Source organism: Festucalex cinctus, chromosome 12 (assembly GCF_051991245.1).
Source record: "Festucalex cinctus isolate MCC-2025b chromosome 12, RoL_Fcin_1.0, whole genome shotgun sequence".
Classification (NCBI taxonomy): Eukaryota; Metazoa; Chordata; class Actinopteri; order Syngnathiformes; family Syngnathidae; genus Festucalex; species Festucalex cinctus.
The window spans coordinates 28,811,168-28,955,346 of record NC_135422.1 but is presented as its reverse complement, the minus strand read 5'-3'; the positions used below and the strand labels follow the sequence as shown (position 1 = coordinate 28,955,346).

The 144,179-nt window shown below is 39.7% G+C and overlaps 4 protein-coding genes across 4 annotated transcripts in view; 1 reads left to right on the top strand and 3 right to left on the bottom strand.

Moving 5' to 3' along the window:
- The window catches only part of rrh (retinal pigment epithelium-derived rhodopsin homolog), a 200,405-nt gene extending 196,285 nt beyond the window's left edge, over positions 1-4,120 (top strand). The window contains exon 8 of the mRNA XM_077538869.1: positions 1-4,120. This exon is cut by the window's left edge and continues 268 nt beyond it. The gene's annotated coding sequence lies outside the window, so the exon portion shown is untranslated.
- A 27,371-nt stretch (positions 4,121-31,491) lies between these two features.
- gabrg1 (gamma-aminobutyric acid type A receptor subunit gamma1) lies at positions 31,492-60,580 on the bottom strand. The gene is made up of 9 exons (XM_077537898.1): positions 60,274-60,580; positions 56,821-56,985; positions 56,543-56,606; positions 53,748-53,968; positions 53,354-53,436; positions 51,914-52,051; positions 51,679-51,831; positions 50,356-50,558; positions 31,492-32,150 (listed from the first exon to the last, which is right to left on the bottom strand). Exons 1-9 carry the CDS (start codon positions 60,342-60,344, stop codon positions 31,872-31,874), a joined length of 1,377 nt encoding a protein of 458 aa, XP_077394024.1. The 5' UTR covers positions 60,345-60,580; the 3' UTR covers positions 31,492-31,871.
- Positions 60,581-62,172: 1,592 nt separating this feature from the next.
- On the bottom strand, positions 62,173-63,413 carry LOC144031866 (uncharacterized). Its single transcript, XM_077539352.1, has 5 exons — positions 62,928-63,413; positions 62,751-62,797; positions 62,613-62,663; positions 62,511-62,544; positions 62,173-62,393 (listed from the first exon to the last, which is right to left on the bottom strand). The coding sequence occupies exons 1-5, from the start codon at positions 63,052-63,054 to the stop codon at positions 62,173-62,175; spliced, it is 480 nt and encodes a 159-aa protein (XP_077395478.1). The 5' UTR covers positions 63,055-63,413.
- A 13,957-nt stretch (positions 63,414-77,370) lies between these two features.
- Positions 77,371-92,520, bottom strand: LOC144032169 (uncharacterized). The gene is made up of 19 exons (XM_077539875.1): positions 92,412-92,520; positions 92,162-92,265; positions 91,803-92,078; positions 91,572-91,665; positions 91,284-91,351; positions 91,094-91,159; positions 90,337-90,489; positions 90,127-90,192; positions 89,912-90,040; positions 89,687-89,740; positions 89,403-89,474; positions 89,219-89,290; positions 88,830-88,901; positions 88,646-88,717; positions 88,259-88,330; positions 88,075-88,146; positions 87,672-87,740; positions 87,367-87,430; positions 77,371-77,828 (listed from the first exon to the last, which is right to left on the bottom strand). Exons 1-19 carry the CDS (start codon positions 92,515-92,517, stop codon positions 77,812-77,814), a joined length of 1,698 nt encoding a protein of 565 aa, XP_077396001.1. The 5' UTR covers positions 92,518-92,520; the 3' UTR covers positions 77,371-77,811.
- Between the last annotated feature and the right edge of the window lie 51,659 nt (positions 92,521-144,179).

Here is a 144,179-nt window from a genome sequence, read left to right as displayed (position 1 = left end):
AATTAGAGAGCACATTTAATCTATTCTTTAGCAAAGACTAGCATTTTCTAACTGACATTCAGTCAGTCAATATACGCAAAAGGAGGTGGATGAGCTTAAAACAACTCAAATTAATCACATTGAAAACGGTAAAACCATGCAAACTGAAATGTACAAAATATGTGACAGTTTAATTATTTTAAATGATAAAATGGAATATTTAGAAGGACAGTGTAAAAGAAACAATCTGATTATTGATGGAATTGAAGAATCACCAGGAGAAACATGGACTGACACCGAAGATAAAGTAATGAAACTATTCAGAGACAAATTACAATTTCAGGAGAAGATAGAATTGGAGCGTGTGTATCGGACTGGCAAACGGGAAACTGGGAGGACCAGACCCAGGACAATTACAGTTAAATTTGAAAAATACAAAGATAAAACAAAAATTCTACAAAAAACAAAACATCTTAAGGGCACAAACATATACATAAATGAGGATTTTACTGATATTGTTCGAAAAAAACGGAAAGAACTTATACCAGAAATGAAAGCAGCACGGGAAAGAGGAGAGATTGCCTACCTAAAATACGACAAGCTTATAATTCATCCCCGTACAAGCACACCCAGACACTTGCACCAACACAACTCATCAATAAAATGAAGGAATAACACAATACACTTGATGACGAAAAGTTGACAAATACTAGAATGGAAAATCTATACCCAAACACAAAAAAAATACAAATATTTGATTATACGGAACATAAGACATCTGATCCAGAAAATGGCATTGACCCAGATAAATTTTTATGTAGTAACAACTATGACCTTGCCTGCGAGTACCACACTAATGAGCAATTCAATGCAAATGTAAGTAAGGATTTTCGTGCATTCTCAATCATACATTTTAATAGTAGAAGTCTATATAAAAACTTTACAGAAATTAAAAAATGCTTGAGTAAAATAAATAAATTCCAAATTATAGCCATATCAGAGACATGGCTTGATAATGAGAAAATAAGCGATATAGAAATGGAAGGATATGAATTGTTTACAATGAATAGGGAAAACAGAAGGGGAGGAGGAGTTGCAATATATGTTGATAAGGTTTTCAAATGTAGTAAAATTGAACATCTAACTACTACTGTGGATAATGTAATGGAATGTGTAACTATTGAAGTTCATATAAAAAATATGTCAAACGTAATTATAAGTTGTATATATAGGACACCAGGATCATGTCTTGATACATTTAACGATAAGTTAACAGATATCCTTAGTTATACAAATGATAAAAAGTTGCGAATATTGTGTGGTGATTTTAACATTGATTTATTAAATCCTAATGGACATCAGAAAACAACTGATTTTATAAATATGATGTATAGTAATAGTTTATTTCCTGTTATTATAAAACCTAGTAGAATAACAATCGATACAGCTACACTAATTGATAATATATTCACAAATAAAATTGACCTTAAAATAGAAAGTGGACTCCTTATTAATGATATAAGTGATCACCTCCCGATTTTTGCAATTTTTTATGATTATTTTGATAAAAAAATGAAGCCGATTACTTACACATTTGAAACTAGAGCAAGAACAACACGCTCCATGGCTGCCTTTAAGTTGGATTTAGAGAAACACAACTGGTCTGAGGTTTATTCAAATAACGATCCTGATATTGCATATAGTGAATTTCAGTCAACCATTATTTCTCTATATAATAAACATTGTCCATTAATTAAGATTACAAGAAAGTATAAAGGTCCAAATAAGACATGGATGACAAAGGGGATACAGAATGCATGTAAAAAGAAAAATAATTTATATAAAAGATTTATTAAATTGAGAACTGTGGAAGCTGAAACAAAGTACAAGATCTATAAAAATAAATTAGCAAATATTATTCGAATAAGAAAGAAAGATTATTACTATGAATTATTAGAACAGAATAAAAGCAATACACAAGAAATATGGAAAACACTAAATCATGTAATTAAAAAAAGTTCTAAAAAAACAAATTTTCCACAATATTTTATAAAAGATAACGATATGGTAATTGATGAAATTTCTGACATAGCTAATAATTTTAATGAATATTTAGTTAACGTGGGCAGCAACTTGGCAAACAAAATCCCAGAGCCAAGAAACAAACGTGAAATAGATAAGAACATTGTAAATAATTCATCCACAATGTTTCTTAATGATGTGAATGATATAGAAGTATTAAATGTTGTGAAAACATTAAAAAATAAAAAGTCTACTGACTGTCTTAACATTGATATGACATTAGTAAAAAGTATTATAGAATATATTGTAAAACCTTTTACATATATTTGTAATTTATCATTTAAAACTGGTATATTTCCATCAAAAATGAAGATAGCCAAAGTCATTCCTGTTCATAAAGGTGGAGAAAGACACAAGTTTAATAACTACAGACCAATATCATTGTTGCCACAGTTCTCAAAAATTCTAGAAAAAATATTTTCATATAGATTGGATAATTTTATTGAGAAACATAAGCTCTTAAGTGAAACCCAATATGGGTTTAGAGAAAAACGGACCACCTCAATGGCAGTCATGGAGCTTGTAGAAGCAATATCTACCGAAATAGATAATAAAAAATTTACTGTTGGGATTTTTATGGATTTAAAAAAAGCTTTTGATACTATAGATCATTCTATATTAATGAATAAATTAAAGAAATATGGAATAAGAGGTTTAGCTTATAAGTGGATGAAAAGTTATTTGGAAAATAGATATCAGTATGTGCAGTTTAATAATGTACAATCAGAACACATGAAGATCACTCATGGAGTTCCCCAAGGGTCTGTGCTCGGCCCTAAATTATTTATACTGTATATAAACGATATTTGCTGTGTCTCAAAAACATTGAAAAGTGTTTTATTTGCTGATGATACAACTTTCTATTGTTCAGGAGAAAACCTGAAGCAGCTTCTGACTACTGTGGAGTATGAATTGAATATATTAAAAAAATGGTTTGATGTAAATAAATTATCATTGAATTTAAATAAAACCAAGTTCATAGTTTTTGGCACGAGACAAATCACTCATCAAGTCAAAATTATGGTGAATTCAATTGAAATAGAAAGGGTGAATGAAAATAAATTCCTTGGAATTATTATCGATGATAAATTATGTTGGAAGCCACACATAGAAACTGTTAAAAGGAAAATGTCAAAAATCATAGGGATACTCTATAAAAGTAAGGATGTTTTAAACATGAAATCATTATATATATTATATAGTTCATTATTATTACCATATTTGACCTATTGTGTGGAATTATGGGGAATGGCATATAAAACAAATACTAACACCGTTTTCAAATTGCAAAAGAAAGCTATAAGAATTATTAATGGATCAAAGTATACAGAGCCAACACATCCACTATTTATTAAATTAAATGCAATGAAATTTTATGACTTGGTGGATTTTAAAATAGCACAAATAATGTATAAAGTTTATAACAATTTACTCTGCCACAGTACTCAGAAGTTATTTGAAATTAGACACAGTCCTTATGATATAAGGGGTACAAGTGTGTACAAAAAACCCAAAACAAGAACAAATATTAAGCAAAGGTGTGTATCTGTAAAAGGTGTTGATCTGTGGAATCATTTGGAAATTGCTCTGAAAAATTGTGATTCAATGCTGGAGTTTAAAAAAATGTTTAAAAGTAAAGTTCAAAAAAATTATCTATGTCAAGCCAGTATATGAAAAATGTACATGTGAGTATGTGTAAGTGATCTAGATAGGTATTATGGTATATGTTTAGTAAATTTATGTATATATGTTTTTGGTAAATGTGAATAGGTTAAGTGCACTTGTGTATATATATATATATATAACTTGGGTTATATATATCATTTATTATTTTATTATTATTATTTTTAATAATCAGTAAATGAAAATTGTATTAATAATGAAATAAGTTTAAATATATTTAGTAAAAGGGGTAGGACTAGATAAGTTTTTAACTTCTTCCTACTCCCTTTTGAACATGTAAGTTATGATTAATTGAATGATTATGTTATTGGGATTTTCTTCTATTTTGATTGTTGTTGTTTTTTGTTTTATCTCTGCTGTTCATTTGTTTATATGTTCAAAAAAAATAAAATAATAATAAAAAAGTCTTTTGAAGTTAATGTTGTCATTAGTAAATGTCAGTAATTACCGTAAGTAAGGCCACAGAATTTGAAACAACTTACAGTGGGATATCAGCACCAAAGTCTACACGACCAAACGACCAATGCAATTTCAAAACTAGCATTGTAACGTCTTGAAACCGGTCTTATGACTACTGTTTGAAGGTCTTGGTTTTGTCCTGAACTGGACTCCCAAAAGTCTTGGTCTTGACTCACTCTCGGACTGGCCGGACATGGAATTTCCCATTGAGACCGGTCAGGGTTGAACCGATACAATGGAAAAGGTGCGGCCTCGAGGTGCGGGTAGATGTCAGGGCTAAAGGCAATGGACAGGAATAGAATAGAAAGACTGAATTTTCTTTTCGTCTAGTAATAAGCTTCACGCACATTCTGAAAAACCTAGTCTTGCTGGCTCTTGACAAGAACAGAGTGTAAACTATTGAGTGCATCTGAATATAAGCCTCACCCACCAAATTTAAAGGAGGAAAATATTTCATACTGGACTATAAGATGTCTATGTTGTAACATGGCATATTTACAAAAGAAAGATTTTACACAGAAAGGGCGTTTTTCTACCGCTGTAACTTTTGGAGAACTTTTCAGTTTACCTTGGTAAAATTTAGTTTGGGCGTTTTTCCACCAACAACAATTACCAGGGTAATTAAATTCCCCAGGTAGCATCCAAGTACTATCTCAGCAGCAGGGTCTTGCTGAGCCAGGCAGGAACTTTGAGGGAGTGGGCTGCAATGACCACGGCTGATTGGTCAAATTTGGGGGCATTGTTTTTACATCGGTTGGACTCAATCAAACTCATTTGAATTAATTACCGAGAACTCGAAGACGCTGTGGAAACACAATTCTAAATTCCCTGCTGAACTTTTACAACCAAGAACTCCCTTTACCCAGAAGTCAAAGTTCCTGGGCTTGTTGGTGGAAAAACGCCGAATGATTAAAAAAAATTTAAAAAAAATGGAGATCCGTGGAGACTCCTCTTGTTCTCCGTCGTTGATTATCTGTAAAGCATACACAATAGCCAGAGGCTGTGACCAAGGAACAAGAGGATCTATGTTCCAGAAATTCTCAGAGGTGGGCATCTGGTTAATGTTTTGTTGATGATTAATAAATGACAGCAAACTTTGTAAAATTGACGGACTAAACATTGCTGGGGGTGGGTTTTCGACAACGTAATCATCAATAACTGAATCAGTACCAACGGACCTTCTCAGTCAGTCAATGACGGACGCCCATTTTGTACATGAAGGACGGACACTCACTTCGCTGACGCAACGCAGAGTACTTCCACTTCATTCCTGGGACGGCAGCTGAGCCACTCTTTTTCACCTGCAGTAAACAAGTAAATATACACATAGGCCTACCACACATGCTAAATTCCTCGCACATTCTATTCTTTAAGCCTTCTCTCTTCTGGTTCTGTCCCAATTGTGTTGACTGGCCGTTTTGTAGAGCTCGGGTGACTACAGACCGCGATGATAATGTTTTCCTTCTGTTGGTAATTCCTCGTTATTGGTAGGTTTATGCAAGCATTAGTTCAGTGCTCAGTTTAGGTCCTGAGTCCATTGGACGTGGGTGGCAGTATTCCCGGCCTTTATGAACGTGTACACATACTATATGTGACGACATTAGTGAGGAAAAGAATAGTAACATAACAATGTCAAGCGGAAAATTGTGATGACAAAATGTAATTTAGCATGACGGAAGCGTGGATAAAATCATGGCGACAGACTGACGATTGATGGACTTTGCCCATGAAATTTATCTTTGGTCCTAAAATAGCGGTTGTAATTTAGCAATTATGCAACACTGAAAATAACGTAAACGGATTTACGACTACAGTTCGGTTTGGATTGAAATATTGAAAAACTGACGATGATGGAAGTGTGTCGCGTCTGTTCATGATTACCAAATGACGATGCCCAAAATTCATTGATGCGCCCACATCTGGAAATTGTTACAATTGCTTTACAGTTTTATAGCTATTATGTTTATCTCGTTACTGAATTATTTGACAGTATTGTTCAACACCCACTGTCCTGTACTGACATCAACAAGAATAATAATAAAAATAGAATGCACAAAATCTGTGCTATTGTGTGATAATGTGAAGAACCACTGCTCCCAAGTACACACAGTTGTATGGAGGACCAAAAGTGCCAACATTAAATAAATTAAGACATCATTAAATAATTAAATAAAAGTGTCATTAATTAAATAAATGTGTCATTAATTAAATAAATGTGTCATTAATTAATTAAAGTAGCTCTATGTAAGATTTAAAATTTCAAATCTCTACTGCCACCTGTGGCCGAAAACAAACTGCACGCTCGTACACGCTGCGCGCACTCGTACGTGCACGACCTCAATACTGAAGACTGGGCTTTTCATATCCAATTAAACTATGTTTTCAGAGGTAAGAAGTTTTATAATGTTCTACAAAGCTGGCCACTTCACGGAATGAGACTCGATCCCCACTAAACAATTGATGTCCACGGGACGTGCAGATCATATTGCTTTAGTCGGTCGAAGTTCAGTCCTGTGCTGTACTCCAAAACGATGTGCAAATTACCTCAATTAATTGGACCTCATTCCGATGTTAATATGCAGTTACATATTGTCGTCACCCCGCTCGACGGACGTCAACCTGATTCTAGTCATTATTTTTATTTTTTTTTATTTTTTTTTTTAAGAGCTCAGAATTGTTCATTCGGTAGTCTTACCGATTCAACGTCTTGTCATCATTGCTCTTTTTTTTTTTTTTTTTTTTTTTTGTGTGTGTGTATGTGTGCGTGCGTTTGCGTGCGTGCGTTTGCGTGCGTGCGTGCGTTTGCGTGCGTTTGCGTGCGTTTGCGTGCGTGCGCGTGCGTGCGTGCAAATACGTATAAATTTATACTCAATTAATTCACCTAAAACCTTATAAATATCCCATTACCCTTCGCCTTAACCAGGCACTTCAGAATCTTGCCAGAGTCGTGAGGTTTAAATGGTCAGGAGACCAGAGAAAAGGTCAGAAAAAAAAAAGAAATAAAGAGAGAAGAAAGGTAAATCAAAGTGAAATCCAGCACCGACCAAACACTTCCTGCCTTCCCCATGATTACAAAATCAAAGTCTTACGCCAACCCCGGAAGCCTCTAAATTCCAGCAAATTTAGCGAGATCTCAAGAGACCAGAGGAAAAACTAAAGAGAGGAAGGAGGGAAGGATCGATAAGGCAGAGTGAGATCCATAGAAGCCAGTACATCCAATCCATCAAAGTGAAGTCCAGCACCAACAAGACCCCTCCTGCGTGGTTACAAAACCAGAGTCTTATGCCAACCCCAGAAACCTCATACTTCTAATAAATTAAGATCTCAAGTGACCAGAGGAAAAACTAAAGAGAGGAAGGAGGGAAGGATAGATAAAGCAAAGTGAGAACCACAGACACCAGCACCAACTGATTCAAGGGGCTGTGGGAGGGAGAGGGTACTTCTGTTGAGTTTCAGTAGATGCTGGTGCGACGGATCTGGCATGCATAAGGACCACCACCAAAGAAAGAAGCCGTCAACCGCGGTCCAGCAAAGCGAGCACTCCCCCCCCGGAACCCCCAGGCCGCGGCAGCACCAAGGCCACCCCCAAGCCACCCGAGCGGACACCGGTCGGCGAGCCGACCCAGACACCCGGAACACCCCCGCCCCAGCCCCACACCCCCGAGCCCAAGGCCACAGAACGAGGCCCAGCGGGCCCCCACAGCGCCCCACCGGTCCCCAGCCCCCATCCCCCCACGACCCCCCCGCACCCCAACCAAACCCGCCATCCACCACGACCCAGGCCCCACCACCCCCGACCCCCAAACCCCCGAACACACCCCGACCCCCAGCACCCAACCCCCCACCCACCCATACCTCCACCCCCCCCCAAACAAGCCCCCCCCCCGCCCCCCGACAGCCGCCACCCCCCCCCCCGCGAACCCGGCCCCCCGCGAGAACCCCCCACCCCCCCCCGGAAACCGGCACCGGGCAGCAGCGCAGAGAGGGAAGATGTGCCCACCCCACCTCCAGCCGCGCGAGATTTGCACAGCGGCGGGAGGGGGGAAGCAGAGGAGGAAGCACCAGGGGAGAAGGCGGAACACCAGAACACCGAGCCCGGTGGGGAGAGGCCCCGGTCGTCACGCCAGAGTACTAGTGACACCTAACCCTGTTACTGAGTCCGCCAGCTCGCCGACTGGCGAGCTCTACCCTTACACCGTGAATGTGGCCCCACCCAGTGTATATACAAGTGTGTGCGTGTGGTGCATTAAAATTGGGAGCAGGTGAGTCGGAGCAGAGGGAAAAAATTTCCCCTACTCCGACACACCCGTATCCCCCCCCAAAAAATGAATATGTATATGTGTGGTGCATTAAAAAAGGAAATGGAGGGACAAAGTGGTGGGGCAGGGACACAAATGGGGGGGGACCACAGCGCTGCCAGGCACTGCAGTCCATCCCCTCTGATGGCTCCCCGCCCCAACTCACCCCTCCCCTTGGACGTGAGGTGCATTAAAATTGGAGGGGAGTTGAAGGGTGAAGACGGTGTTTCCACCCTTCCCAAAGTGTATAGTGCAAGCTAGTGAAGTGAGTAAGAGGAGCGACCAGCGGGGCCTCACCCAACCCGGTGGGTGTAGGTGGCACGCCCGCCCCCCAGCACCCCCACCCCCACCCGCCCCCCACCTCATCCACCCGGCACCACAATGGGCGGACAGCCAGCGCAGCAGGGCTACCGGACAGCCCACCGGCCACCGGAGCCCGCCCGGGGCGCCAGGAGTTATACCGGAGTGGGGCAGGCCCCAAACCCTCGCCCGGCCCCCGGAGCCCGACGTCCGGGCCGGGGAGGGAGCCCCAGGCCCAGGGAGAGGGAGGGGGAGGGGCCGCAGGGCAGACAGGGAAGGGGGGGGAGCGGGGAGAAGACGACAAGAAGGCGAAAGGGCGGCAGCAGGGCAGGAGGGGGGGAGGGGGGGGAGGAGGGAGGGCGACAAGGGAAAAGGGACCGGGAGGCAGAGGAGGATGGGCGGGAGGAGGCGAGGAGGGAGAGGCGACGGGGGGGAGGAAGGGGGAGGGGAGAGGGAACCACGGGGCACACCGGAGGCCCACCCACCCCGAACCGCGCCGCCGGGCACGGAGCAGCGGACCGCGCCGGGACGGCACCGCCCCGGGCACCCGGGGAAGCACCCCAACACCGCACCCCACAGGGGGCCCAGGGAGCGGCCAAGACGCAACCGCCACCGAGCAGACAACGGGGGGCAGAACCACCCCCGCCCGACCACAGGGGACGGCGTCAAGAAAATTGACTAATTAGCATGCAGTAACACCAAGTGTTGATGCTTAGTGCCCACTAGAAATAGATCTTAAGGAGTTAATGAGTATAGTGTCGTATAGTGTGGTATGCTCGAGCCCACTAGCAGCAACTAGGTTCCTGACTATATAAAAATAAAAACAATCAGATACAAAATACCAAATACCGAAGCAGCGAAAACAGAAGTTATAACGATGTGGTGGCTCTCGTTAACAGGCAGAATCTTGGCAGGATTAAGTTGCCAAATTGAGATTAAAATATTCTATGTACATAGACCATATTTGTTTAAATCTTGATACTTGATTTTTATTTAAGGCAGAGATTTTTTCCATTGAGATATAATTTATTAGTAAGTTTAACCAGTGGTCGATATTTAGAGATTGTTTATTTTTCCAATTGACAAGGATTATTTTTTTTAGCAATAGTAAGGGCTATAAATATAGATTGAGATTGTTTACATGGTAGCTCAGTTATTGTTAAGTCACCTAGTAAACACAATCTTGGAGATAAAGGAAGCCTACAGTTTAATATATCAGCGAGCTTTTCCAAGATTTTAGTCCAGAAATGCAGCACTGGAGTACATGACCATAAAGCATGAAGATAAGTATCGGCAGTGTTTTGTGAGCACTGGAGACAAATGTCGGAGTCAGAGAGTCCCATTTTTTTCATCATATATTGTGTAATATATGTTCTATGAAGTATCTTATATTGGATAAGTTGCAAATTTGTCTGTTTGGTCATTTTAAATACATTTTCACAGATTTGGGTCCAAAAGTCTGGTCCCGGAACTATAGACAAGTCTTTTTCCCATTTTAAAGTCGGTAAATACGTTTTATTTGTGTATAAAAATAACTTATATATTTTTGATATTTTCTTTATTGTTGTTGGAGAAAGCTTTATAATATCTTTAGCTAAGACAGGCAGTTGGAGCGTATCCTGAAGTGTTGGGATTTGTTTCTTAACCATATTTTTAACTTGCAGATAATGTAAGAAATTTCCCTTTTTTATTTCATATTTCTGGACCAAGTTTGTATACGATATAAACTTATTATCTGAGAAAAGATGATGAAGGTGTGTAATTCCTTTCTGCTCCCATAGGCTTAAATGGAACGATTGATTATTAAGTTGAAAGTCGGGGTTATGCCAAATGGGAGAGAGCCCACAGGGCGCCAATTGGGAGTTTGTAATTTCTAATGCCTTCCACCAGGCAGTCAGGGTGGCGGCTATCATTGGGTTTTTAAAACAATTATGTCGTCTTATTGATTTTGTAATAAAGAGTAAATCTGACAGTCTAAGATTATTACAATTGTAACAACTATTGCCTAGGTCCATTCCACCCTCTAATTTTTTTTTAGTTTGCTTCTCTTGAAGCAAATTCTCTGCAGTGCATGAATATGCCAATGCCCAGACAGGATCCAGCCTGGTCAGCTCTACAGGTGGTCCTTGCCACCAACAAAACTCTTTTGAAGCCGCTGACCAGGTGACAAAGGAATTTATGCGTCTGCCAAAGGAGTGTATTTCCAGCAGTCGGCTCGGAGCCCGAACAAATGGCTCCAATGGTTTGGAATACACAAATGACCGATCAAAGGAATGTTCATGACTTCTTATCAATCACAAAAGGATACTCTGGCGCCTCGCCCTTCCTGGAACGTCTAGATGGAGCAACAACACCTCCAAGTGGCGAAACTTGGAACTATCCTTAGTGACAATTCACATAAGTAACCGCATTTTACACATTTATATCATGATAATTCTTGACAGACAACTGAACTACGAATGATTCATGTTATATCTTTGTGTGTATGAACATCCTATTTCATGTGTACTCCATAAAGAATGAAAGATAATCAATGTCTCTCAGTTCAGTCAGATTAGACAAGTAGAAGTTACCTCACAAGTTAGTTTATGATGCATTAATTACAATGTGTGTTAAACGGGTTGTGTGGGAAAACTGATTTGCCAGACTGACCAAATTTAATGCCAAATTATTAATCTTTTTAATAATTTTCCTCTGAGAGTCTGCGCGAGCGAACAGAAGGGTGTGCCTTCACCTGCTCGCCCCACCCAGAGACTATAAAAACACGAGCAGACCACTGCCCGTTCTCTTCTTTTTTTTGCCCTCCTGCTCTCTTGCCTGTTCCGGCTCTCACAAGCCTCTTCCAAAAACTCTGGCCCGACTTGCAAGTGGGCCAGCCAGGCTGCTCGAACCCTTTGTCTAAGAAACTTGCAAACCACGTGGCTTTTTCTTTCCTGGCAGGATCCGTTAACGAGATCGGATCCTCGCGCCACGCCACGCCAAAGCAAGTGCAAACTGCAACGCTGACTAAAGACTCTTTCGTTTTTTTGTTTTTTTGTTCCACTATCGGTGCTCACCCGCCCGACCTTCTCGGTCCCGGGTACACTTGCAACGCACCGCCGGACTCAAGGTTGTGCACCTAAGCCGCGCACCGCACCTGCTACTCGGTGGCGCTCCGCCGCAGTGCCAACGCACCTCCAACGGCTGGCCTTCCCCGTACGCAGGCGCGTACTGACCGAGCTGCAACACCTGAGCTCGGACAGCTGCCCAGCAGAACCAACCTCGGCGAGGATCAACCTCGCCGGATCACCAACCAATCAAGGGACGAGCCGCGCAACTACGTCAGGCCCCTGGCGCGGCTCCCTCGCTAACCTGTGGAATAAACCTTTTTTTTCCTTGCATTTTTCAACGAACATTGACTCTTTTTTTCCCCCTTGTCAAAAAGGCCGCCACTTCTGTTCGTTGCTACGCAACTCCAGGGCTCGTAAGTGCGCTTGATTTCTACCTCGGCGTATCCACTGTGTGCCACTTACGTTTGAAACATCACAAATCTGGCAGGTCAAATTTTCTCTTTTCCCTGTTTCTTTATTCATTCGCATTCCTTCCTTATTTTCATTCGCTTTATTTTATTTCTTTTCTTCTGACGGTAGAATAGTTAGATAGGCAGTATTTTGATTCACTAGTGTAGCAATCGTGAATAAATGCATGTTTTATAAACTTTATTCCGCCTAAGTCATCTGTGTTTCCGAGTGGATTATTATTCTTTTGTTAGTACCACGAACCACTGAATATCGAGTGTGGCGACTTTAGATTATCAATGACTGATAAAAGAAGGATTTTGGTCGTTGTTTGCTCCTGTTAATACGAAGCAAAACAAACGTGGTGCCACAGAGGTTATTGAGGTAAATACAATTTACCTCTGTAACGTCCAGATTATTAATTCGTCCAAAAGACGACCCAATTATCGCTACACAATCCTTCTGCTCCAATTCCAACCAACAGTTAGTATCTCTGTTGGGTTGTGTCCATAGCACAAGATATTGTAGTTGATTAGCTAAATAATAGTACATAAAGTTTGGTGCCTCTAAACCTCCTTTAGATTTACTTTCCTGAAGAGTAGATACACTAATTTTGGCTTTTTTTTTATTCCAATAGAATTTTATGATAGCAGAGTCCAGCGATTGGAACCAGTTAGACGTAGGTTTAAATGGAATCATTGAAAATAAATAATTAATCTTTGGTAAAACTTTCATTTTTATAGTAGCTATCCGTCCTATTAAAGAGATCGGAAGATTATTCCAGCGCTCCAGGTCACTACGGATACTATCCAATAATGGTGAAAAATTTAAAGAAGTTAATTCAGTTAACTTAGGTGAAATTTTAACACCTAAGTATTTTAAATTACCTGTAGGAAAGGAGTAGTGTGGATCCTGACCTGCCACTCACAGGGTTACAAAACCAGAATCTTTCATCAACTCCAGAAACCTCTAAATACAGTGGAACCTCTACTTACGAACGTCTCTTCATACGAAATTTTCGAGTTACGAAACGCCTCAACGGGAAAATATTGCCTCTTGTTACGAAAGAAATTTCTAGATACGAAAGGTAAAAATACATCACCGAACGCAACATACTTTCGGCGATGACTATTTCCTACCATAGGTACCTATGAGCGTAAATACTAGATTGGTGTTTGTGCATCGTTCTGGCATCCCATTGGCTAAGAGGAACCTCTGCCATAGATATGAGCGTATACTAGATCGGTGTCAAAACAGCGTCCTCATCATTCATCCCGCGGCTCATGAGGTGTTCGATAGTTTTTCGTAAATGTATGAACTAACGGCCAACAAATTTGTGCAAAAATTCAAACAATTGGTGATTGATGAAGGCACAGTAAGTTTTTAATTGCGACGAGACGGGCCTTTTAAAAAAAAAAAAAAAAAAAAAAGATGCCTCGCCATACCGGAAGTTTCCATGAAGTTTCAGAATGTGTTTAAAAGAATCACCCAGAAAAAGTGTTCACCAGTCGGGCGTTTTCGGGCATCTCACTAAGATGATGTTTGCCTTGGACATTTGCGAAGGATTGTTGTTTTTGTTTTTTGTTTTTTAAACCTACCGTTCGTCAATGTCCGTTTAAAAAAAAAGAAGAAAAAAAAAGCAAACATCCATGGATCAGTTCTTTACAAAACACCAGGCAAAAAAAAAAAAAAACACTTCTGAGGGAGAGGAACATGAACCAAAGAGGGCAAAAAACGATGAGGACAGCAGTTAAAAAGGTAAATGACCATCATTTTTATTCTTTACTCTATTCTTTGTTGTTGTTGTTTTTTTTTTTACATTATGCACAACTCATTTATTGTGCAATAATCTAATTATAACATGTATTTGTTACATGTTTTGATGCATTTTATGCTCTATAAAACATTTATGTCTGAATTTTGGGAGGCTTGGAACGGATTAGGGCATTTACATGGAAAATGCGCCTCTGCTTACAAATTTTTTCTACTTAAGAACTTTCTTCCAGAACCAATTAATTTTGTAAGTAGAGGTACCACTGTCCCAGAACACCAAGCCCGGCAGGGAAAACCACAACACTGCCTAGTACTGCAGTCTGCCCCAACTGATAGCTCCGCACCCCGACTCACTCGTCCCTCCTGGATGTGAAGTGCATTAAAATTGGAGGGGAGATGCAGGGCGAAGATCCTACCCCACCCCACGAAGAAATGTGTTATGTGCCCTAAGTGTCTATTTACAAAGTGTATAGTGCAAAACTAGTTCAGTGAGTTAAGAGGAGCGATCAGCAGGGCCTCTCCCAACCTGGCAGGAGGCGCACCCGCTCCCAGCACGTCACCCCCCTCCCACCATCACCCTGACGGGCAGATAGGGCAAGCGTGGCTGCCGGAGCCTGCCCGGCGCACCAGGTGGCCAACCAGAGTGGGGCAAGTTAACAAACAAGCATTCCATGACACTGAATATTAATTCTTGGTGCCCACTGGATGTGAATCTTGAGTTGGTGAATGTTGGATGTCATTTGGTGTGGCGTGCACGATCCTGCTGGCAGCAACTGGGTTCCTGACTATAAAAAAAACATACAATCATTCATTACAAAATCCAAATACAGAAAATACAGAAAGAGCAATATCAGGTATAGCAATATGGTGGCTCTCCTTAACAGGCAGAATCAAGTTACCAGATTTAGATTAAAAGATTCTATGTCCGTGGGCCATGTTTGTATAAATTTTGATACTTGGTTTTTATTTGAAGCATAGATGTTTTCCATTGAAATGTAATTTATGAGGAGGCAAATCTGTAGAGTGTGTCTGTGGGGTTGGGGTGGGCGTTATGGTTCAATAGTGTTTTATATGCTAAATGCTCTGTTTTTTTATCGACCACTTTAACTACATAGCTTTTAAATTGCATCACATTGTTTCCAAACTTCGAAGGGGTCTATAGGCTACATACTGTATATGCAAATGTGCTGTGAATTGCTGACTTCTATCATCTTCCAAATGATTTCCTTTTTTAATAGGTATCTGAAAGATATATCTATAATATACAAGAAAGGAAGACCCTTTAAAGTACTGGGCCACTCACAAGACACTGTACCCACACTTGTGGGTAGTGGCAAGCAAATACTTGTGTCTTCCAGCCTCGTCTGTGCCATGTGAGCGTATATTTTCAAAAGCTGGAGAATTAGTGAGTGCGAAGAGAAGCCGCCTAAAACCCTCCATTGTGGAGAAGTTATTATTTTTTAATACAAATTTGTAAATAGTCCACATGTGCCCTTTCGTCATTTTTTTTCATTAATCCTTTTAACATGAAAATCCACATAAGACCGACTTAATTATTTTATGAAACATCAATTTGCAACTTTGTTGAATAAATAAAATGAACAGCACTCTGTAAATATTACACAGACCTGTATCATTATTTATATACGTACTTTTATTTCTGAAAGATGCCAGTAAGCTATTTTACTCTGTTTAGTCACATAGGTTGCTTTAACGTTACTCATCCACTAGATGGCCCTGTGGTCGCTTTCATTGAAGCACTGAAAGCGACCGAATCGAGTTCGGTACAATTTGAAGGAAAGCCTCAAAGATGCACAAGGCACATCTCTATAAATAAGTTAAAGGCGCTGTCTGCCAGTTTCACTCTGGAAAAGGCACTTTTTAAATACAGGATTTAAACAATCAAACTACTTATCAATTTACAGATCAGGGCTTGTCTTCATTTCTGTTGGTGAGTTTGTCCTGGTGGTCTTTCAATGTTAGCGTTGAAAGACAATGGAAAGATTGTGATATGTTAGTTTCGCAAGAAAGCAAAGTCTGGATTCTCTGTCGCCAAAAAGCAAGTGAATGGGGCGATGGATTACTCCCAACAACCTCTCAAAATATTCACACACTCGCCTTTATTCTCACCTGTTTCTGATTGGCAATCCACTTCGTCCTTGACAATTGTTGCCTGTTTTTGTGGTTCACTTTAAAAAACTGATAGAGGATAGTATATTGTATGTGAGGCCTTCGAACCCCGAATAGGGTCGCAGTTTTTCTTTTGTTGCATTCCAGTTGCTCAGCAGTGCTCAGTCACTTAGTGTAGTTATGGGTGAGTAATTTGACATGACATTTAAAGTACTCTCATGAAGAGGTTAAAGTGAACATTTTAAATCCCTTGGTTCAGCTCAATGAAAAAGCAACATTTGAAGAATGTGTTGTATCAAAAATGTATACTCTATATAAGATCAACCCATCCATCCGTAAGTTCAACAGAACACATCTCCATAATACCTACACATATATAAGTTCTGTCTTAATGTGTCCTTGACTCATGCAGGACAAAATATTTGCTTTAACATTATACTTTTAATACTTTACAATATTGGATCATGCAGATTTAACATTCCTCTAAAAAGCAGTGGTGTCAGCCCCTTGTGAAACTGAGAACTGTTTGTTGGGCAATGATTAATGTGAAACGCTACTAGTTTCATACACTCTTCTGGAGAAAAAAAAAACTTATTCAAATTACCTTTAATTCTAAGTTATCTTTAATAATTCATTAATGCACTGACTCATGTAAATTATTTCTCCTGATAATTATAGATTATTTTAAAAAAAAACTCACCACTGAAAATTCATTGATATTCATTCAATTAGGCAGTGTATCTCAACATTGATAGCGCAAATATCAATGGTGTCTGTCTGATTCCCTCCAAAAAAAAGTTGAAGACAATTAAGTATTAAAATAGTGACGTAACCTGCACAGCGCCATCTTAGGCTAAGGTCAGTGGCAATGTACAGTGCGAGGCGACACCGACCCACGCAAGGCTGACATAGAGCAGTACTAGAATATTATCTCGGAGAAGGAAGCGTCAATGACTGGTAGATTTGCGAACAGAAAACAACAATCTCCTAGAAAGAGAAACAGTAGTCATTAGAGATGGGACTTATGGCTCTTTCAACCAGGAACCTCTATAAAGAGTCGTTCAAAAGACTGGCTCTTTTATGCTTTTTGTTTTTTAGCATTATTTTGAATCATCAATGCTTTACTAATAAAATCTGTCATGTTTTGGTTTTGGGTGGTTGAGTTTTAGTTTGGTTTTGGGTGTTTTTTGTCCAGTTTTGTCTCCCCAGTCTCGTCACTGTTAACCACGTCTGCCTGTGTGTGTGTCTCCCCTCCCCGTTTGTGTGACCAAATTAGTGCCCTCTCCCTGCTGTGTTTCCCAGGTGTGTCTGGTTATTGTCTCGTTAGTGTTGGTATAAGGGAGCAGTGTTGCCGGTAACAACGCGTTACTCAAAAAAGTTGCTTTCTAAAGTAACTAATAGTCTAACACGTTACTTTATTCTACAAAGTAGTCTGATTAAAGTTACTGTCCAGAGAATCAACGCGTTACTCCACATTTTCATGAAGAAGGCAAACTATCTCACTGTTGTAACAGTCACAAACAACTACTGCTAACTACGAAGATGAGGCAGAAGTCATTGATCACCACACTGAATTCAGCCATGGTCTGGTCATGAATGGTTTGCACATTCAAAACAAAAGTGATGATACTTTTACTACTAGTTTTATTAACCAACAGGCACACGACACAACAAAAAAAGTGTGCATTATGGACCATAAAAGTGGTAAAAAAAAATTTTTTATTTCCATCCTCAACTGGTCCGTGAAGCATTATGGGATGAGGTCGTCTCCGCCCTCTCGCCAGGGGGAGTGACGTCAGACAAGTTACGTTTTCAGTAGGGGTGGAACAAAAAAACGATTCGACCAACCATCGTTCGTCAAGGGGAGCTAAACGACCGTATCGGTTGCGAGTGAGGCTTTATGGTTTTCATAACAATAGCAAGAGTTCTGCGCCGTGCTCTACTTGTTTTGTTTACATTTCAGTAGCATCACCATTCAAGCTACTTCCGTGTTTCCGTGCTCGCGACACGGCGCGCGCGCGCGCAACGAGTGACAACATACAAATGGAGACAGTTAGCAGAAGCCGGTGCCGTACATCTCGGTATTTCCCATGGCTATCGAGTCCTCTCGGTGCACGTGTATGTCCCGGGCCGGCGTTGGTACTGCGCGCGAGCCAAAAAGAATAACTCCCGTGACGATCCAATGCATGGATTCAAACGACACAGGTATGTCCCACAGCCAACACACCAGCTAAGCTAAAAGCACACTGCAAGTATCTCATTTCTCAGTTTGTGGCTCCCTGTCAATGTCTACAACTATGGAGAGAAATTTGTGTCTTTATTTTCAATCAAACAAAAAAGGAATTTGCAATCAAAATTTTTTTTCAATCAAACAAAAAGGGGATTTGCAATCAAAAAAAAAATTCAGTCAAACAAAAAGGGGATTTGCAACCTCAAATAAATTTTAATCAAACAAAAAAGGGTTTTCATATAAAATAAAAATTTGCAAACAAAAAAAAACATTTCAAACATGGATTTGTATTTTAATAAAATCTTTTGCAAACATTTTTTTCGTTTTGTTTGCGAATCTGTTTTTTGGTTGCGAATCTGTTTTTTGGTTGCGAATCTGTGTTTTGATTGAAACCTGTTTTTTGGTTGCGAATCTTTTTCTGTGTTGTGTGGGCGGGGTCCTCCGTTCAACCGATGATAGAAGCCTTGTCATTGGTCAGCTTGGAAGCCGCTGCGACAACTTTCATTGGTCAGATAGGAATGGGGGTGTGACAATGTTCGTCTGACTATTTCCTGGTTCATTTTGTCCATTCGCCGCCAGCATCGAGGTAAATATGACCCCCCCCCCCCCACTTCTAGTTTTCCGTTTTGTTTATCTGACATTTATCTAAAAGCAACCCTTGATCTATCGTTTATCCGGTGATTTGTTCTAACCATTACAATTAACGTAATCACTCACTCAGCATTGCTTAGCCATGTTAGCTAGCTAGGTAACTGATGGTCCGATACATGAGTCAGTCATGAAGCTATGTTGTTGGCAGTCAAAACACAAATATACGGCTAATTTGGGATAGCTGTTAGGATGAAGGTTTTTTTTGGTTTTTTTTATACTCATAAAGAAACCTTTGCATTTGTTTCACATACAGGCAGGGCTGGGAATCGAATTTATTTACACTAGCTGCTTCCCCTAAATCTTGGATGTTTGAAGTAGAGATTAAATTCGTGATAATTCTTTAATTCTTCTCATTTATTGGTCCTGGTTGTTTACTGTATGAGTCAGATTGAAACAGAAGGGGAATCTGAGTTGTAGGTGTACTTTTGCAATTACACTGACTAGATTTTTTCTTTTAGAGTGCGAGCAGACCAAGGGGTAGAAAATGTAGACATAGCGAGATGCATGTTTACTGTAAGAGGAGCAGGCCAAGGCAGTTTTATTGCTGGTAAAAGCGTACATAACCAGAGGAAAAAACTTTATATGAGTAAAAGTTCTTGGAGTTACTGTAGCTTTCATAAATGTATTTGATATTACAGATCCAGCAAGCTGAAGAGACACTACCCTTGGACCATCACGGTGAACACGGGATCGTTATACCTGACATCCACTGTCGTTTACCTGAGGAAAGACTTGTTGCTTTACGGCAAATCAATCCAAACAAGGAGTCCTTGAGTTTTGGTCGCGTCATTTATTTGCAGACTCTCAATGTTGCTTCTAGTGCTAGTGTCTCGCGGCCCAAAGGGTCATTTAAATTTATGTAAAAAATGAAAATAAATTCCTGTGTAAAACAGTTTGACTTTTATTTCATAAAAAAAAGCATGCATATGAACTAACAACCAGTCAATTATTCAGCATTTTATGGATTTTATACAGACATTTTTCTCAAGAAATGATTGGCCTGCCAACAAGAAATCAAGAAAGCTCAGAAAATGAACTGTTAAACTTAAAACAAACATTTTGTTAGGAACAGCCTGTAATTACTCAAAAAAAAATGAAATGGATGTGATTTTTTTTTTTTTTTGCCCTTTCAATTACACTGTGTCAAATCTGGCATCAAAGGTGATAGCAGTCAGTAGATGTGATTTAAAGGAATGGTAATCACTCATATGAGCAGTTGGAAATGTAATGGTGTTTGTGCAGGGGGTAACATAATGTGTGACCTGGCATTTGTACCTCACAATTGTGGTCAAAGTTTATTGATATTTTAAATTGCTCTCTGTCTGACATAAGCAGGTGCTTGTGGCCCTGCTCAGTTATCCACAGCATCACCTCATGAAGAGAGGTGACCAACCACCAACTTCATCTTCTGCATCTAAAAAGTAAAGAAAAGTGTGCTTGAATTAAGTACCAAACATGTAAAAAAAAAAATCTGACAAAGTTATGTTTGACACATGTTTTGAACATTATTGAAACAGGAAAACTACAATGAAACAATCACAGGAACTAAATGTATTTATATTACGTAATCTCAGTCACTTCCTCTGTATTTCAAACACCCAAGACATAATAAATCTAGCAGAGGCTACTTATTTCAATGACCAGAACTTCTCATAAGTGATTAATAATTAGCATTTTATTAATGTAATGATGTAATGTAATAAAATAATCAGGAATAAGCATAATAACAGCTATCTCAGCAGGCCGTTTATTTGGGCCGTTTCTCGTACCAACAAAACATCACGATTCATGACTAGACTAACCAAAATCAAACGTTTACGTGGCCTGGATCCTAGTAGTAGCAGTGTCACCGCTTTGACGGTGCATGAGTTCCCCCTCTTTTTCAACCTGACTCGTACAGTAAACAACCAGGACCAATAAATAATAATCACAGAATCATCACGAATTTAATCTCTACTTCAAACATCCAAGATTTAGGGGAAGCAGCTAGTGTAAATAAATTCGATTCCCAGCCCTGCCTGTATGTGAAACAAATGTATGTATGTATGTATGTATGTATCATGTATCGGACCATCAGTTACCTAGCTAGCTAACATGGCTAAGCAATGCTGAGTGAGTGATTACGTTAATTGTAATGATTAGAACAAATCACCGGATAAACGATAGATCAAGGGTTGCTTTTAGATAAATGTCAGATAAACAAAACGGAAAACTAGAAGTGAGGGGGGGTTGGGGGGTATATTTACCTCGATGCTGGCGGCGACTGGACAAAATGAACCAGGAAATAGTCAGACGAACATTGTCACACCCCCATTCCTATCTGACCAATGAAAGTTGTCGCAGCGGCTTCCAAGCTGACCAATGACAAGGCTTCTATCATCGGTTGAACGGAGGACCCCGCCCACACAACACAGAAAAAGATTCGCAACCAAAAAACAGGTTTCAATCAAAAAACAGATTCGCAACCAAAAAACAGATTCGCAACCAAAAAACAGATTCGCAAACAAAACGAAAAAAATGTTTGCAAAAGATTTTATTAAAATACAAATCCATGTTTGAAATGTTTTTTTTTTGTTTGCAAATATTTATTTTATATGAAAACCCTTTTTTGTTTGATTAAAATTTATTTGAGGTTGCAAATCCCCTTTTTGTTTGATTGAAATTTTTTTTTGATTGCAAATCCCCTTTTTGTTTGATTGAAAATTTTTTTTGATTGCAAATTCCTTTTTTGTTTGATTGAAAATAAAGACACAAATTTCTCTCCATATACAACTAGCATGAGCAGCAGATAGGAGAACTGAGACGTGCCCGCGATTACGACAGCCCAAAAAACAAAATATAAACAGTAGTGATTCTGTGGTCATCATCGTGTCTCAGATTAAAAAAACCAAAAAAAGATGTCATACATTAACCAAAAATGAAAGTGATGACAAAAGAAAAAACAATTGTTAAATACAAAAATTGTTGATTAAAAAGGGAAATGAACTTTTGGAAATATTTTTGCATATATTAAGTGGTTAAAATGTGTTTGATAGATTTATTGTTCCATAAGGTGGCTTCATATTTCTTTTGGCTGGACGGTAGATTTATTTCATGTCTTAAATTTATGTTTCTGAAATACTTCACAATGTGCAAATATTCTGTTTATTTGTGTTGGTGTCTGTCTAAAGGTTAAATATTTATATTTAACATTAAATTATCAACCTTTTGTTTTCCTGATCCTTATTTTGAAGAGAAAAAACAAACAAACCAAAAAACAATTATAACTGTCAATAACTACTAATAAATATTTAAACTGATACATGTGTACACACTGGAATTGCGGAACAAACAAACAATAGAGGAATTTAGGGGATTTTCATTTTCAACCTGGATAGATTTTTATATTTTGTTTTATAAAAAGTATTTACGTTACAAGAAGTCAAGAGAGACTGCCTATTTTGTTTTTCATAAAAAAAAACTTTATTTTCATGTTAAAAATGCACTTTCAATAAAGTATTTGGAACTCATTATTTTTATGTTGAGATGGTGTTATCGGCAGCTGCTGAAAGTAACTAAAAAAGTAACTTTTAATCTAACTTAGTTACTTTTAAAATCAAGTAATCAGTAACGCAATTTAGTTACTTTTAAAACCAAGTAATCAGTAAAGTAACTAAGTTACTTTTTCAAGGTAACTGTGGCAACACTGTAAGGGAGTGTGTTTGTTTCACATGGTTGTGGGAGCATTGTATGTTGTATTGTGTAGTATATTCCTTGTCTCCTTGTCTCCTTGCCTCTTAGTCTATGCCAGTGTTTCGCAATTCCGGTCCTCGGGGCCCCCCTATCCAGCCTGTTTTCCATTTACAGATTGTTTTGCGAGGGAACGCAAAGATTGCGTTCCCTCGCAAAACATTTTGCGTTCCCTCGCAATCTGAACGCAAACTTTGCGTTCGAACGCAGTCTTTGCGTTCGAACGCAAAGTTGTTTTGCGAGGGAGCGCAAAGTTGTTTTTTTCGCTTACCATGTCACCTTAGCTGCGCCGTAAACACGTCCGGGTCATCTTCCATGTGAACAAAAGCGACGAGGATGGAACGTTTGTAAACATGAAACAAAACAGTGGGAAAGCTTTCCCAAAGCGACAAGGATGGAGCATGTATTTTTCCACTGCTTTGTTTACATGTCACTTTTGTTCACATGGAAGATGACCCGGAAGTGTTTACGGCGCAGCGAAGGTGACATGGTAGGCGAAAAGACAACTTTGCGTTCCCTCGCAAAACAACTTTGCGTTCGAACGCAAAGATTGCATTCCCTTGCGCGAGGGAACGCAAAGTTGTTTCTTTGCGTTCCCTCACAATCTTTGCGAGAGAACGCAAAGTTTTTTGCGAGGGCACGCAATCTGTGTTCCCTCGCAATCTTTGCGAGGGAACGCAAAGTTTGTTTTTTTCTACCATGTCACCTTAGGGGCTCCGTTATAATATAATGAGGTCAAAAGTAAAATCTTAATCTTACAGGATTAAAATTTACTTAGTTACTTTAACTGCATCAATAAGTTACTTTAAAATCCATCAATAATCTATATGGTTTTTTTTTCATGTTGTATTGTGTTGTTACGAACGCACACGCATATGAAGGTATTTGTTCTAGTGTGGTTGCCGTAGTTGGCGATCCAAGATGGCGGGATCTTCTGCGCATGTGCGTCACCGATCGTGCCGGGTCACAGATAGAGTCTTGACATAGTCGATAGGCATAGACGTGCCGTGAGGCCGCCATAGTACTCCTCCAAAGAAAAGTTTCTTCGCCTACGATCCTATACATTTTCAGTATTGAAATTAGAGAACATTTGAGACAATACTTAGTGGAAACAGCCTGATTTATGATGTTTTCAATTTGTTAAACATAAACAAGAGGACTTCAGACATTTTACAACTTGCCTTAAATACATTATATGAGTTATATGCTTAATGATGTTTGCAAGAGGAAACTTGAACAATTTTTATTTAAAGAATTATATCTGTAATTCAACAAAGAAATCTAATATTGGGGTCTAGGAACTGAGCAATAAAAGAAAAGCGGGTCTTCAAAGTAGTTTAAATGGCAAACTGCTCGTGAGATGGGAGGAGTAAGATGGCGGTCCTGTGGCTTCAACGGCTTGCACGGGCATGGATGGGCTAGTGGCTATCCAGTAAAATATACAGATCAGTCAGACAAACGCGACACAGGAGGTGATTCAAGTACAACATCATGCAAAACCTATTGCTGTAAAAATATAAACAAGCTAAGGAGGTTGTACAAAACGATAACGACAAAACTATGCGCCATTGTTGATGACAGGATGGCGTTTCTGTGGGTAATTCTGCAAGAACAGAATTATCCACAGTGTCACCATGTTAGCTTTGTTTATTTCCACAGCCTCTGCGTTTCTTGTTTACATCGCAGCCGCATAATATCCTGCCAAACATACTGTTGCTGTTCGGATCGGTAAAAATCGGTGGGCTTGGCACAAGCTTGATTCTTGGTGGTTTGTGAATTCACACAAATGCCGCGAGAATACAATTGCAGGCAACCTTAGCAATCCCGAATGAAAGCAGCATCCGGAAAAAGGAACACAAAAAGCTAGATAAATAGCTGGTGCCAGAAGTGATTGGGCCACTGGGGGCAGTATCGCCCAAGCTGGGTGGCTACGGCAAATACCAGGAACAACATCCGATATCTCCGTGCAGAAGAGCGCAAGAATGGAAACAACTAAGATCCTGTGCAGAACCCTCAAGCTCACATGCCTCTGGTGGAAGAGGACCCAAGCTTGAAGGAGATTGAAGAGGAATTGATTTTATATGTATATTTTGCACTGCCTAATCGAATGAAGAACACATTTTCAGTGGTGTGTTGCTTTAAGATAGAAAGCGTAAGTTTCAATATGCAATACTTCAGATCTACAAACCTCTGCAAGCATGTTATATTTTAAACTGATCTGGTCTAAGCATTCCTAGGAAATCACAATGTCTCTTGACTTCTGGGATATTTTTATAGCAGGCTACTGTCAACTTCCGCTTACCCGCAGGACTTAAATCGGGAAATATGTCCTGATCGACTCTCCAATTAAAGGGTTAGAAATTCCCCTTTTTCCTCACCCGCTCAAGGCGTCAGCGTGAGGAGACGGGAATTAGATAAGCCGATATATCAAAGTGGATTCACCTAGGTTTGTTCACTGTCTTCTTATCATGAGGCCGATCCGTTTTCATCCACCTATCAATCCTGAGTGAGTAACCACACACACAGAGCCGAGGACGGATAGTCTGAACACCTCACTTAAATTGGCAGCTCCACATCTCTAAGTTGTTTGCATTTGTTATTGACCTAGTAATTTAATAATCCTTGTTAGGATCATACAGATTTGTTACTTATCAAGCAGGAGTATTTGACTTATTAATACAGATGGAAGCATTGGTTAGAGGTTATTCAAATACATTTACCTTCTTCCAAAAGTCCAATTCTGTTGTCCTTCTTGGAGGAAGAAAAAATAATAATGATGCGGACTTATAAAATGTCCAAATATAAAAATAAAATCAAAAACAAATAATAAGGACTTATCAAACGTCCAAAACAAAAATAAAATCAAAACAAATAATAAGGACTTATCAAACGTCCAAATATAAAAATAAAATCAAAACAAATAATAAGGACTTATCAAACGTCCAAAACAAAAATAAAATCAAAACAAATAATAAGGACTTATCAAACGTCCAAAACAAAAATAAAATCAAAACAAATAATAAGGACTTATGAAACGTCCAAAATAAAAATAAAATCAAAAACAAATTATAAGGTCTTATAAAACGACCTCGGACTCATAAAACGTCCAAAAAATAAATATAATAAAAATTAAAACAACCCAAACAAACTAATTAAATCACAATTAGTTTTTAAATCATTTTATTTGGTCTCATAAAATGACCTCGGACTTATAAAACGTCCAAATATAAAAATAAAAATAAAACAAATAATAAAATAGAGACCAGACAATAAAATGACTAATACGAACCTTGTCTTTTAAACAATTTTATTGACAATGATAAGACAACCGATATGAATAAAAAAAAAAATCACAACATTGTCTTTTAAACAATTTTATTGACAATAATAAGACAACCAATATTAATCATAGCAATCACCTTTAATGATAAAACCTTAAATCAATAAAAATATAATAAAATAAAATAAAATAAGATAAAGACAGGAGATTAAGAATAATATAACCTTTTACAATAAGCTTTCTAAGATTGATCATTTCTCGGAAAAGCTTAAGACCTGATTGACAATAAGATGTTTTTGGCAATAAATAATTTGAAGATATGGGAGTGTATTAAATGGCCCCTACCCTAACACGCGATTAGTCATTCATATCTTCCTATTATACATCATTATTGCTAAAAAAAAGTTGTACATTACCAATTATTGAAGATAATTCCATTCACGGCTGGTTCCAGTCCTTCGTAAAAATCCAAAGTCCTCAAACAGGCATAAATCCATCTTCAGCAATACTCCCCATCCAGACCAGATCGCAGGGTAGAAAAGGCCCCGATATCCCAGCTGGTGACGACTTTTTATCACCTTGGGCCTCGTCACTGACTTCTTCCGTGAATGTCCTTCCGCCTCCAGAAATATCAACGCGCACTTGTTGGGACTCATTTTCAGTAATTTTCCACAGACGAGCCATGAAGATGAGTCATAGATTCTTTACAGCTGAGTCATAATCATATGTCAAAGGTCTTCAGCTCTATTCGACAATGATAAACGTTAAAATCAATAAAATCATATATATATTAATTAAGCAAGCATGAATAACATATATATACATGACATGTTAAATCCCGAATTCTCTCAGGGCCCTAACAGGTTAATTCTAAATCTGTTACACATCCTGTATGTCATGTTGAGAGAGCAGTACATACAGTTAATCTTTTCAATGCAGTTACAGCAATATTATCAGCGATAAAAGACAGTATCGATTATAAATGAAAGAGAAGAAAAAGAAAGACAGCAAAACTTCATAGTTGACTTTCAATGTGCTACAAACATTGATCCAAAAATCAGGTTAACAATTGTCGAATATAGATTGTCCATCCATCCATTTTCTTGACCGCTTATTCCTCACAAGGGTCGCGGGGGCTGCTGGCGCCTATCTCAGCTGGCTCTGGGCAGTAGGCAGGGGACACCCTGGACTGGTTGCCAACCAATCGCAGGGCACACAGAGACGAACAACCATCCACACTCACACGCACACCTAGGGACAATTCGGAGCGCCCAATTAACCTGCCATGCATGTCTTTGGAATGTGGGAGGAGACCGGAGTACCCGGAGAAGACCCACGCGGGCACGGGGAGAACATGCAAACTCCACCCAGGAAGGTCCGAGCCTGGACTCGAACCGGAGACCTCAGAACTGGGAAGCGGACGTGCTAACCACTCGACTACCGTGCCGCCCTGAATATAGATTGTGTTGTGTATTATTACTTAATTCAGGATATCATTTATTTACACTCAATTTGTATCTGGCCTTATAAGGAATGTGTGTCCGGGCAATGCTGAGTGGGCGGCTTAGTTGTACAGGTTTGGCGGCATCTAGTGGTTACCTTGAGGAACTACACCCAGAGGCCAAAGAATAATTATCAACCCTTATAGACACCTATTGGTCTCTAACTAAGAATTGAGTCTAGCCCATTAATTTGTTATCTCATTTTACATGATATGGCGTTTCATCTGACTCCACTCAATCCACTCAATTCAACACTACTCATGTGGTCCATGCTGACACCATGTTGGTGACACCTGGTCTTAAGAGCAGGAGACTGGGTTTGTTTAGTCTAATATGGTGGTGTCAAAGTCCGGTCCGCGAGGGCCTGAGTCCTGCATGTTTTTTAGGTTTCCCACGTTCAACATAGCTGATTCATATTTAAGCTTGTGTTCTGGAGTAGAGAAACCTCGAAGACATGCAGGGCTCAGATCCTCGAGGACCGGATCTTGACGCATGTGGCCTAATACTACCGGACCCAAACTTGAATTGAAACTAATTTTAAAGAGTTTAAATGCTTTATTACTTAACTACATGAAGGCTGTGCCAGCAGTACAAAGCTTACAGTAGAATGTGTTTGGATGGATGGATGGATGGATGGATGGATTGTAGCTCTTGTTCTCACATTATATTACAATAAATCCATATATTTTCAAAACACATAAATGACTGGAAAAAAACATTGGCCTACGCCATGTTAAACACAGAGAACAGCTGCAACAAAGTTAAAATTGCATAGGTTTGTGTCAATTTTAATACAATCTTCCTTTGACATAAGCATGGCTGAAAAATAAGGGACAGCTCAGGCTTTAATTTTTCCACAAATTATTTAGCTATTACATTTAAATATACATTTCAATATTTGATCAATTTAGTCTATTAAATTGTGTTATGACTTGACGTCTATAGTTTACAAATAATACATACTGATGAATTTTGAACATGTCTTATTCAGAAGTTTAAAGATGAGCAATTTAAAATTTTATTTGAGATTAGGAGGACTACAGCATTGTTTGAAGTCCATCAATTCAGAGACTGCATCAAAGCCTTATGTATGCTCTAGCATAAAAAAAAAAAAACATTAAAAAAAAACAAATAAATACGTCTTAGGGAGCAAATGAGTTAAACACCTCTTTGTTTTAGATTAGGGGTGTCAAACTTATATTAGCTCAGGGGTCGCATGGACGAAAATATATTATTAAGTGGGCCAAATCGGTAAAATAATGGTATATAACTTAAAAACAATTATCAATTTTACACAGATTTTTGTGATTTTTGGGCCAACCCTAAATGGTCAACTGTAATGTATTGTTTAAAAAAAATAACACGAATGTAAGTGAAACGCGGCAACACTTTGCCTGTATGAATTCCGGATGTGTTAAATCTACCTGTTTTGCATATATATAGTTCCCAGAATGCATTGTGTGGCACAGTTAAAGGGATACTTTACTTACTTAGCCATTTTTGGTAGTCAAACATTAATATTTTGCCTATAATTAATTTTATATTTTCATTATTTTTCATGTAAAATTAGTACAGTGAAACCTCTACTTACGAACGTCTCTTCATACGAAATTTTCGAGTTCCGAAACGTCTCAACAGGAAAATATTGCCTCTTGTTGCGAAAGAAATTTCTAGATACGAAAGGTAAAAATACATTACCGAATAAAACATACTTTCGGCTATGGCTATTTCCTACCATAGGTATCTATGAGCGTAAATACTAGATCGGTGTTTGTGCATCGTTCTGGCATCCCATTAGCTAAGAGGAACCTCTACCATAGCTATCTATGAGCGTATACTAGATCGGTGTCTATACAGCGTCCCCATCATTCATCCCGCGGCCCATGAGGTGTTCGTAAATGTATGAACTAACGGCCAACGAATTTGTGCAAAAATTCAAACAATTGGTGATTGATTGAAAACAGTAAGTTTTTAATTGCGACGAGACGGGCCTTTATAAAAAAAAAAAAAAAAAAAAAAAAGATGCCTCGCCATACCGGAAGTTTCCATGAAGTTTCAGAATTTGTTTAAAAGAATCGGCCAGAAAAGGTGTTCAGCAGTCGGCCGTTTGCTCACTAAGATTATGTTTGCCTTGGACATTTCAGAAGGATTGTTTGAAAAAAAACAAAAAACATCCATGGATCAGTTCTTTACAAAACACCAGGCAAAAAAAAAAAACTTCTGAGAGAGGAGAACATGAACCAAAGAGGGCAAAAAATGATGAGGACAGCAGTTAAAAAGGTAAATGACCATCATTTTTTTTCTTTACTCTATTCTTTGTTTTTTTTGTTTTTTTTTTACATTATGCACAACTCATTTATTGTGCAATAATCTAATTGTAACATGTATTTGTTACATGTTTTGATGCATTTTTATGCTTTATAAAACATTTATGTCTGAAATTTGGGAGGCTTGGAACAGATTAGGGCATTCACATGGAAAATGCGTCTCTACTTACAAAATTTTCTACTTAAGAACTTTCTTCCAGAACCAATTAATTTCGTAAGTAGAGGTACCACTGTACCTTTAAAAACATTTTGCAACTTGCTGTCGACTGAAAATGACATCACAAGGGGTCAGGAAACCAATCACAGCTCACCTCTAGGTTGGGTCATGTGACATTCACAAGCTGAACTGACAGACAAAATATTAACTTTTTATTGCTATAATGGGCTAAATAAGTGAAGTGTCCCTTTCATTAAGTTATTAGGACGTTAATCCCTGTCATATGTATTTGTGTTACCAGTAATTGAATTTGTGTCGTATTTAACACGTTTATGTTGGTCTATGATTAAAAAAACACTTTTTTTTTTAAAAACAAACCATAACTTTAAGCTGTGTGAAAAATAATGACTTCCACGGCGATTCCATGTGCAAGTTACATTACTCATCAAATTTATATATTTGATTGTGACTGGCTGATTAATTGGTCCGACGTTATATATATATTTTTTTTTACTTTACAAAGTCGTCTCTCAGGACGGATTAAACCCCTTTGCGGGGCTGATCCGGCCCGTGGGCTGTATGTTTGACACCACTGGTTTAGAACGTTTGCAGTTTTTGCATTCCATTTTTTTTTTTTTTTTTTTTAACTATATGTTGAAATAGGATAAGCAAGCTGTCCTTTTATTTTGCCCTTGACGAGTCGCTGGTAGCTTGCTAGATTCTCCATGATTAAATTTATCAAAAAATAAGGCCAGTTTTACTTAATTTGGGGCTTTGTATTTGTGCTGCTTTATTCACTTATCAGTCACATGTACATATTGCAAATGTTTTTCCTGTTTACATATCTGACCAGTAAGACAAGAGAGCAATTTCACATGGTTTGTTGTGATGTTTTTTTTGTTTTTTTGTTTTTGTTTTTTTGGTGCACTTGGAAATGTTGTGTGAACATTAAGGGAAGTAACGATATCGTGATATTAAAACTGCCACAATATCGTTGTCATCATGTTCACGATATTTAAATGCCACACATCTGTTCAAAAATTCAAGTTGATTTCCATTTGTGCAGTTGTAGCACCCTCTGGTGGCTAGTTTTTTAGTGCAGTTTAATTTTCATTAGGGATGTTTTCGCCCTTCTAAGTTTAAAATACACTAAGCTGAGCTCTTTTTTTTTTTTTTTTTATAAAATATTGTGACCCTTTTTTAAATATCGCCAACCTCCCCGCAATATCGTGATAATTATTGTATTGTGAGCTTCATATCGTAATATCGTATCGTGATATTTGGATATTGTTACATCCCGAGTGAACATGAACCAAACTTTGATTCCAAACCCATCAGAGTAACCTTATTACAGATTTGAAAGGGCCCTTAGTATGCTGTTGGACTTTTGTGTAATAGTTAAGATAACAATGGGTAGTGGAGAATTTTTTAATATAATATGCTAATCCAGATCAGACAACAAGTCCTTTCATATGTGTGTAAATTGCCATTCAAAAAAAAGTTGTCAATCATTCTTAATGTACAATCTTGAGAAAAAAAAACACGCTTTATATGTATGGACCATTCTTCTTCATTGGCCGTGATGGAGGACATCATCAACAAATAATAACAAAGCAGACATAACCTGGGACAAGAGTACATTTTTCAGTTTGTAAAAATCAAACGAGGCAGTTTAATGTTATTTTATAGTACTTGTTAGCAACGGGATCAATATTACTACTATAAGAATAGTTCATTCCCTGCAAAATGTGTAGGCATACAAAACTCCAAGCACCCTTCCTTGAGGTACTGGTTTTATAGATAAAGATAACCTATCCAATAAACCAAATTAAAAAGGCCAAAAGCTGTAGGGAAGAATATTCGCGAGTAAGAATCTATCTTACTCACTCGCACATGCATCCTGTTTTCTCGCCAGGCACCTGAGCGACAGTCATCAAAGCAGCAAAAGAAGCTTGTACAGTCCTTTCCATCCAAACAATCGTAGGCATATTCATCCTCGTCATGATAGTGCATAATGTTGTTCATTTGCAGCAGGGATGGTCCAGGAAGGATGTTGGCCAAATGAGATGGTTTCTGTTGTAAAACAAAGCATTAGAAGTTTTCACAATATACTTCAAGGCCCCAACATCTCAGGTAAAGGTGTCAGTCGAATAAAATTTTTAATCGTAATTAATCGCATGACTTCAATAATTAACTGAAGATTAATCGCACATTAATCGCATGTTTTATACTTAAAGCTAATCTATGTAGGATTTCCCCCAAAAATATCTTAACAATAGCCTTTTTATTTAACCATTTATGACTGAAACATATTCTAATTAGTAGATCAACATCTTCGCTGTTCACAATGGGTACTCCTACAAGCCTCTGGCCAATATTATTTAGGAAGCGTCCGGTCCGAATCCTTCGAATTTCCCGCCCTCTGTCTGCGGGATGTGACGTTATTCGCGTCATCGTCAGTTGTTTCCTGTCGCGCGAAGACGGAACTAGTACAGATTTTCGCTGCCCCGGGCACCCGCTGTTACTCCGCGGAAGGCTGCTCAAAAAAAAAAAAAAAAGAAAACAATGTCAAGTGCCACGAAAAAAAATAATAATCTAAACTTGATAGTGACCGATGTCGGGCAAGACCGAGAGTGAACATTGGTTTGACATTTCAGCGGTGGAGAGAGTTGAGATCGGACTTGGATTAGAAAAGTGATTCACAGCTGGCTTTCTCCTCCAAACGGTAAGAAGCGAGTATCTTGACATTTAGAAGAAAATGTGTTGTTTTCAAATAGCAGTAACCTCAAGATCGATCACTTCTCGGTCGTAACTATTGGGGTGAAAGTGAGGTGGACGGCAACATTTTGCGTGAAAGGGGCGGTAAAGTTGAATGTAATAGAACAGAATGACTTTATGAAGAACAGACGTTCCATTCCGCGGCGTTTCAATCAGGCTAAATGTCGCCTTATTTTCCTCCGTGAAAACAGCCTATTGTAGCTACATTATGCTAACGGAATGTGAAGGGTACTACTGAATGGCGATAACATTCACGGCCATATCACACTAAGTAGTGAATGGGTCTATATGTTTTTCACAATCGTCAATTTCCATAAATGACAGCCCACCTTTCGGCTCATGCAAATGACGCTAGCCTGGGGGCGACATACACTAATAAAGACTAGACTCAGGTTGACGTCCGTCGAGCGGGGTGACTAGTATGTAACTGCATATTAACATCGGAATGAGGTCCAATTAATTGACGTAATTTGCACATCGTTTTGGAGTACAGCACGGTACTGGACTTCGCCCAACTAAACAGTGTTGCCACAGTTACCTTGAAAAAGTAACTTAGTTACTTTACTGATTACTTGGTTTTAAAAGTAACTAAATTGCGTTACTGATTACTTGATTTTAAAAGTAACTAAGTTAGATTAAAAGTTACTTTTTTAGTTACTTTCAGCAGCTGCCGATAACACCATCTCAACATAAAAATAATGCAGTAGAAACGGAGTTCCAAATACTTTATTGAAAGTGCATTTTTAACATGAAAATAAAGTTTTTTTTTTAATGAAAAACAAAATAGGCAGTCTCTCTTGACTTCTTGTAACGTAAATACTTTTTATAAAACAAAAAATAAAAATCTATCCAGGTTGAAAATGAAAATCCCCTAAATTCCTCTATTGTTTGTTTGTTCCGCTATTCCAGTGTGTACACATGTATCAGTTTAAATATTTATTAGTAGTTATTGACAGTTATAATTGTTTTTTGGTTTGTTTGTTTTTTCTCTTCAAAATAAGGATCAGGAAAACAAAAGGTTGTTAATTTAATGTTAAATATAAATATTTAACCTTTAGACAGACACCAACACAATTAAACAGAATATTTGCACATTGTGAAGTATTTCAGAAACATAAATTTAAGACATGAAATAAACCTACCGTCCAGCCAAACGAAATATGAAGCCACCTTATGGAACAATAAATCTATCAAACACATTTTAACCACTTAATATATGCAAAAATATTTCCAAAAGTTCATTTCCCTTTTTAATCAACAATTTTTGTATTTAACATTTTTTTTTTTCTTTTGTCATCACTTTCATTTTTGGTTAATGTATGACATCTTTTTTTGTTTTTTTAATCTGAGACACGATGATGACCACAGAATCACTACTGTTTATATTTTGTTTTTTGGGCTGTCGTAATCGCGGGCACGTCTCAGTTCTCCTATCTGCTGCTCATGCTTGTTGTAGACATTGACAGGGAGCCACAAACTGAGAAATGAGATACTTGCAGTGTGCTTTTAGCTTAGCTGGTGTGTTGGCTGTGGGACATACCTGTGTCGTTTGAATCCATGCATTGGATCGTCACGGGAGTTATTCTTTTTGGCTCGCGCGCAGTACCAACGCCGGCCCGAGACATACAAGTGCACCGAGAGGACTCGATAGCCATGGGAAATACCGAGATGTACGGCACCGGCTTCTGCTAACTGTCTCCATTTGTATGTTGTCACTCGTTGCGCGCGCGCGCGCCGTGTCGCGAGCACGGAAACACGGAAGTAGCTTGAATGGTGATGCTACTGAAATGTAAACAAAACAAGTAGAGCACGGCGCAGAACTCTTGCTATTGTTATGAAAACCATAAAGCCTCACTCGCAACCGATACGGTCGTTTAGCTCCCCTTGACGAACGATGGTTCGGTCGAATCGTTTTTTTGTTCCACCCCTACTGAAAACGTAACTTGTCTGACGTCACTCCCCCTGGCGAGAGGGCGGAGACGACCTCATCCCATAATGCTTCACGGACCAGTTGAGGATGGAAATAAATTATTTTTTTTACCACTTTTATGGTCCATAATGCACACTTTTTTTGTTGTGTTGTGTGCCTGTAGGTTAATAAAACTAGTAGTAAAAGTATCATCACTTTTGTTTTGAATGTGCAATCCATTCATGACCAGACCATGGCTGAATTCAGTGTGGTGATCAATGACTTCTGCCTCATCTTCGTAGTTAGCAGTAGTTGTTTGTGACTGTTACAACAGTGAGATAGTTTGCCTTCTTCATGAAAATGTGGAGTAACGCATTGATTCTCTGGACAGTAACTTTAATCAGACTACTTTGTAGAATAAAGTAACGCGTTAGACTATTAGTTACTTTAGAAAGCGACTTTTTTGAGTAACGCGTTACCGGCAACACTGCAACTAAAGCAATATGATCTGCACGTCCCGTGGACATCAATTGTTTAGTGGGGACACACTGCAACTAAAGCAATATGATCTGCACGTCCCGTGGACATCAATTGTTTAGTGGGGATCGAGAGTCTCATTCCGTGAAGTGGCCAGCTTTGTATAACATTATAAAACTTCTTACCTCTGAAAACATAGTTTAATTGGATATGAAGAGCCCAGTCTTCAGTATTGAGGTCGTGCACGTACGAGTGCGCGCAGCGTGTACGAGCGTGCAGTTTGTTTTCGGCCACAGGTGGCAGTAGAGATTTGAAATTTTAAATCTTACATAGAGCTGCTTTAAATTTAAATCTAAATTTTCAATAAAATGTACATTCTCCCTAATTTAAATATAGTTTATTTTTTAGTCTTTGAATAATAATAACAATAATTTCATTACAATTGAATAAAAAAAATACTATTGGACGTTCAAAAAGACAAAACAAGTGTGACTGATTTGTGTTGATCATTTTTCTTTCACTACAACATGGCATAATTGCATTTGTAAGACAATGGTGACAGCACAGTGCATTTTTCTTTTCATATTAAGAGCTGATTAATTTTTAACATGAAGTAACTTGTGAAATTATGCACGTTTTTAAAACTGTAAAATACAACCTAGTCCCCAAATATATATGAATTGTTATTTAATTTATTACTGCGAAATTGTGTTAGTGTATTCCTTTGCGGAATGCTGAATGCTTTTATTTTGTTAAGTTCAATAGGATGTGCATTGTAAAATGACGTTTCTTTACTGCATGTGAACCAGAAACGATCGATATGTACTTTTCATATTAAGAGCTACCTAATTTTAAACAAGAAGTAACTTGCGATCTTCTGCACATTTTGAAATTGTAAAATGTAACTTGAAGCCAGTTCCCACAAATATATGCAGTATAATTTAACTTATTATTGCTAAATTGTGTTATAGTGACTCCTTTTCACGATGTTGGACGCTTTTATTTTGTTAAGTTCCCGGATGCATCGTGATGCCCCTCTCAAGTGAATAGTCACTAGTACTTTCACTTTCACAACCTGGCAGACGGTGCTTTATTGCAACGAAACAGAAGACGATGTTGGATTTTCTGGAGCTGCCGAATAATATACACCGTGTACGAGCGTGCAGTTTGTTTTCGGCCACAGGTGGCAGTAGAGATTTGAAATTTTAAATCTTACATAGAGCTGCTTTAAATTTAAATCTAAATTTTCAATAAAATGTACATTCTCCCTAATTTAAATATAGTTTATTTTTTAGTCTTTGAATAATAATAACAATCATTTCATTACAATTGAATAAAAAAAATACTATTGGACGTTCAAAAAGACAAAACAAGTGTGACTGATTTGTGTTGATCATTTTTCTTTCACTACAACATGGCATAATTGCATTTGTAAGACAATGGTGACAGCACAGTGCATTTTTCTTTTCATATTAAGAGCTGATTAATTTTTAACATGAAGTAACTTGTGAAATTATGCACGTTTTTAAAACTGTAAAATACAACCTAGTCCCCAAAAATATATGAATTGTTATTTAATTTATTACTGCGAAATTGTGTTAGTGTATTCCTTTGCGGAATGCTGAATGCTTTTATTTTGTTAAGTTCAATAGGATGTGCATTGTAAAATGACGTTTCTTTACTGCATGTGAACCAGAAACGATCGATATGTACTTTGCATATTAAGAGCTACCTAATTTTAAACAAGAAGTAACTTGTGATCTTCTGCACATTTTGAAATTGTAAAATGTAACTTGAAGCCAGTTCCCACAAATATATGCAGTATAATTTAACTTATTATTGCTAAATTGTGTTATAGTGACTCCTTTTCACGATGTTGGACGCTTTTATTTTGTTAAGTTCCCGGATGCATCGTGATGCCCCTCTCAAGTGAATAGTCACTAGTACTTTCACTTTCACAACCTGGCAGACGGTGCTTTATTGCAACGAAACAGAAGACGATGTTGGATTTTCTGGAGCTGCCGAATAATATACACCTCACATCAAAAGATCAAGTGGCTTGGAGTCACTCCAAGTGACAAGACGGCATCCATTGTGAGAGAGAGCTGTAGCAACTATGCTGCTGTACTAATCGCTAACACCGGTGCTACCGAGTGCGTTCTGTCAAAGCAGGGAACTGGTGGAAGTGCTACACCGCCCAAATGGCTCCTCCACTCGAACATTCTGCCCCTGAAGGACTCTACTCTAAAAATCCAAGTCACTAACTGTAGTTGTTACAAGTAGTGTTGTGTCGGTCACGACCGATTCGAATCTTTTCAGTGAACGTGAGTGAACGGGTCACTTCTTGAAGTGATTCGTTCTCTTCTCAGTTCATTTGAGAGCAGCCACGCTCACGCCATCAGTCTTCGCAAACGACCAATCAGTGTCAGATGTGGGCGGGATTTTACTACACATGCAGCCTCACTATTGGTGTTCAGGAACGAGTCACTGAGGAAGCTTCCCGTTCGCGAAGACGTTAACGGATTAGTGAGTGAGTCAAGTCAGTGGGTGAACGCGTTGCCATTTCCGATTCAGGAACGAATGATTCAGTGAATGAGTGTTGCGGCTGTTGCCATTTCCTGGTTCATGAATTATATTATCATCATTATTATCATTATTATTATTACAGTTGAATTTAAAAAGTACCTTCATAAAAAGAAAAAGAAAAGCACATTCCTTTTTTTTTTTTTTTTGTCATGACCTCTGGGGGGGTGAACGATTTATACTGTATTAAATTGTGATACATTCACTCCTGCCCCCTGAACATCGATGACACACACTAACGGTTGATGTTTATTTTATTTTATTTTTTAGGCTTCTTTACAACTTATAGCTCTGACTCAACTCCTGCTATTTTACATACCTTATTTTCCGCACTATAAGGCACACCTAAGAGCATTCAATTTTTTCAAAAGCTGACCATGCGCCTTATAATCCAGTGTGCCTTATATATGGATCAATATTGAGCCACAACAGGTCTCGCTGTCAGGACACTATCGGTGACCCTGCACGATCGGTGACGCGCATACGCAGAAGATCCCGCCATCTTGGATCGCAAACAACGGCAGCCCCACTAGAACAAAATACCTTTATATGCCTGCGCGCTCGTAAAAACACGATACATCATTGAAAAAAAATCTTACATTCTTGATGCATTATAAAGAAACTATTTGAATTCTACAGGTTTTAAAGACAAATGTTTTACTTTTGACCTGACGAGTAACACGGGCTGAGGGCTGAGCGGATGTCACCAAAAGTTAAAATATAGATGATGTCACTAACATGTATAATGTGAACCTGTGCCATGTATTAACAAATGAATGCAACGATGCAATGATTGTTTGAGATAATCGCTATGTCACACAAATCTGGTATGTCACACAACACTAGTCTGAAATGTCTTTGGTGTGGTTGTCAACTTCATTAGCGTTTAAACATGCCCCATAATTGGTAAATATACTTGTGAGCCAGCAGCCAGCATAAAACACATATACACATATCCATTTATGGTAACACAATTGCACACACTTTGCACACACAACACGCTCACATGTCAAAGCACATACTTAAATGGAGTGCGGGAGTAAAGGCCTTTTTGACATGTCGCCATGAGATTGCAAGAAACGTGGTTTTGACATAACATGTATTTTATTTGAGTGTGGTTTGAGTTTTATGTGCATATTAATCAGTATTGGTGTGGGGCATTATGAGTAAAAAGCTTTGAAGGGATTTTATTCACAAATGGGAAGTACAGTTTATTTTAAAGTCATGAATGTTTTGTCTGCATAGAAAATTGGACCTTGTCAACAAATGGGTTTTGCAAAGCTGTTAAGGTCGCAGTTTTAAGAGGAACTGAGAAGAGGAAGTAAGCCCCAGACATTTAGAACTCAGCAGTTCAAACTTTGGTACGGACTGACTGGAACACACTCATCTGTGCTTAGTCATGCTATGTTCAGCATCCCGAGGTTATAAATTGGCGGGGACGAAACGAGGCGGGTGTGCAAAAAAGATCGAGGCTCTATCTCTGTCGAGAAGGGCATTTTCGTCTCTGCGCCCCATTTACCCCTATATGCTAAATGAGGAAGTAATTCTAACAATCAAAATAAGAGTAATTTGTGGTAGACACATTGTCTTGATTGGCTGTTAGAAGATAATAGTTCCCCTTGTTTTGATCAGTTTTATTAAATTAAACAGCCGGGGTAGTAAATGGTAAACTTCCTCAATTATTTTCTTTGAGCTACTAGTTTAGCTCAAAGATAATTAGGCCCAGGTGGTTCATCACAGAATAGCTACCTGTCGTGACTACCCAGCAAAGGAATAATTCTTTTTCAAAGCTTTTGCCCTTCTTTTTGGTTTTTGATTTTTCTATTCTTTTTATTTTTTCTTGTTTCTTCAATTGATGGTCTGGAGTAAGGAGCAACAAATTTGTGAGTACATGTGATTCTGTTCTGTTTGAATTTGTGATGTGACTCATTAATTTTTGTCATTAATCAACATATATTCATTATTGTACAAATTTTGCTTTGCTATTGGTTTGAACACTGATCAAGTAATAAATCAAGAAAGACAAGATGTGGTTTAGGGTTTTCATGTGTGTGGTCACATTAATCATTGATTTTTTAAACCCAACCTTCACCTTCCTGCTTTAACACTTTTCTCTCACTATTTGAGTCATACTTAGAGATACCTTATTGAATAGATAATAGTTTCATCTATATGTCGGCTGCGTTCCCAAAAATTCCTGAAAGGTTATTTCGGCTTACATAAACAAATAAAACAAGCCCTTACGGTTCTAACAAGGACAGTAAAACATATTTAGGTCATTCTAAGTGCAACCGATCATAAGGAAAGGAGCCGCTGTAAAAAGAGTGTGATTAGATTTTATATCCTTAAATCATCAAAGGTTACTCGTTAAGGGTGTAGTCTAATGGAAGCCGGGGCTGACACTCTAAAACTGGGGCGGTGAGAACCTAAACGAATCCTTTTCGACGCCAGCTCTGTAAATCCCGTGTTACTACGGTTTGAGATAAAAGGGGGGCCTTAACCCTTTGTAACGGAGAGTTGGCCAGGTAAGCGAGATCAGACACTTGGCGCCCGAACAGGGACTTGAGATTGATTAAAGTTAATTGATTCATGTCCGTAGGAAGAACCTGGACGGGGAGTAGCTGGGGTTGACTTCCCAGGACCTCGCTACCCCAGAAAGGACCTAAATTTAGTGTCAGATAAGCTTAATTAGACATATAAACAGTGGCTGTGAGGAATAGAGTTTCCTGGAACAGCACCTGCAACATAAATATCCAAGAGGGAAATTGTGCTGTAGGCTACAACTGGAATAGGTCTAAAAATAGTGGAGATCAGTCTTAAAGTAACAAATAAAAATTTGTTTGGTTGTTTGAAAACCTTAGGGTATATAAATAACACCAGTTTATTTGGGCTGACTGCTCAGGTCCAAAGTACGGCAAGGCGGGCTCAGAAATACGCCAAAAAGGCTGATCAAGGGGAATGTTGAAATAGGTATGAAACCTAATTGAAATATCCCACCACTAGTAGTTACTAATAAAAGTTAGCTAAAGTAATAGCCCTTTTGTTAGTAGAGAAGAAGTGACTCTGTAACCAGAGGCATTGAGTAACCAGAGGCTATAGTAAGTCCCTGACCCTCTATGCGCAAGAGGGAGGCAACTGAAAAAATAGCTTCGACCTACAACTATTGTAAAATCGTAAGGCAGCAGAATGCAAAAGCCAAGCGAATCCAGTGAAAATTTAGTGACCTCGGGTCAAGAAGGGCCTGAGGCACTGCAACAGTCAGTTCATGGACAACCTCATATTCAAACACGGCTTTTTCTTCATGGGCAAGGTATAGGAAATTGGCATCATGAAAGAAGAGAAGCAATTAACTGTCTAAACCCGTCTATCCCCCCAGATAAACTCGGAGGGTTGATAGAAGATACTATTCAGGATAAAGGCATTTTTTATGCTGAACTCACAGGACAGGGATATTTGCTAACTGCTGTAGTTAAACATCCAAGTGTTGGACAGACAAAAGAAAAAGGTGAAATATGGCTAAAATGGTGGGTGGAAATATTCAGCGAATATAATGTTGTGCAATTGGTCAGCACCCAACCAGAATTTGATCCGGTGGTAAAAATGCTCGCCGCAACAGCCCAGATAGAAGGGAAGTTGATAAAGCCTAGTGAAACGAGAGCTATGCCCCGCTTAAAAGAGTATCAACCACTATTGGATCAAATAACCGAAATAGCAGTATATCGAAAACAGGGAAATATACTGGAAAGTGGAAGTGAAATTGATTCAGATTATGAACTCACACCTGAAGGAATTACGATGGAAGATACAGACACGGAATATGACAACAAAGAAAGTGAGTGGCAGGCTAGAGAGGAAGTGAGACATAAAGCACTAACTCAAAAAATGAGTCCTCTTCGGCTGCAGCCTCCGCTAATTTCTTTGCCGGATGAAACCACCAAAAAAGTGAATGTGGGAAATGGTATAATGCTATGTCAATTCCATGGAAATGTGTGGGAGATTGGTGGAAGCGCTCTTATTGTTCTCACTGATGTAAAACTCAGGCCGTACAATAGTAGATTCAGGGCGAGTTTAAAATCGTCAGCTGGAATAGAATATGAAAGAGAGAGAAGAGACATATGGAGCCAAGCTCCAATTGAGGAAGTATCTGATGCAAGGGAATACAGAATAACAAGTGGAGGAAGTTCTAACTTTTACTTTTGATAGTTCATTGCCCAGGACAAAAATGGACTCCAGAATTGAATCAAAGAGTATATATGAAAAATGTGATGAAACTTTTGGAGAGAGCTATAAATGGAGCTATTGATCAGGAAGCTACACGTGTCGTGATTGATGTGAACGGAATAAGATCAGGAAGAATGTTGTGGACAATAGCCGAGTCGGTGGCCCTAGGGGCCTTTAGGCTGCAGATCGCGACCCCTGTCACCCAGCTTCCAGATACAGAGTTTGTGGTGGCCATATCACAAGAACAGCATAACAGGAGGGAGGCCGAGGCCATGGAGAGATGGACCGCACGAGCCTTGCAGGAGGCCAGGCTGCAACTGAAGGAGGAAGCGCAGCGTCAGAAGCGGCGCCTGATGAAATCTCCTGAAGGAGCCGGGTCACCGGCGACGGAACAAGGTATGAGCACACATAATGTAACCTTTGGCCCCCACCCTTCCTCTGTCACAGGTTCACTAGTGAGTGTGGCCAAGGAGATGGTGTCAGATGATGAACAACCCGGCCCCAGCGGCCTTCCCACCACGCCTTGGAGGCCCTCGCTACCTGGAGAAGGTAGGGAAAAACTAACGGAGATAAAAAAATCACCAGGTAGAAATAGCATGCAGGATGCTGTGACAGACCCGGGCTTAGCGGCCTCCTCGCCGCAGGGAGTGGATGACTCATATAGGGAGTTGCCTCCTCCGACCCCTGTTACCAAAGAGGTCATGGGTAGGAAAGCGTTGAAGAAAACAAACAGAGATGCTGAGGTGATGGCTCCGCCGATCTCATCGTCATCCAGCGAAGAAGAAGAGAGTGAGGATGAAGGGGACACCGGCCCGAGGGCGCCACCTGAGGATGGGAGAGATGACCTCGGGTCCTTGGAGTCATTTGCCCCCCCGACCAGCCCTAACCATGCTCGGCAGCCAAAAGTAATAAAAGGAGAAATCCGCAAGGGGACCAAAAAACAGCAGCCAGTCCTAAGTGTTTTGAAGGCCTCGGAAAGGATAGCCCTGGACACCCGGGTTGGTTACCTGCAGACTAAGGATGACAGGCGTGTGTATGTGCCATCAGTAGGTCAAACAGAGTATCCTTATCCTGCTGCTTGGTTGGACAAACTCAGCGAAGAAGCATCCCTAACTGTGAAAACGAGTTATGGAGAGATAATTAATGTGTTGATGACCCCCGCATATCGTACATTAATAAATTGTACAATGTTGACTAAAAATTTCAGAGAAGGTTTTGTGACCGTGTTGTATGATGTTTTGCTTAAACTGGTGAAACAGGCGGCTTACTGCAAAGCTCAGACAGAGTTGAGAGAACAGGATGATGTCATAAATCAAGACGGGGCCGGAGTGGGGCCTGCTGGCGCTCAAGCAGGATCTGCAACTTCCTCATTGCCTGTCTCAGTCGCTGTTCCTCAGCAACAGCAAAACACGGCACAGCCTGTGTTAGCGACACAGGCCCCAAATGATTTGGCAATGTTAGATGATCAAGAAAGAAATATGCGAGCCTTCAAGGCTTTGAAGGCCATGGTTCGAGATAAAGACCCAAAAGAAACAGTGAAAGAGTATTTGTATGCTACTTGGCCCATGATCAAGGATGCCCCGGGAGGAGAAATAGCCAAAAAGATGTGGTTGCAATTAGTGATTTCCGACCCAGTGATGTCCCACGAAACCGCACAAGGAGTTTATGAACGATGGGTTGATGAAGACGAAGAAGATGAAGAGACTTATGTGACCCGGGCCAAGGAACAACTCAAAAAAGGGGTCACCTTGATGAATGTGTGGTACAAATTGAAGCAAATTATAACACCAAACAGGTACGTTAAAGTCCTGAGAATGCTTGTAGCAGATAAACCAAACCAAGCCATGTTTATTAAGATGGGACCGGAAAGTTCAGTTCTTAAGATTGAAGGGTCAATCAAACAATGGGACAGGCTGACGAAGCATTATAATGAAATGAGAAAGGAGGCTGACAACCGGCGTGAGGGCGACCAGCTGCGTCAATCTACCCCGAAGGCACCCCAGCCTGTCCAGCAAAGAGACATTTATAGCCAGCAGCCTCGAAGAGCTGCGTATGCTGGCCCGCAGCACACTGGGGCTTCATCCTCAAACAGAACGGGAGAGAGGTTTGTCGCAGTCGCGGCAAAGTTGCCGGAAGTGCACAAGCAGGAGAAGTAACAGCAGTGCTTGAAGGGCTGTCGGAAGTAATAAAAAGGCACATAAGTCATGTGCAGGTTATAACCGATAGCTTTTATTATGCACAAGCCCTCAAAAAAAGATCTAGCCATCTGGGAAGAAAATGGTTATGAGGGAGTGAAAGGGAAAATGGTAGCTCACAGTGAGTTATGGAGGAAAATAGCTGAAATGAGACTTTTATTAAAAATTGATGTTGTCCATCGAAAGGCACACCTTAGGGAAGGAAGCCACTGGCAAGGAAATGACGAAGTGGACCGATATGTTCAAGAAAGAAGGTTAATAGTTGTAGGAGCAGAAAACTGGAGCAGAACACCACAGGGAAAGGTGGTTCCAGACGAGTCCGTGCGGCAGGTGGCTGCGGCTGTACACCAAGCTATAGGCCATTCTGGCCCCATCCCCACAAGGAAAGAGCTGGAAAAGCTGGAACTTTGGATTCCTGACAGAAACACGGTCCGACTGAAAAGAAAAAAAGGAATTCAAGGCGTGGAGCAGTTTAAAGCTACATCCAGCTCAAGCCAGGAAATAACCAGGGAATCAGAATGGCAGCGAACATCGCCGACATCCCGCCCTTTATCAAACTAGCTTCAGTCAAGGGTGCGGTAATTACACGCCGCTCGCCAAGAGGCATAATGGCCGGATTGGCAGATTGCATTTTGGAAAATGCAAGGTGTGGATTTTTAACCACAGCAGTGGAGGAATGCTGGGGAAATTCTCTTTTAGAGGTAAGAGAAGCACAGCCACACTGAATCATCAATCACAAATTGATAGGAACAAAATGGGTGCATAATTGTTTAGGGTTACTTGTGAATAATACTGTAAAAGGTGTTTTGCAGGCTTGGAAAGAATTTCGCACTCGTGATCTCGCCAGGACCTGGTGGGGCTTTCGAAGCTGGGAAATGGAAAAGAAAAAAAATGGGTTCTGCCTTGCCTTAATATGTCATTTAATTATTGGATTAAATGTCAATATTTGGCCACAGTGTATTTTAAAGAACAGGACACTTATCCAGGTACGTCGCTGTGGTCACCATATTTATATTTTGGCCTCAGGCCTTGGATGATGAATTGCAATTCCGAAAAAAACATCCTGTTTGATTCAGCTGGCCCGCGAAAATTGTGGATCAGTGCCAAATTGGGGTGAGGTTTGCAAAAATAAATGGCCTTATGCAAATTTTAGTACTCCTGAAGGAGGCCTTTGGGTCAAATTATCTAATACCAAAATATGGAAAAGACGAATGCAAGCTGACAACCAACCTTGTCTTAAATGGGTGAATGATTATGGGCTTACACAAATTGAATATCCAAAATTCATGCCTGATCGACCTGACGCTTTATTGCAAATTGGGGAGGGACATGCATTTAGAAAGTCGCTTTGCCAGGGTAATCAAGTTTTAGGTTTTGATTGAATTGGAAGCAAAATTTATAACAGAGGAACTTGTTTTTCCCCTGCTGAACATTGGCTCCAACGTGGACACGGCAGCGACCTTTATGACTGCACGTGGTATGAAAAAATTGAATTGGTATTTGTTTAAACTACAAGAGTTGTAATCGATTCCACGTTAGATTTTGTGGAACAAGGTCTTGAAACCATTGGTTCAGGATTGTGGCGTGCTATAAGTAAATCAGGGAAGTGGATTTTACTTGGTTTGTTTTTGCTTACAGCAGCGGCCACAGCCTGCCTCCTGACCAAAACATGCGCCAAAAAGCTGCTCCTTCTCATATAGGAGCGTTTTTTTTTTTGTTGTTGTTGTCGTTTCACCCCAGGGAGAGAGTAATGTCAACAGAGAGACGATTCTGGTGGCTCGTTCTGTTGCTTCACTGTCATCCAGAACTGAGAGGTCGCTTGAACCAGCCAGAATCCCTCATGATGTGTCTGTAACGATCCACCAATCTGGAAGAACGGGGGTTCACCAACTGAACAGTATAGAAAACAATGATGATGAAAGTTGATTAAATAAATAGCCTAGAGAAAAAAAAAAAGGCTACATTTAACCTGCTGTTGCTCATTTGTTCTGTTATGATTTTATTTTGAGTAGTAATTTTGTTTTTTGTTTTAGAACCCTACTCCACGATGTATCCTGTGTGGAACAATCCACGTGAAATGTGCTTGGCTGGTGGGGGACGTGATGATGGGAAACGGCTGTTTCCCCCTCTCTTCCCACGCCAATTGGTTCTTCTGCGAGGGGCTATATGTTAAAAACGAGAATGAAGTTAAGTTGTATATATGCATATGTTCAATAAACTTCAAACTTCAAACTTCAAGTTGACATACGACATGACTTGGCACAATCCGACTTCCATACGGTGGTCTCTGAGTCCTCCGGCACACTGCAGTCGGCCCGAGGAGAGCCTCGGCATCCTGAGATGACATCCGTTGCATTACAACACACCTTGATGATGGCGCATGCCTGCTGATCTCGTCTTGGCGTTCACGCGCTGACTGGAATCCGTGGAGAGGTGGACCTCTCCCCTTGGCGCCTGCAGCCCGGCCGAGGGCTGTTCAACGGGATCCGCCGGTTGCGGTGGAACAGGTCGTTCCGGACGACCCTCACGATGGTGAGGTCACCCCTGCATCACCCGAACCAACTGCTGGGGAGCCTCCGGCTGGGGGTACGGGTGCTGCTCCAACAGAATTGCTCGTATCCTCCCCTTCTCCTGAGACACTAAGTGGCTTAGGACTTCTCCCTGCGTCTTCGCCCCTTCCGCTCGATGAGAATACCTCGGCGTCTGAGGTGTTGAGGCGCCTTTTTGACCCTGATCTCTGCGCCTCCTCCCCCCCCTCGCCTGGCGGCCCTGTCAGCTACCGTATTGATGGTCGCAGCGGGCTCTTGGTGCGTGTTTACGATCTCTCCGAGCTGGGAGAGGGGATCTCGGGGGCTGACCACAGCCCCATGGTGATTGATGAGGAGCGTGCGGTGAGCGGTTCATCCGGGGTTCAATGTGATGCCTGATGTCTGTGCGGGACCTGTCTCTCAGCTGTTGTGTGTTCCCTATCTCATATCTCATGTGGGGGGTGACGAGTAACACGGGCTGAGGGCTGAGCGGATGTCACCAAAAGTTAAAATATAGATGATGTCCTAACATGTATAATGTGAACCTGTGCCATGTATTAACAAATGAATGCAACGATGCAATGATTGTTTGAGATAATCGCTATGTCACACAAATCTGGTATGTCACACAACACTAGTCTGAAATGTCTTTGGTGTGGTTGTCAACTTCATTAGCGTTTAAACATGCCCCATAATTGGTAAATATACTTGTGAGCCAGCAGCCAGCATAAAACACATATACACATATCCATTTACGGTAACACAATTGCACACACTTTGCACACACAACACGCTCACATGTCAAAGCACATACTTAAATGGAGTGCGGGAGTAAAGGCCTTTTTGACATGTCGCCATGAGATTGCAAGAAACGTGGTTTTGACATAACATGTATTTTATTTGAGTGTGGTTTGAGTTTTATGTGCATATTAATCAGTATTGGTGTGGGGCATTATGAGTAAAAAGCTTTGAAGGGATTTTATTCACAAATGGGAAGTACAGTTTATTTTAAAGTCATGAATGTTTTGTCTGCATAGAAAATTGGACCTTGTCAACAAATGGGTTTTGCAAAGCTGTTAAGGTCGCAGTTTTAAGAGGAACTGAGAAGAGGAAGTAAGCACCAGACATTTAGAACTCAGCAGTTCAAACTTTGGTACGGACTGACTGGAACACACTCATCTGTGCTTAGTCATGCTATGTTCAGCATCCCGAGGTTATAAATTGGCGGGGACGAAACGAGGCGGGTGTGCAAAAAAGATCGAGGCTCTCTCTCTGTCGAGAAGGGCATTTTCGTCTCTGCGCCCCATTTACCCCTATATGCTAAATGAGGAAGTAATTCTAACAATCAAAATAAGAGTAATTTGTGGTAGACACATTGTCTTGATTGGCTGTTAAAAGATAATAGTTCCCCTTGTTTTGATCAGTTTTATTAAATTAAACAGCCGGGGTAGTAAATGGTAAACTTCCTCAATTATTTTCTTTGAGCTACTAGTTTAGCTCAAAGATAATTAGGCCCAGGTGGTTCATCACAGAATAGCTACCTGTCGTGTCTACCCAGCAAAGGAATAATTCTTTTTCAAAGCTTTTGCCCTTCTTTTTGGTTTTTGATTTTTCTATTCTTTTTATTTTTTCTTGTTTCTTCAATTGATGGTCTGGAGTAAGGAGCAACAAATTTGTGAGTACATGTGATTCTGTTCTGTTTGAATTTGTGATGTGACTCATTAATTTTTGTCATTAATCAACATATATTCATTATTGTACAAATTTTGCTTTGCTATTGGTTTGAACACTGATCAAGTAATAAATCAAGAAAGACAAGATGTGGTTTAGGGTTTTCATGTGTGTGGTCACATTAATCATTGATTTTTTTAAACCCAACCTTCACCTTCCTGCTTTAACACTTTTCTCTCACTATTTGAGTCATACTTAGAGATACCTTATTGAATAGATAATAGTTTCATCTATATGTCGGCTGCGTTCCCAAAAATTCCTGAAAGGTTATTTCGGCTTACATAAACAAATAAAACAAGCCCTTACGGTTCTAACAAGGACAGTAAAACATATTTAGGTCATTCTAAGTGCAACCGATCATAAGGAAAGGAGCCGCTGTAAAAAGAGTGTGATTAGATTTTATATCCTTAAATCATCAAAGGTTACTCGTTAAGGGTGTAGTCTAATGGAAGCCGGGGCTGACACTCTAAAACTGGGGCGGTGAGAACCTAAACGAATCCTTTTCGACGCCAGCTTGAAGCGACCCCGTCATCTCTGTAAATCCCGTGTTACTACGGTTTGAGATAAAAGGGGGGCCTTAACCCTTTGTAACGGAGAGTTGGCCAGGTAAGCGAGATCAGACAGACCCCATTACATTCCTAGTGAGTCTTCATTGTTATATTTTACGTTTAGTCTGCAATATTTGTACTGTCTTTAGAACAATATTTAAAATATGTCATTCATTGAAGGTGCACCTTATAATGCGCTTACCTTATATATGGAAAAAGTTTTAAAAATTGTCATTCATTGAAGGTGTGGCTAATAATGCGGTGCGCCTTATAGTGCGGAGAATACAGTAATTTACCTGGGCTCGGTTGTTCAATTCTCGGTTATTTTCACCACTGTTTAACTGCCGGTTAAATTCTGAACCTGCCATTAACTAACCGGCCGCTAAATATGCATTGTTCAAAAGATGGTTATTCATGCCGTTTGTTAACCGTATCATTTACGTCACTGGTTAGCACCGATATATCCCACAATTCCCCTTTTTGTTCATTTCCGGGTCGGCGAAAGCAATGGATACTCTCCAAATGACCCCTGGCACTCGCCGAAGAAGCCGGAAGTTTTCTGCTGACGAAGAAAACTTTGAACAATCAATGGTTGAAGTAATTTAGGAGTTTTTGTGACATTATTTATTTATTTTTAATTCATCATAATTTGTTTTGTTTTGTCTCTGTCCATTTTTAGAACTTGTCTTAAAAAACACATTTTTATTCTTTTTCTTTTGACTCAGCATGACACTTGGAATTTTATTACTGCTAAGAGGTAACGTGTGCTTAACTCTTCATCAGAATAATCACCAATGTCAAAGTCAAGCCCTCGATAGACCCTCTTTTTCTTGTGCTCAGTGGGCATCATGAAGCTAGCATTAGCCACGAACACAGAGTTAACCACAGTTAAAAAGTTAGCGGCGGTTCTTAGGTGTGTTAACTTTAACAGAGTTCTGAACAACAAGATAACACTGCCGTTAAAGTTAACGGTCAGTGAAATCTACTTAAATTAACCAATGGTTAAAGCTATAACCGAGTTTTGAACAACCGGGCCCTGGTTGTTGTCTGTTAGTACACCTGTGGTTTATTTCTTTTCAAGGCTACTTCAAATGGTTGCACTGGTTACGGCCATTGTTTGAGCTGTGGCTCTGATTGATTTTGCATCTTCTCTCTGCCTTACAATGGTTTTTCCACCTATGGACAGCTCTCGTTTCCATGTTGGTTACATCTCTATCTACTATAACCTCCCTCCTTACTACACATTCTTCGACCTCTTATAATTCACTCACATTTGTTTCTTATTTAAGAGCAGAGAATGTTACCCACGTGTGTGTTATTCTTGGCTTTAGACTTTTTGGTCTGTCTGTTGCTGGTGAAGTAATGCAGTGTCCCATACTCCATCAGAGCAGCGAAGGTGAATATGAAGCAGACAGAGACAAACAGGTCCATGGCCGTAACATATGACACCTTGGGCAAGGACTTTCTGGAGATGGTGCTAAGAGTTGTCATGGTAAGCACTGTGGTAATACCTGAAAGTAAGATCACAGAAATTATTATTAGATGAACCTTGGTACACTCATAATGGTATTTAATTGCATGACTGTAGTGACTTTTGACTACAGATGTTCCACTAAATTTTAAAGTGGTGAGAGTGGCATAAAATTTCCATCCATCCATTATCTACCGCTTATATGGGATCGGTTCGTGGGGGCAGCAGCTTTAGCAGAGAAGCTCAGACTTCCGTCTCCCCAGCTACTTCGTCTAGCTCCCGCAGGTGGATCCCAAGGCGTTCCCAGGCTATATGAGAGAGAGTCCAGTGTGTCCTGGGTCATCCCAGAGGGACATGCCCGGACACCTCTGCGGGGGGGGCATCCGAACCAGATGCCCGAGCAAACTCAACTGGCTCTTCTCAATTTGGAGGTGCAGCGGCACGACTCAAGTCCCTCCTGGATAGCAGAGCTTCTCACCCAATCTCTAAGGGACAGCCTGGACAATTTGTAGAGGAAAGTCAGTTCGGCCATTTGTATCTTGATCTTGTTCTTTCTGTCACGAACATAGGAACGTAGATTGACCGGTAAATCCTTTTTGAATCACAATGGATCCATACAGAGTCCACATTACAGCAGACGCTGCACCAATCCACCTGTCGATCTACTGCTCCATCCTGTCCTCACTCATGAACAAGACCCCCAAGATACTTGAACTCATCCACTTGGGGCAGGATCTCATCCCCGACCCGGAGACCCGACGCCACCCTTTTCCGACTGAAGACCCTAACCCTCAGATTTGAAAGTGCAGATTCTCATCCCAACCGTTTCACACCTGGCTGGGAACCGCTACAGTGAGAGTTGGATATTGCGGCTTTAAGAAGCCAATAGCACCACATCATCTGCAAAAGGCAGAGATACAATGCTGAGACCACTAAATCGAACCCTCTCAATGCCTCGGCTGCACCTAGAAATCTGTCCGTAAAGTTTATGAACAGATTCGGTGACGAAAGACAACTTTGGCAGAGTCTGAAGTTCACTGGAAACAAATTTGATTTACTGCCAGCAATGCGGACCAAACTCTGACACCAGTCATGCAGACTTAAGATATTCAAGGCTTAATCATTTCTAGCACACTTTAGAAAGAAAGACTACATTGAACCTAAAGATGTGCGAGCTGGGACGGCGTCCTTGTTAATCCAGAAGGAGACCCAGGAGAGGACCACAATCATACTGCATGGGATGTAGGTCTGGATGGTGAAATAACCCATCCTCCGACTCAGGTCAAAAAAGATCGTCATGATGACATATTCCCCTGACAATAAAGAGAAACATTCTATTAATTTTGGTAGGGCATTAGAGCTAATGAGAAAACAAAAGTCAATGTAATTTCCTACCTGACTGGGTGCGTGCCACATCAGAAGTATTTCTCATCCCTACAAAAGCAAACTGGTAAAGTCTCCAATATCGCTGGTCAGCCACCTCCACTGCTCTTCTTTGCCACCGGTATAAAATCTCATTCCGAGGGTAACCATCTATACGGTAGCCACCCGCGACACATACCATTAGAGAAAAGACAGATTGATAATTAATCTAGCAGGAAGTAAAACAGAACATTCATATCTCTAGAGTACTCTCTTTCGAGTACTGTGACAGAATTCAAAACAACATTCAAGATGGCAGCTGACAAGTTCAGACTCATAAAATTCTATCAAATGAGCATAATGACTTAAATTTAAACCAAAATAAAGGGAAAGAATTGCCACACATTTAACCCCTTTCCCAAAATATAGCAAAAGTGAGACTAATTCAGAATGAATTGAGCAAAAATAATTCTTCAGTGACGTGTATGAACAACACTTTTAACTCTTTGACTGTCAAAAACGTTTAATGACGTATTCTAAAATCCTAGTGAATGCCGCCATAAACGTTAATTTACGTTTGTTACGTTTTGTTTTTCCCCTCTGAATGGGCAGCGCAACGTCTTGTGCAGTGCTGCCTTGTCACTAAACAAAAGAACAGTGTCAAGTTCACTTTTGTGCAAAATGTTTTATCTTTTCACAAAAAGCTTGTTTTCTCTTTATATTTTTGTATTTTCGCTCATGTCACTCAAATGGTGATGACTAAAGAACGGAATAAGGTAGAAACATACTTTTTTTTGGAATGGAATTCAATCTTTCATATGGTATCCACCATGTTTATGTAGTCATACCGCACAATATTCTGTTTGCTTTGAAAGATGAGTGAAAATGCTTGAAATCGGCTGGTACCGTTGGGGTTGTTTTTTGGATAACGTTTGGCAGTCAAAAAGTTAAAGATAAGATTCTTGGACTTTTTAGACTTTATTGCCCCTAAAGGGGAGATTCTTTTACACGTACACGTTCGAGTTTAAGGATTTTGTTTTTTGGTTGTTTCAATAACTGATTTAAGCTCATTTGGTGAATTTCTGTTTAACTGCAATGCACCAAACAAACGATCATCTCCATGAAATGGTCTGCATTTTTCACTGGCATGTGGACAAGACAGAGGATGAAGCACAAGAGACAAGTGAAGGGTGGCACAGACAGCATGAATCAGACTGCAGAGGGTGTATAATTCATTACGTCTGTCAGTGCAAATGGTAAGAGGTGATGTCTTCTCTCCTTTGGCAGCGCAAATGATAGCTTGGAACAGGCTTTGAGAGGGAAGCTTTAAGCAGATGGATCTTTTGGCAAAGAAGATATGGGCATAGCCTGTACGCTAGTCCACTGAGAAGCCCCTATCGCCAGGCAAGGTAAAGAATTTGAAGTCAAGATGACGGGTTTAGAATGGGAGGGGGGAGACATTTGACCACCTACAGCTTGAAAACTCCAGAGGACACGAGTGCTCATCCATTGGAAAGTTATGCAGCTTAAGGTAACACTCCGCATTAATAGTCAACCTGACAAAAACAAAATTGTGACAGAGAGAAGGCAAGTCTCATCATATTTTCCCCTAACAAGTATGAATGAGCATAATAAAAAAATATATAGATTTTTTTTTTTGTGTGTGTGTGTCATCACGCCAATAAATGCAGAAGAAATTGTGTTCATATCATGCTTGGACAAATTGTGGCCACCTAAAATAAAACAAATACAGATGCACACACTCTCAAGCAGCACAAACAACAGGTATATTCTGAGCTTACTAGTTTAATGTTGCAAAGGCTTTAACAATGATTAGCAAACTGGCTGCACAGCTGTCTTGACTTACCTCAGTGTGTACATCACTCTACCATTGCTCCACAGCCTCAGTAGGCGGTTTGGCGTAGTGATCCAATGGGCGTCTGATTTCCTGGAATTTCTGAAGAATGTGTCGGGAATCCAGATTTTGCCTACCATGTTACTGTTGAGCATAAGTAGCTTCATTGAACTGTTGAACTTCAGTCTACCATCATACCATGTCTGGGCAAAGAAGATATCAATGGTGTATTCCTGTAAAATATGAAGAAAAAAAAAAAGCATGTCAATGCTAATATACCAACACGTCTTTCAAATGAACTTGAGAAATGTGTTTATATAACAACAACAACTACAGGTTTCCCTTATTTGAATGCAATTGCGTTTCGACTCTTTACGCTCCCGTTAGTGGCTAGTACTTGCTAACGCCGGAGACTTGTGCCATCATCATCATCGTACAACTGACAGACTAATTAAGAGACTAATTCACTATCTTATCGTCCTTAATTGGCAATTAAATATAATTTCGAGGTGGCGTGTTGATGTTGGAAGTCGACCGTAGCGTGAGGACGAGTCAAGCTAGCTGCCTTGAGTTGCGACGCCTTCCAGGCGCTGCGCAAGTCAAAATACAAATAAGGCAATTGCATCAATGGCAATGTGTTACTTGTACGGCTTTTATTTTGAAATTGGCCTCTGCAGCGCGTTACGCGAACTATGTACAGTACAACCAAAACCGTGGCGCTTTTTGATGCATACAGATCATGGCTCGAAGATGAGCTCATTAAAACATGCACTCGCGCCATGCGACTGGATTAATTTTTTACCAGCACAGGCTGTAGAGTTGCCCACATTTGCGTGTGAATTGGTCGCAGTGTCGAGCCCTTACTAAGGGCCTAAATATAGCACAGAAAAACATTTGCAGTTGAAAAAAAAGCATGATGATCAGATGATAAGCAAGCTAACGGGTCCCATCTCTTTGATGGTCATTTGTCAACTGTAAATATGTGGAAATATTGGATACAGGTACTGTCATCAGATACAGTACGTGACAAGTGTTCTTTTCATGTTTATTTAGGCCATTACTCAACTCATTAGCAAATTATCCATTGAAGTTTTCATTGTTAAAATTATTAGTGTTTTTATGTTCCAATTACGTTGTATGTATTGGGTGAAAAATTTGTTTTATGATGTTTGTTTTAGAAGCTGGTCTGTCATTATTTGTGTGTATGCATGATCTGAGGATGTTCTAAATTTATTCGAAGAATACACACATATTCAAGTCCAAAGTACAGTTTCATGATTATGCACGTTTTGCGCACAAATCAGTGCGACGCATGTTAGATTATGAGGCTCAATGTGTTTAGAATTTATTTTTTTGTTGTTTACATCATTCCTCTGTTTGCAGCATTTGGCCATTTGCAGCAGTTTTAGGAGTTTGTGTGTTTTTTAGTATGGCAGTTTTGCAGCGCGTTTTTCCCTGTTGACCACCATATTTTTTGATGAAGAAAAAAAATGCACTTCAACAGGAAGAAATACTCTAAAGATAGGCATATTCTTGACATTTGCAATCAGAGACATCTTTATGAATGTAAATACAGAGGTCAAATGTGACTTTCCCATAAAGCATTCTCATAAGCCTCCAATGTTCTGGAATGAGATTCTTTACAATTTTAGTCTCGAAGTCCAGTCCTTGAGGGCCGGAGTCCTCCCTCTGCCTGTTTTCAAGGTTTCCCTACTCCAACACACCTGATTCAATGATCAGGATCATTGCAGGCTCCTGCAGAGCTTTTTGATGAGCTGATCATTTGAATCATCTGTTTTGGACGAGGGAATCCTCAGTCTAAAACATGCAGGACTCAAGCCTTCAAGGACCGGACTATGACACCTGTGTTTGTGATCAATTAAACCAAGGTCAGCCCATAGCAAAATCTAACAAAGGGAAATGGAGAAGGAACGAAAAAGCTCATGATGCAAAGCATCCCACATCACTTGTCAAACATTGTTGTGGAAAATTGAAGTGAAATAAAGGCATGAATGGCTGCTGATGAAATAGGCTTGTAGAAGTCTATAACATAATAACAGTCCAAAAACGTAATAAATTTGTCCTTTTATAAATGTAATAGGGCGAGTGGTTAGCATGTCCGCCTCCCTGTTCTGAGGACTCGGGTTCGAGTCCAGGCTTCGGCCTTCCTGGGTGGAGTTTACATGTTCTCCCCGTGCCTGCGTGGGTCTTCTCCGGGTACTCCGGTCACCTCCCACTTTCCAAAGACATGCATGGCAGGTTAAATGGGCGCTCCGAATTGTCCCTAGGTGTGCTTGTGAGTGTGGATGGTTGTTCGTCTCTGTGTGCCCTGCGATTGGCTGGCAACCAGTCCAGTGTACCCCGCCTACTGCCTAAAGCCAGCAGAGATAGGCTTCAGCACCCCCCGCGTCTCTTGTGAGGGACAAGCAGTTAGGAAAATGCCCACATGGATGGATGACGTTATTTTGTGCAGAATGAATGAAAAAAGCATTTGCTATTAGCGTCTCTCTCTCTCTCTCTCTCTCTCTCTCTCTCTCTCTCTCTCTCTCTCTCTCTCTCTCTCTCTCTCTCTCTCTCTCTCTCTCTAGCTCTCTCTCTCTCTCTCTCTCTCTCTCACTCTGCTGGCTGATTACAGCCAGTGATGGGATTTTCGGCTCTTTTCGATAATCTGGTTCATTTGGATCGGCTCTTTTTGGCTCTCAAACGGCTCTTTTAACTTTAGCTTTAAATCGGTGAAAATCAACGGGCTCAGTACAAGATGTATTTTCGGGAGTATGTGAACTGAAAATGAGAAGAAATAGTCTCACCATATTGATAGGGTCGACGGGTCCAATGCTGTTGACGTATACTGCTGTTTCAATCACAGTCGGCCTCACTAAAGAAATCAGAGTATTTATAATAATTTAAGATCGGAATTACAAAATGTAATTTTTCTACACTACACACTGAAATATTTATACAAGTCACAGCAACCAGTTCACGCATAGTGTCAAGACACTTCAAGTCAATTTGAATTTCCACTTTTACCGCTATTACTGTGCTTGTTTTAGGTATCAGATATCAAAATAAATAGGATGAGTTTTACTTGCCTCCAATATCAGGTCGTAGTTTGTTGTCATAGCCTTGCAGAAGTTTATTAAGTATCATTGTAACGTCACTTTCATAGACCTTTGGAGATAAGACCCAGGTCTTATTAATGGGTACATCTTCGTAATCTTCCTCTTCTTGTTTACCAGGCTGAAGGGCTCCACTGCAAAGAACCAACAAAACATGACACAAAAATATAAATTAATAAGACAAAATAGAGGCACTGCATGCTTATTTTAAAATGTAAGAATTAAAAGCTTCTTATTTTCACAAACACATATCGGGGTACCATGCAAAAGTTTTGGGTTTTCATAGCCTTGAATGAAGGACCCTTAAAGGTTGACGGGCTGGCTACATGCACGTCTCTCATGTCAGCGACTGTTGAGTAGTTGGAGGTAAAGCTTTGGCGGCTATGTTGTGGAGTTATTCCTCTAGCTGTGTATTATGCTAGCATCGATTATCCTCGGGTTGAACCAAACTCCCGTTTGAACCAAAACACCTCAGTCATGAACATAGCCATTTCCAGCCAGTTGCAATTCCGATGTTCGTTTCATGGACCACAAATCTTGTGTTGGATTAATGACGACTTGGCAGCGATGGTTTAGGACGCTAACGCTAGTAGCCTACTAGCATCATCATGAAACCCAAGAACTTCAGAAGCCTATGAGGCTCTACCCACCCTGCTGCAATATCATTGCCTGCACCGTCACTGGAAGGATATGATGGACATGCCATGAAGAGCCATAATGGTTTAGTGTTCATAAGGGGGGGGAAAAAAAGCTTGAATTAGCTCCGCTCTGCCGTCCGTCAGCAATGAACGTGAATGAACGTGCAGAAACACAAAACAGTGGTTCCGTCTCTTCCTGGTGGCGCAAGTATGTTTTTTTAAATTACTGTACAAAGTATTTTGATGTCAATATTAACTTTAACGGTGAAATACAACTTAAGTCAAAATTCGGCTTACATCGCCAGCATAGGAACACAAATTAGGGGTAAGCCGGATATTCGTACAACACGAGTATGCGGGAGGGAGGCTTGATTTTTCTCGGATACGAATAGAACACGGATAGACTTCCTTAATATCCGTGCTGAATGAAAGCCGGCCCCTCCCTCCTCTCCGCGGAGGGTGGCACACAGGCAGAGAGAGAGGCAGAGAGAGAGGAAATGTCCATGCGACGTTGCCTTCTGGAACGAGGACAGTAATTAAATATCGCTTAGTCATTAATTTTTCTTCAATGATATTCTCCAACCACGTTAACTAGAACTACCTCATATTTGCTCAGAAGAGGGTTTCGGCCTTCATGATGTCACAACACGAAGTTTGTGAGTTTTCGCGAATCGCTGTGGGCGTTGCTAAGCGCTGAAAACAGCGCCAATTTTGAGAGTCTAAACTGGCACAGAAACACATGAAACCTGTCACACACATCTGGCCTGGCAAAATGAGCAATATTTCATCGTGAATTGTACTAATTTTACAAAAATGACTCAATAGCGCCCCCTAGAAATTTTTAACGAAACAGCCCCGGTTGTACGTTTAAGCAAGATCTATGAAAATTTTTAGGTGCATGAGGGAGCCCAAGACCTCCAAAAGAGTCTATTGGACCCATATACTAAAATGAACAGGAAGTGAGCTATGAATTTTTCAATGTCCCATTTTTGTTGATTTTTGCACATTTACAGGGGGCATACTTTTGACCACTTTTCCTACACGTTTCATCTAATTTGCTTCAAACTTGACCTGTACCACGTCAAGACCTGAGCCAACGAGGGGGAAAAAAATCTTGACTTTTCGGAATACTATATGATGAGGGCGGGGCATCAAATTTTAGTATTGTATATATTTTTTTAATGTTTTGGAATGCTGTGCAGCTGCAGCACCATTGACAAGGTTGAGCTTGGTTCGTGTTGCGTCAGCCTCTCACACTGGTTGCCTAAGTTTGTTTTTATTTAACTGGTAAAAGCATTTACTCACATGCACAGCTGAACACACTTCGAAATCAATATATATTAGATCCCCACCCCGACTGTAGTCCATAAAAATATGAATATGATTACAAATTAAGCTTTACACACACAACTTAACACCCTTTAATAATGTTAGGTACTAAAAATTAAATCATAATTAATAAAACATTGAAAACAAAATAAAAAACGCTATATGTGCTGTATTCAGCAGTATTTTACCGAGTTTATAAAAAAAACTTTTTCTGTAAATAGTTTCTTTACTGTTGTAATCAAAAACAGTGAATATTCATTTTCAGACTGTTCTGTTTCAGAATTAGTTTAAAAGAATCGCCCAGAAAAAGTGTTCACCAGCCGGCCGTTTGCTCACTAAGATGATGTTTGCCTTAGACATTTCCGAAGGATTGTTTTTTTTGTGTGTTTGTTTGTTTGTTTGTTTGTTTGTTTGTTGAAAAAAAAAGAAAGAAAAAAAAAAAAGAAAACATCCGTGGATCAGTTCTTTACAAAACACCAGGCCAAAAAAAACAAAACAAAAAAAAAACACCTCTGAGAGAGGAGAACATGAACCAAAGAGGGCAAAAAATGATGAGGACAGCAGTTAAAAAGGTAAATAACCATCATTTTTATTCTTTATTCTTTGTTTTTTACATTATGCATAACTCTCATTTATTGTGCAATAATCTAATTGTAACATGTAATTGTTACATGTTTTGATGCATTTTTATGCTTTATAAAACGTTTATATCTGAATTTTGGGAGGCTTGGAACGGATTAGGGCATTTACATGGAAAATGCGTCTCTACTTAAGAACTTTCTTCCAGAACCAATTAATTTCGTAAGTAGAGGTACCACTGTATAGCGCTTTTCACAGACACAAAGAAACAAAGTGCTTTACAGGGTTAAAAACACACATACACAAACCAGTAGTCGGCTGCTGCCACACAGGGCGCTACCAGGTCCACTTACTGGGAGCAAACAGGGGTTAAGTGTCTTGCTCAAGGACACTTCAACATGGTCACCAGGAGTGAGGATCAAACCCACAACCTCAGAGATGGGAGATGATCACTGAGCCATGACACCCCACATACATATCAACTGCGCTTGAAGATTGCAAGTTCAATGGCCATTATTTTGCATTGTCATTATGCGGTATAGTAGGCATGGACTCAAGCCATCACCACGGATGCTGCTGAGAAGTTGTTTTCCAGGCAACGGGTAATAATCAAGACTCCCATCATATGACATTACACTTGCTATAACGCAAATGCTACACAACAATACTGAAGAGGAAGAAAGAAAAAAAAACAGTTCACTTTGACGACCAAGTAAATCCAGATTGTGAAATCATACAGGCTATTTCTCCCTTTAATAACACGACACTGTAATTGCAGACAGAACGCTGCAGTCCGATGCATTTTTCAAGCTTGACAAACCGCCGACGTTCACATGATGGCACTAGGACTTTGTTATTGCGTCGGTGCACACTTACCAGATTCCAAGCACAGCAAAGAGCACACACGGGCTCATAGCATGCGCAGCCCTAGCGAACAGAAGCTTCATTTATGACCCTGACTCGTTTCCAAGGAAACCAAGAGGGAAATCGGAGCTGTCTTGTCAGGAGGTCTTCTAAATTAAGGTTATATGTTGCGTTGACGTGATGAGAAAGGTACGTCCATGATCCGTGTGGAGGAGGCGGAGGAGGCAGATAAGGAAAAAAGAGGAGGAGGAGGAGGGAGAATGTTGCTAGGGGCTGCTCCAGCTGCTCTCCTCCATCTACCGTGCCTGTCGCTGCTGGATTCTCTTCTACGATTGGATCATCTAAACATGGCCTCTTCATGTAACCAATTGTTTTTTATTCAAGGGAAACTGGAAAAAAAATCTCATTTAGCTTAAGTGCAAATATATATACATATATATATATATACATATATATACATACATATATACATATATATATATACATATATATTCATATATATATACATATATATATATATATATACATATATATATATATATATATATATATAATAGGTGTCAGTCGATTACAATTTTTAATCGTAATTAATCGCATGACTTCAATAATTAACTGACGATTATTACATTTTATTCCTCAATTTATATCTACATTTTCAATAAAATAAATTTTTTTCCTAATTTAACTATGGTTTTACTTTTTAGTCATTGATACATAATTGAATTATATATATATATATATATATATATATATATATATATATATATATATATATATATATATATATATATATATATATATATATATATATACATGAGTGTGACTGATTTGTGTTGAACATTTTTCTTTCACTACAAATTAGCATAATTGCATTTGTGAGACAATGTGTCATGTTTTGGTTTTGTGGGGGTGGGATTTTGTTTTCTTTTGGTGTTTTTGGTTGTTTGTCATGTGTTCCTTGTCCCGTTATGTCTAACCACGTCCACCTGTGTCTTCCCTTCCCACTGTGTTGACCAATCAGCTCCCCAAGCCTCTTGTATCTTGCCCAGGTGTATGTTGTTTTCTCGTTACCATGTGTATTTAGTTACCCTGCTTTCTTTCAGTTCTTGTTGAGTCATTGTTGCTGTTGTTGTTCCTGTTCCTGTCCCTGTTAACCCATGTGTTTTCCATGCCATACCTTGTTGCCCTCGTGTTTTCATTATTAGTTTGTTTTTGACCTTGTTAATTTGTATTTTTCCATAGTTCCTGGTTTACATTTTTTGTTAATTAAATCCTTTTTACTTGCATCCCTGCCTTGCCCTGTTTTTGTTGCCCCCTGCATTTGGGTCCTGCCTCCAACTAGTGATGGCGGGATGAAGCCCCGTGAATGTATCGAGTCTTTTGGGCCATTTGCTTCGCCAAAAGGCTGATCAGTCGAGGCCTCATTTAACTCTTTGACTGCCAGCCATTTTCGGAAAAGGTAACCCCATAGTGCCAGCTGATTTACAGAATTTTACCGATCTTTCAAGCTCCACAGAAAATGTTGTGTTAGGACTATGGAAACGTGGATACTACCAAATGAAAGATTGAAGTCTCATCTTTCATCTAAAAAAAAGGTTTGTTTCTACCTTATTCGGATCTTCAGTAATCAACAATAGAAAACAGCTTCGTTTCACCCAAATCCTCTATTTTCTTCCAAAATACGGAGAAATCAAGCTTTTTGTGAAACGATGTTATTTCATGCACTCTAGTGAATTTGGCACTTTTTTTTTTTTTGCATGAGTGATTCTACAAACACCTAAACTTCTATAAAACACTACCCCAACAATAAAAAATGTTTTTGATTGCAAAATAACAGTTTATTTACATGCAACAGTAGCAATCCGAACAAACAATTTGGAAAACTCTTTGCAAACTATTTACACGTGCGTTTTAGTCAGTCTGCTTCTGCATGGACTGATTTGCGTAGAGGTTGGTATGATGAACGATGTGCTGGAGAAGTTCATCCGTGATGAAGAGCTCCAAGATGTCAGCTGGCAGATGGGAATTTAGCTCTGCTGCAGCATCCCTTGGTCCTGGTTTTGCAGCAAAGGGGAAGATGGTTGGCTGCCAGCCGAATTCATCAACTTCAAGCCAGCCAGAATCTTTGGGATCTGCAAATATACATTTCAATATCATATATTATTTTAGAGCAGTGTGATGCAATGTGTGTGTGTGTGTGTGTGTGTGTGTGTGTGTGTGTGTGTGTGTGTGTGTGTGTGCATGTTTACCTTTTTTTCTTGGATGTATTGGTTGATGCACATTCTGTAAATTATAGAAGACGTTTACCATGAAATATTTTATTAGTGCTGTGGAGAATCTTTTCTTTTTACCTTTGTTCTGCTCACTGTGAGAAGGGTCACTTTGGGCCCTATGAGGAGGAGCTGAAAGAAACGTATACAATTACAATACAATCAAAAGACTTTCCTTTTATTGTTGCAGTGTATTGAAAACGTTTTTTATTTGTTTACCTTTCTTTGTCGTAGAACCAGCGGTCGGACGTTGCTGTGAGCACGATCTATAAAATATACATTCACGTTTGTATAGGTAATAGATGTTTTAGTGTATATCAGCACATTTACACACGCTGCTAGCAGATCGCCCAAAAAGTAATCTTACTAGCAATCTCTTAGCATGTTAGCGCTTACCTTCACGTTCTTTGGAAGACTGTCCAAGACTGTCTTGCATCGGACCCATAGTAGTCGTCATCGTCCGATGAAACGTCATCTGTGCAGACGTGCTCGGTTGTGCACCACTTTTCTCCGGTGTTAGCATCGCTAGCCGGTGGGGCCTTAGGACGTGGTCGAAACGGCCGCGTCACCGCTTCAACTATGACTTAACCCCGTCATCACTGTGCTCTTGAGCACTGGTCGATGCTTTTGAGCTTTGAAAATAAGGATCAAGCGTGAGCTGCTTGCCATCTGTAGCCTTTTTTGACTCCCTTAGCCAAGTTAGCCATTCTCTCCCCCTCAACACTGTAGCTCAGCCTCTCTTCTTCTACTGTTGTCTCCTACCCGATCTTGTCCAAAAGACTCATCACAGCCATCTAGTGGCCAGGAATACTCATATAGTAACCCGATCGGCTTGATACTTGGAGCACAGCTGCCCAAGGCTTTCCTCCACCCGTTTCCATAAAAAAAACATAGTAGACGTCAATTAACATCTATGGCGGCCTATCCTAGGATTATACTGAACGTTTTTAAACGTTTATGGCGGTCAAAGAGTTAATAGCTCATTTAGTAGTGCTGACATCAGCTGGTCATTTGGTGTAACGCAGATGTTATGTGGTTCACAGGCAACAAATCAGTAAATCTGTGCACAAAATAATGGAAGTTTTGTCCATTAAATATTGTCCGTATATTTGTCAGTTGTATGTTCAGTTACTTGATGTGTTTGTGTAACTGGGACACACATTGGATAGAGAGAATGGTGTATTTTATTGATTTTTGTTAAGGAATAAAATCATTTTGACTGTGTTTGGGCTCAGTCGATTCCTTTTTTGGGATATGATTTCCCCTGCCTTTGAGAAAACCCTCTCGCAGGGGACAGAGGAAGCAGGCGTGCAAAGGAACTTAAGTGCCAACTGGTACAGATGTGGGTAAGTTGTTTTGTGGTCCTTCCAAAAGAGCAGTGGGTCCTCATTCCTTGAAATGTATTTTTGGGTGAGGTACCGTTGTACTTCCACAATAGCCTCTGCTTCTGCATTGGACGCGCCCCGTCTCTCATTCACCGACATGTCAAATAGACTCCACAGGTTTCCGCCACCTAAAAAAAAGAAAGAAAAGAGTTCATGATAGTATTTTCGTAAACATATAAAGATATAAAATCTTACCTGAGCCAGATGCAGATTGTGCCGTCGGATTTTCCTCCCTCCCTTGAGGCCTTTGTGGGGCAATTGCTGGCAGAGAGATGATGTTGGCGCATTCCATTTTCAGTCTTTTAACAGCCTCATTTGCCCTTGATTCACTGTGGAATCCCAGTACTTTGAAACGTGGATCCAGCAGTGTTGCCAGTGTCATTACACTGGCAGTCTCCAATTTGGACAGATGATCCTTCAGCCTTCCCTTTAAAATATCTGCCAACATTTTTGGTGTTTCTGTCGTCACATTCGATGCTTCACAATCCACTGCATGTAGAAGCATTTTCATTAGTGGTATCACTTTAGACCCAGACACCCGTTTCTCCTCTGAAAGCTCAACGGTTGCCTGGTGGAATGGGCCAAGCACTTTAATGACTTCTTCGATGGTTTTGAAGTCACTGGAAGTGAGTTGGGGAAGGTCCACCGACAGAGAAGTAAGGGCAGCCCCCATGGCTTCCCGCTGCTCAAAGACACGCTGGAGCATAAGCAGTGTGCAGGTTTGTACCTCCATCAGCAACTTGTGTTTCGGTCTTCCCATCGCCTCTTGCATGAGCGCACCTGCCCTTCCGGTGCAGGGAGACTTCAGCGGAAGGCACTGTTAACTCTTTCAATCCCACGCATTTTCTGACAAGGTAACTCCAGAATCCCACCAGATTTCGTATATTTTCACCCATTTTCAATGCTTATTAGAATATTGTGTGCTATGACTAAATAGACATTTTGGGTGTCGTTTGAAAGATTGGGGTCTCCTCTTTCATTAGAAAAAAAAAGTATGATTCTACCTTATTCTGTTCTTTAGTAATCATCATTTGAAAATGGCTTGATTTGACATAATTCAAAAATCTCGGGCAAAATAAGGAGAAATGAAGCTTTTTGTGAAATGACGCATTTTCTGCAAAACAGTGACTTTTACAGTAATATTTTTTGGTTTAGTGACATCTCAAATATCTCAACAGTCCTTGCCTTCCATAAAACATGAAAAAAAAACTGAAAATGGGTTTTTGATAGCAAAATAAGGATTTATTTACATATCTGATAGCGTGTGTAAACAGCAATATTTTCACATTTCACAAACTATTTACAAAATGTTGATTATTTACAGGAATGTTTGTGCATGTGTGTGGGTGTGCGTGTGCGTGCTCGTGTGTGCGTGCTCGTGCGTGTGCGTGCGTGCTCGTGCGTGTGCGCTATTTACGTACTATACAGGGAAATAACAGCTCCATTTTCACATTTGATAAACTATTTACAAAATTGGGGTTATTTACAAAATATGCATGCATGAATGGGTGCATGGGTTTTGTTTCGAAACCCAATAGTGTCTTTTGTGTGATCGCGTGTGAAGCTTTCTTCTGCGTTCAGGGGGACACTGCAAGATGTTCACACGCTTGTGCCTCTGCCAGTGTAGTAGCTGCTTCTGTAAATTACAGAAAATACTGTGATCAAGATGTAATTTTTATTATTGTTGCAAGGTATTGTGATTTTTTTTACCTCTCGGTCGCACTGCGTGTGACAGCGAAGGGGCCATTTGTGTACGCTGCCCCAACTGTAATCGAATGTTGTGCAACATGCGTTAGTTAGTACGAGGTTACAGACATTGCACATACAGTATACAGAAGCATGTCTGTGAATATTCTCATCCATCCAAGTCATTTCATCCCTGTCACATTCAATATACTGAACTAGTACAATTGTGATCACTCGATTTACAGAATGCTAAACGTTAGCTTACCTCCGGGGCTTCCAGGAGCTTTCGGGGATAAATCGCTGCTGCTGTTACCTTTGCCACACTTGAATTGATCTGTTCAACTGGTGAAGGCGGCTCGAATTCGCCAAATTCGTCACGGATTCCTCGTCAGATGACGTGGACTGGTCAGAGATACGACGATGCAAACTTTCACTCCGTGTCTCAGAGAACGCCGGAGGCGGTGGCTTCTGAAGTGGGCTCCCGTGACGTTTTTGTCGCTTTTCACAGTCTCTTATGCAGAATCCGGCTCCTTGATCTTTCTATTCGTCATCTCTTGACCGATCGTGACAAACGCTCTGCTCAAAAGCGTGAGCTTTTGTTTTTAGCGGCCTCCGGTTAGCCGCCGTTAGCACTCGTCTTTTCTCCCCCAGCCACCGGCCCCCACCACTCCACAACACTCCGCCTTTACTAGGAAATCACATCCTTCTCGTGTAAAGAGACCATCACTGCCATCAAGAGGGCACAGTTCGTCACTTCAGTGCTTCACGGGCTTAATATTCAGAGGGAAACTGCCCAAGAGTCTCATCCACCCATTCATAAAAAAAAAACACATTTGACGAACTTTTTCGATTTCGGGTGACGCCCACCGGGTGTCACATGACGAACTAGTTCGTCGGCGGATTGCAAAGAGTTAAAGTGATGGAAAACTCAAATCCTAAATCCTTAGCCCACTCAAAAAGAACTCCTTGCTATAACACTATGTCTATCAGAATTTTAAAACTACTAATTAGATCTCCCAGAATCGTAATTTTGACGGCTTAAGCTCTGGCAATGACGCAATTGCTTAAAAATGAAAAACGGAATTACACGCCGTTTGAGTAGTAAGGAAAGCTTTTTTTTTCTTCTTTTTTTTTTCTTTTTTTTTTTTTAATGTAAATTACGTATTGCAGCTCTTCTACGGGTCCACAAAATATCCTACGCCCCCCCTCTCCAGTCAGATGGTGTATAGGTGAGGTGTTGAATCTTCAGATGGAACCTGCCGGTTAACTGGTCATGACATCTAAGATTTTTATTGTTCCATTTCTATTTATTTATTTTTCTTTTTTTATTTTAATAATACGTTATTAGATAAGAATAGTTTTAGTACATTAACATGGGAGTAGGACAAGATCAATTATTGCTCTTTTTCTTACTCCTTTTGAACATGTAATTTATGACAATGAATTATTTTCTTTCTTCAAATTTTTATTTAAACTTCAACTTATATTTTGTAATGTGTTAATATGTTCAATAAACCAACCAACCCTCTCTGGTCTGTAGCCTCCTCTTCGCCACGTCTCTTCACCGACGTCAACATTTTGAATCAGATGTAATGCCTTTCCTTGCTGTTTATTTTTTTCATGTCAGCCCATGGTGACATGCTGAAACATGCTTACTATGGAAATCCGACAGCGTTGTCAGAAGTAAAAAAAAATAATGACTTGTGAATTTTTCATGGTTTTAATACAATACAATGGCAGCATGGGAATATACATACAGGCACATGAACAAAGTTTAACTTCCAAAATACAGCTCTGGTTCTACTGTTAACAAACGGCGCCCTTGTGCGATTGAGTAGTTATCCCTGCCGATGTTAACAAGTTATGACAAAGTGTCTCCGGTGGTTAGCGTTAGCATAAGAGGGGAGAAAACAAGGCAGAGTTAAACCTGTCTATCTGCGCACACAGCAGTGATTGCTCGATGTACTGTCGTCTTGCCCCTCTTCTTTGATTCCTTGACAAATGCAGGCAACCACACTCATAAGAAAAAATGACGAAAATATAGTCCAAAACGCTGACAACTGGTGAGGCTCTCTGAAGGAAAACAAATGGCTCCTACCGGAAAGGGCGGTGCGCTCATAAATTTTCCCGGAAATACGTCACGGCTATTGGTGCATACAGTCCATTTGATCAACTGTCGTGAAGCATTCATTTGTGTTTGCAAGTTAAATACAAGTACAATAAACTTATATTTCACTGTAGTCTCATTTAGAAGGTAAGAAAGGATGATTACTATCTTGTATACAGTACACCACAGACCCAATGCATTCACTGTTTCATGGTAAAATGCACTCTATTCTTTTGTCTTTTTACTTTTACTTTCTTTGTTACAACGCCAGAAAAGCCTTTTGTCTGGACCTTTTTCAAGCCGAATGACTGGTGGGATGTAGCAGTTCCCACATTCATAGCTGGACAATGGATGGAGATCGATTTTCAGGATGTCTGAGGAAACATTTCTTTACTTATGCGACATTGTCTGCTCGGTAATGGATCACGAAAACACTTATCGCAACAGTGTACCTCTCAAGAAAAGAGTAGCCATTGCACTACTAGTATTGCACGGGGTACCGGCACGAGTACCGTCCCTCAATCTTTCGGCGTCAAAAACGGCTCGGTATTATGTGCTGGAGGTGACGTATCTAATTTTAGTTATCTATGTAGATTAATGCCCCATCCAGAAGTCCCCCTGTAAAAGGCCCCTGGTTTGACCCAAACCTGCTCTGACACATTATCCTTTCTTCTGACACAAGCAGACATATGTCAGTTTTTGTGACACTATACTTGTTAGTTGAGAATTATTCTGTTGGCCCTATTGTGGTTAAAGATAAACATAAACGTGGTCTTCCTGAGTCTGGCTGGTCTTGGAGGCATTTCTGTGAATAGGGGATTTCCGATCATGCGGCGTACACGTGACTGGGTGGGCCAAGAGCAGGTGCAAGCTATAAAAATGTCTTGTCCGCAAGATTTATGAGCAGGAAGTTACATGTGAGCTTGCCAAAACATGAAAGTTCATACAGAGGGCAACTCTAAAATAGGCCAAAGGTTGCGGACCTAAATTTGCGTGGAGTAACAGTGCCCCCAATGGTCACAAAATAGTACTGCACCAAGTTAAACTCCTATCTTGCAGTGCACTCTAGTGGACAAAGACATTCATATGAATAATTAGGCTAATATGTAGGAGTGGGCAAGTTTTGGAGTGGCCCAATCACGTTAGCTACCTTAAGATGTAACGCCCAGAGAAAAGGTTTGGGCGTGGATCTAGTAAGGCTATAAAAACCAGTGCATCCGTTTGACGGATTTCTCATCCCTTCTGGCCAGAATATGTCTTGTTTGTATGTTTGTGTCAAATAATAATTTTGTCTACAGCTTGAATCTCGGCCCGACTGTTAGTCTTTTTAGAGTTTTTAAACTTCTACTTTAAAGCAAATACAAGCGAAGATTTTTCCTCCAACACCTGGGATGCATAATAGACGATCACTCTTGGAGAGGACAATTTGGAGCCCCCGCCTCGGATATCTTTATCTTTACTGGAGCGTCGGTGCGTGGGAGACCAAAGACGGCCTCCGCCTAGACGTAAATCTCGGGCTGGCTGTCTACCTCTCACTGGGCTGACGCTTCAACAGAGGTTTGATCCCAAAGCGCAGACACAAATAAGGTTTTAACTATTTATTCACATCGAGAGGTGTAGAACAAACTTGACTAGACGAGAAACAGAGAGTGGCACAGAGAGACAGAAAACAATAATCCGGCAAACACACACAATTCTCAGACTGCTACTACAGACAGTGAATCAATTTGATTGGTTGTGGCTAAGTAAAGGATTAAATGTGGACATCACAAAGATCATAACATCACATAGCGTCTTTCCAGTTGAAACCAGATGATGGTTACAACAGTTCAAAAACACTTGTTACATCAGTACATAACAGACACTTGACCTCGCGGTCGTGAACCCAACTTAACAGGTCATGAACTCAAACTTAACCCTGGCGTGACCACCCTGGCGTGACCCAGACATGACAGGTATCATATTTCTTTGTACTTAAAAAAAAATAAATACGAGTCATTCCGCCAACTGTGTTTTAAAGGCAGGTACACATACACGCATGGCTGCCTCTCTGACTTCAGATGTGGAAAGCGCCTCTTTCAGCTTGTTTGCGAGAGGGCGGTGGGAAGATGGCTTCATGGCTCACGCACTGAACACTGAAGCAGTCGCTGGCTGCCCACTCTTCGTTGAGAAGCATGACGCACTAATTGTCATATGGAACTTTTTTTTTTTTTTACACTTCGTTAAAGGTATTGTGCCAAAGTACTTACTCCCGTTAAACAAAAAAAAAAAAAAAAAGTACCTTGTATCCATGCTGCGGCAGGGTCACGTGACAGCATTGCCTACGCATGTTTTCAATAAACACATGAAGAACACACCTGTGCTTTTCGATTTTCAGTTTTAACCCTCGTGCCTGGAAAGAAATTTTACCCTTTTTATTATACTAATATTACAAAAAATGTAATTCTACTTTGAGGTGTGATAACTAAGTCATTTTTTAATATATATTTTTTTTATTTCAACCACTCAAAATGTTCATTGGGATTAGAACTATCCATACATATGTAGTTTTAATTTTTTTTTATGTATTGCCCCCTCTTAGAACAACACAAGCCCAAAGAATGGACTATGAAGAAAGCTAACTGTGCTGTATACATGTATAAAAAAATAAAATAAAAAATTAATACTTCATATGACATAATTAGAGCTTTGAATAAGGCAATAAGTTATAACAACAATTTTTTCAATGCATGCCAAATGTTTTGACAATGGCAATTTAACTCAGAAAATCCCCCTCGTGATTATTATTACCAAATATGTAATGCTACTTTGAGGTGTGATAACTAAGTCATTTTTTAATATTTTTTTTTCTTTCAACCACTCAAAATGTTCATTGGCATCAAAACTATCCATATATATTTAGTTTTATTTATTTATTTTTTATGTATTCCCCCCTCTTAGGACAACACAAGCCCAAAGAATGGACTATGAAGAAAACTAACTGTGCTGTATACATGTATAAAAAAAATAAAAAAATAATACTTCATATGACATAATTAGAGCTTTGAATAAGGCAATAAGTTATAACAAAAAAATTTATGCATGTCAATTTTTTTTGACAACGACAATTTAACTAAAAAAGTCCCCCTCGCGATTATTATTACAAAAATATGTAATTGATACTTAGAGGTGTGATAACTAAGCCATTTTTAGGGCCCGAGCAGCGACTGCTGCGAGGTCCCTCTTGTTTTTGAGGCCCTATTGTTTTTGTAGGAATTCTTCTTATTATTATTATTAGGGCCCGAGCAGCGGCGGCGGCGGTGCCGCTGCGAGGCCCTATTGTTTTTGTAGGAATTCTTCTTATTATTAGGGCCCGAGCAGTGGCGGCGGCGGTGACGCTGCGAGGCCCTATTGTTTTTGTAGGAATTCTTCTTATTAGGGCCCGAGCAGCGGCGGCGGCGGTGCCGCTGCGAGGCCCTATTGTTTTTGTAGGAATTCTTCTTATTATTATTAGGGCCCGAGCAGCGACCGCTGCGAGGTCCCTATTGTTCCTGAAGGAATTCTTATTAGGGCCCGAGCAGCGACCGCTGCGAGGTCCCTATTGTTTTTCAAGGAATTCTTATTATTCTTCTTTTTATTTTTTGTTATTATTCTTTTCCGCAAACAATCACATTTTTGAGACACTAAACGTGAACGAAAACTCACCAAACTTTACACACACGTCAGGCCTGGCGAAAAATTTGATATTTTAAAGTCGCCATAGGTGATAACAGAAAAATGGCTCCATAGCGCCACCTACATAGGTTAAACAGATCCCTGGCCCGCTACGATTGTCCGACGGCTATGAAAATTGTGTGGCACCTGTAGCACATCCAGATGAACAAAAACCTCTTTGATGTGTGTACCCTAAAATAGACAGGAAGTGAGATATGAGTATTTAAATGTCCAATTTTGGCCAATTTTTGCACATTTACAGGGGTCATACTTTTGCCTGCTTCTCCTACACGGTTAATCCAATTGACTTCAAACTTGGGATGTACCATCTCAAGACCTGGGACAACACCATGGTAAAAATCTAAAGTTTTCGACGGCGGTGGGGCATCAAATTTAGAGTTTCAAAACTCTTACTAAACGTAGTATTGCCGGTTGTATGTTTAACCTAGAGCTACGAAAATTGGTACACATATGTAACAGACTATGACCTACAAAAAAGTCTGTTGGTGCCATATGCTAAACCCAACAGGAAGTCCGCCAGAGGCGGTGCATCAAATTTTGAGTTTCAAAATTCTTACTTAATGAAGCATTCCCGGCTGTACGTTTCACCTAGAGTTACCAAAATTTAAAGACATATGTAACAGCCCTCAAGGTACAAAAAACTCTTTTTGAACCATATGCTAAACCTAACAGAAAGTCCACCATTTTGATTTACTTTGGAACGTGTTCACATTTTTTTGGCCATTTCATAGGGGTCCTATTTTAACGAACTCCTCTTACAGAGTTTATCCGATCATCTTCAAACTTGGTGTGATTCATCTTAAGATGTTGAAGATGAAAAGTTATTGAAAGCTTTTTATTTCGCTGCACGCTGTTGTCGTGGCATGCACTTGTTTGCAAAGGAAAAAAATTCTTCTTAATGAAGAATTCTCAGTTGTACGAAGCAGCTAGAGCTACGAAAATTTGTAGACATATGTAACAGCCCACGATGTACAAAAAAGTCTCTTGCTGCTTTGTGCTAAACCCAACAGGAAGTCCCGCAAGGGCCGGGCATCACTTTTTGAGCTAAAAAACTCCTCTTTAACGAAGCATTCCCGGTTGTACCTTTCACCTAGCGCTATGATAATTTGGAGGCATACATAAGAGCCCACGATGTACAAAAAAGTCTTTTAGAACCATATGCTAAGCCAAACAGGAAGTCCGGCATTTTGATTTACTTTGCTATTTGTAGCCATTTTTTGGGGGCCTTTTATAGGCCTCATATTTTCTACAAAACTTATCAGATTGTCTTCATTCTTTGGCATGTTTCATCTGAAGTATTGCCGGTTATACGTTTAATCTAGAGCTACGAAAATTGGTACACATATGTAACAGACTATGATCTACAAAAAAGCCTGTTGGTGCCATATGCTAAACCTAACAGGAAGTCCGCCAGAGGCAGGGCATCAAATTTTGCATTTCAAAATTTTTACTTAATGAAGCATTTCCGGCTGTACGTTTCACCTAGAGTGACCAAAATTTGAAGACATATGTAACAGCCCTCGAGGTACAAAAAACTCTTTTTGAACCATATGCTAAACCTAACAGGAAGTCTGCCATTTTGATTTACTTTGGAACATGTTGCCATTTTTTTGGCCATTTCATAGGGGTCTTATTTTAACGAACTCCTCCTACAGAGTTTATCCGATCATCTTCAAACTTGGTGTGATTCATCTTAAGATGTTGACGATGAAAAGTTATTGAAAGCTTTTTATTTCGTCGCACGCTGTTGTCGTGGCATGCACTGTTGGCAAAGGAAAAAAAAATCCTTCTTAATGCAGCGTTCCCAGTTGGACGAAGCAGCTCGAGCTACAAAAATTTGTAGACATATGTACACATTTGTCCACATATATATATTTACATATGCATGTAAAAAAATTATGTCAGGCTAAACTAAATGGTTGATTAGGCCCCACACATTTTCACCTTACCATACCTGGCCCTCTTTGCAAAAGGTTTGAACACTCCTGGCCTAAACCTAGGTGTATACTCAAACTATGCAGGCACATAAAGCCTGGAACAAAATGTGTAATTTAGAGGGTTCTTGTTTTGTTTTTTGTATTCCTTATATTTCATGTCATTATACTTGACACACTATTTTTACTACTCACTGAATCAGTTATAAGAACATTTAATTGATACAATCCAATCACATCCTAGAGAATTGAAAACACATTAAATCATGAGGTTGTTAAGACACATTTACTTCTGTAGCACTTAACCACAAACAAGTTGCGACATCCCCTGATCTAACCCTCCAACCGAACAAGGAAAAACTTTCAGGGGTCATATTTTAACGAACCCCTCCTACAAAATTTATCCGACTGTCTTCAAACTTGGTGTGTTTCATCTTAAGATGTTTAAGATGCAAAGTAATCGAAAGTTTTTTATTTTGTAACACGCTGTTGCCATAGCAATGCATTGTTTGTCAAGTGCTGCTTTTTTTTTTTTATACACATGAAAACTCATGGAACTTTGCAAACACATCAGACTTGTCATGAACATGAATTTTCAGAGATTTATTGTGCAATTTGCAATAAATAGCGCCCTCTAGACCTTTTTATGAAGCATTTCCGATTGTATGATTATGCTAGACCTACAAAAAAGTATTATGTAGCCATTTGCCAAACCAAAGAGGAAGTCCGCTATTTTGATTTTATTTTGGGAATTATACATCATTTTTGGCCTTTTTCATTCAACTTTGCACAGACAAGGCATGGAAAAAACTAACATTTTAAATGGTCCTTGTTCCATGTAACAGTTGTCAAGTGCTGCTTTTTTTTTTTTTATACACATGAAAACTCATGAAACTTTGCAAACACATCAGACTTGTCATGAACATGAATTTTCAGAGATTTATTGTGCAATTTGCAATAAATAGCGCCCTCTAGACATTTTTATGAAGCATTTCCGATTGTATGATTATGCTAGACCTACAAAAAAGTATTATGTAGCCATTTGCCAAACCAAAGAGGAAGTCCGCTATTTTGATTTTATTTTGGGAATTATACATAATTTTTGGCCTTCTTCATTAAACTTTGCACAGACAAGGCATGGAAAAAACTAACATTTTAAATGGTCCTTGTTCCATGTAACAGTACCCCAACGTGCCAGTACCCTGACGTGCAAGTAACCCAACGTTGTGCTCAATAGCGCCCTCTATGCATTTTTATGGAGCATTTCCAATTGTATGATTCAAGCGATACACAACTAAAGATGACTTGACCTAGATTTGTGAAAACTGGGAGGCATACCTATTAGCTTAAGACCTACAAAAAGTATTCTGTAGCCGTATGCTAAACCTAAAAGGAAGTCCGCCATTTTGAATTTATTTTGGGAATTGCGCACCATATTTTGCGTTTTGATTAAACTTTGCACACACAAGGCTTGTCAAAAACATTTTAGATGGTCCTTGTCCTATTTGACAGTACCCCAACGTGCCAGTACCCCGACGTGCAAGTACCCCAACGTGGCACGCCTTTGCTGTAGCGATGCATTGTTTGCAAAGAATTTTTTTTTTTATATGATTCAGCTAGATGTGTGAATATTGGGAGGCATACCTATCAGCCGAATACCTCGACAAAGCATTCCATAGCAATGTGAACAAACACAAAAAGCATGGCAAAACATTTACAATTTAGACGGTTTCTTATGAAACAGTACCCTAAAGTGCCAGTACCCCGACGTGCAAATACCCCAACGTGGCACGGGTTGCGAGGGCCCTTTATAGCTGCTCGCAGCTCTAGTTATTCTTCTTCTTCTTCTTCTTCTTCTTCTTTTTCTTTGTTATTATTCTTTTCCGCAAACAACCACATTTTTGAGGCACTAAACATGAACGAAAACTCACCAAACTTTACACGCAGATCGGGCCTGGCGAAAAATTTGATATTTTAAAGTCGCCATACATGATAACAGAAAAATGGCTCTGTAGCGCCACCTACATAGGTTTAACGGATCCCTGTCCCGCTACGATTGTCCTATGGCTACGAAAATTGTGTGGCACCTGTAGCACATCCAGATGAACAAAAACCTCTTTGATCTGTGTACCCTAAAATAGACAGGAAGTGAGATATGAGTATTTGAATGTCCAATTTTGGCCCATTTTTGCACATTTACAGGGGTCATACTTTTGCCCGCTTCTCCTACACGGTTAACCCGATTGACTTCAAACTTGGGCTGTACCATCTCAACACCTGGGACAACATCATGGTAAAAAATGTAAAGTTTTTGACATACTATATGACGGTGGCGGGGCATCAAATTTACAGTTTCAAAATTCTTACTTAACAAACCATTGGCGGTGGTACGTTTCATTGAGAGGCACGAAAATTGGTACACATATGTAACAGACTATGATCTACAAAAAAGCCTGTTGGTGCCATATGCTAAACCTAACAGGAAGTCCGCCAGAGGCGAGGCATCAAATTTTGTGTTTCAAAATTCTTATTTAATGAAGCATTCCCGGCTGTACATTTCACCTAGAGTTACCAAAATTTGAAGACTTATGTAACAGCCCTCAAGGTACAAAAAACTCTTTTTGAACCATATGCTAAACCGAACAGGAAGTCCGCCATTTTGATTTACTTTGGAACGTGTTGCCATTTTTTGGGCCATTTCATAGGCGTCTTATTTTAACGAACTCCTCCTACAGAGTTTATCCGATCATCTCCAAACTTGGTGTCATTCATCTTAAAATATTGAAGATGAAAAGTTATTGAAAGCTTTTTATTTCGTGGCACGCTGTTGCCGTGGCATGCACTTTTTGCTAAGGAAAAAATTCCCTCTTAATGAAGCATTCCCAGTTGTACGAAGCAGCTAGAGCTACGAAAATTTGGAGACAAATGTAACAGCCCACGATGTACAAAAAAGTCTCTTGGTGCCATGTGCTAAATCCAACAGGAAGTCCCGTAGGGGCCGGTCATCACATTTTGAGGTAAAAAACTCCTCTTTAACGAAGCAGTCCCGGTTGTACGTTTCACCTAGCGCTATGATAATTTAGAGGCATACATAAGAGCCCACGATGTACAAAAAAGTCTCTTGGAACCATCTGCTAAACCAAACAGGAAGTCCACCATTTTGATTTACATTGGGATTTGTAGCCATTTTTTGTGGCCTTTTTTAGGGGTCATATTTTAACGAACTCCTCCTTCAAAATTTATCCAACTGTCTTCAAACTTGGTGTGCTTCATCTTAAGATGTTTAAGATACAAAGTTATCGAAAGTTATTTATTTTGTCGCACGCCGTTTCATGGCGATGCATTGTTTGCCAAGTAAAATGCTGCTTTTATTTTTTGGTCTAAACATGTGCAAAAACTCATGAAACTTTACACACACATCAGGCTTGTCATAAGCATGAATATTTTACAGATTTCTTATTAAATTTGCAATAAATGCTCTAGACATTTTTATGAAGTCTTTCCGATTATATGATTCAGCTAGATGTGTGAATATTGGCAGGCATGCCTAATATATTCAAAAAGTATTCTATATAGCCATGATGTTTAAGATGCAAAGTTATCGAAAGTTTTTAATTTTGTCGCACGCTGTTGCCATAGCGATGCATTGTTTGCCAAGTAAAATGCTGCTTTTTTGAGAGTCTAAACATTGGTGTTGCATGTAAAAACGTATGTCAGGCTAAACTAAATGGTTGATTAGGCCCCACACATTTTCACCTTACCATACCTGGCCCTCTTTGCAAAAGGTTAGAACACTTCTGGCCTAAACCTAGGTGAATACTCAAACTATGCACGCACATAAAGCCTGGAACAAAACGTGTAATTTAGAGGGTTCTTGTTTTGTTTTTTGTATTCCTTATATTTCATGTCATTATACTTGACCAACTATTTTTACTACTCACTGAATAATTTATCAGAACATTTAATTGATACAACCCAATCACATCCGAGAGAATTGAAAACAAATTCTATCATGAAGTTGTTAAGACACATTTACTTCTGTAGCACTTAACCACAAACAAGTTGCGACATCCCCTGATCTAACCCTCCAACCGGGCAAGGAAAAACTCAAAAACCCCATTTAGGGAAAATGTGAGAAACCTTGAGAAGGGACCACAGAGGGAGGGAATCCCCCTTCCAGGATGACCAGGTTGCAATAGATGACGCATGGCAAGATTTCACAAATACTGTAGTATGGTGCTGTAAAATGTTAGCTCTAAAGGCAAGACAGTCATTGTATTGAGATGAAGCGCCACAAGTAGACACAAAAGTGCTTCTTCCCCAGGAACTGGCCTGGTCAGCCATTGCAGATTTCTCCATAGCAAAGCCTCTGGGGATGTGGCTCTCCTCCTCCTCAGATCTTGTCGCGGTCAGTCAATGCAGAATCCATACAGCAAAAGTATCACATTCTTTCATCACCACCTAGCCCCGCCTCCAAGTTGGAGGTGGAGCGGGCAAGAGAGAGAGGACAAGCAGCAGTCAAACAGGCCAATGTATGATATTCACAAATGCAACTGTGGACTGTGTAACAATGAAAGTTGTCATTATCAGCAAAATACAAACATTCTTGTTTTCGTCAAGAGTCTTGGTGCAGCAGTTTTTACTGCTGCAGCAAGACATACATAAACATACATAAACACACATGAACAAGTTTTTTGGGGGAAAAAAAGGTGCTTACATTATACAATTCAGAGATGCGTGGAGAGAAGCAAAAGAAAACCAAGCATGTCAGTCACGTTCGGCGGTAAATCTTGGTGCGTTCATTGACTACTCACACAGTTGGATATTTCAAACATACATAGAAAAACTCATTCAATGTATCAAACAGAAATAAATACTACGTGAGCACTGTAGAGGGTACTTGGAATAATTTATTGTGATATCATAATGACATGGAGCTGGGAGCAGGCGAGTGATCAGATGCGATGGAAATGTGCGTGACATCAGAGCAGGTTTCCCCTCTCTTCTGCGGTTTGCAAGTTGAAGACGTAAACAGAAAGCAAAAGAAACAAGAAGTAAACAATGACCGAACACACAGTTAAACAAGCCGTGCCTTGGCGTCATCTTCCCAAAATGAAACAGATTCGACAAGATGGTGATCTTCCCCGTCGTTTTTCTGGTGGTATCTCGTGAAGTAGATGAAGAGGGTTGTGCAAGGCAAGTACTCAAAAACAGTTAACACAACAATCCTGTTGAAATAAGCTAGTGGAGCAACATGTGGAAAGCTGCACAAGCTGCCGACGTACCATTAGCAGTTTATCCGCTACTAAGTAGCCGTGCAATCATATCATCTTTTGATCACCTCAATCCGTCTGAATTGCGAATGATTGCTGGTCTGCATCAACTTGTTTGAACCAGTCTATGGCACAACAAAAGGTTGGGGTTGGGTCTTTAAGCCATGCAAACTATTATTGTTGTATGAGAAATGCCTCCCACACCGCGAAGAAAAATAAAATAAAATTTGGGGCACCATCACACTTTTAAGCTTAGGGCACCCAAAGGGGCACTGCGTACGCAAACAGTGATTTTCCGGTGGTAATATTCTTGACATTATTTTAAAAGTAAGAGGTTTCCAATAATTTGTTCTGGAACTACACATTTATCAATTGCCACTTTTGTCAACGCAAGTGTGTAAAAATAAGTTAGTTTTCTGGATTGTTATAAGTGCGTATATGTAAAAGAACACACAAGCCCTTCATGATCACTGAAATATGTCGGTAAAACTTTTGATCGCACTTTATAATATATAGTTTTAACATACACATGATCAATTAGGGTACCTTTTTCTGTTGTGGATTCTGCAACAAACTGAGAATACCCTCGGTCTGTTACAAATTTGCAGATTCTGGATGATTTCAGAAGGTCATCATTGAAATCTCCCATAACAGCTATTGTGTTATTTTGAGGATCTAACCAATCAAGTAACTTTCCTAGATTTTCTGTAAATAAAGACATGGGATATGATGGTGGTCGATAAATTACTGCTACTAATATATTGTAAGTTATACATTTACAAGCCCAACATTCCAAGTTGAAATTTGGTAGTTTGAGAATGTCATATTTCATACTTTGTGAAACATACATGCCAACACCACCACGTTGTTGGTGTTGCAAGGCAACCAAAGCAGGGTGGTTGCCATTGTATGCTAAAGCACGTGGTGCACTATGAAAATTGTAACCATTAAGTTTGATTGCTTCCATTGAAAAAACAGCCGGTAGCCAGGTTTCTGTAACAGCAATACAATTAAGCTGCATATGCTGTGTGCACAATGCCAAATCTGCAACATGACAAGTCAAATTTTGTACATTCATCATGAATAATGAAAAAGCTTGTGTGTTGAATTTGGGTTTGGTTGTACATTCTATTGGGAATTTGGGCATGTTCTGAATTGCATCTTTAATGTGATCTTTACAATACAGAGCCTTATCTTCAAAATCTTGAATAACTAACCCTGCCAAACTGGTAACACGACTTAAGGCCACATACGCCTGTCCTGCGGAAAATATTTTTTTGAGAGACACTACTACATTGTCAACTGTAATTCCTTGTACTTTATGTATTGTACTCGCCCACGCAAGTTTAAGTGGAAATTGTCTGCGCAACCCTCCTTGTTTTGTGACTCTTTCTTCTTCTGGCATTATCACAGTGGCACCCATTGAAACAAACGAATTTGAACCTGCAGATAGTTTCCTACTCTGAGCGCCTATTTGATCATCGTCAAATTTCACATACACTTTTTGAGGAAATGTATTATTCTGGTAAGTAACAATATGTGTTACTGTACCACATACACCATTTACCAGACCATCCATAACATCCACATTCTTACACAACATAACCCGTGCATCTTTTCCCAACAACAATTTTTCTGCCAAACATGCATCATGAGTTTTTGTGTGGTGTCCACTTTTTAACTCTACTTTTCCAGTTTTCTTATTAGTCATAAAATCCTGAGCATCTATCTCGATATATTCAGGACATGTCTTAAATAGCTGCTGAATGTTGTGTTCATTTACTTGTTTATTTGTAGGAAATATGTGCAATGCTGAGCTAACTTCACCAGTTTCACAGCGTTTTAGAATTTCTATATCAGTTTGTAACATTGGAGTGCCTTTACAACGAGTTCGTATTCTATTCAGCAACTCTGCAAAGACATGGTCTTTTTGCCTAACTATATCTTTCAATTCGACAACTCTAAATCGATCAGACCACAAATTAAAACCAACATCATCTACATACAGGGGTTTCCCTTTTACTGGAGGCAACTGGAAAAAATCTCCCACAGCAATTACACTTACTTTACCAAAGGGGTGAACGTCACCAGTTTGTTTAATTTGCCTTAATCTACCATGAATATATGATAACATTTTATGATCAACCATAGATATTTCATCTATTATGAGAATTTGCAAATCACTATATTTGGCGCGCAAAGAATTAAGCTTTTCTTCACCTAATGGTGTGTAAGGTAAGCGACAATCTTTGCCTATGCTAAATGTATGATGGATAGTTGATGCATGTAAATTGTATGCAGCAATCCCTGTTGGAGCAGTTATCAAAACACAAACACTGTCAGGATGGCAACAGATTGTTGACAACAATCTAGTTGCTTCATACTGAATAGCTTTTATTAAATGGCTTTTTCCTGTGCCGGCACCACCTGTAATAAATACATGGAATGGATCAGGATTTTTCCCTGCTACCTTTTCTAAACACCATCGTCGAATTTGATAGAAAACAGACAACTGTGTGTCATTGAGAGATCTAATTAAAGCCAAGCCGTCACCTCTGCTCATTATATTATTTCTCTTTTCCAAATGTGCTATTTTTTGGTTACTTACACCTAAATCAGGAATATTTTCTACATGTTCGTCGACGATCTGGTCTTTGTTTTTCCGTTCCTCCTCACATTGTAATCGCTCTAGTTCTTGCTCGGGGAACAGCTCACACCAAGCATTTTCTAAAATGCCATCAGAATCAATCATATTCTGGATGGCTTCCAATTCATTTGCTTCTTTTTCAAATTTACTTCTGTTCAAATCGACAACCGACTTCACTGAACGTTTTGAACCATCACTAAATCTCACATGACCATTTTTGTAAAACTGTTCAAATAATTCGCAGTTGGGAGGTTTTAGCTGTGTATCTACCCGATATGGCAAAAACAACTGCATCCTACTTTGGTAAAACAATTCTGAATTTGTACTTTCAGAAAAACGCATGTATCGAACTACTGCAGGTTTTGTGCGTGTTCTTTTTGCGATGAAACCGCTATCATTATTCAGTGTAATCCGATTTTGGCATTTCTCATTTTTACTCAAAACACGGTATTCTGATGCAAATGTGGCCATACACATATCGTTAAAAGTGGTATCATTTGGTCTATTTTTATACCGTTCTACTATACTGGTCATCCACATGTCTTCTGTGGTAAGATTACGTGAAGCTGCCTTTTGCCTTAACACATTTAAAGGCAAACTCATTTTTACTTGATTGTCCCCTGTTGGTATAAATACTACTTTCCTTGAGCATTCCTTCAGATGCATATTTGTTAACCGATAAACTGCCTCTTGAGCCCCCACCTCTCTATTGTGCAAATAAACACTACCAAGATTTTTTAATGCATCTTTGGCAGAAACATTTCCATCTTTTGCAGCTTCTCTTTGAGCATTCCTTAACAATAGTCCAATTTCCCTTTCTGCCTTTGAAATATAAGAAATTATGTACACTATACATGCATATGCATCAATAACATACTGTATGTCCATGTTAGCATTCCAACATTTTAGTAGTGACTTGTTATACTGATTTACCCAAACCGTATTAACGTCCCTTTTCAAAACAACTTGTGTATTTCGACTAAAGCGTTGATATGCATCCTCAAACATTTCTTGATTTATGCCGAGGCTTTCAAACAAATGTTCCACAGAGTCATAGGTAGAATTTTTATCTGAAAGAGCAGTTTTTACTGCTGTCATAATTTCTGCTGCTTTGGTAGATTCTTGCTGATCTTCATTTTTACATGCACATTTTGCTAAAGCATCTTTATCTACCTTACATTCACATTGTTTTTTGGAATTTTCATCTGTTTTCCGCCGGGAAATAAATGTCCTACTTGATGCTGGCCTGGGATAATTGAAACGACAACTTGTGTTTTTCTTTTTACATGATTTGGTATGTTGCTTTGAATGCTCCTGTACAGATGTGACTATGTCTAATAAAGCCTTATCTTCTGAGGGCAATTCACATGTTACATATTTATCTATAAATTCACATACTTCATCATCTGTATTTTTGTCAATCTGTGGAGCATTGAAAATCCAAAAAAAGCAGTGGGTATGAGGTGAACCACGCTGTTGAAATTCCACCCTATGAAAGTAATCCAGGACTTTACCAATTGGATCTGAATCTGACATAATCACCTCTCGCAAAAAGATATGCCACCGAAAATCAAAATATCTTGCTGCAGCAACAGGATTGTGACGCAACAGTTCACATTTGTCTGCCCATTCCAAGTCTTCTACTGTCTGTGTTCGACCTTGGGTTTTCAAAATACTGTAGAGAAGAGTTTGCCATCGCAGATCAGCCGAAGAAAATGAGCAAAACCAGGTAGGAACACCAAGCTGACGGACACAAGCTACCAGGTCTCGTTGAACTCCCTGCCAAAAAGCTGGGGTTCCTCTTATAGGTTTAAGGAAACGATAACCTTCATCAAACTTCAATAAATCCCTCAATGAATCTTCATTTTTTAACATATCTTCGCTCAGCTTTTTAAATGTTTGACCTTTGTTTCCTTTGCGCAATGCAATGGATACACTTGAAATAACCTGTTCAATCTCAGACATGTACTGAGCAAAAAATATATATTCAACATTTTGTGCAAACCTCCCATCAGCATGTAAAATTCTGTTGTTGAAGTAACGCGCCAAAGTTAGTCGATATTGCCTGCTATCGTGGTATGTATTTTGTCCCTGTGGAAATAAGACTGGGAAGCATTTGGCTTCATTTGTATGATCAGAAAGCAATTTCACAGGATTGTTCCCTTCTGCTGGTGCCAAATTTAATACATCATCAAAGTATTGATCAAGCGCTTCCTGACCAATATCAACAGGCATCAGACAGGTGTCTTGAAACATACAATGTTGTTGTCTATCATGCAAAAGCTCGTCTTCAACATTTGAGTTTTCACCACTTTCAGCATTATTGACATTTTCTACAACTTCACCTTGTTGTCTACAAAACTCATTTATCCAAGCTTCGTTAAAATCAACATCTTTATAATGCACATTTGTTTGTTTTAAAATTTGTAATGCTTGTCTGATGCGCATTGTATCAACAAATTGGTATTCATAATAACCTTTATATGTTAATTTACGCTTCAGTTTTACTGGCAATAAAGATCCTTCCATATTAGAATGAGGCAGCAAATTGTTTGTTTGCACAATATTGGCTGGAACACATGTCACTGGTCCATGTACTCCATTTTGCCCACCTTTAGGTAACGCTAGCATTTTCATAAACGGTATATGTAAGGCGATCAAATGTTGTTCCAAGCTGTTTAAACATGACAATTCAGGTGGAATTGGTTGGACTGCCAATTTGTTAATAACGCATTCCGGAGGTATTTCACCTTGAAGAATCTTACTATTGCATGTGAAGCAAATCCACAGCTGGCCTCGAGCTGACTGTAATGCCATACATGGTATTAGACAGTCCGTACTACATTTGTGCAAATATTCTTCTGTTACACATTTCTCAGCTATTAAAGCTATTTTTTCATTCTTCTTATAATTATCTATTTTATATAGTAAAACCTGGCGTCTAAACAACAATCTATGGCAGACGCTACAGACAAATTCAGGCCCGTTTTTTACTTTATCTAAAAAATTTTCCATTATGAAATCTATCTGTGTTGACTTTTCTTTAATTTTTTGGATCCTTAATTTGGTAGCTGCTTTAACTTTTTTCTTGTGATCAGGATTGCTATCATACTTACTTTTACTTCGAACTTTTACATTTTGCCTGTGCACTACATTATACCGATATTTGTTTATGCTCATTTCTTTCACGTTTTTCCTATGTTGATCATTTTGCAAATATTTTTTTGTACTCATTTCTTTTACTTTTTCTCTATGGAATTCATTTTGCAAATATTTTTTTGTACTCCTTTCTTTAACTTTTTCTCTATGGAATTCACTTTGCCAATATGTCTTTGTACTCCTTTCTTTAACTTTTTCTCTATGGAATTCACTTTGCCTATATTTCTTTGTACTCCTTTCTTTTACTTTTTCTCTATGGATTTCACTTTGCCTATATTTCTTTGTACTCCTTTCTTTTACTTTTTCTCTATGGAATTCATTTTGCCTATATTTCTTTGTACTCCTTTCTTTTACTTTTTCTCTATGGAATTCATTTTGCCTATATTTCTTTGTACTCCTTTCTTTTACTTTTTCTCTATGGAATTCACTTTGCCTATATTTCTTTGTACTCCTTTCTTTTACTTTTTCTCTATGGAATTCATTTTGCCTATATTTCTTTGTACTCCTTTCTTTTACTTTTTCTCTATGGAATTCACTTTGCCTATATTTCTTTGTACTCCTTTCTTTTACTTTTTCTCTATGCAATTCCTCTTCCCAATATTTCTTTGTACTCCTTTCTTTTACTTTTTCTCTATGCAATTCGTTTTGCCGATATTTCTTTGCACTCCTTTCTTTAATTTTTTCTCTATACAGTTCATTTTGCTGATATTTCTTTGCACTCCTTTCTTTCACTTTTTCTCTATGCAATTTGTTTTGATGATATTTCTTTACACTTATTTCTTTTACTTTTTCTCTGTGCACTGTGTTTTGCTGATACTTGATTATACTTTTATCCCTAAGTTTCTCCCGATGTATTGCATTTTGGCGATATATCTCAACACACATTTGCTTTAGTTTATTTCTGTGTAAAACATTTTTTTGATATTTACTTGTCTTGAGAGATCTATATTTAAGTATTAAATACTTAGAAATACACCTATTACTGTTTGCACATTTTGGTTGAGCTGAAACATCATCAATATTCACTACTTCTTTCTTAATAGTTAACGTTTTAGATGAATTCAAATTGTCAGTACGGTTTGCACCTTTAATACTTACTGGTATACATGAAGCCTGAACCATATTTTGACTTCGAAAATTGTACGCTTTGGAGTTGGCAAGATTGGCTTTACATAAACCATAACACCTTTGCAGTTCTGGATTATGCACACAAATAACAGTTTCATAATGATTACCATTGCTGTTTTCTAGGTAAATTCCCTCTTTTGATTTTGAACTATATTCTAACCACTTGCCATCATAATATGTAAAAATATTTACCCCCAAACAATCTGCTGTTGCTTGAATCTCCACTTCAGTAGCCCAACTGCCAACATATCGCATTTTTGATTTTTTTATATACTCACCCATTGAAGAGTACTCACTTCTTAAAAATGTTTCATACACAATTGCATTCAATTCCATTTGTTTTACAACAGCTAGTCTGATTTTTCTGTGGTTCTTTTGTGAACCACACACAGCTTGAGATACTGCTCGAAAAAAACAGTTCCCATCACCCATTATTTTCTCTTTCTGGCATGGAGGCCCTAATAAACCATCACTTGCAAACTCTTGTGCAACACATTTCTCTAAATCCCATTTAAATCGTGTACATAAAGTTTGGGCGACTTGTTTACCAATAGGCTTAAACTGGATCTTTTTATAAGTCACATTGCCCATTATCTGAACATCTTCATTTAGTGCAGTGGAATCACAACTTTTCAATGTCCTTGAAACTTTGCTTCTCAATGACATCTTACTTCGCTGTGAAACAGTACAATCCTGTGTAGTCATTTCAAAACACTTTACAGAGGGTTTAGCCTGTTGACCCACTGACCATTGACCCATTACTTGCAGTGTGTCTCTCTGATGAAAACCATTCAAGCTTCTGTCATCAAAACGCTCTAAAGCATAACTTGGAGGTCCAAATGACACTGGTTGGGAATTTATTTTGTCAACCTCTGTGTATGTATGGCGCTCAAATGTAGTGCTCTTATCAGGCAACCCTACATTACATGTAACTTCAGCCAGGGAATCTAATACAATCATTCCAACACCCTTTACAGAGTGTTCATATGAACTTGTCTGTGTCCGCACAACGTGAAAACCTGAAAACTCAAAAAACGTTGGCCCTGTACATGTCTTTTTTGTCAAATTACATACATGATCGTAAACATCTTGAAGACAATTAAAGTAAACTATAACAGTTTTACCATCACCATCTGGCATTCCACGAGCACTGCGAGCATGGGAATCAAACACTGCATACTGTCCATTTTGGCTAATGATTGCACATGTATAACAACCCATGGTTAGCAAACATGAATCAACTTGATCATGTATCTTTTGCAATCCTTTTAAAATAGTAACATCTTGACCTTCCACAATATTAGTTTTATTGACCATCGGTAAAAATCCAGACACCACATCTATTTCCTTAAGCGCAAACCGGTTTCCTTCAAAAACCAGCTGCTTTGGCAAGTCTGGCACCATTAAATAGTTATGTGAGCTACTGAACTTGCCACTATTCTGCAATAATGTATACAAACGATCACCTAAAACAACAACTTTGTCTAAATCTTCTGAACACCATAAAAACGCACTCCTAACTGTGTGATTTGCTAGACCCACATACGCAATAGCCATACACTGCTTACCTGGATGGTTCAACCGAATGTCTCCCTGATGAAAAGACCCATTCACACTTTTGCGTTGACACTCTAGAGCATCACTTGAAGCCCCGAATGACATTGGATGAACATTAATACTGGAGCCGTCAGTGTGTGCATAACTGTCATATGTTGTATCCCTATCAGTCAAGAGTGAATCACATGTAACATCATTCTCTAAAACATAACACATAGATGTATTTGCATCACCAATGGTCTTACTTTGTATACTCTTGGGACTGATCTTGGCTGCATGCTGCATGCGAGAAGTCCTCTCCCTCGGCAACTATAGGTATATGACAAAACATTATCTTTAACACATGATTCATTTATTAATTTAACATTACACAACATCACGGAACATGCATAGGATAAAGGTTGCAGAAAATTGTTAGATATCTTATCTATGTTTTTACAACTTCAACATTCGCCCAGATGAATGGGAAAATCATCAACAACAAACTACATCACTACATAGAAAACAATGTACTTTTATGGAACTTGTCATTTTAATGCAGAACACGAACCTCCTGCACAGCCTCTTTCACACCACTGGAACAACACAAACCTGCATCCACCAACGGTCTTTGTGTTACCTATTAAACAAAAAAACACAACAAAAGTAATCCATACTTGCTATGTGAATTATACAACAGCAACAAGGGTAGACGATGAATTGATGTTGCATGCTCCATGCATCCAACAAACAACTATGTATGTTTTCATGGTTATACCATTACTTATGCAACATTACAAAAATTCACTTCAATCATCCTCATTAGTTTATTTGATTTATACGTAAATTAACAATATTGTTAAAGCTTAAACAATGTGCTTTATCAATAACATAAATAACAACCACCATGCATCACTAATAGCCACTTATCATAATTTTCTTTCTGTTTTAAAATTGTAAAGTAAGAAACAAACCTCTTGCTGCACAACCTCTTCCACAACACAGGAAGAACAAAGACTGGCATCCACCACCATCCTTTGTCTTGCCTGCAAAACATCAACTACAAATAAACTTCTATCATTTATATAACAATTGTCACTCATTGCTACAACACATGTTCTCTTTTTTTAAGGTGACATTCTAAAGCAGGCCACGAACCTCCTCCTGCACAACCTTTTCCACACCACTGGAACAAGACAAACTGGCATCCACCAATGGCTTCTGTGTTACCTATTAAACACAATAACAAAAGTATTACATACTTAGATTGTATACAACAGCAAAAAGGTTAGACAATGAAATGATTTTGCATGCTCCACTGAGCTAACAAACAACTATGTATGTTTTTATTGTTTCACCATTACTTGCACATTACAAAGTACATGTAATTCCTCCTCATTTGTCTGCTTGATTATCCATAAATTACTAATATTGTTAATGCCTAAACAATGTGCTAGATCAATAACATAAATAACAACAACCATGTATCACTAATAAGCACTTATCATAATTTTCTGTTTTAAAATTGTAAAGCAAGAAACAAACCTCTTGCTGCACAACCTCTTCCACAACACAGGAAGAACAAAGACTGGCATCCACCACCATCCTATCTCTTGCCTGCAAAACATCAACTACAAATGAACTTATATCATTTATATAACAATTGTCACCCATTGCTACAAAACATGTTCTCTTTTTTTAAGGTGACATTCTAAAGCAGGCCACGAACCTCCTCCTGCACAACCTTTTCCACACCACTGGAACAAGACAAACTTGCATCCACCAATGGCCTCTGTGTTGCCTATTAAACACAATAACAAAAGTAATACATACTTAGAATGTATACAACAGCAAAAAGCTTATACAATGACATGATGTTGCATGCTCCACTGAGCCAACAAACTACTGTGTATGTTTTTTATTTGTTTTACTATTACTTGCACATTACAAAGTACACTTAACTCCTCCTCACTAGTCTGCTGGATTATACATAAATTACCATTATTGTTAATGCTTGAACAATATGCTAGATCAATAACATAAATAACAACAATCATACATCACTAATAGGCACTTATAATTTTCTTTCTTTTTTAAAATTGTAAGTAAGAAACAAACCTCTTCCTGCACAACCTCTTCCACAACACTGGAAGAACAAATACTGGCATCCACCACCATCCTTTGTCTTGCCTGCAAAACAATAACTACCAATGACCTTATATCATTTATATAACAATTGTCACTCATTGCTACAAAACATGTTCTCTTTTTTTAAGGTGACATTCTAAAGCAGGCCACAAACCTCCTCCTGCACAACCTTTTCCACACCACTGGAACAAGACAAACTTGCATCCACCAACGGCCTTGGTGTTGCCTATTAAACACAATAACAAAAGTAATACATACTTAGAATGTACAATGTTGCCTGCAAAACAACTAAAAATTAACTAATTTATATTACAATAACTATTGTCGCTCATTACTATAAAACATTTTATTCTCCCCTTCTCAAACTGAATAACAGCAATTATAAACTAGTCTAATATTTACATTACTCCCCAATACAAAAATGAAAGAAACACAAACCTGTGACTTTGTCCTTTTGAAAACAACTCTCTGTCCATATCTCACATTTGATTTCTAATGACAGACAAAAAATATATATATTTATATATTCCACACATGCAGATTACAGCTTCTTTGGACCACTATACACAATTTAAATGTTATCAATCAAGAAGAATGTGTCACGTAAATGACTGGACTCACTTAATGACAACACCTGAACCATGACATTTACATGAAAATTACCTTTTTGTCTCTTGGAGCAGCCTTCACAGGGCTGGACAGATCTGATGGTTTTATCTTATCCATCGCACCCAACATTTCACTGCTGAACCAAACTGGGGTTAGAGGAATGAAACATTCCTTTAGCACAACCTGTGAAATACACATTTTGAAAATATGTGACTGAATGCATCTTGTCTATAACAAATACAGTATATAATTATTCTAAACAAACTAACGTTATGCTGAATTTTCCTCTTTTTGGGAACCCCGTCAGAGGATTGTTCAAGTCCTGCTTGCCTCCTCTGCAATGACAGACATCAACATTTTTATTTATCAACCTATACTGACCTTTACTTTGCTCAACGTTGGAGAATCTAATGTAAAACAAATATATCACAACACTAAACACTACAACAACCAAGCTATTACTATTATGCAACCATTACCTTCCTGCCTGGTCCAACAACAGTCCACTCAAACGGGTTCAATCGACGAAGAACCAAAGTCTCACCCTTCACCACAATTTTTGGAATAGTTTTAACTGCTGGTGGCCTTGACGCTACTTGTACCTCCAACTTAGGTGTTTGGAGGTCAAGTTGCTGATTATAAAAAAAACAATAAAAAAAATACATGAATAATAATATTTATGTTACTTATATATCACCGATATTTGTCTAAATCATGATTCACAAACAGCATTACATAAAATACATGTCAAAATACATACAGGACTGTCTCAGAAAGTTATAATGTTGTGGTAAAGTCCATTATTTTCTGAAATGCAATTAAATAAGCAAAATGCTTCTGGATTCATTACTAATCGACTGAAATATTGCAAGCCTTTTATTGTTTTAATATTGCTGATTATGCCATTTTCTGCCAAATATCTTAACTGTAAATATTCGAATATTTCCTCAGACCAAGTACAAAAATATGCCATAATCAGCAATATTAAAACAATAAAAGCCTTGCAATATTTCTGTTGATTAGTAATGAATCCAGAATGTATGGCATTTTTTTTTATTTAATTGCATTACAGAAAATAATGGACTTTACCACAATATTCTCATTTTCTGAGACAGTCCTGTATATACTGCATTCAGAAAAATGTACATATTTCCATACAACTACACAACAATTTAAGCACATTACAAACATAATGCAAAACTAAAATGAAACACATAACAGTATGAAATGGCTAACCTGATGAACACCATCACACATCAACTGCACAAGGATACTCATCCCATGATCATCACTCAAGTGCACCTGCAAAAAAAGTAACAATTTTATATCAGTACTAACCTAACTATTTTATTCCAGTACTACCATACAAATCTAATCAATGTGCATATCCAATTATTCTGAATTATTACACCATAATGGAACTTACACCATCTTTACTCCACAGCTTCAAGTTCTTCAAAGGGAAGAACGCTGCAATAGACATGTACTTGACCCCTTAAAAAGACATTGGGAGAGAACATCCTTCATTATGAGTTTCTACTACAGTCAGCAATAATTTTATCCAATTCAGGATATCTACGTTTATTGCCTATTAAAGTCTTTTTACATTCATAGTTTATATTCTGTAGGATGCACAGTTTACAGTGTAACAAAAAGGCACACCATATGATATAACATGTAAAACCTAACTGAATGTCATTATCTAGTAACTCACCCATACGTGCTGACACACGATGAAACTCCTGACGCAAGTAATCCTGCTGAGTCACATCCACGGTTAGACGTGGAGGAAAGTCCAAGACAAACACCTATTCAAAACAAGCAGTGTTTATAACTAATGTTTGTACTATTTTACCCATGAAAATAATTCTACATCACACTACAATCGTGTATACATCCTCATAATAGTATTGCAAATCTATTAATAAACATGATATACATGTACCTTATTAGGCCACCGACCACAGACAATACCAAGGAGTCTGCAGAAATCTGCTCCTGCCTCGTCAGGGGTGCGGCTGGATGTCAGGTTATTGCTAGGAGCCAAAAGACAAACCACGTCTGGTGTTCTAGGCACAACAGCATGCTGCACCTCAGTAGTCAACTCAGTTGCACAAGCTCCGGGTGTCGACATGACACCAAAGGAAAAAGAACCCTTTGGCATCTCCACAAAACCATCTGCGATGCTCCGTAGGTGCGAGTCTCCAATGAGCAAGACAAACTACATGACATAATGTACAGTATTTCATTTAGCACAATCACCATTTATTGTACTTTTTTCTTAAATGTAGAAACCATTTATACCTTCTTGTTTGGACACTCAGAGGGTATGACCAACTTGTGGCTTCGACCAGTAACGCAAGAAATTGGCCATTCTTGCACTTTGTGACGACCACCTGTACCACCACCTATTATTAGCACATACAGAAATAATCATTATTGAATTACATTTCATGACAACAAATGTAATAAAACACTGTTTAAATTTTTCTCCACAATAATTCTTCAAACATCTTCGTGCTTAAAATATTAAACACAAATAGTAGCTACTTACGTGTGCAAGTTGCATGAAATGACTGCTGAACATCACCAAGTTGAAGACGTTCAGTCATCCTCTTTGTGGCTGCCTGCGAACGATGATAGCCTTTCCCCCGAGGCATCTGAGAAGCTAAGTATCTACACTCCAATTATATAATAAATATTGAATATACAATTACCTGTTACTACAAAATAAATAAATAAACTAGAAGATACTCCAACAGCTGAAATAACGTTTGTGGAAATCTTGCTGTCTGTGCTCTCTGAATCTGCTGACGCAAAACCAGTGAAGAACAACAAGAGGAAGTCTCTTTCAGTGACGGTGGTTTAAATGTAGCCGCCCTTGAAAGAGTCAGACTTTTGACCAATAAGAACAGAAGGGGCGGGCAAAATATGACACTTCTATGAAATTTAAACATCAACACTGTTACACAATGACATTTAAACATCAACACTTTTATACAACTACTTTTATGTTTTGTAAGCTATGTGCATTCTGTTTGTTTCCTATTGCCTTTGCTAATGATTACAATTACTTCACATGTACAAGCAAAGTGTATATAATTTTTAGCACTCCTATTTCACAATTAACAGCATTTATTTTACTTACTATGAATACCTGTAATGCTAACTGATAGTATGTAGAAAATATTCCTTTTTGATCTGTCAACATCTATATCCATACATTCCTGTGTTTTCTTGTCAATAAATTAAAGGTACTGATGTTTCAAATGCTACTTTGAACATTGTATTATATATCATAACATGTCACTATCAATACTTTCATTGTAGCACACAACATAGATACAATTATTATTCTTACTAATAGTCACTCACCACTTGTGATCATGCTTTTTTTATCAACTTTTATTAGCTCAGTGGCCACATGAAGGACAATATACTCTATAACTAAGTTGGCTGGACTGATAACATCATGGTATATAGCTTAAATACAATCGACATCAGTTATAGACAGATTTTTGCTATTTGTAGAACAGCCCTAAATAGCAAGGCTCAACTGTAAATACATTTTTCCTAAGAATAACTCACATGCAAATGGAACATGGCAACACTGCCTATATGAGTTCCGAACGTGTTATATCTACCTGTCTTTCATATATATATTATTTCTAGAATGTACTGCGTGACACAATTAATGAAGTTATTGGACATTAATTCACACCATATTGTGTTTGGGTTACCAATAGCTGAATGAGTGTCATATTCAGCACATTTATGTTTGTCTGTCTTTTTTTCCCCAACAATCCATAACTTTAGCTTGTGTGTAAAATAATGACATGTTGATCCATTCCGTGTTCTAATTGATTGGTCATCTAAAAACTACTTTTGAAATGACACATTTCTTTGTTTTGATTTTGGCCATCTGATTAATTGGTAAGACATTACTCATATTATTATTCTTTTTTGTACCTTACAATATTATCTCTTGTGCCACATTAAACCCCTTTGCGGGCCTGAGCCAAACCACGGTCCATACATTTGATACCACTCCTTTATTTCAATGGTCAAGTACTTCATAACCACACCTACTTATGCTTGTCCTTGCATATATAGTAGACAACAAAGAGCTCTTTCAACAAAGGACATTTCCATCTACAAAGTCATACAAGGTAAGCACTCTGTACATTCTGCAATCACTACACTTCTATTCCTAAATTATCACTTCAAATACCAACAATGGTTAATACAGCTACAAATTTCTTGTATGTTTATGAAGTATGACACTGTATTTATTTCTACTCCTTTGCTTTTCTACAGAACATGGACAAATCACCCAGCAAATTCTCTTTTGATAAAGACCCTCAAATCATCTCCATACGCAAAGATTGCCAACTTTTTTCCGTAAGTATACAATACATAAACGAAACAGGACAACTTTCTCAATCATATACAGTATGCCATACATATATGTATTAAGTTCTCATTTATTGACAGGTTTGTTAAAGGCATCTTTAGTGTGTTTTTCTGTTTGTAATGTTTCTCCACGAGCACGTCTAGCCATTGATATCATGTAGAACACATACGCTCACCTTTTAGAGACAATTGAAGCTTACTTGCACAGTAGCCACTATCTTAACCACTTAATTCACATGTCTAATTGACTACTTATTACATGTAGTGAAATGGTACTTTGTGCGTCTTGTGCATTTTTCTGAAGACTGCTTTTCAACTCTTTCCTTCAAACCAATACATGTGGTACTGTTATACTGTATAAATATATATGTCCGTGTGTATATATTTGTATATTCTTTCTAATAAACTCGTTTTGACACACACAGCCATTGAGTAACATGCAACATGACCACAAAGTTTTGCACCAACACGTTACCTCTGCTATTTAGAATCATACAATCTAACATGACTGATTTTCATTGAATGCTTTGTCATTACAGTATGCATGCAATGATCATGCTTTCAGTCGCAACGACTTATACCAGCGCAGCCTTGATCTTCATTCCCAAATGATGAACCAACTAGTCCATGTGACTCGAGTCAATCGAGCACTTGAAAAACAGATCGACTTCAAAACCAAGCTTGTGAAAGAACTCCAGACTTCATTGGATATAAAGGATGCATGTGATGCATTTGTCCGTGATGGTAAGCTATATGACATGGAAGACACACAAACACTAACACAGCAAGCATCCCCATCCTACACATTGTGTATAATGAATGACATGTTTGACAATGGACATTTTTTCATTTTTTTGTTAATGCACATTCCTTTTTTTCCGGTTCTAAATATCTTGAAGGTAACATTGGACTGTTAACTGAAACACTGACTGATTATTGAGCCGCTATTTCTCTATGTATATAATGTGAATACATACTACACTTGATTACTTTCAAATGTGACTGATATCATGTAGCTATGCTGTGATCTTGCCCTCTTTCATCCACTGATAGACACTTCAAAGTTCTTTTTTTTCTGTATCTTCTCAAAATAACTGACATATTCATGGAAAAGATTGTATTTAAATTCTATCATTAATTACTATTATTATGTTTATGTCTTTGCCCCTGATTATGATGTTTCTATGCTTTTTCTTTGTTGTTATTCTTTTCCACAAACAATCGCATTTTTGAGACACTAAATGGGAACGAAAACTCACCAAACTTTACACGCAGATCGGGCCTGGTGAAAAATGTGATATTTTAAAGTCGCCATACATGATAACAGAAAAATGGCTCTGTAGCGCCACCTACATAGGTTTAACGGATCCCTGTCCCGCTACGATTGTCCTACGGCTACGAAAATTGTGTGGCACCTGTAGCACATCCAGATGAACAAAAACCTCTTTGATAGGTGTACCCTAAAATAGACAGAAAGTGAGGTGTGATCATTTGAATGTCCAATTTTGGCCCATTTTTGCACATTTACAGGGCTCATACTTGTGCCCGTTTCTCCTACACGGTTAACCCGATTGACTTCAAACTTGGGCTGTACCATCTCAACACCTGGGACAACATCATGGTAAAAAATCTAAAGTTTTTGACATACTATGTGACGGGGGCGAGGCATCAAATTTAGAGTTTAAGAATTCTTACTTAACGAAGCATTGCCGGTTGTACGTTTAATCTAGAGCTACGAAAATTGGCACACATATGTAACAGACTATGACCTACAAAAAACTCTTTTTGAACCATATGCTAAACCTAAAAGAAAGTCCACCATTTTGATTTACTTTGGAACGTGTTGCCATTTTTTTGGCCATTTCATAGGGGTCTTATTTTAACGAACTCCTCCTACAGAGTTTATCCGATCTTCTTCAAACTTGGTGTGATTCATCTTAAGATGTTGAAGATGAAAATTTATTAAAAGCTTTTTATTTCGTCGCACGCTGTTGCCGTGGCATGCACAGTTTGCAAAGGAAAAAAAAATCCTTCTTAATGAAGCATTCCCAGTTGTACGAAGCAGCTAGAGCTACGAAAATTTGGAGGCATATGTAACAGCCCACGATGTACAAAAAAAGTCTCTTGGTGCCATGTGCTAAACCCAACAGGAAGTCACCTAGGGGCCGGGCATCACATTTTGAGCTAAAAAAACCCAACTCTTTAACGAAGCATTCCCGGTTGTACGTTTCACCTACGCTATGATAATTACATAATAGCCCACATAATAATACATAAGAGCCCACGATGTACAAAAAAGTCTCTTGGAACCATCTGCTAAACCAAACAGGAAGTCCGCCATTTTGATTTACGTTGGGATTTGTAGCCATTTTTTGTGGCCTTTTTTAGGGGTCATATTTTAACAAACTCCTCCTATAAAATTTATCCGACTGTCTTCAAACTTGATGTGCTTCATCTTAAGATGTTTAAGATGCAAAGTTATCGAAAGTTATTTATTTTGTCGCACGCCGTTGTCATAGCGATGCATTGTTTGCCAAGTAAAATGCTGCTTTTTCTTTGGTCTAAACATGTGCAAAAACTTTCATGTTCAATTTGCAATAAATGGTTCAATAGCGCCCTCTAGACATTTTTATGAAGCTTTTGCAAATGTATTGTATTATATGATTCAGCTATATTTTTAAAAATTGGGATACCTATCAGCCTAAGACTTACAAAAAGGTTTCTAAAGCCATATGCTGAACCAAACAGGAAGCCATTTTGATTTACTTTGGTATTTGTCATTTTGATTTACTTTGGTATTTGTAGCCATTTTTGGGGGCCTTTTAATAGGGGTCATATTTTCTACAAAACTTATCAGATGGTTTTCATTCTTTGGCGTGTTTCATCTTAAGTTATTTAAGATTAAAAGTTTGAAATTTTTTATTTTGTCGCACGCCTTTGCTGTAGCGATGCATTGTTTGCGAAGAAAAATGCTTTTTTTTGAGAGTCTAAACATGGGCGAAAACTCACAAAACTTTGCACACAGATCAGACCTCTCACGATAATGAATATTTTATAGATTTGTTGTGCAATTTGTAATAAATGGCTTAATAGCGCCCTCTAGACATTTTTATGAAGTATTTCCGATTATATGATTGAGCTCGATGTGTGAATATTGGGAGGCATACCTATCAACCTAATATCTACAAAAAGTATTCTATAGCTATGTGCCAATCCATTTTGATTTTATTTTGTTAATTTTGCATCATTTTTGGCCTTTCCATGAAACTTTACAAACACAAAGCATGGCAAAAACGTTTACTATTTAGATGGTTTCCTATGAAACAGTACCCCAACATGCCAGTACCCCGACGTGCAAATACCCCAACGTGGCCCGGGTTGCGAGGGCCCTTGATAGCTGCTCGCAGCTCTAGTTCTTATTATTATTCTTCTCCGCAAACAATCGCATTTTTGAGACACTAAACGTGACCAAAAACTCACCAAACTTTACACGCACATCAGGCCTGGCGAAAAATTTGAAATTTTAAAGTCGCCATACATGATAACAGAAAAATGGTTCCTTAGCGCCCCCTACATAGGTTAAACGGATCCCTGTCCCGCTACGATTGTCCGACGGCTATGAAAATTGTGTGGCACCTGTAGCACATCCCAATGAACAAAAACCTCTTTGAAGTGTGTACCCTAAAATAGACAGAAAGTGAGGTATGAGTATTTAAATGTCCAATTTTTGCCAATTTTTGCACATTTACAGGGGTCATACTTTTGCCCGCTTCTCCTACACGGTTAACCCGATTGACTTCAAACTTGGGATGTACCATCTCAACACCTGGGACAACATCATTGTGAAAAATGAAAAGTTTTTGATATACTATATGACGGCGGCGGCGCATCAAATTTAGAGTTTAAAAATTCTTACTTCACGAAGCATTGCCGGTTGTACGTTTAATCTAGAGCTACAAAAATTGGTACACATATGTAACAGGCTATGACCTACAAAAAACTCTTTTTGAACCATATGCTAAACCTAACAGGAAGTCCACCATTTTGATTTATTTTGGAACGTGTTGCCATTTTTTTGGCCATTTCATTGGGGTCTTATTTTAACGAACTCCTCCTACAGTGTTTATCCGATCATCTTCAAACTTGGTGTGATTCATCTTAAGATGTTGAAGATGAAAAGTTATTGAAAGCTTTGTATTTCGTCGCACGCTGTTGTCATGGCATGCACTGTTTTTAAAGGAAAAAAATATATCCTTCAAGAAGCATTCCCATTTGTACGAAGCAGCTAGAGCTATGAAAATTTGTAGACATATGTAACAGCCCAAGATGTACAAAAAAGTCTCTTGGTGCCCTGTGCTAAACCCAACAGGAAGTCCCCCAGGGGCCGGGCATCACATTTTGAGCTAAAAAACTCCTCTTTAACAAAGCATACCCGGCTGTACGTTTCACATAGAGTTACCAACATTTGTAGAGGTGTATAACAGCCCTCGAGGTACAAAAAACTCTTTTTGAACCATATGCTAAACCTAACATGACGTCCGCTATTTTGATTTACTTTGGAATGTGTTGCCATTTTTTTTGGCCATTTCATAGGGGTCATATTTTAACAAACTCCTCCTACAGAGTTTATCCGATCATCTTCAAACTTGGTGTGATTCATCTTAAGATGTTGAAAATGAAAAGTTATTGAAAGTTTTTTATTTCGTCACACGCTGTTATCGTGGCATAAGTCGCCATACATGATAACAGAAAAATGGCTCTGTAGCGCCACCTACATAGGTTTAACGGATCCCTGTCCCGCTACGATTGTCCTATGGCTACGAAAATTGTGTGGCACCTGTAGCACATCCAGATGAACAAAAACCTCTTTGATATGTGTACCCTAAAATAGACAGGAAGTGAGGTATGAGTATTTGAATGTCCAATTTTGGCCCATTTTTGCACATTTACAGGGGTCATAATTTTGCCCGCTTCTCCTACACGGTTAACCCGATTGACTTCAAACTTGGGCTGTACCATCTCAACACCTGGGACAACATCATGGTAAAAAATCTAAAGTTTTTGACATACTATATGACGGTGGCGGGGCATCAAATTTACAGTTTCAAAATTCTTACTTAACGAAGCATTGCCGGTGGTACGTTTAATCTAGAGCTACGAAAATTGGTACACATATGTAACAGACTATGATCTACAAAAAAGCCTGTTGGTGCCATATGCTAAACCTAACAGGAAGTCCGCCAGAGGCGAGGCATCAAATTTTGTGTTTCAAAATTCTAACTTAATGAAGCATTCCCGGCTGTACATTTCACCTAGAGTTACCAATATTTGAAGACATATGTAACAGCCCTCAAGGTACAAAAAACTCTTTTTGAACCATATGCTAAACCGAACAGGAAGTCCGCCATTTTGATTTACTTTGGAACGTGTTGCCATTTTTTGGGCCATTTCATAGGGGTCTTATTTTAACGAACTCCTCCTACAGAGTTTATCCGATCATCTCCAAACTTGGTGTGATTCATCTTAAGATGTTGAAGATGAAAAGTTATTGAAAGCTTTTTATTTTGTCGCACGCTGTTGCCGTGGCATGCACAGTTTGCAAAGGAAAAAATTCCTTCATAATGAAGCATTCCCAGTTGTACGAAGCAGCTAGAGCTACGAAAATTTGGAGACAAATGTAACAGCCCACGATGTACAAAAAAGTCTCTTGGTGCCATGTGCTAAACCCAACAGGAAGTCCCGTAGGGGCCGGGCATCACATTTTGAGCTAAAAAACTCCTCTTTAACGAAGCATTCCCGGTTGTACGTTTCACCTAGCGCTATGATAATTTAGAGGCATACATAAGAGCCCACGATGTACAAAAAAGTCTCTTGGAACCATGTGCTAAACCAAACAGGAAGTCCGCCATTTTGATTTATGATGGGATTTGTAGCCTTTTTTGTGGCCTTTTTTAGGGGTCATATTTTAACTCCTCCTACAAAATTCATCCGACCGTGTTCAAACTTGGTGTGTTTCATCTTAAGATGTTTAAGATGCAAATTTATCGAAAGTTTTTTATTTTGTCGCACGCTGCTGCTATAGCGATGCATTGGTTGCCAAGTAAAGTGCTGCTTTGTTTTTTTTTATCTATACATGTGTGAAAACTCGTGAAACTTTGCACACACATCAGACTTGTCATTAACATGAATTTTTAGAGATTTCTTGTGCAATTTGCAATAAATCGCACCCTCTATACATTTTTTATGGAGCATTTCCGATTGGATGATTCAAGCGCGAAATAACTAAAGATGACTTGACTTGACCTAGATTTGTGAAAACTCAGAGGCATACCTACTATATTATTATTATTTTTTGTACCTTACAAGATTATCTCTTGTGCCACATTAAACCCCTTTGCAGGCCTGAGCCAAACCACGGTCCATACATTTGATACCACTGCTTTATTTCAATGGTCAAGTACTTCATAACCACACCTACTTATGCTTGTCCTTGCATATATAGTAGACAACAAAGAGCTCTTTCAACAAAAGACATTTCCATCTACAAAGTCATACAAGGTAAGCACTCTATAAATTCTGCAATCACTACACTTCTATTCCTAAATTATCACTTCAAATACCAACAATGGTTAATACAGCTACAAATTTCTTGTATGTTTATGAAGTATGATACTGTATTTATTTCTACTCCTTTGCTTTTCTACAGAACATGAACAAATCACCAAGCAAATTCTCTTTTGATAAAGACCCTCTAATCATCTCCATACGCAAAGATTGCCAACTTTTTTCCGTAAGTATACAATACATAAACTAAACAGGACAACTTTCTCAATCATATACAGTATGCCATACATATATGTATTAAGTTCTCATTTATTAACAGGTTTGTTAAAGGCACCTTTAGTGTGTTTTTCTGTTTGTAATGTTTCTCCACGAGCACGTCTAGCCATTGATATCATGTAGAACACATATGCTAACCTTTTAGAGACAATTGAAGCTTACTTGCACAGTAGCCACTATCTTAACCACTTAATTCACATGTCTACTTGACAACTTATTACATGTAGTGAAATGGTACTTTGTGCGTCTTATGCTTTTTTCTGAACACTGCTTTTCAACTCTTTCCTTAAAACCAATACATGCGGTACTGTTATACTGTATAAATATATATGTCCGTGTGTATATATTTGTATATTCTTTCAAATAAACTCGTTTTGACACACACAGCCATTGAGTAACATGCAACACGACCACAACGTTTTGCACCAACACGTTACCTCTGCTATTTAGAATCATGGAATCTAACATGACTGATTTTCATTGAATGCTTTGTCATTACAGTATGTTCATTCCCAAATGAACCAACTAGTCCATGTGACTCGAGTCAATCGAGCACTTGAAAAACAGATAGACTTCAAAACCAAGCTTGTGAAAGAACTCCAGACTGCATTGGATATAAAGGATGCATGTGATGCATTTGTCCGTGATGGTAAGCTATATGACATGGAAGACACACAAACACTAACACAGCAAGCATCCCCATCCTACACATTGTGTATAATGAATGACATGTTTGACAATGGACATTTTTACATTTTTTTGTTAATGCACGTTCCTTTTTTTCTGTTAGGAATATCTTGAAGGTAACATTGGACTGTTAACTAAAACACTGACTGATTATTGAGCCGCAATTTCTCAATGTATATAATGTGAATACATACTACACTTGATTACTTTCAAATGTGACTGATATCATGTAGCTATGCTGTGATCTTGCCCTCTTTCATCCACTGATAGACACTTCAAAGTTCTTTTTTTTCTGTATCTTCTCAAAATAACTGACATATTCATGGAAAAGATTGTATTTAAATTCTATCATTATTAATTACTATTATTATGTTTATGTCTTTGCCCCTGATTATGATGTTTCTATACCATAGATTTTTTTTTAAAAAATTTTTGGACATACTGTGACTTGACCATTACAATACAAATTTTTACTAAGAAAAAATCAATCACACACCATAATATTTTATACTTATCCTGCATGTATCTGGACACACCATGCCAAATTTTACACTTACATAACCATTTATGTACCTGTCGTATCCTTACTTTTATTCATCATTTCATCACACAATCCTAAAACATTGCTTTTTGACCCAGAGGATTCAACTATACCATTTTTGCGTGTCTTATTACTTACTAGCTATATTATTTATTAACGGGCAAAAACTATGAATATAAGATCACCGTCAAATATTACGTCTGTAATATCCATATACAGTGCATTACATAATATGCATTTGTATTAAGACACTACCATGCTAAAAATATGCACACGACTGTTCTGTAAACTACACCTAAGACAACCAAACTTCACAGATCTAACATGATTCTTCATTCTTTTTTGTTCTACAGATGTATCAAATGCTTTAGCTTGCATTATTAATTCTGTCTGTGACGGCAAAGTTTTAAGTGGCAGATAAGCTGTCAAATCCCATTAAAAGCTGCAGAATCAGTGAGTGAGTGAGGAGGAATATTATCAGGGGAAATCCAGGTCATGTGATCACTGACTGATATGTGCACTGCCACATTTTTTTTTTTTGGAATGTACCGTATTTTTCGGATTATAAATTGCAGTTTTTTTCATAGTTTGGCCAGGGGTGCGACTTATGTGTGAAATGAACACATTATTGTATTATTTCACGTGTTATTTTCACACTATAACCGCAAGAGGGCGCTCTAGGCCTGTGTTGCTATATGTGTACCAATTTTCGTAGCTCTAGATTAAACGTACAACCGGCAATGCTTCGTGAAGTAAGAATTTTTAAACTCTAAATTTGATGCGTCGCCGCCGTCATATAGTATATCAAAAACTTTAGATTTTTTACAATGATGTTGTCCCAGGTGTTGAGATGGTCCATCCCAAGTTTGAAGTCAATCGGGTTAACCGTGTAGGAGAAGCGGGCAAAAGTATGACCCCTGTAAATGTGCAAAACTGGGCCAAAATTGGACATTCAGATGATCATACCTCACCTTCTGTCTATTTTAGGGTACACACATCATACCTCACTTCCTGTCTATTTTAGGGTACACATATCAAAGAGTTTTTTGTTCATCTGGATGTGCTACAGGTGCCACACAATTTTCGTAGCCATAGGACAATCGTAGCGGGACAGGGATCCGTTTAACCTATGTAGGTGGGCCCCCTGTGAATGTGCAAAAATCGTCAAAAATGGGACATTAAAAAATTCGTAGCTCACTTCCTGTTCATTTTAGCATATGGGTACAAGAGACTTTTTTGTAGGTCTTGGGCTCCCTCATACACCTAGAAATATTCGGCGTTCTTGCTTAAACGTACAACCGGGGCTGCTTCGTTAAAAATTTCGAGGGGGCGCTATTGAGTCATCGAAAACTCACCAAACTGTACACACACGTCAGGCCTGGTGAAAAATTTGATATTTTAAAGTCGCCATAGGTGATAACAGAAAAATGGCTCCATAGCGCCACCTACATAGGTTAAACAGATCCCTGGCCCGCTACGATTGTCCGACGGCTATGAAAATTGTGTGGCACCTGTAGCACATCCAGATGAACAAAAACCTCTTTGATGTGTGTACCCTAAAATAGACAGGAAGTGAGATATGAGTAACAGGACGTCCGCCATTTTGATTTACTTTGGAATGTGTTGCCATTTTTTTTGGCCATTTCATAGGGGTCATATTTTAACAAACTCCTCCTACAGAGTTTATCCGATCATCTTCAAACTTGGTGTGATTCATCTTAAGATGTTGAAAATGAAAAGTTATTGAAAGTTTTTTATTTCGTCACACGCTGTTATCGTGGCATGCACCTTTTGCAAAGGAAAAAAATCCTTCTTAATGACCCCTGTAAATGTGCAAAAATTGGCCAAAATTGGACATTTATATACTCATATCTCACTTCCTGTCTATTTTAGGGTACACACATCAAAGAGGTTTTTGTTCATCTGGATGTGCTACAGGTGCCACACAATTTTCATAACCGTCGGACAATCGTAGCGGGCCAGGGATCTGTTTAACCTATGTAGGTGGCGCTATGGAGCCATTTTTCTGTTATCACCTATGGCGACTTTAAAATATCAAATTTTTCGCCAGGCCTGACGTGTGTGTAAAGTTTGGTGAGTTTTCGTTCACGTTTAGTGCGTCCGCCATTTTGATTTACTTTGGAATGTGTTGCCATTTTTTGGGCCATTTCATAGGGGTCATATTTTAACGAACTCCTCCAACAGAGTTTATCCGATCATCTTCAAACTTGGTGTGACTCATCTTAAGATGTTGAGGATGAAAAGTTATTGAAAGCTCTTTATTTCGTCGCACGCTGTTGTCGTGGCATGCACTTTTTGCAAAGGAAAAAAATCCTTCTTAATGAAGCATTCCCAGTTGTACGAAGCAGCTAGAGCGACGAAAAATTGTAGACATATGTAACAGCCCAGGATGTACAAAAAAGTCTCTTGGTGCCATGTGCTAAACCCAACAGGAAGTCCCCCAGGGGCCGGGCATCACATTTTGAGCTAAAATAAACTCCTCTTTAACGAAGCATTCCTGGTTGTACGTTTCACCTAGCGCTATGATAATTTGCAGGCATACATAAGAGCCCATGATGTACAAAAAAGTCTCTTGGAACCATGTGCTAAACCAAACAGGAAGTCTGCCATTTTGATTTATGATGGGATTTGTTGCCATTTTTTGTGGCCTTTTTCAGGGGTCATATTTTAACGAACCCCTCCTACAAAATTTATCCGACTGTCTTCAAACTTGGTGTGTTTCATCTTAAGATGTTTAAGATGCAAAGTAATCGAAAGTTTTTTATTTTGTAACACGCTGTTGCCATAGCATTGCATTGTTTGTCAAGTGCTGCTTTTTTTTTTTTTTTATACACATGAAAACTCATGAAACTTTGCAAACACATCAGACTTGTCATGAACATGAATTTTCAGAGATTTATTGTGCAATTTGCAATAAATAGCGCCCTCTAGACATTTTTATGAAGCATTTCCGATTGTATGATTATGCTAGACCTACAAAAAAGTATTATGTAGCCATTTGCCAAACCAAAGAGGAAGTCCGCTATTTTGATTTTATTTTGGGAATTATACATCATTTTTGGCCTTTTTCATTAAACTTTGCACAGACAAGGCATGGAAAAAACTAACATTTTAAATGGTCCTTGTTCCATGTAACAGTACCCCAACGTGCCAGTACCCTGACGTGCAAGTAACCCAACGTTGTGCTCAATAGCGCCCTCTATGCATTTTTATGGAGCATTTCCAATTGCATGATTCAAGCGATACACAACTAAAGATGACTTGACCTAGATTTGTGAAAACTGGGAGGCATACCTATTAGCTTAAGACCTACAAAAAGTATTCTGTAGCCGTATGCTAAACCTAAAAGGAAGTCCGCCATTTTGAATTTATTTTGGGAATTGCACACCATATTTTGCGTTTTGATTAAACTTTGCACACACAAGGCTTGTCAAAAACATTTTAGATGGTCCTTGTCCTATTTGACAGTACCCCAACGTGCCAGTACCCCGACGTGCAAGTACCCCAACGTGGCCCGGGTTGCGAGGGCCCTTTATAGCTGCTCGCAGCTCTAGTTAGGGCCCGAGCAGCGACCGCTGCGAGGTCCCTATTGTTTTTCAAGGAATTCTTATTATTCTTCTTCTTTTTATTTGTTATTATTCTTTTCCGCAAACAATCACATTTTTGAGACACTAAACGTGAACGAAAACTCACCAAACTTTACACACACGTCAGGCCTGGGGAAAATTTTATATTTTAAAGTCGCCATAGGTGATAACAGAAAAATGGCTCCATAGCGCCACCTACATAGGTTAAACAGATCCCTGGCCCGCTACGATTGTCCGACGGCTATGAAAATTGTGTGGCACCTGTAGCACATCCAGATGAACAAAAACCTCTTTGATGTGTGTACCCTAAAATAGACAGGAAGTGAGATATGAGTATTTAAATGTCCAATTTTGGCCAATTTTTGCACATTTACAGGGGTCATACTTTTGCCTGCTTCTCCTACACGGTTAATCCAATTGACTTCAAACTTGGGATGTACCATCTCAAGACCTGGGACAACACCATGGTAAAAAATCTAAAGTTTTCGACATACTATATGACGGCGGTGGGGCATCAAATTTAGAGTTTCAAAACTCTTACTAAACGTAGTATTGCCGGTTGTATGTTTAACCTAGAGCTACGAAAATTGGTACACATATGTAACAGACTATGACCTACAAAAAAGTCTGTTGGTGCCATATGCTAAACCCAACAGGAAGTCCGCCAGAGGCGGGGCATCAAATTTGGAGTTTCAAAATTCTTACTTAATGAAGCATTCCCGGCTGTACGTTTCACCTAGAGTTACCAAAATTTAAAGACATATGTAACAGCCCTCAAGGTACAAAAAACTCTTTTTGAACCATATGCTAAACCTAACAGAAAGTCCACCATTTTGATTTACTTTGGAACGTGTTCCCATTTTTTTGGCCATTTCATAGGGGTCCTATTTTAACGAACTCCTCTTACAGAGTTTATCCGATCATCTTCAAACTTGGTGTGATTCATCTTAAGATGTTGAAGATGAAAAGTTATTGAAAGCTTTTTATTTCGCTGCACGCTGTTGTCGTGGCATGCACTTGTTTGCAAAGGAAAAAAATTCTTCTTAATGAAGAATTCTCAGTTGTACGAAGCAGCTAGAGCTACGAAAATTTGTAGACATATGTAACAGCCCACGATGTACAAAAAAAGTCTCTTGCTGCTTTGTGCTAAACCCAACAGGAAGTCCCGCAAGGGCCGGGCATCACTTTTTGAGCTAAAAAACTCCTCTTTAACGAAGCATTCCCGGTTGTACCTTTCACCTAGCGCTATGATAATTTGGAGGCATACATAAGAGCCCACGATGTACAAAAAAGTCTTTTAGAACCATATGCTAAGCCAAACAGGAAGTCCGGCATTTTGATTTACTTTGCTATTTGTAGCCATTTTTTGGGGGCCTTTTATAGGCCTCATATTTTCTACAAAACTTATCAGATTGTCTTCATTCTTTGGCATGTTTCATCTGAAGTATTGCCGGTTATACGTTTAATCTAGAGCTACGAAAATTGGTACACATATGTAACAGACTATGATCTACAAAAAAGCCTGTTGGTGCCATATGCTAAACCTAACAGGAAGTCCGCCAGAGGCAGGGCATCAAATTTTGCATTTCAAAATTTTTACTTAATGAAGCATTTCCGGCTGTACGTTTCACCTAGAGTGACCAAAATTTGAAGACATATGTAACAGCCCTCGAGGTACAAAAAACTCTTTTTGAACCATATGCTAAACCTAACAGGAAGTCTGCCATTTTGATTTACTTTGGAACATGTTGCCATTTTTTTGGCCATTTCATAGGGGTCTTATTTTAACGAACTCCTCCTACAGAGTTTATCCGATCATCTTCAAACTTGGTGTGATTCATCTTAAGATGTTGACGATGAAAAGTTATTGAAAGCTTTTTATTTCGTCGCACGCTGTTGTCGTGGCATGCACTGTTGGCAAAGGAAAAAAAAATCCTTCTTAATGCAGCGTTCCCAGTTGGACGAAGCAGCTCGAGCTACAAAAATTTGTAGACATATGTACACATTTGTCCACATATATATATTTACATATGCATGTAAAAAAATTATGTCAGGCTAAACTAAATGGTTGATTAGGCCCCACACATTCTCACCTTACCATACCCGGCCCTCTTTGCAAAAGGTTTGAACACTCCTGGCCTAAACCTAGGTGTATACTCAAACTATGCACGCACATAAAGCCTGGAACAAAATGTGTAATTTAGAGGGTTCTTGTTTTGTTTTTTGTATTCCTTATATTTCATGTCATTATACTTGACACACTATTTTTACTACTCACTGAATCAGTTATAAGAACATTTAATTGATACAATCCAATCACATCCTAGAGAATTGAAAACACATTCAATCATGAGGTTGTTAAGACACATTTACTTCTGTAGCACTTAACCACAAACAAGTTGCGACATCCCCTGATCTAACCCTCCAACCGGGCAAGGAAAAACTTTCAGGGGTCATATTTTAACGAACCCCTCCTACAAAATTTATCCGACTGTCTTCAAACTTGGTGTGTTTCATCTTAAGATGTTTAAGATGCAAAGTAATCGAAAGTTTTTTATTTTGTAACACGCTGTTGCCATAGCAATGCATTGTTTGTCAAGTGCTGCTTTTTTTTTTATACACATGAAAACTCATGGAACTTTGCAAACACATCAGACTTGTCATGAACATGAATTTTCAGAGATTTATTGTGCAATTTGAAATAAATAGCGCCCTCTAGACCTTTTTATGAAGCATTTCCGATTGTATGATTATGCTAGACCTACAAAAAAGTATTATGTAGCCATTTGCCAAACCAAAGAGGAAGTCCGCTATTTTGATTTTATTTTGGGAATTATACATAATTTTTGGCCTTCTTCATTAAACTTTGCACAGACAAGGCATGGAAAAAACTAACATTTTAAATGGTCCTTGTTCCATGTAACAGTACCCCAACGTGCCAGTACCCTGACGTGCAAGTAACCCAACGTTGTGCTCAATAGCGCCCTCTATGCATTTTTATGGAGCATTTCCAATTGTATGATTCAAGCGATACACAACTAAAGATGACTTGACCTAGATTTGTGAAAACTGGGAGGCATACCTATTAGCTTAAGACCTACAAAAAGTATTCTGTAGCCGTATGCTAAACCTAAAAGGAAGTCCGCCATTTTGAATTTATTTTGGGAATTGCGCACCATATTTTGCGTTTTGATTAAACTTTGCACACACAAGGCTTGTCAAAAACATTTTAGATGGTCCTTGTCCTATTTGACAGTACCCCAACGTGCCAGTACCCCGACGTGCAAGTACCCCAACGTGGCACGCCTTTGCTGTGTCATGTTTCGGTTTTTGGGTTGGGTTTTTGTTTTATTTTGGTGAGTGTTGGTTGTTGGTGTTCCGGTCTTCTCCCCCAGTCTCGTTATGTTAACCTTGTCCACCTGCTTGTGTCTTCCCTTCCTGATGTGTAGTGCTGATTGGTTCCCCCTCCCTGCTGTGTCTCCCAGGTGTGTCCGGTTATTGTCATTAGTGTTGGTATAAGGGAGTGGTGTTTGTCTCACGCGGGTGTGGGAGCATTGTTTGCTGTTGTCTGCATGCTTTGTCACAGTGGTGTCATTTGACCATTCGCCAAGTCTTCACCGTCAGCCACGCCAAGTCTTCACCGTCAGCCACGCCAAGTCTTCACCGTCAGCCACGCCAAGTCTTCACCGTCAGCCACGCCAAGTCTTCACCGTCAGCCACGCCAAGTCTTCACCGTCAGCCACGCCAAGTCTTCACCGTCAGCCACGCCAAGTCTTCACCGTCAGCCACGCCAAGTCTTCACCGTCAGCCACGCCAAGTCTTCACCGTCAGCCACGCCAAGTCTTCACCGTCAGCCACGCCAAGTCTTCACCGTCAGCCACGCCAAGTCTTCACCGTCAGCCACGCCAAGTCTTCACCGTCAGCCACGCCAAGTCTTCACCGTCAGCCACGCCAAGTCTTCACCGTCAGCCACGCCAAGTCTTCAACGTCAGCCACGCCAAGTCTTCAACGTCAGCCACGCCAAGTCTTCAACGTCAGCCACGCCAAGTCTTCAACGTCAGCCACGCCAAGTCTCTGCCTCACGCCAAGTCTCTGCCTCACGCCAAGTCTCTGCCTCACGCCAAGTCTCTGCCTCACGCCAAGTCTCTGCCTCACGCCAAGTCTCTGCCTCACGCCAAGTCTCTGCCTCACGCCAAGTCTCTGCCTCACGCAACGCCAAGTCCTCGCCATGATCTGGGTACACGTCCAGCCCAGTCTTCTCCACTTCAGTCTCGTCCCGTCCTTCCCCACCACAGTCAATAAAGTCATTCTAGTTTCTGTCAGTCCACTTCTCCCTGCCTATTTATTCCGCCTCTGGGTCCGTCCATCACACCCCCACCGTGACAGAATGCTCCCACCGACCTGGACCCAGCGGAAGCGCCTCGTCCCCGTTCCGGCTCCCCGCCGGACTCAGGACCTCGTTCCGGCTCCCCGCCGGACTCAGGACCCCGTTCCGGCTCCGCGCCGGATTCAAGTTCCCGTTCCGGCTCCGCGCCGGCCTCAGGACCCCGTTCCGGCTCCGCGCCGGCCTCAGGACCCCGTTCCGGCTCCGCGCCGGCCTCAGGACCCCATTCCGGCTCCGCGCCGGCCTCAGGACCCCGTTCCGGCTCCGCGCCGGCCTCGGGACCCCGTTCCGGCTCCGCGCCGGATTCAAGCTCCCGTTCCGGCTCCGCGCCGGATTCAAGCTCCCGTTCCGGCTCCCCGCCGGACTCAGGACCCCGTTCCGGCTCCGCGCCGGATTCAAGTTCCCGTTCCGGCTCCGCGCCGGATTCAAGTTCCCGTTCCGGCTCCGCGCCGGCCTCAGGACCCCGTTCCGGCTCCGCGCCGGATTCAAGTTCCCGTTCCGGCTCCGCGCCGGCCTCAGGACCCCGTTCCGGCTCCACGCCGGCCTCAGGACCCCGTTCCGGCGCCCTGCCGGCCTCAGGACCCCGTTCCGGCGCCCTGCCGGCCTCAGGACCCCGTTCCGGCGCCCCGCCGGCTCCAGGCCCTCGTCCTGGCACCTCGGCAGCCCAAGAATGCCACGCCTGTGCCGCTTCAGCCCCTGGCCTCTTTGCCTGTGCCGCTGCTGCCGCTTCAGCCCCTGGCCACTTCGTCGCTGCCGGTCCCGGATGCAACGCCTGTGCCGCTGCCGCCGCAGCCCCAGGCCGCTTCGCCTGCGCCGCTGCCGCCGCAGCCCCAGGCCGCTTCGCCTGCGCCGCCGCCGCCCCAGGCCGCTTCGCCTGCGCCGCCGCCGCCGCAGCCCCTGGCCGCTTCGCCTGCGCCGCTGCCGCCGCAGCCCCTGGCCGCTTCGCCTGTGCCGCTGCCGCCGCAGCCCCTGGCCGCTTCGCCTGTGCCGCTGCCGCCGCAGTCCCTGGCCGCTTCGCCTGTGCCGCTGCCGCCGCAGCCCCTGGCCGCAACGCCTGTGCCGCTGCCTCCGCAGCCCCTGGCCGCAACGCCTGTGCCGCTGCCTCCGCAGCCCCTGGCCGCAACGCCTGTGCCGCTGCCTCAGCAGCCCCTGGCCGCAACGCCTGTGCCGCTGCCTCCGCAGCCCCTGGCCGCAGCGCCTGTGCAGCCTAAGCCCCTGGCGTCTCAGGTCCCCTCGTCGCGGCCAATTGGCATCTCAGGTCCCCTCGTCACGGCAGAGTTGCCGCCTTCTCCCGCTTCCTCATCTCTGCCCCAAGTCAAGTCTCAAGTTTCCTCGTCACAGCCCCAGCCAAAGTCTCAAGTTTCCTCATCTCTGCCCCAGGTCAAATCCCCAGCTTCCTCGTCACAGCCCCAGCCAAAGTCTCTAGTTTCCTCGTCTCTGCCCCAGGTCAAATCCCCGGCTTCCTCGTCTCTGCCCCGATCAAAGTCTCCGGGCCTGGTGTCCGCCCCAAGCAGTGCGGTCATGGTGGCCGATCCGGGACCTAGCGCCAGGCGGCGCAGAAGACGGGCCCACCACGGGGACCGGCCCTTGGCGGAGCCACCCCAGTTTCAGCCCTCTGGGCCGATGATTTTGCCTCCTCCTGGGCCACCCCCGGATGCGGAGTTTATGGCATTGTGTGAGGCCGTTTTTCGCCCCCTTGTGTCCTCCTATTCCTACCCTGGTTGAGGGCTGTGTTTTGCTCCCGTTCCCGTCCCCGCCCTCCCCTTTTTTGGCTTGTTTTGTGTTTGGGACGTCTGGGAGCCGTCCCTTGGTGGAGGGGTACTGTCATGTTTCGGTTTTTGGGTTGGGTTTTTGTTTTATTTTGGTGAGTGTTGGTTGTTGGTGTTCCGGTCTTCTCCCCCAGTCTCGTTATGTTAACCTTGTCCACCTGCTTGTGTCTTCCCTTCCTGATGTGTAGTGCTGATTGGTTCCCCCTCCCTGCTGTGTCTCCCAGGTGTGTCCGGTTATTGTCATTAGTGTTGGTATAAGGGAGTGGTGTTTGTCTCACGCGGGTGTGGGAGCATTGTTTGCTGTTGTCTGCATGCTTTGTCACAGTGGTGTCATTTGACCATTCGCCAAGTCTTCACCGTCAGCCACGCCAAGTCTTCACCGTCAGCCACGCCAAGTCTTCACCGTCAGCCACGCCAAGTCTTCACCGTCAGCCACGCCAAGTCTTCACCGTCAGCCACGCCAAGTCTTCACCGTCAGCCACGCCAAGTCTTCACCGTCAGCCACGCCAAGTCTTCACCGTCAGCCACGCCAAGTCTTCACCGTCAGCCACGCCAAGTCTTCACCGTCAGCCACGCCAAGTCTTCACCGTCAGCCACGCCAAGTCTTCACCGTCAGCCACGCCAAGTCTTCACCGTCAGCCACGCCAAGTCTTCACCGTCAGCCACGCCAAGTCTTCACCGTCAGCCACGCCAAGTCTTCAACGTCAGCCACGCCAAGTCTTCAACGTCAGCCACGCCAAGTCTTCAACGTCAGCCACGCCAAGTCTCTGCCTCACGCCAAGTCTCTGCCTCACGCCAAGTCTCTGCCTCACGCCAAGTCTCTGCCTCACGCCAAGTCTCTGCCTCACGCCAAGTCTCTGCCTCACGCCAAGTCTCTGCCTCACGCAACGCCAAGTCCTCGCCATGATCTGGGTACACGTCCAGCCCAGTCTTCTCCACTTCAGTCTCGTCCCGTCCTTCCCCACCACAGTCAATAAAGTCATTCTAGTTTCTGTCAGTCCACTTCTCCCTGCCTATTTATTCCGCCTCTGGGTCCGTCCATCACACCCCCACCGTGACATGCTGTAGCGATGCATTGTTTGCAAAGAATTTTTTTTTTTTATATGATTCAGCTAGATGTGTGAATATTGGGAGGCATACCTATCAGCCGAATACCTCGACAAAGCATTCCATAGCAATGTGAACAAACACAAAAAGCATGGCAAAACATTTACAATTTAGACGGTTTCTTATGAAACAGTACCCTAACGTGCCAGTACCCCGACGTGCAAATACCCCAACGTGGCACGGGTTGCGAGGGCCCTTTATAGCTGCTCGCAGCTCTAGTTAGGGCCCGAGCAGCGACCGCTGCGAGGTCCCTATTGTTTTTGTAAAAATTATTATTATTAGGGCCCGAGCAGCGACCGCTGCGAGGTCCCTATTGTTTTTGTAAAAATTATTATTATTATTATTAGGGCCCGAGCAGCGACCGCTGCGAGGTCCCTATTGTTTTTGTAAAAATTATTATTATTATTATTATTATTATTATTATTATTATTATTATTATTATTATTCTTCTTCTTTATTCTCCGCAAACAATCGCGATTTTGGGTACCTAAATATTCACGAAAACTCACCAAACTTTGCACACTCCTCAGGTCCGGCGAAAAATTTGATATTATGAAGTCGTTATAACAACGCGACTCTATAGCGCCCCCTAGCGTAGAAAAATAAAAACCAAGCCCGACACGTTTGAGCTAGAGCAACGAAAATTGGCAGGCACGTGTAGCACCCCGAGACGCACAAAAAAGTCTATTGGGACCATGTAGCTAAAATGTACAGGAAGTGAGCTATGAATTTTTTAATGTCCAATTTTGGCCTATTTTGGCACATTCACTGTGGTCATGCTTTTTCCCCCTTTGCAAACATTTTTCATCCAATTGACTTCAAACTTGGCATTTATCATCTCAAGACCTAAGAGAACAGCTGGGCAAAACATCTTGCCTTTTCGAAATACTATACGACGGGGGCGGAGCATCAAATATTGCCTTTAAAATTTCATTTGTCCAGAAAGAGCAAATGCTTAATAACTCCCATGTTCAAGCTCCAAAAAATCTCAAACTTCTCAGGCAACGTAATAGTCACAGCCTGAAAACATCTATATGACAAAATTCAGTTATACATATAGCGCCACCTAGTGGTTACAATAAATGTCATACTTTACGTTTTTAGCTACTGTGCTGAGCTTGTTGAAGGGATCCATTTGAAAATTGGTCAGAAAAGCCTTAAGATGTTGATCATGCCCCACACCGAATATTGTAACTTTTCGTCAAAGGGCGTGGCCGCTACGGTGACGCAAAATCTGAAGATTTTTCGTGAAAATAAAAGCTGCATTAACTTGACCGAGATGATCCTATCTTCTCAAAATTTCACACATTTGATGAGAGTCCAGCTCTAAAGACATCTACTAACTTACATTTCATCTAACTGATATCGCCACCTAGTGGCAATTTTTTTTCTTACGAATTTTCTTCTACGTTTTTCTCCAAACACGTTAACTGGACCTACCTCATATTTGCTCAGAGGAGGGTTTCGGCCTTCATGATGTCACAACACGAAGTTTGTGAGTTTTCGCGAATTGCTGTAGGCGTGGCTAAGCGCTGTTCGCCAAGAAAACAACGCCAGTTTTGAGGGTCTAAACATGCACAGAAACTCCTGAAACTTGGCACACACATCTGGCCTGGTAAAATGAGCAATATTTTATTGTTGATTGTGCTATTTTTACAAAAATGACTCAATAGCGCCCCCTCGAAATTTTTAACGAAGCAGCCCCGGTTGTACGTTTAAGCAAGAACGCCGAATATTTTTAAGTGTATGAGGGAGCCCAAGACCTACAAAAAAGTCTCTTGTACCCATATGCTAAAATGAACAGGAAGTGAGCTACGAATTTTTGAATGTCCCATTTTTGACGATTTTTGCACATTCACAGGGGGCAGACTTTTGCCCACTTCTCCTACACGTTTCATCCGACTGAGTTAAGACTTGGCCTGGACCATGTCAAGACCTGAGCCAACGACAGGGGGAAAAATTTTGACTTTTCGAAATACTATATGATGAGGGCGGGGCATCAAAATTTGTGTTTCACAATGAAAAAGGATATGCTTGATAACTCCCCGGTACATGCTCCAAAAAATCCCAAACTTGACATGTATGTTTATCGTCAAGGCCTGAAGTTATCTCTATGACAACATTCAGTTATATATGCAGCGCCACCTAGCCCTTGAGGCATGAAAAAAAAATACCCCACATACGGTATTTTGTACAAAAAATGTACACTCATTCTAAGTGTGATAACTAAGTCATTTATGAATATTTTTTTAGTTTCCACCACTCAAAATGTTCACTGGCATCAGACTTATCCAAACATATATATATTTTTATTTATTTTTGATAGCCTCTATGGACATTAAAAGCAATATCGTGAATGAAGGATATGCTTAATAACTCCACGGTACATGCTCCAAAAAAAAATCCCACACTTGACATGTATGCTTATAATCAAGGCCTGAAGGTATCTCGATGACAACATTCAGTTATAAATACAGCGCCACCTAGCCCTTGAGGCTTATATAAAAAAAAAAAAAAAATACCCCACATACGGTATTTTGTACAAAAAATGTACACTCATTCTAAGTGTGATAACTAAGTCATTTATGAATATTCTTTTAGTTTCCACCACTCAAATTGTTCACTGGCTTCACACCGATCCAAACGTATGTACGTTTCCATTTTGTTTTATTCATTTTTGATTGCCCCTTTGGACAATAAAAGTAACATTGTGCAATGAGTACAACGAGCGATGATGTGTATATACACTTTTACAAAAAAATACCAATCAGGGCAACTCATTGCCTAAAAATAAAAAAGGACGCTGATTTTTGCAGGTCTTAACAATCACCAAAACCCGTTGAGCTTGACACACACACTGGCAAAAAAATATTCTACATGTAAACGTTTATTATGCCATTTTCAAAGAAATTTTGCTTCCAATATGCCAGTACCCCAACGTGCCAGTACCCCAACGTGCAAGTACCCCAACGTGCAAGGACCCCAATGTGGCCCGGGCTGCGAGGGCCCTTTATAGCTGCTCGCAGCTCTAGTTATTATTATTATTATTATTCTCCGTAAACGATCGCATTTTTGAGTACCTAAACATTCACGAAAACTCACCAAACTTTGCACACTCCTCAGGCCCGGCGAAAAATTTGATATTATGAAGTCGTCATAACAACGCGACTCTATAGCGCCCCCTAGCGTAGAAAAATAAAAACCAAGCCTGGCACGTTTGAGCTAGAGCAACGAAAATTGGCAGGCACGTGTAGCACCCCGAGACGCACAAAAACGTCTATTGGGACCATGTAGCTAAAATGTACAGGAAATGAGCTATGAATTTTTTTATGTCCAATTTTGGCCTATTTTGGCACATTCACTGTGGTCATGCTTTTTCCCCCTCTGCAAACATTTTTCATCCAATTCACATCAAACTTGGCATTTATCATCTCAAGACCTGAGAGAACAACTGGGCAAAAAGTCTTGCCTTTTCGAAATACTATATGATGGGGGCGGGGCATCAAATATTGTCTTTAAAATTTCATTTGTCCAGAAAGAGCAAATGCTTAATAACTCCCATGTTCAAGCTCCAAAAAATCTCAAACTTCTCAGGCAACGTAATAGTCACGGCCTGAAAACATCTATATGATAAAATTCAGTTATACATATAGCGCCACCTAGTGGTGACAATAAATGTCATACTTTACGTTTTTAGCTACTGCGCTGAGCTCGTTGAAGGGATCCAGTTGAAAGTTGGTCAGAAAAGCCTTAAGATGTTGATCATGCCCAACACCGAATATTGTAACTTTTCGCCAAAGGGCGTGGCCGCTACGGGGCCGCAAAGTCTGAAGATTTTTCGTGACAATAAAAGCTGCATGAACTTGACCGAGATGATCCTATCTTCTCAAAATTTCACACATTTGATGAGAGTCCAGCCCTAAAGACATCTTCGAACTTATATTTCATCTTACTGATAGCGCCACCTAGTGGCAATTTTTTTTCTTACGAATTTTCTTGTACATTTTTTCTCCAAACACGTTAACTGGACCAACCTCATATTTGCTCAGATGAGGGTTTCGGCCTTCATGATGTCACAACACGAAGTTTGTGAGTTTTCGCGAATCGCTGTGGGCGTGGCTAAGCACTGTTCGCCAAGAAAACAACGCCAGTTTTGAGGGTCTAAACATGCGCAGAAACTCATGAAACTTGGCACACACATCTGGCCTGGTAAAATGAACAATATTTTATTGTTGATTGTGCTATTTTTACAAAAATGACTCAATAGCGCCCCCTAGAATTTTTTAACGAAGCAGCTCCGATTGTACGTTTAAGCAAGATCTACGAAAATTTTTACGTGTATGAGGGAGCCAAAGACCTACAAAAAAGTCTCTTGGACCCATGTGCTAAAATGAACAGGAAGTGAGCTACGAATTTTTGAATGTCCCATTTTTTACGATTTTTGCACATTTTCAGAGGGCATACTTTTGCCCACTTCTCCTACACGTTTTATCCGACTGACTTATGACTTGACCTGGACGATGCCAAGACCTGAGCCAACAACAGACGGAAAAATCTTTACTTTTGGAAATACTATATGATGAGGGCGGGGCATCAAAATTTGTGTTTCGCACTGAAAAAGGATATGCTTAATAACTCCCCGATACATGCTCCAAAAAATCCCAAACTTGACATGTATGTTTATCGTCAAGGCCTGAAGGTATCTCTATGACAACATGCAGTTATATATGCAGCGCCACCTAGCCCTTGAGGCATGAAAAAAAAATACCCCACTTACGGTATTTTGTACAAAAAATGTAAACTCATTCTAAGTGTGATAACTAAGTCATTTAGGAATATTCTTTTACCTTCCACCACTCAAAATATTCACTGGCATCAGACCTAACCAAACATACATATTTTTGTTATTTAGTTTTATGTATTTTTGATAGCCTCTATGGACATTAAAAGCAATATCGTGAATGAAGGCTATGCTTAATAACTCCCAGGTACATGCTCCAAAAAATCCCATATTTGAAATGTATATTTAGAGTCAAGGCCTGAAGGTATCTCTATGACAAAATTCAGTTATAAATACAGCGCCACCTAGTCCTTGAGGCATAAAAAAAAATGCCTCACTTACGGTATTTTTCTAAAAATTGTAAACTCATTTTAAGTGTGATAACTAAGTCATTTATGAATATTCTTTTACTTTCCACCACTCAATATGTTCACTGGTATCAGACCGATCCAAACATACGTATTTTTTATTTAGTTTTATTTTATTTTTTTTATCGCCTCTATGGACAATAAAAGCAACATTGTGCAATGAGTACGAGCGATGATGTGTGTATATATACTTTTTCGAAAAATACCAATCAGAGCAACTCATTGCCTAAAAATAAAAAAAAGACGCTGATTTTTGCAGATCTTAACAATCACCAAAACCCATTGAGCTTGACACACTCATCACACCTGGCAAAAAAAAAAAAAAAAGTCCACATGTTTATCATGCCATTTTCAAAGAAATTCTGCTTCCAATGTGCCAGTACCCCAATGTGCAAGTTCCCCAACGTGCAAGTACCCCAACGTGGCCCGGGCTGCGAGGGCCCTTTATAGCTGCTCGCAGCTCTAGTTATTATTCTTCTTCTTCTTCTTCTTCTTCTTTATTCTCCGCAAACGATCGCGATTTTGGGTACCTAAACATTCACGAAAACTCACCGAACTTTGCACACTCCTCAGGCCCGGCGAAAAATTTGATATTATTAAGTCGTCATAACAATGCGACTCGATAGCGCCCCCTAGCGTAGAAAAATAAAAACCAAGCCCGGCACGTTTGAGCTAGAGCAACAAAAATTGGCAGGCACGTGTAGCACCCCGAGACGCACAAAAAAGTTTATTGGGACCATGTAGCTAAAATGTACAGGAAGTGAGCTATGAATTTTTTTCTGTCCAATTTTGGCCTATTTTGGCACATTCACTGTGGTCATGCTTTTTCCCCCTTTGCAAACATTTTTCATCCAATTGACTTCAAACTTGGCATTTATCATCTCAAGACCTGAGAGAACAACTGGGCAAAACATCTTGCCTTTTTGAAATACTATATGACGGGGGCGGGGCATCAAATATTGCCTTTAAAATTTCATTTGTCCAGAAAGAGCAAATGCTTAATAACTCCCATGTTCAAGCTCCAAAAAATCTCAAACTTCTCAGGCAACGTAATAGTCACGGCCTGAAAACATCTATATGATAAAATTCAGTTATACATATAGCGCCACCTAGTGGTTACAATAAATGTCATACTTTACGTTTTTAGCTACTGTGCTGAGCTTGTTGAAGGGATCCATTTGAAAATTGGTCAGAAAAGCCTTAAGATGTTGATCATGCCCCACACTGAATATTGTAACTTTTCGCCAAAGGGCGTTGCCGCTACGGTGACGCAAAATTCTGAAGATTTTTCATGAAAATAAAAGCTGCATTAACTTGACCGAGATGATCCTATCTTCTCAAAATTTCACACATTTGATGAGAGTCCAGCCCTAAAGACATCTACTGACTTATATTTCATCTAACTGATAGCGCCACCTAGTGGCAATTTTTTTTCTTACAAATTTTCTTCTACGTTTTTCTCCAAACACGTTAACTGGACCTACCTCATATTTGCTCAGATGAGGGTTTCGGCCTTCATGATGTCCCAACACGAAGTTTGTGAGTTTTCGCGAATTGCTGTGGGTGTGGCTAAGCGCTGTTCGCCAAGAAAATAACGCCAGTTTTGAGGGTCTAAACATGCACAGAAACTCATGAAACTTGGCACACACATCTGGCCTGGTAAAATTAGCAATATTTTATTGTTGATTGTGCTATTTTTACAAAAATGACTCAATAGCGCCCCCTAGAAGTTTTTAACGAAGCAGCCCCAGTTGTACGTTTAAGCAAGAACGACGAATATTTTCAGGTGTATGAGGGAGCCCAAGACCTACAAAAAAGTCTCTTGGACCCATATGCTAAAATGAACAGGAAGTGAGCTACGAATTTTTGAATGTCCCATTTTTGACAATTTTTGCACATTCACAGGGGGCAGACTTTTGCCCACTTCTCCTATACGTTTCATCTGACTGAGTTAAGACTTGACCTGGACCATGTCAAGTCCTGAGCCAACGACAGGGGGAAAAATCTTGACCTTTCGAAATACTATATGATGAAGGCGGGGCATCAAAATTTGTGTTTCGCACTGAAAAAGGATATGCTTAATAACTCCCCGGTACATGCTCCAAAAAATCCCAAACTTGACATGTATGTTTATCGTCAAGGCCTGAAGCGATCTCTATGACAACATTCAGTTATATATGCAGCGCCACCTAGCCCTTGAGGCATAAAAAAAAAATACCCCACATACGGTATTTTGTACAAAAAATGTCAACTCATTCTGAGTGTGATAACTAAGTCATTTATGAATATTCTTTTAGTTTCCACCACTCAAAATGTTCACTGGCATCAGACTTATCCAAACATATATATATTTTTATTTATTTTTGATAGCCTCTGTGGACATTAAAAGCAATATCGTGAATGAAGGATATGCTTAATAACTCCACGGTACATGCTCCAAAAAAAATCCCACACTTGACATGTATGCTTATAATCAAGGCCTGAAGGTATCTCGATGACAACATTCAGTTATAAATACAGCGCCACCTAGCCCTTGAGGCTTATATATAAAAAAAAACCCACATACGGTATTTTGTACAAAAAAATTTAAACTCATTCTAAGTGTGATGACTAAGTCATTTCTGAATATTCTTTTAGTTTCCACCACTCAAATTGTTCACTGGCTTCACACCGATCCAAACGTAAGTACGTTTCCATTTTGTTTTATTCATTTTTGATTGCCCCTTTGGACAATAAAAGTAACATTGTGCAATGAGTACAACGAGCGATGATGTATATATACACTTTTACAAAAAATATCAATCAGGGCAACTCATTGCCTAAAAATAAAAAAGGACGCTGATTTTTGCAGGTCTTAACAATCACCAAAACCCGTTGAGCTTGACACACACTGGCAAAAAAAATATTCTACATGTAAACGTTTATTATGCCATTTTCAAAGAAATTTTGCTTCCAATATGCCAGTACCCCAACGTGCCAGTACCCCAACGTGCCAGTACCCTAACGTGCAAGTACCCCAACGTGCAGGGCTCCAACGTGGCCCGGGCTGCGAGGGCCCTTTATAGCTGCTCGCAGCTCTAGTTAGGGCCCGAGCAGCGACCGCTGCGAGGTCCCTATTGTTTTTGTAAAAATTATTATTATTATTAGGGCCCGAGCAGCGACCGCTGCGAGGTCCCTATTGTTTTTGTAAAAATTATTATTATTATTATTATTATTATTATTATTATTATTATTATTCTTCTTTATTCTCCGCAAACAATCGCGATTTTGGGTACCTAAATATTCACGAAAACTCACCGAACTTTGCACACTCCTCAGGTCCGGCGAAAAATTTGATATTATGAAGTCGTTATAACAACGCGACTCTATAGCGCCCCCTAGCATAGAAAAATAAAAACCAAGCCCGGCACATTTGAGCTAGAGCAACGTAAATTGGCAGGCACGTGTAGCACCCCGAGACGCACAAAAAAGTCTATTGGGACCATGTAGCTAAAATGTACAGGAAGTGAGCTATGAATTTTTTAATGTCCAATTTTGGCCTATTTTGGCACATTCACTGTGGTCATGCTTTTTCCCCCTATGCAAACATTTTTCATCCCATTGACTTCAAACTTGGTATTTATCATCTCAAGACCTAAGAGAACAGCTGGGCAAAAAGTCTTGCCTTTTCGAAATACTATATGACGGGGGCGGGGCATCAAATATTGCCTTTAAAATTTCATTTGTCCAGAAAGAGCAAATGCTGAATAACTCCCATGTACAAGCTCCAAAAAATCTCAAACTTCTCAGGCAACGTAATAGTCACGGCCTGAAAACATCTATATGATAAAATTCAGTTATACATATAGCGCCACCTAGTGGTTACAATAAATGTCATACTTTACGTTTTTAGCTACTGTGCTGAGCTCATTGAAGGGATCCAGTTGAAAATTGGTCAGAAAAGCCTTAAGATGTTGATGATGCCCCACACCGAATATTGTAACTTTTCGCCAAAGGGCGTGGCCGCTACGGTGACGCAAAGTCTGAAGATTTTTCGTGACAATAAAAGCTGCATTAACTTGATCGAGATGATCCTATCTTCTCAAAATTTCACACATTTGATGAGAGTCCAGCTCTAAAGACATCTACTAACTTACATTTCATCTAACTGATAGCGCCACCTAGTGGCAATTTTTTTTCTTACGAATTTTCTTCTACGTTTTTCTCCAAACACGTTAACTGGACCTCCCTCATATTTGCTCAGATGAGGGTTTCGGCCTTCATGATGTCACAACACGAAGTTTGTGAGTTTTCGCGAATTGCTGTGGGCGTGGCTAAGCGCTGTTCGCCAAGAAAACAACGCCAGTTTTGAGGGTCTAAACTGGCACAGAAACTCCTGAAACTTGGCACACACATCTGGCCTGGTAAAATGATCAATATTTTATTGTTGATTGTGCTATTTTTACAAAAATGACTCAATAGCGCCCCCTCGAAATTTTTAACGAAGCAGCCCCGGTTGTACGTTTAAGCAAGAACGACGAATATTTTCAGGTGTATGAGGGAGCCCAAGACCTACAAAAAAGTCTCTTGTACCCATGTGCTAAAATGAACAGGAAGTGAGCTACGAATTTTTGAATGTCCCATTTTTGACGATTTTTGCACATTCACAGGGGGCAGACTTTTGCCCACCTCTCCTACACGTTTCATCCGACTGAGTTAAGACTTGGCCTGGACCATGTCAAGACCTGAGCCAACGACAGGGGGAAAAATTTTGACTTTTCGAAATACTATATGATGAGGGCGGGGCATCAAAATTTGTGTTTCGCAATGAAAAAGGATATGCTTGATAACTCCCCGGTACATGCTCCAAAAAATCCCAAACTTGACATGTATGTTTATCGTCAAGGCCTGAAGTTATCTCTATGACAACATTCAGTTATATATGCAGCGCCACCTAGCCCTTGAGGCATGAAAAAAAAATACCCCACATACGGTATTTTGTACAAAAAATGTAAACTCATTCTAAGTGTGATAACGAAGTCATTTATGAATATTCTTTTAGTTTCCACCACTCAAAATGTTCACTGGCATCAGACTTATCCAAACATATATATATTTTTATTTATTTTTGATAGCCTCTATGGACATTAAAAGATATATCGTGAATGAAGGCTATGCTTAATAACTCCACGGTACATGCGCCAAAAAAAATCCCACACTTGACATGTATGCTTATAATCAAGGCCTGAAGGTATCTCTATGACAACATTCAGTTATAAATACAGCGCCACCTAGCCGTTGAGGCTTATATAAAAAAAATAAAAAAAATACCCCACATACGGTATTTTGTACAAAAAATGTACACTCATTCTAAGTGTGATAACTAAGTCATTTATGAATATTCTTTTAGTTTCCACCACTCAAATTGTTCACTGGCTTCACACCGATCCAAACGTATGTACGTTTCTATTTTGTTTTATTCATTTTTGATTGCCCCTTTGGACAATAAAAGTAAACATTGTGCAATGAGTACAACAAGCGATGATGTGTATATACACTTTTACAAAAAAATACCAATCAGGGCAACTCATTGCCTAAAAATAAAAAAGGACGCTGATTTTTGCAGGTCTTAACAATCACCAAAACCCGTTGAGCTTGACACACACACTGGCAAAAAAATATTCTACATGTAAACGTTTATTATGCCATTTTCAAAGAAATTTTGCTTCCAATATGCCAGTACCCCAACGTGCCAGTACCCCAACGTGCAAGTACCCCAACGTGCAAGGACCCCAACGTGGCCCGGGCTGCGAGGGCCCTTTATAGCTGCTCGCAGCTCTAGTTATTATTATTCTTCTTCTTCTTCTTCTTCTTCTTCTTTATTCTCCGCAAACAATCGCGATTTTGGGTACCTAAATATTCACGAAAACTCACCAAACTTTGCACACTCCTCAGGTCCGGCGAAAAATTTGATATTATGAAGTCGTTATAACAACGCGGCTCTATAGCGCCCCCTAGCGTAGAAAAATAAAAACCAAGCCCGACACGTTTGAGCTAGAGCAACGAAAATTGGCAGGCACGTGTAGCATCCCGAGACGCACAAAAACGTCTATTGGGACCATGTAGCTAAAATGTACAGGAAGTGAGCTATGAATTTTTTAATGTCCAATTTTGGCCTATTTTGGCACATTCACTGTGGTCATGCTTTTTCCCCCTTTGCAAACATTTTTCATCCAATTGACTTCAAACTTGGCATTTATCATCTCAAGACCTAAGAGAACAGCTGGGCAAAACATCTTGCCTTTTCGAAATACTATACGACGGGGGCGGAGCATCAAATATTGCCTTTAAAATTTCATTTGTCCAGAAAGAGCAAATGCTTAATAACTCCCATGTTCAAGCTCCAAAAAATCTCAAACTTCTCAGGCAACGTAATAGTCACGGCCTGAAAACATCTATATGACAAAATTCAGTTATACATATAGCGCCACCTAGTGGTTACAATAAATGTCATACTTTACGTTTTTAGCTACTGTGCTGAGCTCATTGAAGGGATCCAGTTGAAAATTGGTCAGAAAAGCCTTAAGATGTTGATGATGCCCCACACCGAATATTGTAACTTTTCACCAAAGGGCGTGGCCGCTACGGTGACGCAAAGTCTGAAGATTTTTCGTGAAAATAAAAGCTGCATTAACTTGACCGAGATGATCCTATCTTCTCAAAATTTCACACATTTGATGAGAGTCCAGCTCTAAAGACATCTACTAACTTACATTTCATCTAACTGATAGCGCCACCTAGTGGCAATTTTTTTTCTTACGAATTTTCTTCTACGTTTTTCTCCAAACACGTTAACTGGACCTACCTCATATTTGCTCAGAGGAGGGTTTCGGCCTTCATGATGTCACAACACGAAGTTTGTGAGTTTTCGCGAATTGCTGTAGGCGTGGCTAAGCGCTGTTCGCCAAGAAAACAACGCCAGTTTTGAGGGTCTAAACATGCACAGAAACTCCTGAAACTTGGCACACATATCTGGCCTGGTAAAATGAGCAATATTTTATTGTTGATTGTGCTATTTTTACAAAAATGACTCAATAGCGCCCCCTCGAAATTTTTAACGAAGCAGCCCCGGTTGTACGTTTAAGCAAAAACGCCGAATATTTTTAGGTGTATGAGGGAGCCCAAGACCTACAAAAACGTCTCTTGTACCCATATGCTAAAATGAACAGGAAGTGAGCTACGAATTTTTGAATGTCCCATTTTTGACGATTTTTGCACATTCACAGGGGGCAGACTTTTGCCCACTTCTCCTACACGTTTCATCCGACTGAGTTAAGACTTGGCCTGGACCATGTCAAGACCTGAGCCAACGACAGGGGGAAAAATTTTGACTTTTCGAAATACTATATGATGAGGGCGGGGCATCAAAATTTGTGTTTCACAATGAAAAAGGATATGCTTGATAACTCCCCTGTACATGCTCCAAAAAATCCCAAACTTGACATGTATGTTTATCGTCAAGGCCTGAAGTTATCTCTATGACAACATTCAGTTATATATGCAGCGCCACCTAGCCCTTGAGGCATGAAAAAAAAATACCCCACATACGGTATTTTGTACAAAAAATGTACACTCATTCTAAGTGTGATAACTAAGTAATTTATGAATATTTTTTTAGTTTCCACCACTCAAAATGTTCACTGGCATCAGACTTATCCAAACATATATATATTTTTATTTATTTTTGATAGCCTCTATGGACATTAAAAGCAATATCGTGAATGAAGGATATGCTTAATAACTCCACGGTACATGCTCCACAAAAAAAATCCCACACTTGACATGTATGCTTATAATCAAGGCCTGAAGGTATCTCTATGACAACATTCAGTTATAAATACAGCGCCACCTAGCCCTTGAGGCTTATATAAAAAATAAAAAAAATACCCCACATACGGTATTTTGTACAAAAAATGTACACTCATTCTAAGTGTGATAACTAAGTCATTTATGAATATTCTTTTAGTTTCCACCACTCAAATTGTTCACTGGCTTCACACCGATCCAAACGTATGTACGTTTCCATTTTGTTTTATTCATTTTTGATTGCCCCTTTGGACAATAAAAGTAACATTGTGCAATGAGTACAACGAGCGATGATGTGTATATACACTTTTACAAAAAAATACCAATCAGGGCAACTCATTGCCTAAAAATAAAAAAGGACGCTGATTTTTGCAGGTCTTAACAATCACCAAAACCCGTTGAGCTTGACACACACACTGGCAAAAAAATATTCTACATGTAAACGTTTATTATGCCATTTTCAAAGAAATTTTGCTTCCAATATGCCAGTACCCCAACGTGCCAGTACCCCAACGTGCAAGTACCCCAACGTGCAAGGACCCCAACGTGGCCCGGGCTGCGAGGGCCCTTTATAGCTGCTCGCAGCTCTAGTTATTATTCTTCTTCTTCTTCTTCTTCTTCTTCTTCTTTATTCTCCGCAAACGATCGCGATTTTGGGTACCTAAACATTCACGAAAACTCACCGAACTTTGCACACTCCTCAGGCCCGGCGAAAAATTTGATATTATTAAGTCGTCATAACAATGCGACTCGATAGCGCCCCCTAGCGTAGAAAAATAAAAACCAAGCCCGGCACGTTTGAGCTAGAGCAACAAAAATTGGCAGGCACGTGTAGCACCCCGAGACGCACAAAAAAGTCTATTGGGACCATGTAGCTAAAATGTACAGGAAGTGAGCTATGAATTTTTTTATGTCCAATTTTGGCCTATTTTGGCACATTCACTGTGGTCATGCTTTTTCCCCCTTTGCAAACATTTTTCATCCAATTGACTTCAAACTTGGCATTTATCATCTCAAGACCTGAGAGAACAACTGGGCAAAACATCTTGCCTTTTTGAAATACTATATGACGGGGGCGGGGCATCAAATATTGCCTTTAAAATTTCATTTGTCCAGATAGAGCAAATGCTTAATAACTCCCATGTTCAAGCTCCAAAAAATCTCAAACTTCTCAGGCAACGTAATAGTCACGGCCTGAAAACATCTATATGATAAAATTCAGTTATACATATAGCGCCACCTAGTGGTTACAATAAATGTCGTACTTTACGTTTTTAGCTACTGTGCTGAGCTCGTTGAAGGGATCCATTTGAAAATTGGTCAGAAAAGCCTTAAGATGTTGATCATGCCCCACACCGAATATTGTAACTTTTCGCCAAAGGGCGTGGCCGCTACGGTGACGCAAAGTCTGAAGATTTTTCGTGAAAATAAAAGCTGCATTAACTTGACCGAGATGATCCTATCTTCTCAAAATTTCACACATTTGATGAGAGTCCAGCCCTAAAGACATCTACTGACTTATATTTCATCTAACTGATAGCGCCACCTAGTGGCAATTTTTTTTCTTACGAATTTTCATCTACGTTTTTCTCCAAACACGTTAACTGGACCTACCTCATATTTGCTCAGATGAGGGTTTCGGCCTTCATGATGTCACAACACGAAGTTTGTGAGTTTTCGCGAATTGCTGTGGGCGTGGCTAAGCGCTGTTCGCCAAGAAAACAACGCCAGTTTTAAGGGTCTAAACATGCACAGAAACTCCTGAAACTTGGCACACACATCTGGCCTGGTAAAATGAGCAATATTTTATTGTTGATTGTGCTATTTTTACAAAAATGACTCAATAGCGCCCCCTCGAAATTTTTAACGAAGCAGCCCCGGTTGTACGTTTAAGCAAGAACGCCGAATATTTTTAGGTGTATGAGGGAGCCCAAGACCTACAAAAAAGTCTCTTGTACCCATATGCTAAAATGAACAGGAAGTGAGCTACGAATTTTTGAATGTCCCATTTTTGACGATTTTTGCACATTCACAGGGGGCAGACTTTTGCCCACTTCTCCTACACGTTTCATCCGACTGAGTTAAGACTTGGCCTGGACCATGTCAAGACCTGAGCCAACGACAGGGGGAAAAATTTTGACTTTTCGAAATACTATATGATGAGGGCGGGGCATCAAAATTTGTGTTTCACAATGAAAAAGGATATGCTTGATAACTCCCCGGTACATGCTCCAAAAAATCCCAAACTTGACATGTATGTTTATCGTCAAGGCCTGAAGTTATCTCTATGACAACATTCAGTTATATATGCAGCGCCACCTAGCCCTTGAGGCATGAAAAAAAAATACCCCACATACGGTATTTTGTACAAAAAATGTACACTCATTCTAAGTGTGATAACTAAGTCATTTATGAATATTCTTTTAGTTTCCACCACTCAAAATGTTCACTGGCATCAGACTTATCCAAACATATATATATTTTTATTTATTTTTGATAGCCTCTATGGACATTAAAAGCAATATCGTGAATGAAGGATATGCTTAATAACTCCACGGTACATGCTCCAAAAAAAAATCCCACACTTGACATGTATGCTTATAATCAAGGCCTGAAGGTATCTCTATGACAACATTCAGTTATAAATACAGCGCCACCTAGCCCTTGAGGCTTATATAAAAAAAAAAAAAATACCCCACATACGGAATTTTGTACAAAAAATGTGCACTCATTCTAAGTGTGATAACTAAGTCATTTATGAATATTCTTTTAGTTTCCACCACTCAAATTGTTCACTGGCTTCACACCGATCCAAACGTATGTACGTTTCCATTTTGTTTTATTCATTTTTGATTGCCCCTTTGGACAATAAAAGTAACATTGTGCAATGAGTACAACGAGCGATGATGTGTATATACACTTTTACAAAAAAATACCAATCAGGGCAACTCATTGCCTAAAAATAAAAAAGGACGCTGATTTTTGCAGGTCTTAACAATCACCAAAACCCGTTGAGCTTGACACACACACTGGCAAAACAATATCTACATGTAAACGTTTATTATGCCATTTTCAAAGAAATTCTGCTTCCAATGTGCCAGTACCCCAATGTGCAAGTTCCCCAACGTGCAAGTACCCCAACGTGGCCCGGGCTGCGAGGGCCCTTTATAGCTGCTCGCAGCTCTAGTTATTATTCTTCTTCTTCTTCTTCTTCTTCTTCTCCGTAAACGATCGCGATTTTGGGTACCTAAACATTTACGAAAACTCACCAAACTTTGCACACTCCTCAGGCCCGGCGAAAAACACACTGGCAAAAAAAATATTCTACATGTAAACGTTTATTATGCCATTTTCAAAGAAATTTTGCTTCCAATATGCCAGTACCCCAATGTGCCAGTACCCCAACGTGCAAGTACCCCAACGTGCAAGGACCCCAACGTGGCCCGGGCTGCGAGGGCCCTTTATAGCTGCTCGCAGCTCTAGTTAGGGCCCGAGCAGCTACCGCTGCGAGCTCCCTATTGTTTTTCGATCGGATTATTATTATTATTAGGGCCCGAGCAGCGACCGCTGCGAGGTCCCTATTGTTTTTCGTTCGAATTATTAGGGCCCGAGCAGCGACCGCTGCGAGGTCCCTATTGTTTTTGTAAAAATTATTATTATTAGGGCCCGAGCAGCGACCGCTGCGAGGTCCCTATTGTTTTTGTAAAAATTATTATTAGGGCCCGAGCAGCGACCGCTGCGAGGTCCCTATTGTTTTTGTAAAAATTATTATTATTATTATTATTATTATTATTATTATTATTATTATTAGGGCCCGAGCAGCGACCGCTGCGAGGTCCCTATTGTTTTTGTAAAAATTATTATTATTATTAGGGCCCGAGCAGCGACCGCTGCGAGGTCCCTATTGTTTTTGTAAAAATTATTATTATTATTATTATTAGGGCCCGAGCAGCGACCGCTGCGAGGTCCCTCTTGTTTTTGTAAGAATTATTATTATTCTTCTTCTTCTTCTTCTCCGTAAACGATCGCATTTTTGAGGGCCTAAATATTTACGAAAACTCACCAAACTTTGCAGTCTCTTCGGGCCCGGCGAAAAATTTGTTATTATGTAGTTGTCATAACAACGCGACTCTATAGCGCCACCTAGCGTAGAAAAATAAAAACCAATCCCGGCCCGTTTGAGCTAGAGCTACGAAAATTGGCAGGCACGTGTAGCACTACGAGACGCACAAAAAAGTCAGTGGAAGCCATTTCCTAAAATGTACAGGAAGTGAGCTATGAATTTTTTAATGTCCAATTTTGGCCTATTTTGGCACATTCACTGTGGTCATGCTTTTTCCCCCTATGCAAACATTTTTCATCCCATTGACTTCAAACTTGGCATTTATCATCTCAAGACCTAAGAGAACAGCTGGGCAAAAAGTCTTGCCTTTTCAAAATACTATATGACGGGGGCGGGGCATCAAATATTGCCTTTAAAATTTCATTTGTCCAGAAAGAGCAAATGCTGAATAACTCCCATGTACAAGCTCCAAAAAATCTCAAACTTCTCAGGCAACGTAATAGTCACGGCCTGAAAACACCTATATGAAAAAATTCAGTTATACATATAGCGCCACCTAGTGGTTACAATAAATGTCATACTTTATGTTTTTAGCTACTGTGCTGAGCTCGTTGAAGGGATCCAGTTGAAAATTGGTCAGAAAAGCCTTAAGATGTTGATGATGCCCCACACCGAATATTGTAACTTTTCGCCAAAGGGCGTGGCCGCTACGGTGACGCAAAGTCTGAAGATTTTTCGTGACAATAAAAGCTGCATGAACTTGACCGAGATGATCCTATCTTCTCAAAATTTCACACATTTGATGAGAGTCCAGCCCTAAAGACATCTACGAACTTATATTTCATCTAACTGATAGCGCCACCTAGTGGCAATTTTTTTTCTTACGAATTTTCTTGTACATTTTTCTCCAAACACGTTAACTGGACCAACCTCATATTTGCTCAGATGGGGGTTTCGGCCTTCATGATGTCACAACACGAAGTTTGTGAGTTTTCGCGAATCGCTGTGGGCGTGGCTAAGCACTGTTCGCCAAGAAAACAACGCTAGTTTTGATGGTCTAAACATGCGCAGAAACTCATGAAACTTGGCACACACATCTGGCCTGGCAAAATGAGCAATATTTTATCATGTATTGTCCTATTTTTACAAAAATGACTCAATAGCGCCCCCTAGAAATCTTTAACGAAGCAGCCCCGATTGTACGTTTAAGCAAGATCTACGAAAATTTTTAGGTGTATGAGGGAGTCCAAGACCTACAAAAAAGTCTCTTGGACCCATGTGCTAAAATGAACAGGAAGTGAGCTATGAATTTTTGAATGTCCCATTTTTGACGATTTTTGCACATTTTCAGGGGGCATACTTTTGCCCACTTCTCCTACACATTTCATCCGACTGACTTTAGACTTGACCTGGACCATGTCAAGATCTGAGCCAACTACAGGCAGAAAAATCTTGACTTTTGGAAATACTATATGATGAGGGCGGGGCATCAAATTTTGTGTTTCGCACTGAAAAAGGATATGCTTAATAACTCCCCGTTACATGCTCCAAAAAATCCCAAACTTGACATGTATGTTTATAGTCAAAGCCTGAAGGTATCTCTATGACAAAATTCAGTTATATATGCAGCGCCACCTAGCCCTTCAGGCGTGAAAAAAAAATACCCCACATACGGTATTTTGTACAAAAAATGTCAACTCATTCTAAGTGTGATAACTCCCATGTTCAAGCTCCAAAAAATCTCAAACTTCTCAGGCAACGTAATAGTCACGGCCTGAAAGCATCTATATGATAAAATTCAGTTATACATATAGCGCCACCTAGTGGTAACAATAAATGTCATACTTTACGTTTTTAGCTACTGTGCCGAGCTCGTTGAAGGGATCCAGTTGAAAATTGGTCAGAAAAGCCTTAAGATGTTGATCATGCCCCACACCGAATATTGTAACTTTTCGCCAAAGGGCGTGGCCGCTACGGTGACGCAAAGTCCGAAAATTTTTCGTGACAATAAAAGCTGCATGAACTTGACCGAGATGATCCTATCTTCTCAAAATTTCACACATTTGATGAGAGTCCAGCCCTTAAGACATCTACGAACTTATATTTCATCTTACTGATAGCGCCACCTAGTGGCAATTTTTTTTCTTACGAATTTTCTTGTACATTTTTCTCCAAACACGTTAACTGGACCAACCTCATATTTGCTCAGATGAGGGTTTCGGCCTTCATGATGTCACAACACGAAGTTTGTGAGTTTTCGCGAATCGCTGTGGGCGTGGCTAAGCACTGTTCGCCAAGAAAACGCCAGTTTTGAGGGTCTAAACATGCGCAGAAACTCATGAAACTTGGCACACACATCTGGCCTGGTAAAATGAACAATATTTTATTGTTGATTGTACTATTTTTACAAAAATGACTCAATAGCGCCCCCTAGAAATTTTTAACGAAGCAGCCCCGATTCTACGTTTAAGCAAGATCTACGAAAATTTTTACGTGTATGAGGGAGCCAAAGACCTACAAAAAAGTCTCTTGGACCCATATGCTAAAATGAACAGGAAGTGAGGTACGAATTTTTGAATGTCCCATTTTTGACGATTTTTGCACATTTTCAGGGGGCATACTTTTGCCCACTTCTCCTACATGTTTTATCCGACTGACTTATGACTTGACCTGGACCATGTCAAGACCTGAGCCAACAACAGACGGAAAAATCTTGACTTTTGGAAATACTATATGATGAGCGCGGGGCATCAAAATTTGTGTTTCGCACTGAAAAAGGATATGCTTAATAACTCCCCGATACATGCTCCAAAAAATCCCAAACTTGACATGTATGTTTATCGTCAAGGCCTGAAGGTATCTCTATGACAACATTCAGTTATATATGCAGCGCCACCTCGCCCTTGAGGCAAAACAAAAAAATACCCCACATACGGTATTTTGTACAAAAAATGTAAACTCATTCTAAGTGTGATAACTAAGTCATTTATGAATATTCTTTTACTTTCCACCACTCAAAATGTTCACTGGCATTAGACTTATCCAAACATGTACTTTTTTATTTATTTTTGATAGCCTCTAATGGACATTAAAAGCAATATCGTGAATGAAGGATATGCTTAATAACTCCACGGTACATGCTCCAAAAAAATCCCACACTTGACATGTATGTTTAGAGTCAAGGCTTGAAGGTATCCCTATGACAACATTCCATTATATATACAGCGCCACCTAGCCCTAGAGGCATAAAAAAAAATACACCAACTTAACGGTATTTTTACAAAAAAAAAAAAAATCCACATGTCAAGGTTTATCATGCCATTTTCAAAGAAATTCTGCTTCCAATGTGCCGTACCTAAACTTGCCAGTACCCCAACGTGCCAGTACCCCAACGTGCAAGTACCCCAACGTGCAAGTACCCCAACGTGGCCCGGGCTGCGAGGGCCCTTTATAGCTGCTCGCAGCTCTAGTTATTATTATTATTATTATTATTATTATTATTATTCTTCTTCTTTATTCTCCGCAAACGATCGCGATTTTGGGTACCTAAACATTCACGAAAACTCACCAAACTTTGCACACTCCTCAGGCCCGGCGAAAAATTTGATATTATGAAGTCGTCATAACAACGCGACTCTATAGCGCCCCCTAGCATAGAAAAATAAAAACCAATCCCGGCACGTTTGAGCTAGAGCAACGAAAATTGGCAGGCACGTGTAGCACCCCGAGACGCACAAAAAAGTCTATTGGGACCATGTAGCTAAAATGTACAGGAAGTGAGCTATGAATTTTTTTATGTCCAATTTTGGCCTATTTTGGCACATTCACTGTGGTCATGCTTTTTCCCCCTTTGCAAACATTTTTCATCCAATTGACTTCAAACTTGGCATTTATCATCTCAAGACCTGAGAGAACAACTGGGCAAAACATCTTGCCCTTTCGAAATACTATATGACGGGGGAGGGGCATCAAATATTGCCTTTAAAATTTCATTTGTCCAGAAAGAGCAAATGCTTAATAACTCCCATGTTCAAGCTCCAAAAAATCTCAAACTTCTCAGGCAACGTAATAGTCACGGCCTGAAAACATTTATATGATAAAATTCAGGTATACAAATAGCGCCACCTAGTGGTAACAATAAATGTCATACTTTACGTTTTTAGCTACTGTGCCGAGCTTGTTGCAGGGATCCAGTTGAAAATTGGTCAGAAAAGCCTTAAGATGTTGATCATGCCCCACACCAAATAGTGTAACTTTTCGCCAAAGGGCGTGGCCGCTACGGTAACACAAAGTCTGAAGAATTTTCGTGACAACAAAAGCTGCATGAACTTGGCCCAGATGATCCAATCTTCTCAAAATTTCACACATTTGATGAGAGTCCAGCCCTAAAGACATCTACGAACTTATATTTCATCTTACTGATAGCGCCACCTAGTGGCAATTTTTTTTTTAACGAATTTTCTTCTACGTTTTTCTCCAAACACGTTAACTGGACCTACCTCATATTTGCTCAGATGAGGGTTTCGGCCTTCATGGTGTCACAACACGAAGTTTGTGAGTTTTCGCGAATTGCTGTGGGCGTGGCTAAGCGCTGTTCGCCAAGAAAACAACGCCAGTTTTGAGGGTCTAAACATGCACAGAAACTCATGAAACTTGGCACACATATCTGGCCTGGTAAAATGAGCAATATTTTATTGTTGATTGTGCTATTTTTACAAAAATGACTCAATAGCGCCCACTTGAAATTTTTAACGAAGCAGCCCCGGTTGTACGTTTAAGCAAGAACGACGAATATTTTTAGGTGTATGAGGGAGCCCAAGACCTACAAAAAAGTCTCTTGTACCCATATGCTAAAATGAACAGGAAGTGAGCTACGAATTTTTGAATGTCCCATTTTTGACGATTTTTGCACATTCACAGGGGGCAGACTTTTGCCCACTTCTCCTACACGTTTCATCCGACTGAGTTAAGACTTGGCCTGGACCATGTCAAGACCTGAGCCAACGACAGGGGGAAAAATTTTGACTTTTCGAAATACTATATGATGAGGGCGGGGCATCAAAATTTGTGTTTCGCAATGTAAAAGGATATGCTTGATAACTCCCCGGGACATGCTCCAAAAAATCCCAAATTTGACATCTATGTTTATCGTCAAGGCCTGAAGTTATCTCTATGACAACATTCAGTTATATATGCAGCGCCACCTAGCCCTTGAGGAATGAAAAAAAAATACCCCACATACGGTATTTTGTACAAAAAATGTACACTCATTCAAAGTGTGATAACTAAGTCATTTATGAATATTCTTTTAGTTTCCACCACTCAAAATGTTCACTGGCATCAGACTTATCCAAACATATATATATTTGTATTTATTTTTGATAGCCTCTATGGACATTAAAAGCAATATCGTGAATGAAGGATATGCTTAATAACTCCACGGTACATGCTCCAAAAAAAATCCCACACTTGACATGTATGCTTATAATCAAGGCCTGAAGGTATCTCTATGACAACATTCAGTTATAAATACAGCGCCACCTAGCCCTTGAGGCTTATATAAAAAAAAAATAAAAAATACCCCACATACCGTATTTTGTACAAAAAATGTACACTCATTCTAAGTGTGATAACTAAGTCATTTATGAATATTCTTTTAGTTTCCACCACTCAAATTGTTCACTGGCTTCACACCGATCCAAACGTATGTACGTTTCCATTTTGTTTTATTCATTTTTGATTGCCCCTTTGGACAATAAAAGTAACATTGTGCAATGAGTACAACGAGCGATGATGTGTATATACACTTTTACAAAAAAATACCAATCAGGGCAACTCATTGCCTAAAAATAAAAAAGGACGCTGATTTTTGCAGGTCTTAACAATCACCAAAACCCGTTGAGCTTGATACACACACTGGCAAAAAAATATTCTACATGTAAACGTTTATTATGCCATTTTCAAAGAAATTTTGCTTCCAATATGCCAGTACCCCAATGTGCCAGTACCCCAACGTGCAAGTTCCCCAACGTGCAAGGACCCCAACGTGGCCCGGGCTGCGAGGGCCCTTTATAGCTGCTCGCAGCTCTAGTTATTATTCTTCTTCTTCTTCTTTATTCTCCGCAAACAATCGCGATTTTGGGTACCTAAATATTCACGAAAACTCACCAAACTTTGCACACTCCTCAGGTCCGGCGAAAAATTTGATATTATGAAGTCGTTATAACAACGCGACTCTATAGCGCCCCCTAGCGTAGAAAAATAAAAACCAAGCCCGACACGTTTGAGCTAGAGCAACGAAAATTGGCAGGCACGTGTAGCACCCCGAGACGCACAAAAAAGTCAATTGGGACCATGTAGCTAAAATGTAAAGGAAGTGAGCTATGAATTTTTTAATGTCCAATTTTGGCCTATTTTGGCACATTCACTGTGGTCATGCTTTTTCCCCCTTTGCAAACATTTTTCATCCAATTGACTTCAAACTTGGCATTTATCATCTCAAGACCTAAGAGAACAGCTGGGCAAAACATCTTGCCTTTTCGAAATACTATACGACGGGGGCGGAGCATCAAATATTGCCTTTAAAATTTCATTTGTCCAGAAAGAGCAAATGCTTAATAACTCCCATGTTCAAGCTCCAAAAAATCTCAAACTTCTCAGGCAACGTAATAGTCACAGCCTGAAAACATCTATATGACAAAATTCAGTTATACATATAGCGCCACCTAGTGGTTACAATAAATGTCATACTTTACGTTTTTAGCTACTGTGCTGAGCTTGTTGAAGGGATCCATTTGAAAATTGGTCAGAAAAGCCTTAAGATGTTGATCATGCCCCACACCGAATATTGTAACTTTTCGTCAAAGGGCGTGGCCGCTACGGTGACGCAAAATCTGAAGATTTTTCGTGATAATAAAAGCTGCATTAACTTGACCGAGATGATCCTATCTTCTCAAAATTTCACACATTTGATGAGAGTCCAGCTCTAAAGACATCTACAAACTTACATTTCATCTAACTGATAGCGCCACCTAGTGGCAATTTTTTTTCTTACGAATTTTCTTCTACGTTTTTCTCCAAACACGTTAACTGGACCTACCTCATATTTGCTCAGAGGAGGGTTTCGGCCTTCATGATGTCACAACACGAAGTTTGTGAGGTTTCGCGAATTGCTGTAGGCGTGGCTAAGCGCTGTTCGCCAAGAAAACAACGCCAGTTTTGAGGGTCTAAACATGCACAGAAACTCCTGAAATTTGGCACACACATCTGGCCTGGTAAAATGAGCAATATTTTATTGTTGATTGTGCTATTTTTACAAAAATGACTCAATAGCGCCCCCTCGAAATTTTTAACGAAGCAGCCCCGGTTGTACGTTTAAGCAAGAACGCCGAATATTTTTAGGTGTATGAGGGAGCCCAAGACCTACAAAAAAGTCTCTTGTACCCATATGCTAAAATGAACAGGAAGTGAGCTACGAATTTTTGAATGTCCCATTTTTGACGATTTTTGCACATTCACAGGGGGCAGACTTTTGCCCACTTCTCCTACACGTTTCATCCGACTGAGTTAAGACTTGGCCTGGACCATGTCAAGACCTGAGCCAACGACAGGGGGAAAAATTTTGACTTTTCGAAATACTATATGATGAGGGCGGGGCATCAAAATTTGTGTTTCACAATGAAAAAGGATATGCTTGATAACTCCCCGGTACATGCTCCAAAAAATCCCAAACTTGACATGTATGTTTATCGTCAAGGCCTGAAGTTATCTCTATGACAACATTCAGTTATATATGCAGCGCCACCTAGCCCTTGAGGCATGAAAAAAAAATACCCCACATACGGTATTTTGTACAAAAAATGTACACTCATTCTAAGTGTGATAACTAAGTCATTTATGAATATTCTTTTAGTTTCCACCACTCAAAATGTTCACTGGCATCAGACTTATCCAAACATATATATATTTTTATTTATTTTTGATAGCCTCTATGGACATTAAAAGCAATATCGTGAATGAAGGATATGCTTAATAACTCCACGGTACATGCTCCAAAAAAAAATCCCACACTTGACATGTATGCTTATAATCAAGGCCTGAAGGTATCTCTATGACAACATTCAGTTATAAATACAGCGCCACCTAGCCCTTGAGGCATAATTATATAAAAAAAAATAAAATACCCCACATACGGAATTTTGTACAAAAAATGTACACTCATTCTAAGTGTGATAACTAAGTCATTTATGAATATTCTTTTAGTTTCCACCACTCAAATTGTTCACTGGCTTCACACCGATCCAAACGTATGTACGTTTCCATTTTGTTTTATTCATTTTTGATTGCCCCTTTGGACAATAAAAGTAACATTGTGCAATGAGTACAACGAGCGATGATGTGTATATACACTTTTACAAAAAAATACCAATCAGGGCAACTCATTGCCTAAAAATAAAAAAGGACGCTGATTTTTGCAGGTCTTAACAATCACCAAAACCCGTTGAGCTTGACACACACACTGGCAAAACAATATCTACATGTAAACGTTTATTATGCCATTTTCAAAGAAATTTTGCTTCCAATATGCCAGTACCCCAACGTGCCAGTACCCCAACGTGCAAGTACCCCAACGTGCAAGGACCCCAACGTGGCCCGGGCTGCGAGGGCCCTTTATAGCTGCTCGCAGCTCTAGTTATTATTATTCTTCTTCTTCTTCTCCGTAAACGATCGCATTTTTGAGTACCTAAACATTCACGAAAACTCACCAAACTTTGCACACTCCTCAGGCCCGGCGAAAAATTTTATATTATGAAGTCGTCATAACAACGCGACTCTATAGCGCCCCCTAGCGTAGAAAAATAAAAACCAAGCCTGGCACGTTTGAGCTAGAGCAACGAAAATTGGCAGGCACGTGTAGCACCCCGAGACGCACAAAAAAGTCTATTGGGACCATGTAGCTAAAATGTACAGGAAATGAGCTATGAATTTTTTTATGTCCAATTTTGGCCTATTTTGGCACATTCACTGTGGTCATGCTTTTTCCCCCTCTGCAAACATTTTTCATCCAATTCACATCAAACTTGGCATTTATCATCTCAAGACCTGAGAGAACAACTGGGCAAAAAGTCTTGCCTTTTCGAAATACTATATGATGGGGGCGGGGCATCAAATATTGTCTTTAAAATTTCATTTGTCCAGAAAGAGCAAATGCTTAATAACTCCCATGTTCAAGCTCCAAAAAATCTCAAACTTCTCAGGCAACGTAATAGTCACGGCCTGAAAACATCTATATGATAAAATTCAGTTATACATATAGCGCCACCTAGTGGTGATAATAAATGTCATACTTTACGTTTTTAGCTACTGCGCTGAGCTCGTTGAAGGGATCCAGTTGAAAGTTGGTCAGAAAAGCCTTAAGATGTTGATCATGCCCCACACCGAATATTGTAACTTTTCGCCAAAGGGCGTGGCCGCTACGGTGCCGCAAAGTCTGAAGATTTTTCGTGACAATAAAAGCTGCATGAACTTGACCGAGATGATCCTATCTTCTCAAAATTTCACACATTTGATGAGAGTCCAGCCCTAAAGACATCTACGAACTTATATTTCATCTTACTGATAGCGCCACCTAGTGGCAATTTTTTTTCTTACGAATTTTCTTGTACATTTTTTCTCCAAACACGTTAACTGGACCAACCTCATATTTGCTCAGATGAGGGTTTCAGCCTTCATGATGTCACAACACGAAGTTTGTGAGTTTTCGCGAATCGCTGTGGGCGTGGCTAAGCACTGTTCGCCAAGAAAACAACGCCAGTTTTGAGGGTCTAAACATGCGCAGAAACTCATGAAACTTGGCACACACATCTGGCCTGGTAAAATGAACACTATTTTATTGTTGATTGTGCTATTTTTACAAAAATGACTCAATAGCGCCCCCTAGAAATTTTTAACGAAGCAGCCCCGATTGTACGTTTAAGCAAGATCTACGAAAATTTTTACGTGTATGAGGGAGCCAAAGACCTACAAAAAAGTCTCTTGGACCCATATGCTAAAATGAACAGGAAGTGAGCTACGAATTTTTGAATGTCCCATTTTTGACGATTTTTGCACATTCACAGGGGGCAGACTTTTGCCCACCTCTCCTACACGTTTCATCCGACTGAGTTAAGACTTGGCCTGGACCATGTCAAGACCTGAGCCAACGACAGGGGGAAAAAATTTTGACTTTTCGAAATACTATATGATGAGGGCGGGGCATCAAAATTTGTGTTTCGCAATGAAAAAGGATATGCTTGATAACTCCCCGGTACATGCTCCAAAAAATCCCAAACTTGACATGTATGTTTATCGTCAAGGCCTGAAGTTATCTCTATGACAACATTCAGTTATATATGCAGCGCCACCTAGCCCTTGAGGCATGAAAAAAAAATACCCCACATACGGTATGTTGTACAAAAAATGTAAACTCATTCTAAGTGTGATAACGAAGTCATTTATGAATATTCTTTTAGTTTCCACCACTCAAAATGTTCACTGGCATCAGACTTATCCAAACATATATATTTTTTTATTTATTTTTGATAGCCTCTATGGACATTAAAAGCAATATCGTGAATGAAGGATATGCTTAATAACTCCACGGTACATGCTCCAAAAAAAATCCCACACTTGACATGTATGCTTATAATCAAGGCCTGAAGGTATCTCTATGACAACATTCAGTTATAAATACAGCGCCACCTAGCCGTTGAGGCTTATATAAAAAAAATTAAAAAAATACCCCACATACGGTATTTTGTACAAAAAATGTACACTCATTCTAAGTGTGATAACTAAGTCATTTATGAATATTCTTTTAGTTTCCACCACTCAAATTGTTCACTGGCTTCACACCGATCCAAACGTATGTACGTTTCCATTTTGTTTTATTCATTTTTGATTTCCCCTTTGGACAATAAAAGTAAACATTGTGCAATGAGTACAACGAGCGATGATGTGTATATACACTTTTACAAAAAAATACCAATCAGGGCAACTCATTGCCTAAAAATAAATAAGGACGCTGATTTTTGCAGGTCTTAACAATCACCAAAATCCGTTGAGCTTGACAGACACTGGCAAAAAAAATATTCTACATGTAAACGTTTATTATGCCATTTTCAAAGAAATTTTACTTCTAATATGCCAGTACCCCAACGTGCCAGTACCCCAACGTGCAAGTACCCCAACGTGCAAGGACCCCAACGTGGCCCGGGCTGCGAGGGCCCTTTATAGCTGCTCGCAGCTCTAGTTATTATTATTATTCTTTATTCTCCGCAAACGATCGCGATTTTGGGTACCTAAACATTCACGAAAACTCACCGAACTTTGCACACTCCTCAGGCCCGGCGAAAAATTTGATATTATTAAGTCGTCATAACAATGCGACTCGATAGCGCCCCCTAGCGTAGAAAAATAAAAACCAAGCCCGGCACGTTTGAGCTAGAGCAACAAAAATTGGCAGGCACGTGTAGCACCCCGAGACGCACAAAAAAGTCTATTGGGACCATGTAGCTAAAATGTACAGGAAGTGAGCTATGAATTTTTTTATGTCCAATTTTGGCCTATTTTGGCACATTCACTGTGGTCATGCTTTTTCCCCCTTTGCAAACATTTTTCATCCAATTGACTTCAAACTTGGCATTTATCATCTCAAGACCTGAGAGAAAAACTGGGCAAAACATCTTGCCTTTTTGAAATACTATATGACGGGGGCGGGGCATCAAATATTGCCTTTAAAATTTCATTTGTCCAGAAAGAGCAAATGCTTAATAACTCCCATGTTCAAGCTCCAAAAAATCTCAAACTTCTCAGGCAACGTAATAGTCATGGCCTGAAAACATCTATATGATAAAATTCAGTTATACATATAGCGCCACCTAGTGGTTACAATAAATGTCATACTTTACGTTTTTAGCTACTGTGCTGAGCTTGTTGAAGGGATCCATTTGAAAATTGGTCAGAAAAGGCTTAAGATGTTGATCATGCCCCACACCCAATATTGTAACTTTTCGCCAAAGGGCGTGGCCGCTACGGTGACGCAAAGTCTGAAGATTTTTCGTGAAAATAAAAGCTGCATTAACTTGACCGAGATGATCCTATCTTCTCAAAATTTCACACATTTGATGAGAGTCCAGCCCTAAAAACATCTACTGACTTATATTTCATCTAACTGATAGCGCCACCTAGTGGCAATTTTTTTTATTACGAATTTTCTTCTACGTTTTTCTCCAAACACGTTAACTGGACCTACCTCATATTTGCTCAGATGAGGGTTTCGGCCTTCATGATGTCACAACACGAAGTTTGTGAGTTTTCGCGAATTGCTGTGGGTGTGGCTAAGCGCTGTTCGCCAAGAAAACAACGCCAGTTTTGAGGGTCTAAACATGCACAGAAACTCATGAAACTTGGCACACACATCTGGCCTGGTAAAATGAGCAATATTTTATTGTTGATTGTGCTATTTTTACAAAAATGACTCAATAGCACCCCCTAGAAGTTTTTAACGAAGCAGCCCCGGTTGTACGTTTAAGCAAGAACGACGAATATTTTTAGGTGTATGAGGGAGCCCAAGACCTACAAAAAAGTCTTGGACCCATATGCTAAAATGAACAGGAAGTGAGCTACGAATTTTTGAATGTCCCATTTTTGACAATTTTTGCACATTCACAAGGGGCAGACTTTTGCCCACTTCTCCTACACGTTTCATCCGACTGAGTTAAGACTTGGCCTGGACCATGTCAAGACCTGAGCCAATGACAGGGGGAAACATTTTTACTTTTCGAAATACTATATGATGAGGTCGGGGCATCAAAATTTGTGTTTCCCACTGAAAAAGGATATGCTTAATAACTCCCCAGTACATGCTCCAAACAATCCCAAACTTGACATGTATGTTTATCGTCAAGGCTTGAAGGTATCTCGATGACAACATTCAATTATATATGCAGCGCCACCTAGCCCTTGAGGCATGAAAAAAAAAAAAAAACACTTACGGTATTTTTACAAAAATTGTAAACTCATTCTAAGTGTGATAACTAAGTCATTTATGAATATTCTTTTACTTTGCACCACTCAAAATGTTCACTGGCATCAGACCTAACCAAACATACATATTTTTGTTATTTAGTTTTATGTATTTTTGATAGCCTCTATGAACATTAAAAGCAATATCGTGAATGAAGGATATGCTGAATAACTCCCAGGTACATCCTCTAAAAAATCCCATACTTGAAATGTATATTTATAGTCAAGGCCTGAAGGTATCTCTATGACAACATTCAGTTATATATGCAGCGCCACCTCGTCCTTGAGGTATACAAAAAAAAAAAGCCTCACTTATTGTATTTTTACAAAAATTGTAAACTCATTGTAAGTGTGATAACTAAGTCATTTATGAATATTCTTTTACTTTCCACCGCTCAATATGTTTACTGGCATCTGATAGATCCAAACATATGTATTTTTTTTTTCTTTAGTTTCATTTTTTTTGATCGCCTCTATGGACAATAAAAGCAACATTGTGCAATGAGTACGAGTGATGATGTGTGTATATGTACTTTTACGAAAAATACAAATCAGGGCAACTCATTGCCTAAAAATAAAAAAAGACGCTGATTTTTGCAGATCTTAACAATCACCAAAACCCATTGAGCTTGACACACTCATCACACCTGGCAAAAAAAGAACAAAAAAATTCACATGTAATGGTTTATCATGCCATTTTCAAAGACATTCTGCTTCCAATGTGCCAGTACCCCAATGTGCAAGTACCCCAACGTGCAAGTACCCCAACGTGCAAGTACCCCAGCATGGCCCTGGCTGCGAGGGCCCTTTATAGCTGCTCGCAGCTCTAGTTAGGGCCCGAGCAGCGACCGC

Excerpts from the sequence above, each read along its gene's own strand:
- gabrg1 (XM_077537898.1), bottom strand. The coding sequence starts at position 60,344 with ATGAAGCTTCTGTTCGCTAGGGCTGCGCATGCTATGAGCCCGTGTGTG. Across the intron at positions 50,559-51,678 it reads CCCAGCTCGCACATCTTTAG|GTATTACCACAGTGCTTACC; the intron begins GTTCAATGTAGT and ends TCTTACTTTCAG. Across the intron at positions 32,151-50,355 it reads AAGCCAAGAATAACACACAC|AAACCATCTCATTTGGCCAA; the intron begins GTGGGTAACATT and ends GTTTTACAACAG.
- LOC144031866 (XM_077539352.1), bottom strand. The coding sequence starts at position 63,054 with ATGCTAACACCGGAGAAAAGTGGTGCACAACCGAGCACGTCTGCACAG. Across the intron at positions 62,798-62,927 it reads GTCTTCCAAAGAACGTGAAG|ATCGTGCTCACAGCAACGTC; the intron begins GTAAGCGCTAAC and ends TATATTTTATAG. Across the intron at positions 62,664-62,750 it reads TGGTTCTACGACAAAGAAAG|CTCCTCCTCATAGGGCCCAA; the intron begins GTAAACAAATAA and ends CGTTTCTTTCAG.
- LOC144032169 (XM_077539875.1), bottom strand. The coding sequence starts at position 92,517 with ATGCCTCGGGGGAAAGGCTATCATCGTTCGCAGGCAGCCACAAAGAGG. Across the intron at positions 92,079-92,161 it reads CTGAGTGTCCAAACAAGAAG|TTTGTCTTGCTCATTGGAGA; the intron begins GTATAAATGGTT and ends TATGTCATGTAG. Across the intron at positions 88,718-88,829 it reads AAAAGGTTGTGCAGGAGGAG|GCAAGAGATAGGATGGTGGT; the intron begins GTTCGTGGCCTG and ends GATGTTTTGCAG.